The following is a 141591-nucleotide window of genomic DNA, read 5'->3' as shown; positions in this document are numbered from 1 at the left end:
CTCTAATTCTCTCTTTCTTTCTTTCTCTCTCTCAGAGGACCTGAGCCCTAGGACCATGCCTCAGGACTACCTGACATGATGACTCCTTGCTGTCCCCAGTCCACCTGGCCGTGCTGCTGCTCCAGTTTCAACAGTTCTGCCTGCGGCTATGGAACCCTGACCTGTTCACCGGACGTGCTACCTGTCCCAGACCTCCTGTTTTCCATTCTCCAGAGACAGCAGGAGCGGTAGAGATTCTCTCAATGATCGACATTTACTCTTGAGGTGCTGACTTGTTGCACCCTCGACAACTGTGATTATTATTATTTGACCATGCTGGTCATTTATGAACATTTGAAAATCTTGGCCATGTTCTGTTATAATCTCCACCCGGCACAGCCAGAAGAGGACTGGCCACCCCTCATAGCCTGGTTCCTCTCTAGGTTTCTTCCTTGGTTTTGGCCTTTCTAGGGAGTTTTTCCTAGCCACAGTGCTTCTACACCTGCATTGCTTGCTGTTTGGGGTTTTAGGCTGGGTTTCTGTACAGCACTTTGAGATATCAGCTGATGTAAGAAGGGCTATATAAATACATTTGATTTGATTTAGGACTCGTTTTACTGTGGATATAGATACTTTTGTACCTGTTTCCTCCAGCATCTTCACTAGGTCCTTTCCTGTTGTTCTGGGATTGATTTGCACTTTTCGCACCAAAGTACGTTCATCTCTAGGAGACAGAACACATCTCCTTCCTGAGTGGAATGATGGCTGCGTGGTCCTATGGTGTTTATACTTGCGTACTATTGTTTGTAGAGATGAATGTTGTACTTTCAGGTGTTTGGAAATTGCTCCCAAGGATGAACCAGACTTGTGGAGGTCTACAATTTTTTTTCTGAGGTCTTGGCTGATTTCTTTAGATTTTCCCATGTCAAGCAAAGAGGCACTGAGTTTGAAGGTAGGCCTTGAAATACATTCACAGGTACACCTCCAATTGACTCAAATTATGTAAATTAGCCTATCAGAAGCTTCTAAAGCCATGACATCATTTTCTGGAATTTACCAAGCTGTTTAAAGGCACAGTCAACTTAGTGTATGTAAACTTCTGACCCACTGGAATTGTGATACAGTGAATTATAAGTGAAATAATCTGTCTGTAAACAATTGTTGGAAAAATTACTTGTGTTATGCACAAAGTAGATGTCCTAACCGACTTGCCAAAACCTATAGTTTGTTAACAAGAAATACTTCTGACTTCAACTGTATAGTGTATCTCTAACAATGAGGACAAAAAGTAACTTCACCTCAATAATTGTACATGTTGAAACTAGTGGAAACTCCTTTGGCAATTGGAGGGCTAGGTACCAGCTGGTTACTAGCCAGTTGACTGTTTTCACATCATGAACATTAATTAGGATACATCACCTTCCGAAAAAAGGCAAGAAGCATATATGACGCACAACATAAAATAGTATGTTTGCTAACTTCCTGTTGAGTTATGTTCTGAATTTACCATGGTTAAAAGGACCAGATCAACCATCTGCCACCATAACATGTGGCATACCGGCTCCAGAAGGACCCAACAGTTTAGAACAATCTATTCAAAGACGCATAGGCATAATTGTCTCTGAGGTAAAACATACAGGGAAGGGTCACTGAGTGTACAGATTCTGGTACACGAGACCGCTCCAAGAGCATATATTCTTTGCATTGACATTTCAGGAGAAAAACAGCAGATAGCAGCTTTGCAAAAGTCATTGCAGTTCAGCACTAGCAATAGCAAAACATTTGAGACAAGTATAACTAAAACACATCGTTGATAGACTTCATAGTTTCTTTGCATTTACAAATTCATCCACTTTCTTTACAATTTCCAGACATAGCAAGTTAGACTGGCATACTATGACAACCAGTAAAAGATCCAAGTTGACGGTAGCTCAAAATAGCCTCTTAAATGCCACTGCTTTAGCTATGTGACTTATAATTGTTCATTTGAGTGAACATTTTAGGTCAAGACTCAGGCTCCCGAGTGGCGCAGCGGTTTAAGGCACTACAGACCCTGGTTTGATACTGGGCTGTATCACAACCGGCCGTGATTGGGAGTCCCATAGGGCAGCACACAATTGGCCCAGCATCGTCCGTGTTAGGGTCATTGTAAATAAGAATTTGTTCTTAACTGACTTGCCTAGTTAAATAAATAAAAAAGACTAAGGCATCCAGAACAATAGGTTTTTAAAATGAAAAGCAACATAAATGGATAGCCTCAGAGCCTGCCTTCACTCCCCATAAGGCAGGGATCATCATCTAGATTCAGCCGCGGGCCGATTATTTCTTGAGCGGATGGTCAGGGGGCCAGAACATAATTACAAATCATTTCTACTTTCTAGTCTGCAAATTGACCGCAAGACACCCAGATATGTTTGACTAAAACAAAAGTATTTCAAACCCTGCATATACGATCACGTGGCTCTCTCTTTTCATAAATTAATAATCCACCTTCCGGAGACACCTGAAACCCCACCTCTTTAAGGAATACCTAGGATAGGATAAAGTAATCCTTCTAACCCCCCCTTAAAATATTTAGATGCACTATTGTAAAGTGGTTGTTCCACTGGATATCATAAGGTGAATGCACCAATTTGTAAGTCGCTCTGGATAAGAGCGTCTGCTAAATGACTTAAATGTAAATGTAAATAAATTAAAATCACTTGGAGCTGATTTCCTGATGTTTTGACAGGCTTGTCCAACAACACACACACACACACACACACACACACACACACACACACACACACACACACACACACACACACACACACACACACACACACACACACACACACACAGCATTCGGAAAGTAGTCAATTTCAGAATAAGGCTGTAACGTACCAAAATGTGGAAAAAGTCAAGTGGTCTGAATACTTTCCGAATGCACTGTGTATATTTTTTTCTCTCAGAAAACTTGGGGGGCCAAATACAACCACCCACGGGCCAAATTGGGGAATCTTGCCAAAAGGCTTAAGAGTGAGCTCTGGTCAACCTTATCCGCCCCTTCTCTTTTACATCATACAGAAGAAACGGGGGTGTGCTGGCAAATACATCCTAAGACGCAAAGTAGCAAACTTTAACTGTTAAAACACATATGCACTGCATGTGCGTCAATATTAAGAGGTAAATAATGACAAGAGAATAGTGGACCTGTCTCCCCTACATGCATGTGTGCTTTACTTTCACTCAAGACATCACAGTAATTAGTGTTTTGGAAAACAAAATACAGTACTATGACTCACATGGCATTGTGAACATCGCCCCTAACTATTCATTAAGAGTTTGACCACTTATCTGACATGCAATAATTGGGGGACCAACTGAATTTTCTCATCATGGATCTCAATCTGTTACATGTATGATTTGTTACTGTGCAGAATATCAAGACAATTTACACTGCCCGTAGAATGTCAAGGGGAGTGAATATTCAATCAACACTCTTCCACGGATTTTAAGAGAACCAACTGCGAAGGAGTTGTATTGCATCCAACTATGGTAACAGACACTGCAGAGACAGAAGAAAGTCTTGTCTCAGTAGTTACGCTGAAGCTGAGCTGTCTTCAGTACTGGAAGGAGATGACAGAGTTGACTTTGTAGACGTGATAGGACCTGTTCCAGAAAACCCTTGAGAAGTAGTTTGTGTAGGGCGAGTAGTTCATCTTTATCTCATGACAGAATCGTCCGTGTTTGGAGAAGGAGTACATCTCGCCTTTGTCATACACCACCTGGTGGAGGAAGGAGGGCAACAGTCAATGCAAGAAAAAACAGTCATGTGCAAGAAAGCAATCATGTATATAGGCTATATTTCTCAGAGCGTCGTTATGTACTGTAACAGTTTACTGTTTATCATCAAAGTGTGTGTGTGTGTGCGTGCCTGGTATAATGTTGCAGTATAGGGAGTGGTGTTCATAATACTCACATGGCTGTTGGCGATATCCAGCAGGTCTTTGATCCTGCAGCCCTTGGTATGACTCAACTCGTTGCACAGCGACTCTTCGATAATCACGTAGCTCGTCTTGTGCAAAGACAGAATCTTGTAGACATCTTCCGCAGACCTCATTGCATACACCTGGTATGTCTATTTGACGCAAAACACAAGGTTTCAAATGGGGGGATTGACAGAAGGAAAAAACAAATTACTAGGGAGATCAGCTATCCTATGTTTCAGGGGGAGATATGTTTTAACCTGTAGGATTAATAATATTTGTTCTATCTCATAATGTTTTCTCCTGTTTGCGTCTACTCTATTAAGTGCACACCATATGATTCAGGTAGCCCTACTCACATCCTCACTCCTCCTCAGCAGGTCAATGTCTGAGTAGAGAGGCAGACTGGTCACAGTCCAACCTGAGCACAGCTTCACCGAACCCAACAGCTGTGGGCTGCCCGCAAACACTGCCGCCATCGGGGCATGGGTCCTGGAGAGGAAAGAGAGGAACAGAGGCGGGACGGAAAGAAGAAGAGGGAGGGATGCAGAAATGGGTTGGTGGGTCAGAACCCTCAGTAAGAACGTACTGTGTAACCCTCAAGTCTGTATTAAATGATCTGTGTGAGAGGCAATGAGGCAGATTACACACTTTATCCAGTTCATCAGCTCGACTGTATCTGGGTCATAGAATTCCTGCAGCTCTGATAGTTCTGCTATGACACGGGGAAAGTACTGAAAGAAGGACAGAGGGTTATGCCAATTTAACATGTTACAAATGTCACCTTAATTGTTAAAGTTCAAAGCATGAGAATACTAATACATGATGATACTAACGTATATTGCAAACCTCACCTCTCTCCATAAACTGAATCCAATGATGGTTGGAACTGCTGTGCTCAATATCAGGGCCTGTTTGGGTAAAACAAGCAGCAAAAGATTAATGTTATATTTTTACATTATGAACAGATATGGTGCTTGTAGCCTAAAACAGACTGTGATAGTTAGGTATCACAGTCTGAAACAAAGCAATACAATTGTTTGGAAAGCTTCCTCTTACAAGCAGAATGAAATGACATTTGAACTTACTCTACTGGTTGTCTCTGCGGTTGTTCCTTATGCCTCTGGAAATTTGATAAGAAATATCTATTATTAACCTGACTTTTCAAGACGCTGGTACTGCACAGAGATTTCTATCACCTGACACATGCGCATAACCATGTACACACCTGCACGCGATCGGCTAGTATGCATGCAACATGTATTTACATCGTATGAGCGTGCCTCAGGTGATGAACAAACTGTGATAGCCACGCACAGCAGCCCACATGCGTTTTGAAGTCAGTTAAATAATACTTTCCTGGGAATATTTTGTCTCACATTTCCAACTGCATAAGGATGAAATCAGCTGACAACCAGTAGAGTAAGTTCAAATAAAATGTATTCAACATTCTGACTTGTAAGGGACTGTTTGGTGTTCTGGAATCTATTTGTTAGCTATGAAAATGGAGACGGAGGCATGTCCACACTCAAAGCGTAGAGGTTATGGTGATTGGAGACAATTGAATGGAAAATGCCTCTCTCACCAGTACCACAGGGTGGATGGACTTCAACCTTAGCCACCTGAACAAAGTCACCCAGAGCTCTGGCGAACACACGCCAAACGCTGTGAACATGCAGACGTATGGGGTCCACAAATACTTCATCCTGCGGGAGAACACCACGTGTGAACAATGACAGCCATTTTTTGTTTTCATGTCTGAAAGGTTATAGCAAGTAAACCTGAATCATTTAGGAACATACCCCTCAAAGACCATAGCCAGAGCCCCGAACAGCATTGTGTGGAAAACGTGGTAGATGACCTCGGGTTGCTCTCCTATTCGTCCATCTTCGAGTCTGAGGTTCGTTTTCATTGGCTCACCACTATCACCATGGAGACACAACAATTACTGAACGGCCATATGATGGTTCTTGTATTTGAAATCGACCATATTATGAGAACACAAAACAACAGCTTCTCTTGCCGTCTACTATGTGTAGTTTCTAACCTGAGCCTCCTGTAGATGGTCTGCAGTGTTGATATGAGACAGATAAGGAGGACCAGTAGGTAAAAAGGCAAGACTGATGCTTGGGTCAGCCGCAGGAAAAAGTCCTGACTGGGGGTCTGGAAGCATTCTTGACACAGGAGCCGGTTAGTCACAAAGTCTCTGAGGAAGAGAAACCATTCAATAATTTCATATTTACTGTTGTTCATTGCTAGTTAACATTATGATTGAACACTTAATATTACTACATTTACTACAATAAGATATCACACTAGAATTACCTTATCTTTGTCTTATTGCTGAATGCCAAATATTTGGGTCAGTTGTATGTTAGAAAGTGTTACAACTCACGTTGTTGTGTTGAGTCCGAATTTCACTTCAAGAAATTTCAAAATGAAATCACTCTCTCTGACTGGCATTAGTCGCTGGAAATCAAATTAGATGCATATTACATGAAAATGTTGATTTTCCAACTCAAATCCCATCTACTACAACATGTTGTGTGATTGTTAATCAGATGTTGCAATTTCCTTTCAAATACACATCCAGAGGGGGAACACTCCCATATTTCCAACAATGTTACAATATTGATGAAACTGAACCTAAACTCAGGGACTCTCACCTTGGCCACATAGCTGAAGGTGATCCCGGTGGTGAAGCAGAGGTAGAAATGCAGAAAGAGCTTCATCAGTCTGGCCACTAGGGGGCCCATCTTCATGTTTTGCTGAAAACAAGACCACAGACAACATTTGAAAGCGATTGTGGCAACTGCCAAAGCAACCTCTGATTATCTAACATTAGCAGCTTCCATCATCTTACCAAGTCTAATTTACGCCTTATGCTTCAATCAAACGTTCCCTCCATGTGCGAACGGTAGTGGATGTTCAATATTTCATAATTTTGTGTGCAAGGTGGAAGCTAACTTACAGCTCCAAAGCCTCACTGCTATTTGGTTTCACAGAGTAAGTCAGAAGCTCTCTCTACCTGGAAGTACCTCGCTAGCACTGAGCTGATGAGGAGGCTGAGCAAAGGAGAGCTGAGCAGGGCTGGGTTCTGGAATTGGAGGACGTAGGCCAGGAAGAGAGAGCTCAGGTACACCTTGTGAATGTCAGCCATCTTGTCAATCACACAGAGAGACAGAAAAGGGAGATACTGAGACTATATCCAATTGACTGAATACTTTGACATTTTATCATACCAAAATATCCTTCAGCAAATGTTTCATCTACAACAACCATGAAGACGGAAGTCAGCAAATATGTCTTCAAAATGAGATAATATCACAATAACTTTGGAGGGCAGTAAGTAAGTACCTTGCGGGACGGCACCAGGTCAAAGGAGTCGAGCAGGAACAGAGCCAGGCCCTGGATGAAGAGCACGTAGTGGCTGTGCTCCCACACCAGGATGAAGGTGAACGTGGTGGCACTCATCAGGAGGTAACAGAACATCTACAACACAGAGGGGAGAGCCATCATGCCAATTTTACCCACAGGAAAAAACCGACAGGTGGTATGATGAAACACAAACTTATCATATCCATATTCCCTATATCCCACACATAACGATGAGCTTACAGCTTTTAAATCAATTTAATTGAAAGCAATACACAGAATGTCTCACTCTATCCCTCTCCCTTACTCCAATGACCTAGGTGTTTAAAAAGCAATTTTTACATTTGGAGTAACATGCAAAGGTAGCTCACCTCTGAGGCTGAGTTAACGTTATTACTCAGGAATCCTGTTAAGGCTGCAACTTGGCAAGAGAAGTAAGGCAAGGCCCAGTTTTCCCGCAGTGGAATGGCATAGTCCACTTTGGTTGTGTCTGGTCTGGGGAGACAATGAATGAACAATGACAGAATTAAAACAAGTTACGTTGTAATGTCTGAATGCCTAGGAAGACCATGATAATGGCTATATCCTGATTCATCACACTTACACTTAAACACTTTCTCTCATGGATTTAACAATGGTGGAAACTACCCGCCAGCCAACACTCCTATGCTTTTAAATCCATGAGAGGGAGGGTACAAGTGCACACCTCTGGAAAAAGCAGGACAATGGGGAAACAGACATAGCCTGCATCGTAAGGCCCTGGTCAAAAGTAGTGCACACTATAAAGGGAATAGGGTGCCACTTGGGACACACACATTGTGTCTGATAGTGTGTCCATCTCCCACTCACCGGTTGATAACATACCAGGCCACAGCCAGTATGCCAGCCACGCACGTGCCACTCATCACCCAGCTGGACACGAAGAGGGCAGTGACGTAGACAGCCTGGAGGCCAAACACCACTCCGATGTAGAAGTATACTGGCTCTATTACATCCTGCAGGGTGGAGGAAACCCTACCAGTCAGACACACACAGAGTACATCACTAGCATCTTTATGGGTGATAAGACTGCAGGATGTGGGTAGGCAGCGCGTCAACTAACGCAAGTTGCCATGCAGTCAAAAACCACAAGTTCATGTCAGATCTTTTTGATCAAGGGAAAGAGATTATCTCTAGGTGGTGCACTGACCTGGCTTCCTGTGATTCTATAGAGCAGGCTAGTAATAAGCTCTGGGTACAGAGACAGGCGTTCCACTGCGTTAATGGTCTGACCAGACACAGTCCTGTTGTCTCTCATCAGCTCGTATATCCCTAAAGCAGAAAAACAACGAATCCATAAGACAGAAATAATAAGATGATGACGATGACTGAAAACCTTAGATGTAGTAACAGTATGGCAACATATGATAGTGTTACAGTATAACCGTAACTGGGTGAGACAGGTTGTCTCAGGTTTGGATATCAAAACCACTGATTTGTATTGGATACTGGTTTGTTTGGGGAAAGATTAGGTTATTACCTCTTTCAAAGGAGGGTGCTGTCAACATGTGTTTGTAGTAGTAATAGTAGAGTCCACTGCCACCCTGGAAGGTGATTTCCCGTTCCAGCTCCTGAAACAAAATAAACACAAAGGCAGGGTAAGCACTGTTCATATTCCTGTTAACACCTGGCCATTATCTAACGATGTATTAGAGAGAGAAAGAGAGAGAGCGAGCGAGAGAGAAATGGATTGGGGAAGACCCAGCGCTACCCTAGCCTGGTTACTAGTCTGTAGGTTATCATTCCACTCCTTGCTACTCCTTGTCATGCAAGTGTGGCATGACAAGGAGTGGTAAGGAGTGGAATGGTAGCACAAACAGACTAGTACCCAGGCTAGCGCTACCCACCTGTCTGCTAGAAAACCAGAACTTCCTCTCGTGGTAGGTGTAGAGATACACTGCATACATCATGCCACATGTAACTGCTGCCAGGCATCCGAAGAACAGCTTCACTAGACTCTGAAGCATAACCGCTGCGGAGTGGGGGTAGAGTACGTTTGAACATCACGTTATTGTCAGACAAAAGTCACACATTACCCAATGCACGTCTTTTACTGTGTGATTGTGTCAATCAGTGAGTAAACCTTGTACCCAGGCTATTTGCACATAGCATTGGAGGAAGTATCTGGTGAAAGAGATTCATCGGTGAGAGGCTCCATCCCTACCCTTACAGTGAGAAAATAACAAGAGATCCACTCACATCTGCAGGCGCTCCGGTTTCTTTTGACAGGAGAGGGCTTCTGACTGTCTGCCTCCTCCTTTTTATCTTCTTCCTTCTTCTCCTCCTCCTCTTCATCTTCCTTCTCTTTATCCTGAACCCCACAGGTAGCTCCATCTGTGTCCTCTGAACACTTCTCCTTCAGACTAACCTTGTCCACTGGTAAAAGAAAAGGAATACATTACAACTTCACCCACATACATTTATTTCCTGGCTGTCACCAAACCATGCAGGCCTACAGTTGACACCTATTGAGTGTGGTTGGTTACTTGTAAAATTCTCTGAGCAAGGTTCAGATTCACATTGCTGGTGTTCCTCCTCTTCTCCCTCCTTTACCACAGTTTTCCGGCATCTCAACCCTGCCATATCCTGTTAAACCACAAGAGGCATATTCACATTATGGGTCAGACACCCTGGCCTAACATAATCCACACAGCTAACGTAACTGCAGCTAGTTCCTGGCTAACTAACTATCATTCTAGCTAACTAGCAGCTAACGTTACTTCTGGCCTGCTAGATAACGTTAACGTTAATTAACAATGTTAAGGTTAGCTAGTCTGCAAACAAGCGAGTCTGCTAGCTAGCTAACCAAAATTAGCATACTGACAATGTCCTAGCAAATTATGACATATCTGTACAAACAGGTAGCTATCTAGATGGCTAAGCTAACGAATACCTAGCTACCTACCAGAGATTCACAGCAATTCCATGACATTAACAGAGCTACTACTACTAGCTTGCTAATACTTAGCTAGCTAACGAGTTTGTTTTCGAACTTGATTCAACGAATGACTAACGAGCTAGCTAGCGACTCCCTGTCCTCAAGCGATTTCTTTAACCAACCATTTCTTCCCTACTGTCGTCAACCCTTCTCCTACACACTAGATGGCAGTGTGGAAACTAGCTAAATGTTTCTGTTAGAACTCCCGAGGAAGAAGTCTTCAACATAGCTAGGTCTAAACCAGGAAAATAAACACACAAAAAAAGAGTGCATCAGGAGTGCATTCTACTAAAACTGTTCGGAACTCCGGTATCAATCGTTGATAAACAAACAATACAACTTTAGTCGGTGTGGCGGTGGTTCGGCAGGGCTGTAACTGGGTCAGAAATGGTAGGAGATAGTGATGGGGAAGAAAGTGAAACAAGTATGGAGCAGTGGTACAAATAAAGGGGGGAGTAGAAAATAGAAAAAGAAAGGGGGCAGGGGTTTGAAGGGGAGCGAGAGGTCTATGAAGGCACAGAGGAGGCTGAAAATGAAGTTTGAGGAGAACAACATTTTCCAAGGCTAGCGGCAGTTCGTTGGTAGAGAGTGTCGAGGAAGGGCAAGATATGTCGTGAGGTGAGGAGGAGCATAAAGTGATTCTGAAGTTTAGGGAGGAAGGGCGGGTTGGGGCAATGAGTCCGATAAGGTTGACGGCTGTGATAAAATAGTTGATTGGGTAAGTTGTCAGTGCTAAAGTGTTAAGAGATGCAGCTTGTTGTTGTGTAAGAACATTGTGCAGAGGGAAAAATCTCACAGAGTGAAACAAATAGGGAAGTGTAAGGTGGTGTCGAGCAGCTGGACTGATCAAGCAGGGAAGCAGTGGATTAAAGGGGTGATAACAGGAGTGCCTGTGAGTGTTAGCACTAAAGAGGTACGCGACAACATTCTAGTGAATATTCAAAGATTGCAAGCAACAAGGGGTGGAGTTAGGGTTGGATAGCCTGTCTATTCTGTTACGCTTCAAGGACAGGGTACTGCCAAATAAAGTAACCATAGGATATATGAGTTATTATGTGAGGGCTTATGTACCCATATGGTGGGTGTGAGGCAATGTTGCAGTGGAGGTGCAACAACAGAGTGGAGAGAAGGGTGTCATATGCTGAGGCAGTGAGAGTGGTCCAGGTCTTGGGAGATACAGGTTCAAGGGAGAGATGGGTAGGAGTATCTAGGCCGGGGATTACGTGGCAGGTAGATAGATAATAGAAAGCTGGTATGTTCATAGCAGGAGCTGTCAATAGCACTGCTAAAGTAGTTTAAAACGGAGAGGATTCAGCTCATAGTGAAAGCGGCTGGGAGACATCTGAGTATGACAGGGTTGACATGGGAAGAGGTTAGAGTCATGTATTACTGGATCTTTTTTATGGTGGTAGTACTACAATGTAATGCTCGAAGTCTGTTGGCTAATTGGCAGGAGTTCAAGCAGTTCACTGCCGGCTAATCCTGATGTGATTTGTGTGCAGGAAACATGGCTCAAACCGACTGGAGTTTATCATACAAGGATATGTAGTGGTTCGTAGGGACAGAGATGTAGGGGGAGGGGTATGTGCCCTTTGATTAGATGTTCAGGAGCCTTATGGCTTGGGGGTTGAATCTGTTTAGAAGCCTCTTGGACATAGACTTGGCACTCCGGTACCGCTTGCCGTGCTGTAGCAGAGAGAACAGTCAATGACTAGGGTGGCTGGAGTCTTTGACAATTTTTAGGGCCTTCCTCTGACACCGTCTGGTCCTGGATGGCAGGAAGCTTGGCCTCGGTGATGTACTGGGCCGTACGCATTACCCTCTGTAGACCGAGCAGTTGCCATACAAGGCAGTGATGCAACCCGTCAGGATGCTCTCGATGGTGCAGCGGTAAAACCTTTTGAAGATCTGAGGACCCGTGCCAAATCTTTTCTGTCTCCTGAGGGGGAATAGGTTTGGTCGAGCCCTCTTCACGACTGTCTTGGTGTGCTTGGACCATGTTAGTTTGTTGGTGATGTAGACACCAAGGAACTTTTAAGCTCTCAACCTGCTCCACTGCAGCCCCGTCGATGAGAATGGGGGCGTGCTCGGTCCTCCTTTTCCTGTAGTCCACAATAATCTCCTTTGTCTTGATCACGTTGAGGGACAGGTTGTTGCCCTTGCACCACACGGTCAGGTCTCTGACCTCCCTTTAGGCTGTCTCAACGTTGTCGGTGATCATGCCTACCACTGTTGTGTCATCGGCAAACATAACAAAGGTGTTGGAGTCGTGCCTGGCCGTGCAGTCATGAGTGAACAGGGAGTACAGGAGGGGACTGAACACGCAACCCTGAGGGGCCCTCATGTTGAGGATCAGCGTGGCGGATGTGTTGTTATCTACCCTTACCACCTAGGGGCGACCCGTCGGGAAGTCCAGGATCCAGTTGCAGAGGGAGGTGTTTAGTCTCAAGGTCCTAAGCTTAGGGATGAGCTTTTAGGGCACTATGGTGTTGAACCCTGAGCTGTAGTCAATGAATAGCATTCTCACATAGGTGTTCCTTTTGTCCAGGTGTGAAAGGGCAGTGTGGAGTGCAATAGAGATTGCATCATCTGTGGATCTGTTGGGGCAGTACTCAAATTGGAGTGGGTCTAGGGTTTCTGGGATAATGCTGTTGATGCCTTTCAAAGCATTTCATGGCTACAGACGTGAGTGTTACGGGTTGGTAGTCACTTAGGCAGGTTACCTTAGTGTTCTTGGGCACAGGGACTATGGTGGTCTGCTTGAAGCATGTTGGTATTACAGACGCAGACAGGGAGAGGTTGAAAATGTAAGTGAAGACACTTGCCAGTGGGTCAGTGCATGCTTGTGTAACTGTGTAGGTTCCGTCCCCCTCTTCGCCCCAACCTGGGCTCGAACCAGGGACCCTTGCACACATCAACAACTGACACCCACGAAGCATCGTTACCCATCGCGCCACAAAAGCAGAGGCCGTTGCAACACAAGGGGAAACCCTACTTCAAGTCTCAGAGCGAGTGACGTCACTGATTGAAACGCTATTAGCGCGCACCACCGCTAACTAACTAGCCATTTCACATCGGTTACACTTGGAGTACACGTCCTGGTAATCCGTCTGGCCCAGCGGCCTTGTGAATGTTGATCTGTCCTGAACAGCTGATGCTGTCATGCGTGTTTCAGTATTACTTGCCTCGAAGCGAGCATAGAAGTTATTTGGGTTGTCTGGTAGGCTCGCGTCACTGGGCATCTCTCGGCTGTGCTTCCCTTTGTAGTCTGTAATAGTTTGCAAGCCCTGCCACATCCAACGAGTGTCGGAGTCGGTGTAGTACGATTCGATCTTAGTCCTGTATCGAAGCTTTTCCTGTTTGATGGTTCGTCGGAGGGCATAGCGGGATTTCTTATAAGCTTCCGGGTTAGAGTCCCGCTCCTTGAAAGCGGCAGCTCTACCCTTTAGCTCAGTGCAAATGTTGCCTGTAATCCATGGCTTCTGGTTGGGGTATGTACGTGCAGTCACTGTGGGGACAACATCCTCGATGCACTTATTGGTGAAGCCAGTGACTGATGTGGTGTACTCCTCAATGCAATCAGAAGAATCCTGGAACATATTCCAGTCTGTGCTAGCAAAACAGTCCTGTAGTTTAGCATCTGCTTCATCTGACCACTTTTTATAGACCAAGTCACTGGTGCTTCCTGTTTTAATTTTTGCTTGTAAGCAGGAATCAGGAGGATATAGTTATTCTCAGATTTGCTATATGGAGGGCGAGGGAGAGCTTTGTACGTGTCTCTGTGTGTGGAGTAAAGGTGGTCTAGTTTTTCCGTCTAGTTGCACATTTAACATGTAGATAGAAATTAGGTAAAACAGATTTAAGTTTCCCTACATTAAAGTCACCGGCCACTTGGAGCTCAATGCAAATCAATTTATAACATTTTTGACATGCGTTTTTCTGGATTTATTTGTTGTTATTCTGTCTCTCACTGTTCAAATAAACCTACCATTAAAATTATAGACTGATCATTTCTTTGTCAGTGGGCAAACGTACAAAATCAGCAGGGGATGAAATACTTTTTTCCCTCACTGTAGTTAACTAGTGATTAAGTTAAGATTTGATTGTTTTTTATAAGATAAGTTTAATGCTAGCTAGCAACTTACCTTGGCTCCTTGCTGAATTCGCATAGCAGGTGGTCAGCCTGCCACGCAGTCTCCTCCTGTAGTGCAATGTAATCGGCCATAATCGGCGTCCAAAAATGAAAACTTGAAATCAGCCCTAATCAGCCCTAAAACAGTACATCGGTCGACCTCTAGACATTATCATACATTTCCTTTAGACTAACATTTAGTTTTCAACAGCTGAGATTTGTATAAACCTTGCTGTCTGTTTCTCTGACATTTGCAACATTGTTTCAATATTCAAATTCGATCTCCAGCTGTCTCATAGTAATGAACGAGTCGGGACGAGACAGACAGGCAGGCAGCGTTTCTCAGCCAGTCAAATCATGAATCAGCTAGCATAATTTTTATGGAAATACACAAAGAAATGTCATTTGAAAAAAGGTACAACAAAACAAATTACAGCTACTGTAGTTTGCAGTCTTCCCAGCTTCAATTTGAAGTGATTGTGCTAGCTGAACAAGTGTCCGATGAGTGAGCAAATGTTCTATGCCAGGCGAAATTGCACCTCATTAGCTCATTGTTATGGCTGTATCCAAATAAATGTCACTAGAAAACAGGTTACAGTTTTGGACAATTGCTTACACATGATTTCTGAAACTATGGCTCCTTTTCTCTAGACTCCACACACAAACCCCAAAAAACACAGCATGCAAAACGTCACACATCTCTTGCAAAACCAAAACTTAATTCAAAACTATTTTAACTCTCCTCAAAATGGTGAAGAGGGATACTGGAGTTCTAGGCAGAGTTCCTCTGTCCAGTGTCTGTGTTATTTTGCCCATCTTAATGATTTATTTTTATTGGCCAGTCTGAGATATTACTTTTTCTTTGCAACTCTGCCTAGAAGGCCAGCATCACGGAGTCACCTCTTCACTGTTGACGTTGAGACTGGTGTTTTGCGGGTACTATTTAATGTAGCTGCCAGTTGAGGACTTGTGAGGTGTCTGTTTCTCAAACTAGACACTCTAATGTACAGCCGTGGCCAATAGTTTTGAGAATGACACAAATATTAATTTCCACAAAGTTTGCTGCTTCAGTGTCTTTAGATATTTTTGTCAGATGTTACTATGGAATACTGAAGTATAATTACAAGGATTTCATCAGTGTCAAAGGCTTTTTTGGACAATTACATGAAGTTGATGCAAAGAGTCAATATTTGCAGTGTTGACCCTTCTTTTTCAAGACCTCTGCAATCCGCCCTGGCATGCTGTCAATTGACTTCTGGGCCACATCCTGACTGATGGCAGCCCATTCTTGCATAATCAATGCTTGGAGTTTGTCAGAATTTGTGGGTTTTTGTTTGTCCACCTGCCTCTTGAGGATTGACAACAAGTTCTCAATGGGATTAAGGTCTGGGGAGTTTCCTGGCCATGGACCCAAAATATCGATGTTTTGTTCTCCGAGCCACTTAGTTATCACTTTTGCCTTATGGCAAGGTGCTCCATCATGCTGGAAAAGGCATTGTTCGTCACCAAACTGTTCCTGGATGGTTGGGAGTAGTTGCTCTCGGAGGATGTGTTGGTACCATTCTTTATTTATGGCTGTGTTCTTAAGCAAAATTGTGAGTGAGCCCACTCCCTTGGCTGAGAAGCAACCCCACACATGAATGGTCTCAGGATGCTTTACTGTTGGCATGACACAGGACTGATGGTAGCGCTCACCTCGTCTTCTCCGGACAAGCTTTTTTCCGGATGCCCCAAACAATCGTAAAGGGGATTCATCAGAGAAAATGACTTTACCCCAGTCCTCAGCAGTCCAATCCCTGTACCTTTTGCAGAATATCAGTCTGTCCCTGCTGTTTTTCCTGGAGAGAAGTGGCTTCTTTGCTGCCCTTCTTGACAACAGGCCATCCTCCAAAATTCTTCGCCTCACTGTGCGTGCAGATGCACTCACACCTGCCTGCTGCCATTCCTGAGCAAGCTCTGTACTGGTGGTGCTCCGATCCCGCAGCTGAATCAACTTTAGGACATGGTCCTGCGCTTGCTGGACTTTCTTGGGCGCCCTGAAGCCTTCTTCACAACAATTGAACTGCTCTCCTTGAAGTTCTTGATGATCCGATAAATGGTTGATTTAGGTGCAATCTTACTGGCAGCAATATCCTTGCCTGTGAAGCCCTTTTTGTGCAAAGCAATGATGACGGCACGTGTTTCCTTGCAGGTGACCATGACTGGCAGAGGAAGAACAATGATTCCAAGCACCACCCTCCTTTTGAAGCTTCCAGTCTGTTATTTGAACTCAATCAGCATGACAGAGTGATCCCCAGCCTTGTCCTCGTTAACACTCACACCTGTGTTAATGAGAGAATCACTGACATGATGTCAGCTGGTCCTTTTGTGGCAGGGCTGAAATGCAGTGGAAATGTTTTTGGGGGATTCAGTTCATTTGCATGGCAAAGAGGGACTTTGCAATTCATCTGATCACTCTTCTTAACATTCTGGAGTATATGCAAATTGCCATCATACAAACTGAGGCAGCAGACTTTGTGAAAATTAATATTTGTGACATTCTCAAAATGTGTGGCCACGACTGTACTTGTCCTCTTGCTCAAGTTGTGCACCGGGGCCTCCCACTCCTCTTTGTATTCTGGTTAGAACCAGTTTGCGCTGTTCTGTGAAGGGAGTAGTACACATCGTTGTGCGAGATCTTCAGTTTCTTGGCATTTTCTCACATGGAATAGCCTTCATTTCTCAGAACAAGAATAGACTTACGAGTTTCCAAAGAAAGGTCTTTGTTTGTGGCCTGTAATCGAACCCACAAATGCTGATGCTCCAGATACTCAACTAGTCTAAAGGAGGCCAGTTTTATTGCTTCTTTAATCAGGACAACAGTTTTCAGCTGTGCTAACATAATTGCAAAAGGGTTTTCTAATGATCAATTAGCCTTTTAAAATGATAAACTTGGATTAGCTAACACAACGGGCCATTGGTGATAATGGGCCTCTGTACGCCTATGTAGATATTTCATAAAAAATCTGCTGTTTCCAGCTATAATAGTCATTTACAACATTAACAATGTCTACACTGTATTTCTGAGATATTTCTGACATAACATCAATTTGATGTTATTTTAATGTTTGTTTTTTTCTTTCAAAAACAAGGGCATTTTTAAGTGACCCCAAACTTTTGAACGGTAGTGTATGTGCACAAATATATACAGTATGTATGCATATTCAGTATACAGTTGAAGTCGGAAGTTTACATACACTTAGGTTGGAGTCATTAAAACTCGTTTTTCAACCACTCCAAAAATATTTTGTTAACAAACTATAGTTATGGCAAGTCGGTTAGGACATCTACTTTGTGCATGACACAAGTAATTTTTCCAACAATTGTTTGCAGACAGATTATTTCACTTATAATTCACTGTATCACAATTTCAGTGGGTCAGAAGTTTACATACACTAAGTTGACTGTGCCTTCAAACAGCTTGGAAAATTCCCGAAAATGATGTCACTGCTTTAGAAGCTTCAGATTGACAACAGGCTAATTGACAACATTTTAGTCAATTGGATGTGTACCTGTGGATGTATTTCAAGGCCTACCATTCAAACTCAGTGCCTCTTTGCTTGACATCATGGGAAAATCAAAAGAAATCAGCCAAGACATCATAAAACAATTATGGTCCTTCACAACTCTGGTTCATCCTTGGGAGCAATTTCCAAACGCCTGAAGGTACCACGTTCATCTGTACAAATAATAGTACACAAGTATAAACACCATGGGACCACGCAGCCGTCATACCGCTCAGGAAGGAGATGTGTTCTGTCTCCTAGAGATGAACGTACTTTGGTGCGAAAAGTGCAAATCAATCCCAGAAGACCAGGACCTTGTGAAGATGCTGGAGGAAACAGGTACAGAAGTATCTATATCCACAGTAAAACGAGTCCTAAATCGACATAACCTGAAAGGCCTGCTCAGCAAGGAAGAAGCCAATGCTCCAAAACCGCCATGAAAAAGCCAGACTACGGTTTGCAACTGCACAAGGGGGCAAAGATCGTACTTGTTAGAGAAATGTCCTCTGGTCTGATGAAACATAAATAGAACTGTTTGGCCATAATGACCATCGTTATGTTTGGAGGAAAAAGGGGGAGGCTTGCAAGCCGAAGAACACCCTCCCAACCGTGAAGCATTGGGGTGTCAGCATCATGTTGTGGGGGTGCTTTGCTGCAGGAGGGACTGGTGCACTTCACAAAACAGATGGCGTCATGAGGCAGGAAAATGATGTGGATATATTGAAACAACATCTCAAGACATCAGTCAGGAAGTTAAAGCTTGGTCTTCCAAATGAGTCTTCCAAATGGACAATGACCCCAAGCATACTTCCAAAGTTGTGGCAAAATGGCTTAAGGACCACAAAGTCAAGGTATTGGAGTGGCCATCACAAAGCCCTGACCTCAATCCTATAGAAAATGTGTGGGCAGAACTGAAAAAGCGTGTGCGAGCAAGGAGGCCTACAAACCTGACTCAGTTACACCAGCTCTGTCAGGAGGAATGGGCCAAACATCACCCAACTTATTGTGGGTGTCACGCCCTGACCTGAGAGAGCCGTTTTTCTCTGTTTAGTTAGGTCAGGGTGTGATATGGGGTGGGCAATCTATGTATTTCTACGTTTTTGCCAGGTATTTTTTCCAATCAGAGGCAGCTGTCTATCGTTGTCTCTGATTGGGAACCATACTTAGGCAGCCTTTTCCCACCTGTGTTTTGTGGGTAGTTATTTTCTTTTTTGTTATTCAGTGACCTGACAGAACTGTTGGCTTTCGTTTTGTTTCTTTGTTCTAGTGTTTCATTGTTTAATAAATTTATAATGAACTGCGCCATGCTGCGCTTTGGTCCCCTCTTACGACAGCCGTAACAGTGGGAAGCTTGTGGAAGGCTAGCCAAAACGTTTGACCCAAGTTAAACAATTTAAAGGCAATGCTACCAAATACTAATTGAGTGTATGTAAACTTCTGACCCACTGGGAATGTGATGAAAGAAATTAAATCTGAAATAAATCATTTTCTCTACTATTATTCAGACATTTCAGATTCTTAAAGTAAAGTGGTGATCCTGACTGACCTAAAACAGGGAATTTTTGCTAGGATCAAATGTCAGGAATTGTGAAACTGAGTTTAAATGTATTTGGCTAAGGTGTATGTAAACTTCCGACTTAAACTGTATGTCCTCGATTGGATTTAGGCAGAGGTCCCAATTTGTCCATGTGTATCCTCTGAAAAGGGGTCTCAATTATTGGTTAAGGGATTTTGATAGGTTACCTTTGGGTCTGTTTTCTGGCATTAATCGCACTACTGGTAGTAATCCTGGACAGCCCTCAACATTCCGGGCCAGTAAAACCGAGCCAGGATCCGCTAATATTTTTTCTCCACTCCTAGGTGTGCTCCAAGCAAATGTGAGTGTGCTAGGTATAGGAATTTGGAGATGTAACATTTGTGTGTCTCCCTTTCTACCATGCGTTGGTTCTGCCTTGACTTCAGGCCTACTAGGCCTACTGGGCTCTGGCATGCTGCTTCGCAACATCTCTACAGTAACCTGGTAATTTTCGAATAAAGCGACCAGGGCGTCAACTGACGGGGGGTTGCATTGGGCAGCATGGCGCTTTGCATCGGTGGTGAAGCCCCAGATACATTTGTCCATTAGTAGTCGATCTATTGCTAATAGCCATCCCCCGTGGTAAGCCAACTTCTAGTTAGTCTAACCAGCACGGCTATTTTAATTTTTTTTAACCTTTATTTAACTAGGCAGGTCAGTTAACTTCTCTAGGGTAGGGGGCAGTATTTTGACGTCCGGATGAAAGACATGCCCAAATTAAACTGCCTGCTACTCAGGCTCAGAAGGTAGAATATGCATATTATTAGTAGATTTGGATAGGAAACACTCACAGCTCCGTAGGCAAGCACCATGGTCTTGTAGCGGATGCGAGCTTCGACTGGAAGCCAGTAGAGAGAGCGGAGGAGCGGGGTGACGTGAGAGAACTTGGGAAGGTTGAACACCAGACGGGCTGCGGCGTTCTGGATGAGTTGTAGGGGTTTAATGGCACAGGCAGGGAGCCCAGCCAACAACGAGTTGCAGTAATCCAGACGGGAGATGACAAGTGCCTGGATTAGGACCTGCGCCGCTTCCTGTGTGAGGCAGGGTCGTACTCTGCGAATGTTGTAGAGCATGAACCTACAGGATCGGGTCACCGCCTTGATGTTAGTGGAGAACGACAGGGTGTTGTCCAGGGTCACGCCGAGGCTCTTAGCACTCTAGGAGGAGGACACAAGGGAGTTGTCAACCGTGATGGCGAGATCATGGAACGGGCAGTCCTTCCCCGGGAGGAAGAGCAGCTCCGTCTTGCCGAGGTTCAGCTTGAGGTGGTGATCCGTCATCCACAGTGATATGTCTGCCAGACATGCAGAGATGCGATTCGCCACCTGGTTGTCAGAAGGGGGAAAGGAGAAGATTAATTGTGTGTCATCTGCATAGCAATGATATGAGAGACCATGTGAGGATATGACAGAGCCAAGTGACTTGGTGTATAGCGAGAATAGGAGAGGGCCTAGAACAGAGCCCTGGGGGACACCAGTGGTGAGAGCACGTGGTGCGGAGACAGATTCTCGCCACGCCACCTGGTAGGAGCGACCTGTCAGGTAGGACGCAATCCAAGCGTGGGCCGCGCCGGAGATGCCCAGCTCGGAGAGGGTGGAGAGGAGGATATGATGGTTCACAGTATCAAAGGCAGCAGATAGGTCTAGAAGGATGAGAGCAGAGGAGAGAGAGTTAGCTTTAGCAGTGCGGAGAGCCTCCGTGACACAGAGAAGAGCAGTCTCAGTTGAATGTCCAGTCTTGAAACCTGACTGATTAGGATCAAGAAGGTCATTCTGAGAGAGATAGCAAGAGAGCTGGCCAAGGACGGCACGTTCAAGAGTTTTGGAGAGAAAGGAAAGAAGGGATACTGGTCTGTAGTTGTTGACATCGGAGGGATCGAGTGTAGGTTTTTTCAGAAGGGGTGCAACTCTCGCTCTCTTGAAGACGGAAGGGACGTAGCCAGCGGTCAAGGATGAGTTGATGAGTGAGGTGAGGTAGGGGAGAAGGTCTCCGGAAATGGTCTGGAGAAGAGAGGAGGGGATAGGGTCAAGTGGGCAGGTTGTTGGGCGGCCGGCCGTCACAAGACGCGAGATTTCATCTGGAGAGAGAGGGGAGAAAGAGGTCAAAGCACAGGGTAGGGCAGTGTGAGACATTGGAATTGTCCGGTTGGAATATTACTGAAGATTTATGTTAAAAACATCCTAAAGATTGATGCTATACATCGTTTGACATATTTCTACGAACGTAAATATAACTTTTTTTGACTTTTCGTCGTGACATTTTGCGCGCGCTTCCTGCATTTGGAGTAGTGGACTGAACGCTCAAACAAAAAGGAGGTATTTGGACTTAAATGATGGACTTTATCGAACAAAACAAACATTTATTGTGGACCTGGGAGTGCATTCTGATGAAGATCATCAAAGTTAAGTGACTATTTATAATATTATTTCTGAGTTTTGTTGACTCCACAAAATGGCAGGTTTGGTTTCGTGTCTGAACGCTGTACTCAGATTATTGCAAAGTGTGCTTTCGCTGTAAAGTTTTTTTAAAATCTGACACAGTGGTTGCATTAAGAAGTGTATCTATAATTCTTTGAATAACAGTTTAATATACTGCTCAAAAAAATAAAGGGAACACTTAAACAACACATCCTAGATCTGAATGAAAGTTTCGGCATTAGATGTTGTTCCTTCTTTGGGAACGGCACCTCCGTACCTTCAGGCTCTGATCAGGCCCTACACCCAAACAAGGGCACTGCGTTCATCCACCTCTGGCCTGCTCGCCTCCCTACCTCTGAGGAAGCACAGTTCCCGCTCAGCCCAGTCAAAACTGTTCGCTGCTCTGGCACCCCAATGGTGGAACAAGCTCCCTCACGACGCCAGGACAGCGGAGTCAATCACCACCTGAAACCCCACCTCTTTAAGGAATAACTGGGATAGGATAAAGTAATCCTTCTAACCCCCCCCTTAAAAGATTTAGATGCACTATTGTAAAGTGGTTGTTCCACTGGATATTATAAGGTGAATGCACCAATTTGTAAGTCGCTCTGGATAAGAGCGTCTGCTAAATGTCTTAAATGTAAAGTAATAATCTTATTAAATACTTTTTTCTTTACATAGCTGAATGCGCTGACAACAAAATCACACAAAAATAATCAATGGAAATCCAATTTATCAACCCATGGAGGTCTGGATTTGGAGTCACACTAAAAATTAAAGTGGAAAACCACACTACAGGCTGATCCAACTTTGATGTAATGTCCTTAAAACAAGTCAAAATGAGGCTCAGTAGTATGTGTGGCCTCCACGTGCCTGTATGACCTCCCTACAACGCCTGGGCATGCTCCTGATGAGGTGGCGGATGGTCTCCTGAGGGATCTCCTCCCAGACCTGGACTAAAGCATCCGCCAACTCCTGGACAGTCTGTGGTGCAACGTGGCGTTGGTGGATGGAGCGAGACATGATGTCCCAGATGTGCTCAATTGGATTCAGGTCTGGGGAACGGGCAGGCCAGTCCATAGCATCAATGCCTTCCACTTGCAGGAACTGCTGACACACTCCAGCCACATGAGGTCTAGCATTGTCTTGCATTAGGAGGAACCCAGGGCCAACCGCACCAGCATATGGTCTCACAAGGGGTCTGAAGATCTCATCTCGGTACCTAATGGCAGTCAGGCTACCTCTGGCGAGCACATGGAGGGCTGTGCGACCCCCCAAAGAAATGCAACCCGACACCATGACTGACCCACCGCCAAACCGGTCATGCTGGAGGATGTTGCAGGCAGCAGAACGTTCTCCACGGCGTCTCCAGACTCTGTCACGTCTGTCACGTGCTCAGTGTGAACCTGCTTTCATCTGTGAAGAGCACAGGGCGCCGGTGGCGAATGTGCCAATCTTGGTGTTCTCTGGCAAATGCCAAACGTCCTGCATGGTGTTGGGCTGTAAGCACAACCCCCACCTGTGGACGTCGGGCCCTCATACCACCCTCATGGAGTCTGTTTCTGACCGTTTGAGCAGACACATGCACATTTGTGGCCTGCTGGAGGTCATTTTGCAGGGCTCTGGCAGTGCTTCTGCTCCTCCTTGCACAAAGGCGGAGGTAGCGGTCCAGCTGCTGGGTTGTTGCCCTCCTACGGCCTCCTCCACGTCTCCTGATGTACTGGCCTGTCTCCTGGGAGCACCTCCATGCTCTGGACACTACACTGACAGACACAGCAAACCTTCTTGCCACAGCTGGCATTGATGTGCCATCCTGGATGAGCTGCACTACCTGAGCCACTTGTGTGGGTTGTAGACTCCGTCTCATGCTACCACTAGAGTGAAAGCACCGTCAGCATTCAAAAGTGACCAAAACATCAGCCAGGAACCATAGGAACTGAGAAGTGGTCTGTGGTCCCCACCTGCAGAACCACTCCTTTATTGGGGCTGTCTTGCTAATTGCCTATAATTTCCACCTGTTGTCTATTCCATTTGCACAACAGCATGTGAAATTTATTGTCAATCAGTGTTGCTTCCTAAGTGGACAGTTTGATTTCACAGAAGTGTGATTGACTTGGAGTTACATTGTGTTGTTTAAGTGTTCCCTTTATTTTTTTGAGCAGTGTATTTTATCAATGTTTATGATGAGTATTTCTGTAAATTGATGTGCTCATTCACCGGAAGTTTTGGGAGGCAAAACATTTCTGAACATTACACGCCATTGTAAAATGGGGTTTTTGGATATAAATATGAACTTTATCGAGCAAAACATGCATGTATGGTGTAACATGAAGTCCTATGAGTGCCATCTGATGAAGATCATCAAAGGTTAGTGATTCATTTTAGCTGTATTTCTGGTTTTTGTGACGCCTCTCCTTGCTTGGAAAATGGCTGTGTGGTTTTTCTTGTATAGGTGCTGTCCTAACATAATCTAATGTTTTGCTTTCGCCGTAAAGCCTTTTTGAAATCGGACAATTTGGTTGGATTAACGAGAAGTGTATCTTTAAAATGGGATATAATAGAGACATTTGAATCATGAGATTTTTGTTGTTTTGAATTTGGCGCCCTGCTATTTCACTGGCTGTTGGCTGTGTGTCCCGCAGGTGGGACGCTAGCGTCTCACATACCCCTTAAGAACAAATTCTTATTTTCAATGACGGCCTAGGAACAGTGGGTTAACTGCCTTGTCCAGGGGCAGAACGACAGATTTTTACCTTGTCAGCTCGGGGATTCGATCTTGCAACCTTTCGGTTACTAGTCCAATGCTCTAACCACTAGGCTACCTGCCGCCACATTAGAGGTCTTACCAGGAGTGGAACCGTTGGGCCCGGGTTGGTATGTTGTGCCCATAATTGGCCAAGATGGCAGTTTTCAAATTAGTGCTTGGCAAAATAGCTTTTAATTTCAGGGCAGTGAAGTCCTGGAACTCCTTGCCAGAAAGTTCCAAAAACTTGCCAAATATTTTTTTTTAAAGAGATTAAATCACAAAATGTCTTCAATGAATATAGTGGGTCTAAGAGGTTATTGTAATATGTTGTTGTATTATTTATTAATATGTGCACATGAGGTATGTGGGTGGGGGTACGCTGGGGGGGTGTACTTCATAATATGTATAGGTAATAGGAATGTGGATCTTGTTTTGTGTTTTTGTGATGTTTTTTTTATTTTTTTACATTTCTCAAGGACTATTGGAAGACTAGTCCTTGGGCTAGAAACGATCCTAATGAAATATAAATCAAAGTAGTGTTGATAATTAACTCCATCTGTGATATTAGTGCTTCAGTGACACTTAGTGGTCAAAGTGGGCACTGACCCTGTGATCCTCAACAACAGGAGCCTACCTACATTTGACATTTTAGTCATTTAACAGATGCTCTAATCCAGAGTGATTTACAGTTAGTGTATTCACCCATGCGTCAAACTGAGTAACATAATAAAAGAAAGTCCCCATCAATCTAAGGCATCCACCTATGTTGGCCTTCTGCATCTGCAGTGGAAGATGGCCGAGCTACAGTGGTGTTTTGTCAGACCATGAGACATCCCCAAAATTGGTCTTCTCACAAAAACGAATGTAGCACCTATTATGACCACTCTATGGAAAGGGGAGACTCTCACAAACACGATGGTGTTCACCGTTTTGCTTTAGGTCCCCCACAAGTGTCACGGGACTCGTCTGAAGATAACCTATACAAGCAAATGGAAGTACGGAGGTAATTTTGTGCCCCCAAAAATATGGGGTTAAATATGTGTAAAAATATATATTTTTTTCTGAGCTTTCTTATATTTCCTAGTACTGTAGGACAGACACTTCAAAACCATATTCCTTATGATATATTTTTCAACTGTCTTTTTTTCCAATTTATTCAATGCGTTTCTATGGGCTATAGTTGTAAAGGCCAAAATTCTATATTTTATCAAATAAAAGGGTCCTAAAATTCTAAATCAAATAGCTAAATGATCCATGGTATGGCCATCTTAAAACTATGTTAGCTTAATAGATACTTTCGGAAGATGGGCAGGGACTCGGGGACAGAGAAGAACTTGGACTGGGCTGAGCGGGAGCTGCCCTCCCGTAGGGGTGGGTGGGCCAAGAAACTAGAGGTGGCAGAACAGAGTGCTCGGGTTGGGGTGAAGGGTTTGAACATAGCCTGAAGGTAGGGAGGTAAGTTCCTCTTGCTGCTCCGTAAGCAAGCACCATGGTCTTGGAGTAGATGTGAGCTTCGACTGGAAGCCAGTGAATTGTGTGGAGGAACGGGGTGACATGGGAGAACTTGGGAAGGTTGAAAACCAGGAGGGCTGTAGTCCAGACAAGACATGACAAGTGCCTGGATTAGGACCTGCACCGCTTCCTGTGTGAAGTAGGGTCGTGCCCTACGGATGTTATAGAGCATGAACCTGCAGGAGCGAGTCACTGCTTTGATGTTTGCAGAGAACGACAGGGTGTTGTCCAGGGTCATGCCAAGGTTCTTTGCACTCTGGGAGGGTGACAATGTGGAGTTGTCAACCATGATTGAGAGGTCTTTGAGCGGGCAGGCCTTCCCAGGGAGGAAGTGCAGCTCCGTCGAATTTGAGCTTTAGGTGGTGGGCCGACATGCAAGATGAGATATCTGCCAGGAACGCAGAGATACGTGTCGCCACCTGGGTGTCAGAAGGGGGGAAGGAGAAAAGTAGTTGACTGTCATTCGCATAGCAATGATATGAGGATATGTGAGGATATGACTGAGCCGAGTGTCTTGGTGTATAGAGAGAAGAGGAGAAGGCCTAGACCCAAGCCCTGGGGGACACCAGTAGTGAGTACGTGGTGCAGACAGATCCTCTCCACATCACCTGGTAAGAGCGGCCTGCCAGGTATGACGCAATCCAAGATTGTGCAGAGCCTGAGATGCCCCGCCCAGCCCTCTAGGAGGATGAGAACAGAGGAGAGATAGTCAGCTTTGGCAACACGGAGAGCCTCCGTGACACAAGACGGGTCTCGTTTGAGAGACCCGTCTTGAAGGCTGACTGGTTAGGGTCATAAAGATTGTCCTGAGAGTGATAAGTCCTCAGTTGATCAGAGAAAGTACTCTCAATTGTTTTGGAAAGAAAAGAAAGAAGGGATAAAGATTTTTGACGTCCAGATACAGTAAGTTGTGTTGGTTTCTTGAGGGGGGAGCGACTCGAGCCATTTCAAAGTCAGAGGGGATGCAGTCAGTGGTCAGGGATGAGTTGATGAGGGAAGTGAGGAATGGGAGAAGGCCTCCAGAGATGGTCTGGAGTAGGGAGGAGATGGTGTTGAGTAGGCAGGTTGTCGGGTCGCCAGACCTCACTAGTTGCAGGATTTCATCTGGAGAGAGTGAAGAAAGCGGTCAAGGCATAGGGTAGTTCTGTGAGAGTGGGACCAGTGGACCTAATAGGCTGAGTGAATGAGGAGCGGATGTCGTCAACCTGGGACCAGTCGTCGAGAGAGAGAGGGAGAGAGAAGATTGTGACAGCGCATGACCATCTGGGAAGAGGCTGAGTGGCTAGGGTTGGAGCAGAGGGAGACAGAAAAGTAAACAAAATAGTGATCAGAGGGGGGTTGAAGTGAAATTAGTAGGCAAACAACCTCAAGTAAAGATCAAGCATATAGCCTGCCTTGTGAATTGGAGGGGATTGGGAAAGGGTGAGGTCAAAAAAGGCAAGGAGGGGAAAGAGAAGGTTGGAAAGAAATTAGTTGAAGGCAAACGTCGGGCGATTAAAGTCGCCTAGTAAGAAGAGCAGTGAGCCATCGTCAGGAAATTAGCTTATCAAGATGTCAGGTTCATTGAGGGACTCTCCAAGGGCAACCTGTGTATGATAGATGACAACAATGTTAAGCTTGAGTGGACAAGTGACAGTGACAGCATGGAATTCAAATGAGGAGATGGACAGGTGAGAGAGAGACTTTGTAATACATTTTGTACGACACTTTATAATGCTTCTGTAAATTACATGTTTGTAAAACTCCCATATCTTGTAGTACATGACATGTTGCAAAAACAAACTTTTTTGTTGCAAAAACTAAATTAGTGTTCTTGCTAGATATTTCAGGTCATATATATTGAATTCTGCACTGTAATGTAGGCTGAGGCTGTGAAATGCACAAAAGTATCAAATGCCATGAGGACATTCAACCCTTACTAAGCCAAATGGAATGGTCAGACTGCAGAACATTGTTGAATTTATATTTCCATTTCCTTCAACATAAATTACTTAGCATTTTGAAATAGCCAAAAGCCCCCTGTAGATATTGGCGCGCATAGAAGTGATATCCAAGTCAGTCATGAGAATCCTTGGTATGCAGATATACTTTAAATGCTTGTACTAGCTATTCAATATACACCCACTAGGTGGTGATGTAACATCATGTGTGTATTGTGAGGATGCATATTTGAGGAAGGAGATACTGTAGATAGACATCACAAAGCAAGTTGTGCCTGAGATTTTTATTAAAATTTCCACAACACAAAGTAAAAATATCAAACATTTTGAGGAATTTCATTCCGAACACAGGCATGCATAGCAACACATTTAACAATGTCTTTTTTGACATTGGAATGATCACATCACCCAACCTTCATGGTCAATACTCATAAACATTTTATCAACAATTCATCAAATCAGACAAAATAAAAATATGAATTCACTTTTTAATAGAGATATAAAAGGAGAACAAAATCAACAGAGGTACATTTAAAAACAAGTTTTGCATCAGAGTAAAATCAGACATTTAAATGAATATACAAGCTACAATTTACACATTAAGTACATGAAAGTTCTACACTGAAATATAAGATAAACAAACATGTCCTATAATTTCAAAAACAGTATTTTTGTATCACTTAATGATGGTAAACATACTAAAAGAATAATCTGTACAGATAGACTAGTGTTTCTGAGGCTTTTCAACCCCAAATAGTTTGTTGTACCTCTCATAATCAATATATAAATATGCATTCAAAAGTCAGAAATTCTCTGTGCGTATGACACAAGGCTTTACATATAACTTTTTTCAATGAAATATCAATTCAAATCTTAACAGTGGAAGTATTTTTCGAATTAAATAAATAAATCACATAGCGGGAAAGGATGACGCAGAGGATGACACATTTATTTTGTCCCACAAATATGTTTGCATTATTAAACTGAAGGAGATGCTACTCTTGATTGTCCACCAGCAGTGCTGTATTTACCCTGTGTGAGGCAGGTTTAGGAGGAGAGAGACTGGGCACCGAACCAAACTCATTTGACGTGCTCGGCGGTGTGTGACGAGCAGTAAAACTTCTTGTGCGTTATGAAGTTGGACAGGTTGTTGAACTGGATGTCGCAGGGGCGGCAGTATTTTACGTTACCCTGTGTTGCCTGGATGGAGCCATTTAGGCTTCTTTTCTCACAGGAGGGTAGGACCTCCTCTGTCTTAGATACTGCTGGGGAGGACGAGGATGAGGAAGTGCTGTTCTTGGGCTTGACACTGACAGGACTGTCTGAATCTGACAAGGATGATACTTGGCTGTCTGGGAGATGGGAATTAACAAGCTTTTTGTCCTGGAGTGTGTTCTCTGTGTTCTCAGGCTCTTGGCAGCCATGTTGGGGCAAAACACCTTGTGTTTCCTGGTAGCCATCAGGCATAGGTTGATCTTTTTCCACCTCACTCCCTTCATTGGGGCTCTGTCTCTGCTCGCTGAGCTCTCTCTGCATCACCACTGTACCTGTGGTGTAGTCTGCAGACTTGATTCCATAAAAGGGTGAAATCTGTTCATCATGTCTAATTTTCTTAAATAATGGAGGGCTAAATTCTTGGGACAGAAACTGGTCCCTGCTTTCCTCTTTGATGACAGCGAGCTGATCCCCCTTAGTGCTACCTGTTTGAAAAGACACCTTATTGGCTCCATTGGTGACACATTTCTCCAGGTGTGTATCGTTGTCATCTACTGGGTTGTTAAACCCTTCTCTTTTTACAACCTCAGATATTTTGTGATCTGGAGCAGTAATGGGGCAAGAGCTCAGTTTGTGCGCAAGGTAGTCTTCCACTTTGTTGAAGCTGATCTTGCACTCTGTGCACTCGTGATAGTCCGTGAGTCTTTTAGGAGCGGTAGATAATTTACGAGGGCTTGATGATAAACACTTTTTACTAAGATCGATAGGGCTGTCCAGATCATCTTGAGCTATGGCGTTGCACTTAGATATCAGAGCTGATTTAGTGACAGGGAGATTAGCCTCTGGATGCTTAGGAACCATGCCAAGAAACAAGTTGTGACTGGGGTGAAACTGGTTACCATATATCTTCCCTGGGTCTTGGTACATGCCTCGTCCTCCAATGGATGCTATCCCAAAGTAATGTGGATGATGACTCATGGGAGGCCTCTGTTGTTCATGGTTGGGAACACTAATTTCTAAGTTCTTCCTCCGTTTCCGCGTACGAACCATTCTCTGGGTGGCGGGCAGTTTGTTTCCATGCACTCGTTTCATGGGCGGGTCATGGCGTGTGGCGCAGTAATACTGCTTGTGAACCATGTAGGTCTCGGTACGACTAAAGGTGATCTTACAGGGCTCGCACGTTGTCTTGTTGGGGTCTGTCTGGGGCGTTTGGGATGTTTTGGGACTTGTCACATCTTGTATAGAGGGGTTCTCATCTGAACTGGTGGGGGTGGAGGGGTTCTTCACGCTACCTGGGAGCTCCCCATGTACTTGTGCCTTCCCTTCCCCAACATCCAGTCCTGACAAGTTCAGGCGGGGGGACATGAGATGACTGTTGTGGTAAGATAGATGACCCTGACCCATGTTCATGCTGCCCAACCCACCCAAACCCCCACTTTTAGGGCTCCCTGTATCAGCCACTTTGTCCAGGACACCGGCGTAATCATGTGGCTTGGTCACATGCTGCCAACGGCTATTACAGTAGTCCTTTTTATGAACTAAGTAGTTGTCCAAGTTACCGAAAGTGATATTGCATTTGAAACACGTGGCCCCTTTGTGGACAAGGGTGCTGTACATGACATGAGGGGGGTAGTTGTTAGTACCTCCATGCCTCAGTCTACGGTGGACCAGCTCGGACATCTTAGCCAGGATCTCCGAGGCCTGGGGGGCGGCTGTTATGTCCTGTGAGAAGGGGAAATGGGGTAAGAATGGCCCCATTGGAAAAGCAGCGGGGCCCATGTAGTTCTGGATGGGTGAGGATGCCTGGCGAGGGCTGGAGGGTTCCGATTTGACACTGGTGTAGGAGAAACTAGCCCTGCTTCCTGAGTTAGGGTCAGCTTTCACCGGGAAAGTCTCCATCTTCTCCAGCTCCGCATTGGGACTAGTCCTGGTGTCAAGGATGTTACCCAGTACTGGGCTCTGAAGGAGCTCCTTCCCCTGTTTCGCCATGGCCCACTGGGGGCTCCTGTCCACGCTGCTGCCCTCCCTGGGAGAGTACTCTGTCTCGACCTGCATGGGACCGTGCTGTCTGAGTGGGCTGTGGCTGTGTCCGTGATCCTCCCGGTGCTTGTCCAGTTCCCTGGGGGAGGAGAAGCTGAAGTGGCAGTGGGAGCACCGGTAGCTTGTCTGAGACAGGTGGGAGAGAATGTGCTGTTGGAGGCAGGGGAGGGAGTCCGCTGTGTGGTCACAGACTGTGCATTTCATACTACTGCTGCCAGTGGACACCACCTCCTCCATCTTAACACCTGGGGAGAAGAAGACATTTTAGATTGTTAGTGCCTTCAGAAAGTTCCACCCATTTACTTTTTTCACATTTTGTTGTGCTACGAGGTGGGATTAAAATGTATTTATGGATTTTTGTCAACAATCTACACAAAATTCTTGCACATTATTCTTTAAAAAAATCTTCGAGCTTTGTCATGTTGGTTGTTGATCATTGCTAGACAGCGATTTTCAAATCTTGCCATAGATTTTCAAGTCGGTTTGAGTCAAAACTGTATCTAGGCCACTCAGGGACATTCAATGTCATCTTGGTAAGCAACTCCAGTGTATATTTGGCCTTGAGTTTTAGGTTACTGTACTGCTGAAAGGTGAATTTGTCTCCCAGTGTCTGTTGGAAAGCAGACTGAATCAGGTTTTCCTCTAGGATTTTGCCTGTGCTTAGCTCTATTCTGTTTCTTTTTATCCTAAAAAAACTCCATAGTCCTTGCCGATGGCAAGCATACCCATAACATGATGCAGCCACAACCATGCATGAAAATATGAAGAGTGGTAATCAGTGATGTCTTGGATTTACCCCAAATATAACATTTTGTATTCGGGCTCCCGAGTGGCGCACCGGTCTAAGGCACTACATCTCAGTTCCCTAGGCTGTATCACATCCGGCCGTGATTGGGAGTCCCATAGGGCAGTGCACAATTGGCCCAGCGTCGTCCGGGTTTGGCCGGTGTAGGCCGTCTTTGTTAATGAGAATTTGTTGTTAACTGTTTATACTTGCGTCCTATTATTTGTCCAGATGAACATGGTACCTTCAGGCGTTTGGAAATTGCTGAAATCTTGGCTGATTTCTTTAGATTTTTCCATGATGTCAAGCAAAGAAGCACTGAGTTTGAAGGCAGGCCTTGAAATACATCCACAGGTACACCTCCAATTGACTCAAATTATGTCAATTAGCTTATCAGAAGCTTCTAAAGCCATGACATCATTTTCTGGATTTTCCCAAGCTGTTTAAAGGCACAGTCAACTTAGTGTATGTAAACTTCTGACCCACTGGAATTGTGATACAATGAATTATAAGTGAAATAATCTGTCTGTAAACAATTGTTGGAAAGATTACTTGTGTCATGCACAAAGTAAACGTCCTAACCGACTTGCCAAAACTATAGTTTGTTAACAAGAAATTTGTGGAGTGGTTGAAAAACTAGTTTTCATGACACCAACCAAAGTGTATGTAAACTTCTGACTTCAACTGTATGTCTTTTCTGTTGAAAGAAAGGTCAATAATAATAAATAGGAGGAACAGACACAGTTCTTGCACTGCAACAGAGATTGATTGTTGATCCTAGAAATACAAGGATGTGACTCGACCTAATCGGAAGGTATAAATATATGATTCTGCGAATTGTATGAGTGCTTTTGCAGCTGCAACGCCCAGTGTGTTGAATAAATCTAGTTTGACTTTTGGTATCCGACTAGATTTATACTAGAACTTAGAACCTAACAATGTCAACATATTCTCCTCTCAGCTTACCATTGTGGGTGTTCAAGTGCATCTCCAAGGCCTGCTGTACTGATCCAGTTATATTGCAGTGTGGGTAGGGGCCGGGGCCTACGTTGGGCATGTGATGGGGACCAGTCTTCCTGTCTAACTGCTCTGCCATCATGTCTGAGACTGAGTCCCTCTGTCTCCCACTGCAATAGTACATCAGATGAGCCTGCAGGTTCTTCTCACTGCGGTACCATATCCCACATGCCTTACAAGGGAAGATGTCCTCTGCAGAAAGACAGAGATGAATACAGAGATGAGGTGAGTTCACCCCATTAGGCCTACCATGTACAGTGCATTGAGCACTGGAAAAGCATTATAAATCTAACCAATCATGATGAATACACACACATAGACATTAGAATCACATCTCACTGTACTTAATCGACTCTCTAAAAAGCATCAGTGCGGTCTCTTTGGTGAGGAAAGCGTTTTAGCTTAAGTTAACTTAAATTTTTCACCAAGGCTGGAATAGACTGTCAAACAGCGATGACCTGAACCCAATAGACCTTAATCAGAGTAAATGGGCTGTTATTTGATGGGGGTGCTGTCTATGTGGGTGAAGAGTAAATACTTAATTTCAACACAAACTGAAGGTCAAGGAGAACCCGTAGGCTCTTATACCTGCCAAACAGACTCATCTAAGCTGAGATAGCTAATTGATGATAGACAAACACACACACATTCGCACGCACACACACAAAAATACACAAACCTACGTACACACACAAACAACTATGCATGGACGGACACATACCCACACGCACACACACACATCAACACAGTCGTGAAGAGGGCACAACAACGCCTCTTCCCCCTCAGGAGGCTGAAAAGATTTGGCAAGGGCCCTAGTCTCCTAGGCTTTAAGTTGCACTTACTGTTGACTATAGCGTTGGGAAGTATGGATGCCATGTTGGCCTGTTGGGGCAATAGTTGGATGGAGTCCAGCAATCTGGCCGGGTACATTCCCTCAAAGAGAGCTGCCTGGTTGACCGCCTGAAGACGGGAGTAGAAGTCCACAGCAAACGCAGCTAGCTCCTCTCCTTCCATGATAGGTTTGGTTGTAGTGCACCAAAGTTGTCTACCTGAGAAACAAAAACGTGTTCTTCTTTGTAGTAATCAGGTAGAAACTGTGTACTTATAATGTCTGAATATCAGTTAAAAGATGTATTGTAGAAAAAAAGACTATGCCTGCAATAATACTCCAATGTTGTATTGTAAAGTATATGGTATGCTCTCTGCTTCAGTTCGCACACTGTACAATTGCTTAGGGCTTAAGCTACATGATTAATAGGTCATATTCAGATACACCAGCTTGAAAATGAATTAAAGGAATTCTCTCTGTGCAAGTCAAACATGAGTAAAACCCATGCAGTCCACCGCATTCAATATAAACTCAGCAAAAAAAGAAACGTCCCTTTTTCAGGACCCTGTCTTTCAAAGATAATTCGTAAAAATCTAAATAACTTCACAGATCTTCATTGTAAAGGGTTTAAACACTGTTTCCCATGCCTGTTCAATGAACCATAAACAATTAATGAACATGCACCTGTGGAACGGTCGTTAAGACACTAACAGCTTACATACGGTAGGCAATTAAGGTCACAGTTATGAAAACTTAGGACACTAAAGAGGCCTTTCTACTGACTCTGGAAAACACCAAAAGAAAGTGGGCCAGGGTCCCTGCTCATCTGCGTGAACGTGCCTTAGGCATGCTACAAGGAGTCATGAGGACTGCAGATGTGGCCAGGGCAATAAATTGCAATGTCCATACTGTGAGACGCCTAAGACAGCAAGACAGAACGGACAGCTGATCGTCCTCGCAGTGGAAGACCACGTGAAACAAAAACCTGCACAGGATCGGTACATCCAAACATCACACCTGCGGAACAGGTACAGGATGGCAACAACAACTGCCCGAGTTACACCAGGAACGCACAATCCCTCCATCAGTGCTCTGTCCGCAATAGGCTGAGAGAGGCTGTACTGAGGGCTTGTAGGCCTGTTGTAAAACAGGTCCTCACCAGACATCACCGGCAACAGTGTTGCTTATGGGCACAAACCCACTGTCGCTGGACCAAACAGGACTGGCGAAAAGTGCTCTTCACTGGCGAGTCGCGGTTTTGTCTCACCAGGGGTGATGGTCAGATTTGCGTTTATCTTCGAAGGAATGAGCGTTACACCGAGACCTGTACTCTGGAGCGGGATCGACTTGGAGGTGGAGGGTCCGTCATGGTCTGGGGCGGTGTGTCACAGCATCATTGGACTGAGCTTGTTGTCAATGCAGGCAATCTCAACGCTGTGCGTTACATACAGGGAGGACATCCTCCTCCCTCATGTGGTACCCTTCCTGCAGGCTCATCCTGACATGACCCTCCAGCATGACAATGCCACCAGCCATACTGCTCGTTCTGTGCGTGATTTCCTACAAGACAGGAATGTCAGTGTTCTGCCATGGCCAACAAAGAGCCCGGATCTCAATCCCATTGAGCACGTCTGGGACCTGTTGGATCGGAGGGTGAGGGCTAGAGCCATTCCTCGCAGAAATGTCTGGGAACTTGCAGGTGCCTTGGTGGAAGAGTGGGGTAACATCTCACAGCAAGAACTGGCAAATCTGGTGCAGTCCATGAGCAGGAGATGCACTGCAGTACTTAATGCAGCTGGTGGTCACACCAGATACTGTTACTTTTGATTTTGACCTTTTTTCAGGGACACATTTTTACATTTCTGTTAGTCACATGTCTGTGGAACTTGTTCAGTTTATGTCTCAGTTGTTGAATCTTGTTATGTTCATACAAATATTTACACATGGTAAGTTTGCTGAAAATAAACACAGTTGACAGTGAGAGGACGTTTCTTTTTTTGCTGAGTTTACATCCTAGAACAAACACTTTTCATATGAAAGTCCTGGAAAATCTAATTCTAGAAGCCTTGGCATGGAACATTCCACAGGAGGCCAGAGAACAAACTAATTAGGCAGAAGAACAAGAAAGGAGGGCTTTGGAGCCATGATAACATTTCTCTCTCTCCCAATGACAGCCTCTCCATCTTTTAATATGACTATTTACAAAAGTCTGGCTGCCGAGATAACGAGCTAACCATGATACTTTGGAGCTAAACACTAGAAGAAAGACACAGGGTACTGACAGACCAGCTGGACAATGCTTCTGCTGGATTTTAGTACATCTCCATTTGAAGATGTGCATGGCAAACACACAAAACAATCATACGCATGTGAATGGAACTAGTATGATTGATTTCAGCTAAAGCCAGAGCCTTATGTTGAGAATATAAGGCTCTGACAATTGCTATTTCAACATTACGTGCACACGTTCACCCATTACATGTAATGTGATGGATTTACATAACCTTCAAATTACAATTGCAGATGATTTCTTAGCAAGGTACTACATTTTAAAATATACTGTTTATAGTAACAAGTAAGAATTGAAAGAAAATTCTGCCAATCACTTCTCAAAGCCAAGCAGCAACAGCAGCAACAAAGGTTTGTAAAGGATGAAATTGGCCTGTATCACAACCGGCCATGATTTGGAGTCCCATAGGGCAGTGCTTAATTGGCCCAGCGTCGTCCGGGTTTGGCCGATGTAGGCTGTCTTTGTTAATAAGAATTTGTTCTTAACTGACTTGCCTAGTTAAATAAAAAATCTGCCATTCCTTTTTTTCCCTTGTAGCTGTTGATCAAGAGGTGACACCTCTTCTCCACAAGGTGGCGATCTCTCCATGGATTACTGTTACCACACCACTACGACGTAAACAAGTCATAAACAAGCAATGAGATGAGAATTAAGAGTATTTCAACATTTTGTTAGAATCTGATTTGTCTCTAATTCACAATTTTCTTGCTCATATACCAAAATCAATTGCATCCTCAGTCAGGGAATCCAGATTACACAGAGATTCACATGACATTAGACATACAATAGCATACAGAGGGGAGTAGCCTAACATACCATACCTTTGACAGTTACGCTTTAACATCAGTCACTTTTTACAAATCTAATTTTATTGGTGACATACACATATGCAGATGTTATTTAAAAAAATGTTTTAACTAGGCAAGTCAGTTAAGAACAAATATTTATTTACAATGACGGCCTACCCCGGCCAAACCTAGACAACGCTGGGCCAATTGTGCCCCGCCTTATGGCGCTCCCAATCACAGCAGGAAGTGATACAGCCTGGATTCAAACCAGGGTCTGTAATAACACCTCTTGCTCTGAGATGCAGTGCCTTAGACCACTGCGCCACTCGGGAGTTATTGTGAGTGTAACGAAATGCTTGTTTTGGACTATTTAAACCAGCATTAAATGGACACTACAGTGGTAATAGGCTGCCCTTGCTACTTTGTTATGATTAGCTCCCCAGGAGGCCTAAACCTTTTATGTTCAAAGATCTATTAAATTGGAACTCAGAACACTAAAACTATGTTTCGGAGTGCAGTTTCCCTTAGCCTGAACCACAAATCAAAAGCTTGCACTGAGAACAAAACAACAACAACCTCCATTAGTGAAGATGGGACTGCATGTTTCACAGGAGGGGGAGGGAAGGGGAGGGCCCCCGCCCCTGGTACCATTCTGTCATCCTGGCACGGTCTCTGAACCCCCCTCCACTCCCCCTCCATCCAACCCGCCCCCCCTGGTATCAGCACGCTGCCATCTGCGCCCTGCACCTGTGTCCTCATTGATCGCAATGCCAGAGCACTAGATCAAACAGACAGCGGAGAGGACAGCAGCACGAAGCAACTGAACATCCGCTACAATCCCAGGGCCAGGATGCTTGTTTAGGGGTAACGCATATTTCATATTCATATTTATTTTCCGTCCTACATATGGGTGGGGCCGGGGGGTGGGGGTGCAGTGAGTTTTGAGGGTCTTTACGCATATTTAAAAAAATTCAACCTGTGTCCAATTTTCAAATTTTTTGTTGGAAGAGCGAGTTGAGTGAGTTTCTTGACGGACTGTTATTGGTGTGGGTAACCAGCTGCTGTCAGTCCGCTGCTGCAAAGTGACAGTCAGACAAACAGTCCTCTCCTAGTCTCCATCTAACTCTTGTCTTCCTCGATTGCCTCACAGTACATGAACCAACAAACTTCCACTCCCTTTGGTCTTTGTTTCCTCTCTTCCAACACAGACTCAAAGACCCAGAGCCAACAAATGTCCACTTCCATCTAAATGATGGTCTTTGTTTATCCAAGTCTTAAAAGTTCCGGCATTGTAATGGGTTTGTGGGATTAATGTAACAGGGAGGCTCCTCCAGTGAGGAAGAGGAGGACAGTCCTCCTCATGATTTTAAAGGAACATTCTGGACATTTTGTACCCCAAAATTATTGTCCAGATCACATTACAAACATGTAGGACTGTGAAAACAGCTTCCAAAGGCGTTCTGTAGATCAAAAGTTATGTATGGTTATGTTCCAGATTTACCCCTTGCAGAGTACGAGTACAAGCAGAGTACGAGTACAACTTTTATCAAGTTTTGTTATATAATCAGAATCACCTTTATTCGCAAAGTACATTTACACATAACCGGAATTTGACTGAGTGAGAAGGTGCTGCCAGCAGTAGACAATATACAAACAGAATACACAGAATACAATATTGGAACAGTAAACATAAAATATAAAACTCTGGAGTATAGGCTGATTAGTTCATCAGTTTTGTTGGTGAGTGAATGCACGTTGGAGAGGAACAAGCCAGGAAGTGAAGCACAGAGGCCACATCTCTGGCTAGTAGACCGACTCATAGTCGTGGACGGTGTCCTTTCTCAATATGTCGTACATGAGGATAGAATATCGGGGCACAAACCAGTTGGCAATGTGTCCCTAGTAGCTCATCCAGAATTAAAGTAGTCCGCATATTGACGCAAATCAATGAGTGAACAAACAAAAACAACAAAGACGTGAGCAGCTGCAAAGCTGGAGAAGCTCGTGAAACACTGACTATGTGGAAACTGCCCTTACTGTAATCGCTACAGAGACAGAGGGCAGATCACTTTTGTCAAGTTGGTGACCAATTGTCCGACTTGCGCCTACATGTCGACTGCATGAACTTTACAAAAATCATGTGATCAAAGGTCATAAAGTTTTGACTGCAGTCGACTGCAAGTTTCTTCAGTTGCTCTTCACCAACTTCATCCTGCAGCCATCACCTGCATTATGGGAGACTATTATCAACCAATCATTTTTTTTCTCCCACACGCAAATGTGACCAAAGACTTGCCACAATTCATGTGTACAGTGCATATATACAAATTAATGTTATATTTGAGGCTCTCTCTTTCACCAATTGATTGTACAATGTACACACATATTTCCAGTTTGTGAGTGTGTGATATGGGGGTTGGAGACATGTTTATTTCCACATTATAAAGAACAACTTTTATAAACAATGGCAACACTGCCATGTTGCACTGAACCTTGCTGTTGGAAAACCACATCAGTGTCCGACTTTCGGCTGTCGCAGATGCACCTCCCCAGACTTCACTCCTCGACTTTTGTCTACAGTGTTTTGCGCCTGCTAGCTAATGCTTTTATATCGTCATCTTTTCATATAGTGTTGTGTGCATTGTGGTTGTGTATCGTTACTAGATCGACTTCGAGTTCTGCCTGTTTTTTTTTTTATTATTCAGAGCTAGCGCCAATCTAACACCCATCTAGCTTAGACACTCCTCCACGTACCTGCCTTCCAGACGCAAAGCATCATGGAAGCTGTAGTAATCTCATGATTCTAACAAATTACTTCCTGTTTGGATAAAAGGCAATTTTATTGTTTATTAGCTCGATTGTTTTGTTTTTTTTGGCCAATTTGGATAACTAGGGCCATTAACAACTTGCGGTGAAATCTTGGAGACATGCTGTGGAACGTTCCTTTAAAACCAGTTAAATGTAACAAAATGTAATCAAAAATGTCATCTACGTAATCACCAAAAGTAAATGTTTATCATGAGAGGGCCATAAACAATAACTATACTAAACAAAAATATAAATGCAACATCTAAACTGTTGGTCCCATTTTTCATGAAATAAAATAAAAAATCCCAGAAATGTTCCATACACACAAAAAGCTTATTTCTCTAAAATGTCTGTTAACATCCCTGTTAGTGAGCATTTCTCATTTGCCAAGATAATACATCCGCCTGACAGGTGTGGCATATCAAGAAGCTGATTTAAAAAGAATGATCATTACACAGGTGCATCTTTTCTATGGACAATAAAAGTCCACTCTAAAATGTGCAGTTTTGTCACACAACACAATGCCATAGATGTCTCAAGTTTTGAAGGAGCAATTGGCATGCTGACTGCAGGAATGTCCTACAGAGCTGTTGCCAAATAATTGAATGTTAATTTCTCTACCATAAGCCTCCTCCAACTTTGTTTTAGAGAATTTGGCAGTACAACCAACGTTTCACAACCACAGACCACGTGTAACCACGTCCAGGGCCTCCACATCCGGCTTCTTCACCTATGGGATCGTCTGAGGAGGGGTGCTGAGGAGTATTTATGTCTGTAATAAAGCCCTTTTGTGGGGAAAAACGGATTCTGATTGGCTGGGCCTGGCTCCCCAATGGGTGGACCTGGCTCCCAAATGGGGGGGCCTGTGCCCTCTCAGGCCCACCCGTGGCTGTGTCCCTGCCTAGTCATATGAAATCCATAGATTAGGGCCTAATGAATTTATTTCAATTGAATGATTTCCTTCTATAGTATGAACTGTAACTCAGTAAAAGCTTTGAAATTGTTTCAGTATATTAACCTTTCTGGTAAAAATGGTTATAAATTACTCTGAGGTTTAGTCACTTTTGAAGACATAAGCTCAAGTACACAGTACAAATATGGTAGAAATATAAAAATATTATATTTTATATGATTCATTTCCTATTCAACAAAACTATGAATAAGGCTTTAAATGACTTACAGCATATGCTTTCTAAATATAGCCAAATCAAATTATAAAACTACTAACTATAAGATTTCACTTTCCTTATAACTGTAAAATACATATTTGTATGTTTAGAGGAAATGTGCATATTTTCTAAAGGTCTTTCTTGATCAAAAGGTTAGCCACCCTCACTGTAAACGTTTTACAAAGCTCTAGCTTGGCTTCCTGAGCTCGTTCATCTTATATTAAACTTGTCCATCTATGAGAAACAAAGTGTTTTTTGTTTAAAACCTATATAAATTATTTTAGATTAATGGCTATAAATTGATCTCTGAATGTGCTACCATGCTGCTGTCATGACGTTGGCCTCTTTTGGTACAATTTTGTGATACTCAGAAGAGACAATATAGCCATATTACCATAAAACTGTTTATATAATAGACTCAGTTTAAGACTTGCCTCATATGGGTGTATGGAATGTATTAATAAGGATAAAGCTTTTGTAAGACATTGAGATGCTATGTACTGATGTAATGTGATAGAATTGTATTTCTGTAACCAAATCTAACTCAGTCATAGGCACGCCCCAGGGACACATACAGGACCAGGCGTCATTTGACCAGCCTGTTCGATGGGCACTATAAAACACTCCCTGATTTACATTTCTCCAGACCAGGCCTACACTCTATGGCCAGAGGTTTGACCATCCAAGTACTCTACTGAAAGTGAACCATACCACGTGGTTAACTTTTAGACTATTGATACCGACAGAATAAGAACAAGTCTTTGATATTAATTATTAGTCAGCAGCTAAGTAAATTATATCATCGAACGCGAAGACCAAGGAAACCACCATTCTATGACGACATTAATGAATGTCGCTCTGAAAGATCCATTCTAACCGAGAGAGAGAGAGAGAACGCGGACAAAACTCTCCAACAGAACCGAACTCTCCAACAAAGAACGACGACACACTGAGCGTAAATATATATTGATTGCAATTGTTCCCGAATGAGTGAGCCTTCAATTGTCAATTGTAATATTAATGAACTCTGTGTAAACTTCTCAGCTGACCATTTATGACCCATTGTTCAACAGGCCGACCAGCCTGTTTAGCCCACAAGGGCACATTCCGATACCAATCCTTTGTGACAATAATTACTGTTTGTATGTTTTTCTGTTAATTACTTAGTGTAGTAAATAAATGATTTTAAGACAATTGATGTATGGATGATTTTAGTAAAGACTGGGTTCGTGCAGATACAACAATTTACGACGTTTGGAATGAGACTGGACTAGAGGTAAATACACCATTTAAACTAGGAGATAATCGGCCTATACTATAATAGAATATAATATTATAGTATAGGAAAGTTATATTAGGAAAATTATAGCTTTGTAATCTGAATATTCTCCTTGGTGCCCCGACCTCCTAGTTAATTACAATTAAACGATTAATCAGTTTAATCGCGTGATAATTATTACAGGGAGCTAATTGATAAACATATCTTCAGTTTAATGGTACCCCCAAAGACACGACACTGCGCTACGATGTAACAATTGCAGGCATGTGCTTTGTCTGTGGCTGCGATGTAGGGTTCAGCCAGGAGTTGATAGACAGTCGGAAAAGTGAATGAAATGGTAGAAGGGAGATCCCAGCTTCAAGTTTCAGATTTCAGAAAAAAATATAAATGTGTCTGTGGGAACCAGGGCTGTCTCCCAATACAAGCCATTTTGATCTACGGTATCCAAAGATCGATTTATATGCAAAAATGTAGGTCGGAACCGGTACCAGAACCACGAAGGTCCCTTACATCTAAGAGGATAAATTATTAAGGAAAACCTAAAAACAATGTGAACAGAGAAACATATTCACCAGATCCACATATCAGTCCAATCGGGGTATAATTGACATTGGTAGAGAGTATCAAATAATGACAGAACAATGACCTATTCTTGTAGACCAAAGGATGGTCTTTTAAAAGTTGGTCAGAACACTCCACTGAGAAGTTCTTCATTCCTGCTTTTATTTTCAAAACTAGCTAAATAAATGACATACATAGCTTTCGTGTGTTCTTCTGCTTAATTTACTACTGACGTATGGAATCAGTATAAAACCCTCACGAACAGCTAAATAAATATGAGCAGATTATACACCCCATTATCCTCCTCCAGTCCTCCCACCCTGAATCCCACAAGCATTCCATAATGGAAAGCAATGTCTTCCACTTAACACACAGATCCAGACACTCCCTATGATAGAGACCGGGGCTGCTCTGTTTATTAATGATGGATTTTGGAATGTTGGCGCAAAGCAGAACGTTATCAGCCCGCAAACAATCCCCACTGCCAATGGTTCCAACCCTGACAGACTAGCCCTGTGCCTCATTAGCCCAGGCATATTTCATCCAGAAGTTTATTATCAAATGTGACACCTGCATCTCCGAATGACACTTCCGCCTTCATTGGCATGTATTTGGGTGAGCGGTCTCCAAGGTGCTTTGTGGAGATTAAGAGGGAGAAAGACAGGGAGCGAGAGAATGAACGCTTATTTTATCATTTAGCAGGTCTGGACTGAATCCAAAGGAGTTTTTGTCTTGTTGTTGTAATTGGAAAGGCTTTTAAGTGATAACACAGCTGTTGAGGAATATGAATATGGAGAGAGTGCGGCAGAGCTACCTGAACCCTTCCAACCTCACTATGCACTCACTCCATTTTTGGCAAATGCTTATTTTTCTGAACAACAGGGGCTGTTTCATGTTTCGGGACAAACCGGATCACTCAGAGTTCCAATGCGCCAATTGTTTGCTTGCCTAGGATTATAGGCTTGATCAAGCAGGTCACCAGCCTACGTAAGAAACTGTAGAAAATGAAGAGTGGAATGTTTACATTTTCTACGCCGGTGGCTGGACGAAATTTGCGCTTGTTGGATGCATCTCCGCCTTGTCGTTTGTCGTTATCCGACTGGCCGGTGTTGCCCGGAGCTCCCCATCTGATAGCGGAGTCGAAGGATCAATCAACGATGGTCGCATGTCACGAGCCGTGGAAGATGAAGACAGCGGCCTCTCGCAAAGCAGTCTACATTTACATTTACATTTTAGTCATTTAGCAGACGCTCTTATCCAGAGCGACTTACAAATTGGTGCATTCACCTATAATATCCAGTGGAACAGCCACTTTACAATAGTGCATCTAAATCTTTTAAGGGGGGGGTTAGAAGGAATACTTTATCCTATCCCAGGTATTCCTTGAAGAGGTGGGGTTTCAGGTGTCTCCGGAAGGTGGTGATTGACTCCGCTGTCCTGGCGTCGTGAGGGAGCTTGTTCCACCATTGGGGTGCCAGAGCAGCGAACAGTTTTGACTGGGCTGAGCGGGAACTGTGCTTCCTCAGAGGTAGGGAGGCGAGCAGGCCAGAGGTGGATGAACGGAGTGCCCTTGTTTGGGTGTAGGGCCTGATCAGAGCCTACACTCCCAACGAGAAGCCCGGAGCTGATAAAACAACGAATAGTTTCGCCGTCCTGGAGTCTGATCTTCCTGCACCTTCGTCGCTAGGGGGTACCTGTGTCTGCGGCCGCAGTGCCTAATCCTACAATTTTGAAGTCGACTTTCGCAACCTTCCGTCCCTGCTCTGGATTGGGTTCAAGTTATCCTGCCTCTCGCCTGTCCATAAAGGGTTCTCCAAATCAGGTGAAGCGTAGGAGTGGGCGGATTTACTCATCCTTCTCACCAGCTGTGATTTTGGGCAGCTCCATGGTAAGAAATGTAACCGTTCCTGGTGCAAAAACAATTTCCTATTCTGGAGCTCGAGTAAAAGACATTACTAAGCTGCTCCCGAACATACTACATCAGAACATGTTAATCGATTCTATCGTAGTCCATGTGGGTTTGATTGACATTATGAAGGGCAGCTCTGAACAGTTGAAACTGGATTTTAAACAGCTGATTGACTATCTGCTAGACACTAATAAAAGAGCCATTGTATCTGACCCTGTGCCCCTCTGAATCATGGCATTGAACGCTTTAGCAGAATTCTCTCTTGTCACATCTGGCTACGTGATTATTGCAGCTCAATGGGTGTACATTTTGTTGACAAGTTCGATACCTTTTGGAAACAAAATACGTTTTATGAGGAGGATGGGATCCACCCAAATAATTTGGGTTCCTGGATCCTTTCATAGCATTATAAGGCTGTGTTGAGACAATGACTTATCAATGACCCAAGCCCAGCTCAGTTAATCCTTACCATTGTGATGCTGAGTTGTCATTATGCTTTAGCAAATGTACATTATACCAGGGGCGTTGGTAGACACAACATAAGTAACTAATGTATGTCCCACTAACTGCCCTGAATGCTGATCCGAAAGCTATTGTATGCAGTAATCATGTGACTATGAACCAGATTTATACTGTTAGTACTGAGGCGGTGTGTCCTAGTAGGAAGTCCACTGTATGCAGCTCACCCTGCACCAACATAAATAACATGAGAATATCTACTTCTGCTAAGCTTCCCAGTAAAGCAAGTAAGCATCCCAGAAGAAAAGGGTTCAAAATAGCCCACGTTAACATATGTAGCTTAAGAAACAAGGTTCATGAAATCAATAATTTGCTAGTAACAGATGACATTCATATTCTGACTATGTCTGAAACTCACTTAGATAATACCTTTGATGATACAGTGGTAGCAATAAAAATGGTGGAGGTGTTTCTGTTTATATTAAGAACCTCATTCCTTTAAAGCTCAGAGGATCTCATGTTAAATACTGTTGAAGTAATATGGCTGCAGGTTCATCTGCTTCACGTAAAGCCCATTCTTGTAGGAGGATGCTATAGACCACCAAGTGCTAACAATCAGCATCTGGATAAAATTAGTAAAATGCTTGATAATGTATGTGATATCAACAGAGAGGTATATTTTCTGGGTGATTTAAATATTGACTGGCTTTCATCAAGCTGCCCACTTAAGAACAAGCTTCAAACTGTAACCAGTGCCTGAAACCTGGTTCTGGTTATCAGTCAACCTACTGTACAGGGGTAGTTACAAACGGCACAGGAATGAAATCATCAATATGTATTGATCACATACAGTTGAAGTCGTAAGTTTACATACACTTAGGTTGGAGTCATTAAAACTCATTTTTAAACCACTCCACAAATTTGTTGTTAACAAACTATAGTTTTGGCAAGTCGGTTAGGACATCTACTTTATGCATGACACAAGTAATCTTTCCAACAATTGTTTACAGACAAATTATTTCACTTATAATTCACTGTATCACAATTCCAGTGGGTCAGAAGTTTACATACACTAAGTTGACTGTGCCTTTAAACAGCTTGGAAAATTCCAGAAGATGATGTCATGGCTTTAGAAGCTTCTGATAGGCTAATTAACATCATTTGAGTCAATTGGAGGTGTACCTGTGGATGTATTTCAAGGCCTACCTTCAAACTCAGTGCCTCTTTGCTTGACATCATGGGAAAATCAAAAGAAATCAGCCAAGACCTCTGAAAACAAATTGTAGACCTCAACAAGTCTGGTTCATCCTTGGGAGCAATTTCCAAACACCTGAAGGTACCACTTTCATCTGTACAAACAATAGTACGCAAGTATAAACACCATGGGACCACGCAGCCGTCATACCGCTCAGAAAGGAGGTGCGTTCTGTCTCCTAGAGATGAACATACTTTGGTGCGAAAAGTGCAATTCAATCCCAGAACAACAGCAAAGGACCTTGTGAAGATGCTGGAGGATACAGGTACAAAAGCATCTATATCCACAGTAAAACAAATCCTATATCAACATAACCTGAACGAGCGCTCAGCAAGGAAGAAGCCAATGCTCCAAAACTGCCATATAAAAGCCAGACTACAATTTGCATCTGCACATGGGGACAAAATCGTACTATTTGGAGAAATGTCCTCTGGTCTGATGAAACAAAAGTAGAACTGTTTGGCCATAATGACCATCGTTATGTTTGGAGGACAAAGGGTGAGGCTTGCAAGCCAAAGAACACCATCCCAACCGCGAAGCACGGGGGTGGCAGCATCATGTTGTGGGGTGCTTTGCTGCAGGAGGGACTGGTGCAGTTCACAAAATAGATGGCATCATGAGGTAGGAAAATGATGTGGATATATTGACGCAACATCTCAAGATATCAGTCAGGAAGTTAAAGCTTGGTTGCAAATGGGTCTTCCAAATGGACAATGACCCCAAGCATACTTCCAAAATTATGGCTTAAGGACAACAAAGTCAAGGTATTGGAGTGGCCATCACAAAGCCCTGACCTCAATTATATAGAAAATGTGTGGGCAGAACTGAAAAAGCGTGTGCGAGCAAGGAGGCCTACAAACCTGACTCAGTTACACCAGGTCTGTCAGGAGGAATGGGCCAAAATTCACCCAACTTATTGTGGGACGCTTGTGGAAGGCTACCCGAAACATTTGACACAAGTTAAACAATTTAAAGGCAATGCTACCAAATACTAATTTAGTGTACGTAAACCTCTGACCAACTGGGAATGTGATGAAATAAATAAAATCTGAAATAAATCATTTTCTCTACTATTATTCTGCCATTTCACATTCTTAAAATAAAGTGGTGATCCTAACTGACCTAAGACAGGGAATATTTACTAGGATTAAATGTCAGGATTTGTGAAAAACTGAGTTTAAATGTATTTGGCTAAGGTGTATGTAAACTTCCGACTTCAACTGCATTTACTAATGCTGCATTTTCACATTTTCTTGAAAGCACTATCCAGATCCATCGGATGTCGTGATCACAATATAGTAGCCATATCTAGGAACACCAAAGTTCCAAAGGCTGGGCCTAATATAGTGCATAAGAGGTCATACAAGAAGTTTTGTAGTGATTCCTATGTTGTTAAAGAATATTTGTTGGGCTGTGGTGTGTAATGAGGAGCAAACAGACGCTGCACTTGACACATTTATGAAATTGCTTAATCCAGTTACTAATAAGCATGCACCATTAAGAAAATTACTGTAAAAACAGTTAAGTCCCAGTGGATTGATGAGAAATTAAAAATTGTATGGTTGAGAGGGAAGAGGCAAAGCACAAACATTCAACAAGCACAGCACTTACACAAATGACTGATGATTGTCTGAGAGAAATTTATGATAAAAAGATTATGGGGGCTCTTTTGTTAGACTTCAGTGCGGCTTTTGACATTATCGATCATAGTCTGCTGCTGAAAAAACGTATGTGTTATGGCTAGGGCTGTTGCGGTGACCGTATTACCGCCCCACCGGCGATCACGAGTCTCCAAGCTCTGATGCTGCTGATGGTCATTAGTAGCCTACCAAACTTGCTAACTGCCTGGTACTCAGCACTCTATTGCCCCTCTAATCAGTCTGACATCAATGAAAATGTATTCGAAAAAAATCTAATCAAGCACTACATGAGAGCCCATGATCTCATGTTGTGCAACATCTCTATAGGCTATGCAATTGAGGGAGAAAACAGAGTGATGGCTTCTAATAAAAAGAGGTAGTGCCCATCGGCATTATATAGGCTAGGCCTACTATATTTATTTCTTAACTTTCCTAATATTAAGCACATTGCTTCTATTTCCAACAAGAGTATAGCCTACCTGGCTGGCATGAAAATAAACCACAGGGAAAAGCGTCCTCCATTCGCTATTTAAGTGCATAGATGACATGTATTTTTTCCTGCTGCCCCTGTTTCGATACAGGTGCATGATAATGGTCCATTCTAAACAAATGTCACACATCTATTATTTAGTATATGTAAAGAAACCATTAAATCAAGAATCTGATGGGTGACAATATTAGCCTATCACTTGTGAATTATATATTATCACTTGTGAATGATGCCCAGCATAAGAAACAATGCCTTTTTTTGTGACTGTTCGAATCATAGTCGCACACCTCATGTAGCCTAGCCCATATGTTTTAATAAGGTTTGTATCACAACTAAAGTGGCCAAATAACTAATTAAAATTAAGCACATTCATCTGCTTTACAAGGGGTGTAGAGCCTAACTGGCATATATAAGCAGCGTTTGTTTCACGTTTGGGGAGATAATTCTCACCATAAATATGCACCTTTATAATAAAAGCATTACATGCATAATCATATGCATGTATTTTTTATTTATATCTCGCACAGAATAGGTCAACTTTTGTACTATGGGGGATAGTTGATTGACATAGGCTAGTGCTTTTGCTGTTCGTTATGCCAACTCATCTTGTTGGCTGATTAAAAGTAAACGTGGATAGTGTTTCCAATATCTTCTATATGCACCTCGGAATTGGATAAGGACGAGTGCAGTTGAGTCCTCAATGTGTCTGTCTTAACTTGTAGCCTGTGAAAAAGACCTGATCACGTGACGGAGAGCCGTGTGAGTGAGAGACGCTTCGGATTGAGCAGCACACTCAGGGAGAAGGGCACAACGCAGCACTCCGTGCCACAAAGGGCAGGGATTTTTTAGGGTATATTACGGCCAAAAAGGGGATGTCTCCATGAAATTCAAGGCATTATCAAGTGCTTGTCAAATTGTGAATGAGAGACTATTGGAATGTAAACAGCCTGCGCAAAAAAAAAGCAGAGCTCATGCCTTTCAAGCAATTTTTTTTCAAATTATCATTAGTCTCATCATGCAGCCTTAAAATGTATAAAAAATATAAACATATAGCCCAACATTTGTAGTACAACTAAAGTTACAACAATAACTCTAAATGAAGCATATAAAAGTCCCTATTTATATGTTAACCGCTCAACACAGAATAGCCTCATGTGCGCACTCCCTTAAATTGTTTGAAGAAAATATTTATATTTTATTCAGCTTTGTTCAATTGTATTCTTCATACTATAAAATAATATAAAATAATGCCACGGAATTATAAGCAAATCTTGTCTGCTAAATTAACTAGTGTAGCCCACAGCCATTTGGCATAGCCACACCAGGACCTAACATAAGGACCACTCAGAGTATGCTATTCTTTTCTTCTAAATTAGACAACATTTTCTTCATATCATGCTTCTTTAGACCTGTCTAAAATAAATAATGGATTTATTGTGAAGGTGTAGGCTTTATTACATGGATTTATTAGACTTTTTAAAATGGCTTGTGGAAGCCAGGAGATGCTAAATGTGTTTATGTTAATTAACTGTCAATTACCGTGAGACCGACAGTTATTTGCTTGACAATCTGTATCTGACCCCCATTTGCCTCATGCAGCGCGACACATTTCCTTCGCATAGAGTTAATCAGGTTGTTGATTGTGGCCTGTAGAATGTTGTCCCACTCTTCAATGGCTGTGCGACGTTGCTGGGTATTGGCAGGAACTGGAACACGCTGTTGTTCACACCGATCCAGAGAATCCCAAACATGCTCAATTGGTGACATGTCTGGTGAGTATGCAGGCCATGAAAGAACTGGGACATTTTCAGCTTCCAGGAATTGTGTACAGATCATTGTAACATGGGGCCGTGCATTATCATGTTGAAACATGAGGAGATGGCATGAGGGATGACTGGCATGACAATGGTCCTCAGGATCTTTTAATGGTATCTCGGTGCATTCAACTTGCCATTTGTAAAATGCAATTGTGTTCTTTGTCCGTAGCTTATGCCTGCCCTTACCATAACCCACCCCCACATTGTGGCACTCTGTTCACAACTTTGACATCAGCAAACCGCTCGCCCACACGACACAATCAGTTGAAACCGCAATTAATACGTGAAGAGCACATTTTGTCAGTGTGCCAGTGGTGAGCATTTTAAGTCGATTACGACGCCGAACTGCATTCAGGGCAAGACACTGGTGAAGACGACGAGCTTGGAGATGAGCTTCCTTGACAGTTTGTGCAGAAATCATTTGGTTTAGCAAACCCACAATTTCATCAGCTATCCGGGTGGCTGGTCTCAGACGATCCCGCAGGTGAAGAAGCCGGATGTGGAGGTCCTGGGCTGAGGTGGTTACACGTGGTCTGCGGTTGTGAGTCCGGTTGGATGTACTGACAAATTCTCTAAAATTATGTTGGAGGTGGATTATGGTCGAGAAATGAACTTTAAATTAAATGACAACAGCTCTGGTGGACATTCCTGCAGTCAGCATGCCAAATGCACGCTCCCTCAAAACTTGAGACATTTGTGGCATTGTGTTGTGTGACAAAACTGAACATTTTGGAGTGGCCTTTTATTGTCCCCAGCACAAGGTGCACCTGTGTAATGACCATGCTGTTTAATCAGCTTCTTGATATGCCACACCTGTCAGGTGGATGGATTATCTTGGCAAAGGAGAAATGCACACTAACAGGGATGTAATCAAATTTGTGCAAATAAATTGAGAGAAATAAGCGTTGGAACATTTCTGGGATCTTTTATTTCAGCTCATGAAACATGGGACCAACACTTTACATGTTGTGTTTATATTTTTGTACAGTATAATTAAGTCACATGACATGATGCTCAACCAGCACTCCGCATGGTGCCTGACAGGTTTATGATGCTAGCTTAGACTTCGTAAATGGAGTCCTAGCAGACATGATTCCTTGTCACTTAAAAGCTATTATATAAATGTACTGCGGATGTAAGGGAAATTCTTAAAAGCGGGCTGCTGATAGTTACTACCACAGCTCACATACTCAGTGGTGCTAATCAGAGACGTTTCCTGGTTCATCCCCATGCCAGCCAAAGCTCATAAATAATAAGGAGATGCAGAGCAGAGCAGACTGCAGGGATGATGATGCCACATGATTGACATTTAATGCAAATGCTGTTATTATCTGACAGGCAGGCAGGAAGCTACACTATATATACAAAAGTATGTGGATACCCCTTCAATTTAGTGGATTTGGCTAATTCAGCCACACCCGCTGCTGACAGGTGTACAGAATCGAGAAACTGCCATGCAATCTCCATAGACAAACATTGACAGTAGAACGAATGGCCTTACTGAAGAGCTCTGACTTTTAACGTGGCACCATCATAGGATGCCACCTTTCCAATAAGTCATTGCCCCGGTCAACTGTAAGTGCTATTATTGTGAAGTGGAAACGTCTAGGAGCGACAATGGCTCAGCCGCGAAGTGGTAGGCCACACAAGCTCAAAGAACGGGACAGCCGAGTGCTGAAGCGCGTAGCGCGTAAAAATCGTCTGTCCTCGGTTGCAACTCTCACTACCGAGTTCCAAAATGCTGCAAAGGCAGCACAAGAACTGTTCGTCGGGAGCTTCATGAAATGGAGCTCCCGACGAACAGCTGCAACCCCATCGAACACCTTTGGGATGAATTGGAATGCTGACTGGGAGCCAGGCCTAATCACACAACATCAGTGCCCAACCTCACTAATGCTCTTGTGGCTGAATGGAAGCAAGTCCCTGCAGCAATGTTCCAACATCTAGTGGAAAGCCTTCCCAGAAGAATGGAGGCTGTTATAGCAGCAAAGGGGGGACCAACTCCACTTTTGGTCATGTTGTGTATCTCTGCTCTGATCATTTACAGTCAAACAGAGACTGGCCAGGTTTACTCTCAGGGTGTCGGTATACTACACTATACTTTTCTGTGGCCACGGTTGGTGCAGAAGGTTGTAAAGTTGGTTGTGGGTAGAGGATACATAATTTGATCTCTGGCATCTAGTTACTGTGTAAGCCCTGGCTCTTGCTTGATTACAGCAAGGACGTAGCCCTAGTTAGTAGGTTAGTGTAACCAGTAACACTATGATCAAATTGAGGCACATTTAACACATCATTATGTCCTGGAAATATAATCCTAATGTTTTTGTTTTTCATAATTTAAACTGTAGAGGTGGTACTGTAGCATATTCATGCATACAGATATTTTAATTGCGTTTAAAAATGAGCTATTTTGAGGCTAGTAGGAATGCTCTGGAACACTTAAGAGGGATATGCATGATGTATAATAAAAGACAAAGCACATCATAATCTTTGTGTGGTTAAAAAAAGGAAAGAGGGAAATACAAAGAGAGACATCCTCTGTTCCTGAAAAGCTTAAGGGATCACTCCTGCTGTCCTGTCAGATACTTTCCTCCTTCTCTCCCTCCCTTCTTCCCTCCCTCTATCCAGGATGGTTGCCCATCTCTGATCTCTGTGCCAGAATTATTCCTGTTGGGCCTGTTACTTTTCACTCCCTCTGCCAGGATCTCTAGGGCTGTTACGTTTTACTCCCTGTGCCAGGATCTCTGGTGCTGTTACTTCTCACTTCCTCATCAAAGCGTGGGAGTGTGAAAGCAAAACATTGATATCAAACTTCTACAACATCCAAGATCCAATAAGACATTTGACTGCAAAACACAGCTGCACCATAATGTATTACCTATATCTGTACGTAATATAGACCCACTACTGTAACTACTACTTAGTCCCAGTTTTACAACATCTGAAGAAAAAAAACATAGCTGCAGCATATTACTGCATCTCTGCACCACTGTAAAGCACAGCCTCCATACGTAACACAGCTAGAAGCTACAACAGCCTTCCATCGCCCAAAACAGGAACTCTACTGATAAGCCACTACCAATTTCTATCTTCCTGTTGCAACGGCAGACATTTTTCTGACATTGGCCTCAGTTTCACCCTCCTGCGTCCCGATCCCGCACTTCCATTATGTTTCCTCAGAGCAAGCAACTTCCATAAGGCTGTCACATATCCGTCAGGGAGAAGGGGGATGAAGGGAGGAGGAGCGAGACGGGGGAGAGATGATACATCTAAGTGCAGCGACTAGGGCCTAGCTACCATCTAATGAACAGTCTAAACCCCCTGCCTAGTCCTAACAACCGTCTACGAGCATCAGGGACTAGGGTACGATAAGTCTTGTCACCTCGTCCAGCATTGATCAAACCAGGTTTTATGACGTGTCGTCAGACCTTCCGACAACATCCAGCAGAGCTTAATAATCTCATATATTTCCTTCCTTTCCTCTGACATCCCATGCAGCCCCTGACAGTCACTCAAGATAAGCCAAAAGCCTTCTGACAGTATAGAGAGCATATATAAAACACATAAATAATATGTGCTGCCATTTTGGCACCGGGAGTCAATGGAGCAAGAGATTCTGTTTCTCCATTTCTGTTTGAGTGAATTCTCACAATCAAATCTGGTAAAAAAAATATTTTAAAGCAATGATCCTCAACGTAAAAGGCCTTTGAAAACCTCTATAGAAAGTCACATTGAAGTCACCAGCAGAGATGAAATTATGTGAGGCACCCTGCTTTATAAATGTGTTTTGAAACAAACACCAAGAACAGTTGACATATACAGTATTAATCTCGGAAACCCAGAACTAAAATCTTGAGTAAATGCATCTGAGCCAAACCATGAGCCAAATATCCCCTCCAATTCCAAGATACGAAAATATGCGAACACCTGCTAAATTGTGATTTGTCCAAATGATCAGTGACAAATTCCTCATTAATTGTTGCATACCACAGTCTGTTGACATACCATCCTATGTCACGTGCGTCTGTCCACTAAATATTAATACAATATTAGCATGTTACAGTAGCTACAATAGATCAGATGAGTAAACTATCAATATTTAAAACATCTTCTAAAATCACCCATCCAAAGGCAATCTACTGTACAGTGGCATTATCTCAGTGACAGAACTACCCACTGCCCAGCTATAGATTATAGGCCTCCATTTTCTGTCTGATCCTCTGCCACCCCATCCAGTCTCTATCCAGCCTGACTATAATGACAGAACCTGTGGCAAAACCCAATCAATTACCGCTGTGTACAATTCATTACTAACTTCCCTCTGAGAACCATGATTCAGTTCATCTCTGTTGTGTTTTAATTAAACACAATCACAGTACACTGACTGGCTGCTGCTGTCGCTGCTGTGTCTGTGGAGTCTCCCTCAGGATGCAATTCTCTTTCAACGGACTGATAATAGAATATGACATTGGTGGAGATGTTCTGTTATTCTTCACTCTCAGTATTGCTCTGTGTCCTAAGATAACTGATAGTGACCTGAAAAGCTTCTCGTTGCCTGAAGTCTTCATATTTTAAAAAGCATTTAGAGATTAGATTTCGTCAAACAATGATAACTGAAGTAAATTTTTTAAATTATGCCTACACATTTTAGGGGTGTTTAGTTCATGGAAATGTCATGTTTATGTTTGTTGTTAATATGGAATTATTATATAGATTCAATGTTGTTGCTTAATATACACAGCTTACAGTTGAAAATCAAGGGCAACACTCTTTATGACAACGAATTGCAACTGTAAGCGGTATATTAAGCAACAACATTAAATATATAGAATCATTGAAAACTGTAAAGGAAGTAATATGTTGAATAAATGCACAACTTCTTACAATAAACAGTAGTCGGTGTCTTGAAAAGTTGCTGCTCTTGAATTAAAAAAATAGTCAACTGAGAGCAAATAGACTCAAATGAAAAAGTGAGTTTAATGAATTTGGCTAAGGTGTATGTAAACTTCCCACTTCAACTGTATGTAAAAACCCTCCAAAGACACATCCCTGCTCTCACAGTCTCCAGGTAAGTTGATTACTACAGTTTGTGTTAAAGACAAGATTTTCTATTCTAGCTTTTACTAAACCTATAAGTCCCCTCAGGTCGATAGACACCTTTACGAGGGAGACCTGTTCCCAATAGTACAGTGTTAGTGAAAGGACAAATAGGGTACGTACCTATGCTGTACACTACACAGTTGTTCTTGCCATCTTCTGCTGCCAGCCAGGTGATGTCCTGAAGCCACCTGGGACCACCAGTCAGAACCATTGGGACAGGCCGCTTTGGGGACATGGTGCTCTGTAGGACAGGAAAGACGTTGGTGGTACGTTAGCATTTTGCTGTCTAAAAACCTGTGATCACTCACACTCATTCATCAATCAGGCCTGTCGCTCTTATGGAAAGTGAGTTTTCATAGTCTTTTTCACAATTGACCTGACAGTGAGATTGAAGGATGGCATGTGTGGTGTGTGTGGTGGGGAGTGTCTTATGGGGTACAGCCCGGGCCTAGGCCGTCACTCGAATTTGTCCTCAGTGACAATGGGGTTACGGGGCTCTTTTGAATTTTCTTGTCCTTCAGGGTGCTTTAGAATCCTGAAGAGAGTTCGGATGGAGAAGAAGAAGGGAGGAGAGCTGCATTAGAAGTGATCTTTAGACACATTGTACCTCACTATCTGTACGATCGCCGCTGCCTCCTGAAGACTGGCAGGGAAGGGAAAGAATCTAAAGAATTGGTGTGCGTTTCAAAAGAGTGACCCAGGGCTACAGATCACAATGCAGGGATAAATGATTGTGTCAATATCTTGGACTATATTTCACTTCCTGCCTAGTTCAGATATGGTATGTAATTTCTCATAAAGTGGTTTAATGTGCTTTCAGAGACAGAGACATAATACCACTGCTTGACACATTACTCTCTGTCTAAATGTAAGTGTTCCTAATCTGTAACAAGTTGACCCTCTCCTATGAGCTAAACAGCAATACTGGGCATCCTTGAAGTGAAGTGATCTATATCCAACTGTGCGTACTGTAGAGACTGAGTACATCTGAAATGGCACTCTATTCCCTATATATTGCACTTCTTTTGACAATGGAATAGTGAATGTGTATAAGGAATAGTGCATGTAATTAAAAATAACACATTTCATGTATTTCTATGGAAGAGGGTGCCATTTCAGAAGCTGCCTCTGCCATGGTTTTAGGAACCTTGTCGTTAAATGAAAATCAATATAACAACAAGTTGACTCACATTATAAGATAACCCTCATTGATTTGTTTTTTCTAGACTTTGGCCGACTGTTCAATCTAACGTGAACTTTCAACCGCTAGATTAGGATCACAGTGAGTGGATCAGGTCAGGACATAAGTTCCAATGTATCTCTGTGAGCTGATTTCTACCTCATGTTCAGCAACAGGCTGGTATACCATCAATGACTGCTTCTAGAAGAAGGAAGAAGGGGTCTGTTCCCATACAACCCAGATCAAACTGGTTTTAAAGCTAAATTCTAGTATTTGAAAAATAACAAAACGGTAGTGACAGAGTATACTGTATATCAAGAATTGAAATGATCATTAAACACATTCCCAGATCCCAGGCTGTAGCTTTAAGTATCTAATTATTCTGCATACATACAAGGGAAAGTGAAAAGAAAGGGGGATACCTAGTCAGTTGTACAATTGAATGCATTCAACTCCTCCTGAGCCATTGTGACTGAATGTATCACACCCAGCTGATGCATAGATGTGTATGTCATTAGATGATGACATGGATCTGCAGGCAGCTGTCCACTTTAGACAATAAGATGAACAAGATGTATCATATCGATAATAGCTATACGTAAAATCATGTGAATTATAGTGTCCCATAAGGAACATTTTTAGCAATTATTTTACAAAAGAGTCAACCATGGAAGAAAGAGCTCTCTAAATTTGCTCTCAGACATTTTTATTTAATTATAGCATTAATCTTTCATTAGCCTAATAGCCCAGAAATCTGCATTTCTGCTGAATGCTGCCATTTTTCTTCAGTCACCTGGTTGGCTAATTTGACAGGGTTTTGTTTTAGGGCCCTGGCACTGCACCGGGCGGGGGAGATGAGAGGCAGGGGTGAGGCGAGTGAGGGACACTTATCAGGCCTCAGCAGCAGCAGCAGGAGCTTGCCATCTCATGGTCAGACTGGGCTGTTTTTTTGCAGGGAGGTTGTCCTCCACATAAGGAACGTGCTGACTTCAATATGTCGTTCTAGCTTCTCACTACTTATCCAGGGGAACAGGATCACGGTTCCAATTTTAATAACAACTGGATACAGGTCTTCCATGTTTCTCCTTCTATTCACTGAGAGGCAACACATAACGAGGGAGAGCACGGTTTGTTGTTTTGAAAGTCTCTGAAAAAGTGTTCTATTGAAAAATTTTGTTCAATCTGCCGTCCTTAACACAATGGAAAAATCTAATGATTTATTATTTAAATATTGAAATAGCATGGGCGACCAAGAAAAACAAATTGATACAATTTAAGGCCATGTGGCAAACAATAATGCAGGCACTAGGGATGAGGTTGTGAGCATGCAGGTCTGGGCAGAGGATATTGTCGTTGTTTGTGTACGTCTGTAAGTTGTTGTTCGTATATGTATGTTTGTATTTGGTGTTAAAAAATATCTATTTTAATATATATATATAATAATTAGTTACTATACTGAACCAAAATATAAATGCAACATACAAAAATTTCAAAGATTTTACTGAGTTACAGTTCATATAAGGAAATCAGTCAATTGAAATAAATTCATTAGGCCCTAACCTATGGATTTCACATGGCTGGGCAGGGGTGCAGCCATCGGGTGGGCCTGGGAGGGCATAGGCCTACCCACTTGGCAGCCAGGCCCACCCACTGGGGAGCCAGGCCCATCCAATCAGAATTAGTTTTTCCCCACAAAAGGGTTTTATTACAGACAGAAATACTCCTCAGCATCACACAGCCTGCAGGCTTGTGGCTGTCAAATCCCTTCTGTGTCTTGCTGTTTCCATCTGCCCTGCAACCTGCCCTGTCTGGAACGGCATGGAGTACCAGCGTTAGCCTACGTTGCTACCATGACATCCAAAACCAAAGCCGGTGGGAGTAACGGAGAGGACAGTGTTTCTCTATCACAGGTGATGGATCTTTTAAACAAGCAGTTCTTACAACAACAGGAATATAACTTCAAGAGCTTTGTCAAAATACTGATGGACTCAACTAATAAAATAATGGACGATCTGACCAGAGAGGTCCAGGACATTAAGAACAATTTGCAGTTCTCCCAAGGAGAGGTGGATGTCCTGAAAGAGACTTGCAACAATATGACACCTAACTGTAAGTCCATGCGAGATGACATCAGCACTGTCTGTGAATCATTATTAACAATAACTGGGAAAACAGACTATCTAGAGGCACAATCCAGGAGTCATAACATCATTGTGGATGGCATACCAGAGTCTTCACACGAGAACTGAGGAGAGTCTGAGGGGAAAGTATGAAAATTGATCACTGAAAAGCTCCAGATGGACCATAGGAAGATTGAGGTGGAAAACCAGTAACCAGCCCAGGTGAAAGACCCAGGCCTATAGTGGTCAAGTTCCCAAGGTTTAAGGACAAAATGTCTGTCCTGTAGAGAGCCAAGAATTTGAGAGGAACCAACATCATCCTTAACGAGGACAACTCAGAAGCTGTGCACCAGAGGTGGAAATAACTTATCCCAGCCATGAAAGCTGCCAGAGAGCATTGGGACATTGCTTACATCCGCTACGACAGGCTAATTGTCCACCCTACCTCCCAAAAGACTGGGAGAAGTGAGAGAGCCTAGCTTCCAGGTCAGTAGCTTTAACCCCACATCACAAACATACACCAACTGACAATCACATATGCCTGATTGACTGATTCTATTAGTCAAACCTGGTTAGTTCTAGGAAGTTTTTCCTAGCCACCATGCTTCTACATTGGCATTGCTTGCTGTTTGTGGGTTAGGCTGGGGTTCTAGGGCGGCAGGTAGCCTAGTGGTTAGAGAGTTGGGTCAGTAACCAAAAGGTTGTGAGATTGAATCCCCAAGCTGACAAGGTAAAAAGCTGTTGTTCTGCCCCTGAACAAGGCAGTTAACCCACAGTTCCTAGGCTGTCATTGTAAATAAGAATTTGTTCTTAACTGACTTGCCTAGTTAAATTTAAAACAAATCTGTATAAGCACTTTGTGACATCTGCTGATATAAAAAGGGCTTCATAAATACATTTGATTCTTGTCATTTTTTTCCTTCATATTCTGTCTATCTCCAATAAAAAATTGCCCATATTAATATATGTAGCCTGAGTGGCGCTTCGGTCTATGGCACTGCATCTCAGTGCTAGAGGCGTCACTACATACCCTGGTTTGATTCCAGGCTGTATCACAACCAGTTGTGATTGGGAGTCCCATAGGGCGGCGCACAATTGGCCCAGCATCATCCGGATTAGGGTTTGGCCGGGGTAGGCCGTCATTGTAAATAAGAATTGTTGATTTGTTAACTGACTTGCCTAGTTAAATAAAGATTAAATAATAAACAAAATACATTTTATGAAATCATAGTAATTCAGGGATTTACTGTAACATCTACAGAAGAGACACGAATGCCTATGATGGGGGTGTTGAAGTGTTGTGGTTACATGTTCACCTGCATCTTCTTTTGGGGTGCGACTATAGGCCACCAAGTACTAACATTCATTATCTGGATAATTTGTGTGCAATGCTTGATAATGTGTGTGACGAACTTCTTCAGGCTAGGGTCTATTTTTCTCCACTTCCTGTCTGACTGACGTGCCCAAAGTACTCAAGTACCTGTTACTCAGGCCCAGAAGCCAGGATATGCATAGAATTAGTACCATTGGGTAGAAAACACTTTGAAGTTTGTAGAAATGATAATGAGACTAAAATAATGTATGAGACTATAACACAATTGATATGGTAGGAGAAAATCCAAAGAAAAACCAACCTGAAAACCTTTTTTTTGAGATCCCATGCTCTTACAATGGAAAGCTATGGGGAATATGCAATTCCAGCTCCCAGATTTCAATTCCTCTTGCTTCCACTAGATGTCAACAGTCTTTGTTCAAGGTTTCAGGCTTGTTTCTTCCCAAAGGAGGAAGAATTTTGAGTTTTAGAACTGGGAGTCAGAGTTGGAAATCAGTCTGTGCGCGTGCGACGAAGAGGACACGCACCTGCTAATTTTGCTTTCCTATTGAACATACGTCTTTCCGTATTAAATATTATAGTTTAATTACATTTCAGGGTACCTGAAGATTAAATAGAAACGTATTTTGACTTGTTTTAACAAAGTTTAGCGGTAGCTTTTTGGATTCCTTTTTCTGCAAGTTGAATGAGTGGATTCGATGGCGCCAACTAAACTGACATTTTGGGATATAAAGAAGGATTTTATCTAACAAAACGACCATGCATGTTGTAGCTGGGACCGTTTGGATTGTAAATCAGAGGAAGATTTTCAAAAAGTAAGTGAATATTTAATCGCTATTTGTGATTTTATGAAGCCTGTGCTGGTTGAAAAATATTTTGATGTGGGGCTCCGTCCTTAAACAATCGCATGGCATGCTTTCGCTGTAAAGCCTATTGTAAATCGGAAAATGCAATTAGATGAACAAGACTTTAAGCTTTTAACTGATATAAGACACTTATATGTACCTAAATGTTTAATATCCATATTTTTTACAATTATTTATTTGAATTGTGCACCCTCCAATTTCACCGGAAGTTGTCAACAGGTGTCCCGCTGGCGGGACGCCTAGCCCTAAGAAGTTTTAACAGAGAGGTCTAATATATTGTAGATTGGTTTTCATCAAGCACTCTGCTTGAGATGAAGCTGCTGTAACCAGCACTGGGCGAAAAGGGTCAATATCAGGGGATATCTTTATCTATATATTTCCAGATATGAGATTTTATTAGATAGTTTTATTAGAAGTTGACATGCTACAGATGTGCATGTCCTTAATTTCATATACTGAGCTAGGATATTCTCCATAATGGGCCAGTTTTTACATGCATCCAATCTGGACCTCAGAAATCTCCCTGCTACCGTATGAGTCTAGGGAGATATCTGGGATGAGATACGTTCAAGACACGCACCTGATGCACATGCACCAGCTTACATATTTCTAACTCTGGAAAGGACATGTGTCAACATGCTGACATATAGTGGCAAGAGAAAGTATGTGATCCCTTTGGAATTACCTGGATATCTGCATAAATTAGTCATGCAATTTGATCTGATCTTCATCTTAGTCACAACAATAGACAAACACAGTGTGCTTAAACTAATAACACACAAATTATTGTATTTTTCTTGTCTATATTGAATACATCATTTAAACATTCACAGTGTAGGTTGGGAAAATTCTGTGAACCCCTAGGCTAATGACTTTTCCAAAAGCTAATTGGAGTCAGGAGTCAGCTAACCTGGAGTCCAATCAATGACATGAGATTAGAAATGTTGGTTAAAGCTGCCCTGTCCTATAAAAAACACTCACAAAATTTGAGTTTTCTATTCACAAGAAGCATTGCCTGATGTGAACCATGCCTCGAACAAAATAGATCTCAGAAGACCTCAGATTAATAAGAATTGTTGACTTGCATAAAGCTGTAAAGGGTTACAAAAGTATCTCTAAAAGCCTTGATGTTTATCAGTCCACGGTAAGACAAATTGTCTAAAAATTGAGAAAGTTAAGCACTGCTGCTACTCTCCCTAGGAGTGGCCGTCCTGCAACGATGACTGCAAGAGCACAGTGCAGAATGCTCAATGAGGTTAAACTAAAGTTGAGTTGTTTGGAAGGAACACACAACACTATGTGTGGAGAAAAAAAGGCACAGAACACCATCATCAAAACCTCATCCCCACTGTAACGTATGGTGAAGGGAGCATCATGGTTTGGGGCTGCTTTGCTGCCTCAGACACCTGACCTCAACCCGATTTTAAAATGCTGTGGCATGACCTCGAGAGCGGTTCACACCAGAATATTGAACTGAAAAATGTTGTAAAGATGAACGGTCTAAAATTCCTCCTGACCATTGTGCAGGTCTGATCAGAAACTACAGAACACTTTTGGTTGAGTTTATTGTTGCCAAAGGAGGGTCAACCAGTTATTAAATCTAAGGGTTCACATACTTTCCCACCCTATACTGTGAATGTTTACACGGTGTGTTCAATAAAGACATAAAAAAGTATAATTTTTTGTGTGTTATTAGTTTAAGCAGACTGTGTTTGTCTATTGTTGTGACAGATGACGATCAGAACAAATTTTAAGACCAATTTATGCAAAAATCCAGGTAATTCCAAATGGTTCACATACTTTTTCTTTCCACTGTATCCAAGCCTTTATATTTAGGCATGAACAAATACACATATTTTCAGAAATGTATCATATCTGTAGTCATTACCTGATAATTTATCTATCCGTATTCATCAAAAATGCATAATTTCAACAGATATCCTTACATGATGAAATACACATCCTTGTATGTCTGATCGAAAATAGGCTAAATCCAACTCATGAAATATCCAGTGGCCAAATGATTTTACCTGTTCATCCACTGAAAATTATCTTGCTTCTTCACATGAAGGTGACATATCTGAGCAAACATTTGCACAATATTCAGTAGTAGGCTATACAAGGCATGGAAAGGCAAACATACTCATTAAATCCAAGTTGCTATTTCCAAAGCACATCTCTGCAGCATAGCAAATCCAGACCTCCAATCACAACACGTTCTCCAAAGATGCAAACTTAGGCCAATCTTTGCGAAAATGTCTTATTTATTTAAGAGAAAATAAAAGTTGCACTCTCAATACACCTGTCTGCCCTGTTTGTTATGGAGGATGGATGCAATGGGTGCAGATTGGGTTGTCAGCGGCAGTCCCTCGCAGTCCAGACCCAACATGGTGATAGTGTTGGTCTGTGATCCACTCCAAACTGTCAATGCATAAATCATGAATCAAAATTGTGTCGATATTGCAAGAAAATGTTGTCATTTCACATAACCATACAGCAAGGTACAGTAGCTACTCCACCTACGTCATTCATGATGAGAAAACTAACGAGAACAAACTAGCTAGTAAGCCAAGTTGCTAACTAAGTTAGTTAGCTAGCTAGTTTATATTAACCAGTAATACAAAATACTCCTATACTGTTATGGGTGTAAGATGATACAGTGATGCCATCTGTTGGTAAATATTAATTACTGCAACTCCAGTGTTTTTACCAGTGTGCTTGAGATACCCAGATGTATTGCAATGTACTGAACAAGACTGGTTACTCGCATCAATGCCTCTATCGCCATTTAACATCCAAACATATACGTTTTAAAACATTAGCTGTCACATTGAGGCTTGATAGGGGGTAAAAAAAAATCCCTGAAGGGAAGGCCATTTCGTTATTTGTTAGCGACCTATTGTAGGCTATCGGTTAGCTTTTCACCTTATCAATCCTAGCTAACGTTAGCTAGCTAGCAAGACTGGCTGCTGGCCAAATTAGATAATGTTCTTGATTCTACTTACTAAGACAAATAAAACTTCTTGAATTAGCTACTCACTTTAGCGTTAACTTCTTTCAGGTGTTTTCTGAACAGCTTCTCAGTTCTTTATTTCTCCAGTTGTCAGTTCGACAACACAGTTTACACACTCATTTGTGGCGCCCAAATAAAAAATGACAGTTGGAACTCCACAGCAGAAAATACATGATTCTTGTTGCTAGGCTGCCAGTTACAGTGCCTTTTATATTTTATCTTTATTTAACTAGGCAAGTCAGTTAAGAACACATTCTTATTTACAATAATGGCCTAGGAACAGTGGGTTAACTGCCTTGTTCAGGGACAGAACGACAGATTTGTACATTGTCAGCTCGGTTACTAGTCTAACGCTCTAACCACTAGTCTATGCTGCCGCCCCTTTAGCTTGAGGTTTGTGTGCGCCTTTATCCACAGGGAATACAACAATTATAACTAATGTCTGAAAGAATTATATGGATGTAATATTTGTCAAATTAGTGAGCATGTGATTAAAACTAAAATAAGCATCAGAAAATGCATATCAAGATTCTGATAGACCTCAGTCAATAGCATATATGCATTGTTCGTGCTGAGAAAATATACAATACTGTCAGTATTTGTCATCAAATAGAGAAAATGAGATGTCCAAATAGGCCTATCATGTCTGATATCTGGAAGAAATCCCCAAATTATGTGCATGAAAGAAAAATATGAATCACATATTTGTCAAATGACTGAGCATGTGATGAAAACAGAGAAATGCATTAGAAATTGTCCTTATCTTCAGCATATCAAGATTTGGATATGGACCGCAGCCAAAATAAGCTTATCTGGAATCAATATACACTATATATACAAAAGTATGTGGACACCCCTTCATATTAGTGGATTCGGCTATTTCAGCCACAGACGTTGCTGACAGGTGTATAAAATCGAGCACACAGCCATGCAATCTCCATAGACAAATATTGGCAGTAGAATGGCCTTACTGAAGAGCTCAGTGACTTTCAAAGTGGCACCGTCATAGGATGCCACCTTTCCAACAAGTCAGTTCATCAAATTTCTGCCCTGCTAGAGCTGCCCCGGTCAACTGTAAGTGCTGTTTTTGTGAAGTGGAAATGTCTAGAAGCAACAACGGCTCAGCCGCAAAGTAGTAGGCCACGCAGGCTCACAGAACGGGACCGCTCACAGAATGGGTGAGTACTGAAGCCCGTAGCGTGTAAAAATCGTCTGTCTTCGATTGCAACACTAACTACTGAGTTCCAAACTGCCTCTGGAAGCAACGGCAGCACACAGGCCTAAGATCACTATATGAAATACCAACCGTCGGCTGGATGGGTGTATAGCTCGATGCCATTGGACTCTGGAGCAGTGAAGAATCACGCTTCACCATATGGCAGTCCGACGGACAAATCTGAGTTTGGCGGATGCAAGAAGAACACTACCCGCCCCAATGCATAGTACCAACTGTAAAGTTTGATGGAGGAGGAATAATGGTCTGGGTCTGTGTTTCATGGTTCGGGCTAGGCCCCTTAGTTCCAGTGAAGGGAAATCTTAACGCTACAGCATACAATGACATTCTAGACAATTCTGTGCTTCCAACTTTGTGGCAAGAGTTTGGGGAAGGCGCTTTCCTGTTTCAGCATGACAATGCCCCTGTGCACAAAGCAAGGTCCATACAGAAATGGTTTGTCGAGATCGGTGTCGAAGAACATGACTGGCCTGCACAGAGCCTTGACCTCAACCCCATCGAATACCTTTGGGATGAATTGGAATGCTGACAGTGAGCCAGGCCTAATCCCCCAACATCAGTGCCCGACCTCACTAATGTTCTAGTGGCTGAATGGAAGCAAGTCCCCACAGCAATGTTCCAACATGTAGTGGAAAGCCTTCCCAGAAGAGTGGAGGAGCAAAGGGGAACCAACTTCATATTAATGCCCATGATTTTGGAATGAGATGTTCGACGAGCAGGTGTCCACATACTTTTGGTCATGTAGTGTAGCTTCATATCTTCACAAAACACAGATGTTTGATGTATACAGTCAGTATTTGTCAACATCAAGAGAGAAAATAGGATGTCACATATCTTATGATATTGAATGAGTCCTTATCCGGCCATAGGAAATGTCCATGTGTGATATTCCGAGGAATCCTAATATTATATTTGTCTAAAAGACACATCTGGATTCAGAATTTGTCAGAATATGGTGCATATCCACAAAACTGAAAACATGCATTGGAAATGGTCTGTATTCTCTAGAATATAAAAACACTTGTCATGTAAAGATATCCCCTGATATGGACCCTTTTCGCCCTGAGCAGTACCTGTAATCTGGTTCAGGTTATTAATCAACCTACCAGGGTGTTTATAAACAGTACAGGAACTATACCATATACATGTATTGATGACATTTTTACCAATGCTACAGAACTCTGCTCAAAGCTGTATCCATACCCATTGGATGTACTGACCATAGATAGTATAGTGGCCCAGTGGCGATTTTAGCATGTGAGTCTTGGTGGAGAAAAATAAATTATAAATAAAAAGTGGGATGCATGCAAGCAAAGCTACTACACAGCACAACACTAAACGATACAATAATTGGAGTATAACATTGACAAACGGGGCCTACATAAAGCTGTCCCAACAGCAGTCCCAACATCTTACCACTGCTACACCTGGCTATCAGCGGAGCCTTGTCTGGCAGCGAAACAGTTAATTTAGGCTCATTTACTGCCTTTTAAAAAAACATAACTGATTTGGCTGACTTGCTTCAACAAACGTGGTTTCTAATGACATTTGAGATGTACAAACTATGGCATAATGGGACGACAAGCGGATAAGAGGTGATTACAATTCTATAAAACAGGTTATAGGCTACATGTGCACCACCAAGTCAGAACAGTTGGCAAAATTAAGAGGGGTAAATAGACCAAATTATTAGGGTGAGGCACATGGGCTACTAACATCTTACTACACAACATACACTTAGTATTACTTTCTTAGCTACAGTATACATATCTCTCTGGCGTATTACATCATTTATATAGCAGCATACAATACATTTTTGGACTCACCTTGTTGTGCTCACTTGAACAGGAAGGTGGCATGGCGGTCCTTCATGGGCAAATTTTGTCATCAAAGTATGGAATTCTCTGGATATATGGTGCTTTCAAGACAACTGGGAACTCAGAAAAAAACAAAGTCGAATCATAATGACGTCATTGATCTTCAGGTTGTAGCTCTAGAAAGAAGCCCGAGTTCCCGATTTACAATTCTGAGTTGGATGACCGTTCAAAACCTGTTTCCCAGTTGTAGCTTGTTTTTTTCCAGAATTCCCAGTTTCTTGAACTCACTGAAGTCAAGTTTTCACAGTTCTGAGTTAAAAGTTGTTTTGAGCGCGGCACAAATCATGCTTCATTGACAGCATGGCCAATGTTGAATGTTTGTCATTTTATATTTGGAAAAGGGACACTTTATCCCAGATTTGGGACCACACAGCCACTCCACTGAATAGCATGCTAGTGATTGCTTTGCAATGCTTGCAGTTAGCCACTGGCACTGATTCCTTCCAAACCACTCATTGTTGAATTTACGATTTCCAACTTGTTGTATAATGTTTATATCCAATGGCCGATGAGCACCCGACATGTTTTATCTATAATTTATCCTCATTTGACAAGGATTAAAAAGGATTTGCCAGGAGATTGTCGACTTGACTCATGATGATAACTGCTAGCTAAGATTTTGAAAGTAGTCTCAACGTCAACAGTGAAGTGGCGACTCTGGGATGCTGGCCTTCTAGGCAGAGTCGCAAAGAAAAAGCCATATCTTGGATTAAGATGGGCAAATGAACACAGACACTGGACAGAGGAACTCCGCCTAGAAGGCCAGTATCCCGGAGTTGCCTCTTCACTGTTGACGTTGAGACTGGTGTTTTGCGGGTACTATTTAATGAAGCTGCCAGTTGAGGACTTGTGAGTTGTCTGTTTCTCAAACTACACACTAATGTACTTGTCCACTTGCTCAGTTGTGCACCGGGGCCTCCCACTCCTCTTTCTATTCTGGTTAGAGCCAGTTTGCGCTATTCTGTGAAGGGAGTAGTACACAGCGTTGTACGAGATCTTCAGTTTTTGGCAATTTCTCACATAGAATAGCCTTCATTTCTCAAAACAAGAATAGACTGACGAGTTTCATAAGAAAGTACTTTGTTTCTGACCATTTTGAGCCTATAATCGAACCCACAAATGCTGATGCTCCAGATACTCAACTAGTCTAAAGAAGGCCAGTTCTATTGCATCTTTAATCAGGATAACAGTTTTCAGCTGTGCTAACATAATTTCAAAAGGGTTTTCTAATGATTAATTAGCCTTTTAAAATGATAAACTTGGATTAGCTAACACAACATGCCATTGGAACACAGGAGTAATGGTTGCTGATAATGGGCCTCTGTACGCCTATGTAGATACTCCATAAAAAATCTGACGTTTCCAGCTACAATAGTAATTTACAACATTAACAATGTCTACACTGTATTTGATCAATTTGATGTTATCTTAATGGACAAAAATGTGCTTTTCTTTCAAAAACAAGGACATTTGTAAGTGACCCCAAACTTTTAAACGGTAGTGTATGTGTTCTGGCTTTTCAACCTCTGCCATATCATGGATTCAGAGCTATCTATCTACTAGAACACAGAGGATTTTCTTCTCCAATGTTAAACATGTAAAGTGTGGTGTACCACAGTACTACTCTCTTGTGCCTCTGCTCTTTTCTATTTTCACTAATGACCTGCCACTGGCATTAAACAAAGCCTGTGTCTCTATGTATGCTGATGATTCAACCATATACCTGTCAGTAACCACAGCTAGTGAAATCACTGCAACCCCAAACAAAGAGTTGCAGTCTGTTTTAAAATGGTTGGCCACTATTAAACTATTCCTGAACATCTCTAAAACTAGGAGCATTGTATATGGTACAAATCATTCCCCAAGTTCTAGACCTCAACTGAATCTGATAATGAATAATGTGGCAGTTGAGCAAGTTGAGGAGACTAAATTACTTGGTGTTTGTTGTAAATTGTAAACTGTCATGGTCAAAGCATATTGATTCAATGGTTGTAAAGATGGTCTGTCCGTGATAAAGAGATGCTTTGCTTTTTATACACCACACTCCACAAAATAAGTATTACAGGCTTTAGTTTGTGTCACGTCCTGACCATAGAAAGCTGTTATTTTCTATGGTAGAGTAGGTCAGGGCGTGACAGGGTTTTGTTTCTATTTTGTATGTATTGCATAGTTTCACAGTTCAATAAAATATGTGGAACGATAATCACGCTGCACTTTGGTCCGCTCCTTCATCTTACGACAACCGTGGCAGAATCTCCCACCACCAAAGGACCAAGCAGCGTGGAATGGACCAATGGACTTGGGAGAAGATACTGGATGGGAAAGGACCCTGGAGGCAGGCTGGGGAGTGTCGCCGTCCTAAAGAGTAGATTGAGGCAGCGAAAGCGGAGCGGCGATATTACGAGGCACTATACCAACCACAAGGCAAGTGCGAGAGGCAGCCCCACACGGGGAGATTGGGAGACTCAGGGTGGAGACCTGAGCCAACTCCCTGTGCTTACCGTGGGGAGTGAGTGACGAAGCAAGCACCGTGCTATGCGGTGATGCGCACTGTGTCGCCAGTGCGCATTCACAGCCCGGTGCGATCTGTGCCTGCACCCCGCATTTGTCGAGCTAGGTTGAGCATTCAGCCAGGAAGGGTGGTGCCAGTTCAGCGCTCCTGGTCTCCAGTTCGCTTTCTCGGTCCAGGATATCCTGCGCCGACTCTGCGCACTGTGTCGCCAGTGCGTATTCACAGCCCAGTGCGTCCTGTGCCAGCGACCCGCGTTTGCTGGGCGAAAGTAAGCATCCAGCCAGGACGGGTTGTGCCAGCTCTACGCTCGAGACCTCCAGTGCGCCTCCACGGCCCTGTATATCCTGTGCCTGCCCCACGTACCCGGCCTCCAGTGAGTCTATCCAGCCTGGTACGCCCTGTGCCTGCTCCTCGCACTTGCCCTGAGGTGCGTGTCACCAGTCTGGCGCCACCTGTGCCAACCCCACGCATCAGGCCTCCAGTGAGCCTGCCCAGTCTGGGGTGTCCTGTTCCTGCTTCTCGCACTCGCCCTGAGTTGCGTGTTACCAGTCTGGAGCCACCTGTGCCAGCCCCACGCATCAGGCCTCCAGTGCGCATTCCAAGTCCAGAGCTTCCGGCGACAGTTCCCAGTCCAGAGCTTCCGGCGACAGTTCCCAGTCCAGAACCTCCTGAGAAGGCCCACAGTCCGGAACCTCCTGAGACAGCCCACAGTCCGGAACCTCCTGAGACGGCCCACAGTCCAGAGGCTTCAGCGACGTTCCCCAGTCCAGAGTCTTCAACGACGTTCCCCAGTCCAGAGTCTCCAGCGGCAGTCTGCAGTCCAGAACCTCTGGTGATGATCCACGGTCCGGGTCCTTTGGCGACGATCCAGGGTCCGGTGACACAAAAGCGGAGGGATCAGCGGGGGGAGCGGGGTTACGCCCTGAACCGGAGCCGCCTCCTCTGCTGGAGGATCTGCGGGATGAGAAGGTTCTGCGTATTGCACCAGAGCCGCCATAGACATTAGTCACCCTCCCTAACACTTTTTTTTCATGTTTGTTTAGGTGTGTTCGGAGTCCGCACCTTTGGGGGGGGTACTGTCACGTCCTGACCATAGAAAGCTGTTATTTTCTATGGTAGAGTAGGTCAGGGTGTGACAGGTTTTTTTTCTAGTTTACATTTTCTATGTTGTTATGTTCTAGTTTTTGTATTTCTATGTTGGGTTTTGTTTGGGATGATCTCCAATTAGAGGCAGCTGGTCATCGTTGTCTCTAATTGGAGATCATACTTAAGTAGGTGTTTTTCCCACCTGGGTTTGTGGGAGATTGTTTTTGAGTATGTGTATGTTAACTCTTCATCATGGTTTGTTGGTTTTGTTTATTACGTTTATTTTATATGTATTGCATAGTTTCACAGTTCAATAAAATATGTGGAAAGATAATCACGTTGCACTTTGGTCCGCTCCTTCATCTTACGACAACCGTGACAGTTTGATTGTATCTTGGTTATTGCCCAGTCATATGATCAGGTGCTGCAAAGAAGGACCTAGAAAAACTTATTCAATGTAATCAGAGGGATAAAACTAATATTATGCATGCCAGTCTCTCTTGGCTTAAAGTAGAGGATACTGACTGCATACTTTTTTTTTATACAAAACAATATGTTGAAAATTCCAAATTGTTTGCATAGTCAACTTACACACAGATCTGATACACTTATCCCACTAGATATGCCACGAAGGGTCTTTTCACAGTCTCCAAATCCAGAACAAATTCAACAGAGATACCGGGACGAGATCCTGAGGCCCATTGTCGTGCCATTCATTCGCCGCCATCACTTAATGTTTCAGCATGATAATGCACAGCCCCATGTCTTAAGGATCTGTACACAATTCCTGGAAGCTGAAAATGTCCCAGTTCTTCCATGACCTGCAGACTCACCAGACATGTCACCCATTGAGCGTGTTCCAGCCAATATCCAGCCACTTCACACAGCCATTGAAGAGGTGTGGGACAACATTCCACAGGCCACAATCAACAGCCTGATCAAATCTATGCAAAGGAGATGTGTCGTGCTGCATGAAGAAAATGGTGGTCAAATGAGATACTCACTGGTTTTCTGATCCCCGCCCCTACCTTTTTTTAAGGTATCTGTGACCAGCAAATGCATATCTGTTTTCCCAGTGAAATCCATAGATTAGGCCCTAATGCATTTATTTTAATTGACTGTTTTCCTTATATGAACTGTAAATCAGTCAAAACTTTGAAATTGTTGCATGTTGCATTTTTATTTTTGTTCAGTAATAGTTCTGTCCTTGAGCTGCTCTTGTCTATTAATGTTCTGTATTATTTCGTGTTTCATGTTTTGTGTGGACCCCAGGAAGAGTAGTTGATGCTTTTGCAACCGCTAATGGGGATTCTAATAAAATACCAAACACCTCACCGGGCGGATCGTCAGCCTGTACCATGCTGCCTGCCTTTCTGGTGGAGGTGAGAGATGCAAGGGAGTTGAGAGAGGAGAAGAAAAGCATCTATGACCAATGGAGACTGTTCAGGTGTTCATGATCTCTATCACAGAGGAGTGAGTCTAAAGAACTTTGCTTTAAGCTATGGGATACCGCAGCATCTGTCACATTCCTCTTCGTCAGAAGATATGTTGAAATCGCTGTCGGACAAAGTGGACCAATATGCAGCGGATTGCGTGCTCATCATCATTTATTTTCAATGTGAACACGAGGAAAAAACAATAAACAAAACTCACGACAGGAACAGTATAGCAGGCTAAACAAAAGCAGTGCTAACATACAACTACCCACAAGTGACAAACAAAACACATACCTACTTATAGGACTCCCAATCAGAGGCAACTAGAAACACCTGCCTCCAATTGAGAGTCCAGCAACCAAACCTGCACATAGAAAACTTAACCTAGAACCTACTCATACAAAAACATACACCACAAAACCCCGGAACACATAAATAACACACCCCTCTAAGCTATACACAAAAAACCCCACCATACAAAACAAACATACCTCTGCCACGCCCTGACCAAATAATACAAATAATCCTCTATACTGGTCAGGACGTGACAGCATCATCCTTACAGGATAGACCTTCAAAGCTGCTGGACTGCTGCTGTTCACATTTGTATTGATTATCCCTCAGTATCTATGGAACTTGATGCCTAATGCAGTATTGCACGTTTTCAATGGTCAAATCATGTTGAATTAGGATAGTATAAACTTGAGAGTTGTATTATGTGTATTCAAAATGCTAAAAGTCCAATGGATTTCTAAGAATAAGATGGACTTTAAACAGGATGTACATTCCAATGTTGTCATCAAAGGAATCTTTCAAAGACATCTTGGACAGGACATGTAAGTCCAACGTTCCAGATTTGTGTCTACGTGAATATGACTGAGTGGGAATATGAGAGAGAGAGAGGGAGAGTGAGAACTCCACTGTAGTCCACTCTCCTCAAGTCCCACTGATTCTGCTCTTCCCAGCCTGGCTGAATCCTCTTTTCCTTATCAGGCCAGCACAGGCTGCATCGGCCTCTCCCTGCTCTGACAGCAGCGACAACAATGGGCCAGCGATACCACCGTGCTTCAGAGAGGGGAACCTGCCACAGGCGCAGATTACACACACACATGCACACGTGGGTACACATGCACGCATGCACACACACGCACACACACACACACACACACACACACACACACACACATTCCAAACAAATACAAGCGAACATATTCTAACTTTGCAGAAATCAAACAAATTTAAGTAAGTTGGTGGAATGATAGGTCACAACGATTGTCTCCTACACTGAACAAAAATATAAACGCAACATACAACAATTTCACAGATTTGACTGAGTTACAGTTCATATAAAGAAATCAATCAATTGAAATAGATTCATGAGGCCCTCATCTATGGATTTCACATGATTTCACATGGTCACAGATAGCTTAAAAATTAAAGGTAGGGGCGTGGATCAGAAAAGCAGTAAGTATCTGGTGTGACCACGGCCCACTGTTGATCTCGTCACGGTATCTCTGTGCATTCAAATTGCCATCGATAAAATGCAATTGTGTTCGTTGTTCGTAGTTTATGTCTGCCCATACCATAACCTCACCGCCACCATGGGGCACTGTTCACAACGTCGGGCAAACTGCTTGCCCACACGACGCCACACACACCATCTGTCTGACATCTGTCTGGTACAGTTGAAACGGTACAATTGAAATCTGGATTAATCCGTGAAGAGCACACTTCTACAGCGTGGCGGTGGCCATCGAAGGTTAGCATTTGCCCTTTGAAATCAGTTATAACGCAAAACTGCAGTCAGGTCAAGACCCTAGTGAGGACGATGAGCAGGCAGATGAGCTTCCCTAAATCAGTTTCTGACGTTTGTGCAGAAATTATTTAGTTGTGCAAACCCACAGTTTCATCAGCTGCCCGGGTGGCTGGTCTCAGACGATCCCACATGTGAAGAAGCTGGATGTGGAGGTCCTGGGCTGGCGTGGTTACACATGGTCTGCGGTTGTGAAGCCGGTTGGATGTACTGCCAAGCTATCTAATACGACGTTGGAGGCAGCTTATGATAGAGAAATTAACATTACATTCTCTGGCAACAGCTTTGGTGGACATTCTTGCAGTCAGCGTGCCAATTGCAGCTCATACATATTATATACATTTTACAGACAGAGTATATTTTACAATAGTTATCTTTTGTTTGTTTTTAGTCCCATCCTTAAGCTACCCTCAAGCCCTCCCATCTCCTGAGACCATCCAGTTTTGATTTCTGTTTGCCATATATTTTTCAACTGTACTGTCATACAAAAGTTCCAAACCTACTCTATATACATTTTACGGACACAGTATATTTTAAATTTAGTTATCTTGTTATTTTTTGTCCCACCCTTCAGCTCCATTCAACCCCTCCCATCTATCTCTGAAGACCTTCCAGTTTTGATTTCTATTTGCCATATTTTTAAACTGTGCTGCGATGTTTTAGAAAAATTCGGAACCCTTTCTGTTCTTATAGTTTCTACAGATTTTAAATTAAAGATAAACATTTTTGCTAAGAGTATGACTATGAATTTTTTAATCACCCAGCTGTGTTATTTGCAGAGTTAGCTCCAAGTAAATGTTGCAATTCTTCAGCCATTCACAGCAAAATCTGCAGTGCTGGGATGGTTGTATCCCTCATATATATATAACATTATATAATGTTGTATAATCATTTAAATTGAAAAACTCAAAGTTTTGAATCCAGCGTCGTTTTGTTTATTGGTTCATAAACCATGTGCCATGGAATCGGTATATCAAAAATCTCTTCCCAACTATTTAGCATTCTATATGGCACAGCTATCCATTTTTTGGTCTTGAAATGAAACTGGTATACTTTCTTGTTTATCACAATTTTCTTTATTAACCAATGTTGGTCTTTAATGCAGGGCCGACAGACCTGTTCCTTAGTTTCTCCCACTTACTCTTGCCTCTTCCCATTTTATGCTGCAATTAGTTGGTTGTAATTTTGAGTAGAGCAGGCATTTCCATATATTTTTGTTAGCTGCATGTGTGACAGAACTCCACCAGTCCTATTTATAATATAATTTACAAAGATGATAGTTAAAAAAACAAAAACATTGTTTTTTTTTAAATCAATTAGTATATTTGAGGTTAAGCATAATATTTGTTTTTGCAATATTTGTTCTGTCTTTTCTGTTGGATTAAACTGAAATTACAACCAATTTTTTATGGCTTATTTTAAAAATAGCAACATTTTGGATATTATTTCATTTTCAAATAACTGAAAGTGAGAGGTTGTAATCTGAATAAAGAGAAAAAGGCCATTCTTTAACATGGGGTGTGACATTCTTACTAATCTGCTAGAGAACCAGTTCGGATTTAAGTACAGTATATGTTTTGTATGACTGAAGCCTTTAGTGCGAGGTCTAATGCTTTAATATGTATAATTTCTGCCCTCTGAAATAATATTCATTATATACAGTTGAAGTCGGAAGTTTACATACACTTAGGTTGGAGTCATTAAAACTCATTTTTCATCCACTCCACAAATGTATTGTTAACATACTATAGTTTTGGAAAGTCGGTTAGGACATCTACTTTGTGCATGACACAAGTAATTTTTCCAACAATTGTTTACAGAGATTATTTCACTTATAATTCACTGGATCACAATTCCAGTGGGTCAGAAGTTTACATACCCTAAATTGACTGTGCCTTTAAACAGCTTGTAAAATTCCAGAAAATGATGTCATGGCTTTAGAAGCTTCTGATAGGCTAATTAACATCATTTGAGTCAATTGGAGGTGTACCTGTGGATGTATTTCAAGGCCTACCTTCAAACTCAGTGCCTCTTTGCCTAACATCATGGGAAAATCAAAAGAAATCAGCCAAGACCCCAGAAAAAAAATTGTAGACCTCCACAAGTCTGGTTCATCCTTGGGAGCAATTTCCAAACGCCTGAAGGTACCACATTCATCTGTACAAACAATAGTACGCAAGTATAAACACCATGGGACCACACAGCCGTCATCCTGCTCAGGAAGGAGATGTGTTCTGTCTCCTAGAGATGAATGTACTTTGATGTGAAAAGTGCAATTCAATCCCAGAACAACAGCAAAGGATATTGTGAAGATGCTGGAGGAAACAGGTACAAAAGTATCTATATCCACAGTAAAACTAAACCTATATCGACATAACCTGAAAGGCCGCTCAGCAAGGAAGAAGCCACTGCTCCAAAACCGCCTTAAAAACCAGACTACGGTTTGCAACTGCACATGGGGACAAAATCGTACTTTTTGGAGAAATGTCCTCTGGACAGATGAAACAAAAATAGAACTGTTTGGCCATAATGACCATCATTATGATTGGAGGAAAAAGAGGGAGGCTTGCAAGCCTAAGAACACCATCCCAACCGTGAAGCACGGGGGTGGCAGCATCATGTTGTGGGGGTGCCTTGCTGCAGGAGGGACTGGTGCACTTCACAAAATAGATAGCATCATGAGGTAGGAAAATGATATGGATATATTGAAGCAACATCTCAAGACATCAGTCAAGAAGTTAGAGCTTGGTTGCAAATGAGTCTTCCAAATGGACAATGACCCCAAGCATACTTCCAAAGTTGTGGCAAAATGGCTTAAGGACAACAAAGTCAAGGTATTGGAGTGGCCATCACAAAGCCCTGACCTCAATTCTATAGAAAATGTGTGGGCAGTCCTGAAAAATTGTGCGGGAGTAAGGAGGCCAACAAACCTGACTCAGTTACACCAGCTCTGACAGGGGGAATGGGCCAAAATTCACCCAACTTATTGTGGGAAGCTTGTGGAAGGCTACCCGAAATGTTTGACCTAAGTTAAACAGTTTAAAGGCAACGCTACCAAATACTAATTGAGTGTATCTAAACTACTGACCCACTGGGAATGTGATGAAAGAAATAAAAGCTGAAATAAATCACTCTCTCTACTATTATTCTGACATTTCACATTCTTAAAATAATGTGGTGATCCTAACTGACCCAAGACAGGGAATTGTTACATGGATTAAATGTCAGGAATTGTGAAATACTGAGTTTAAATGTATTTGGCTAAGGTGTATGTAAACTTCCGACTTCAACTGTAAATAGGCCCGTTTTTAATTTTGTCTGGCTTGCCATTCCAAATAAAATTGATGTCACGCCCTGACCTTAGAGCGACGTTTTATTCCTCTATTTAGTTAGGTCAGGGTGTGATGTGGGGTGGCCATTCTATGTTGTATATTTCTTTGTTTTGACTGAGTGGGCTCCCCAATCAGAGGCAGCTGTCTATCGTTGTCTCTGATTGGGAATCATACTTAGGCAGCCTTTTCCCACCTGTGTTTTGTGGTTAGTTTTTTTCTGTTTAGCATTCTGTGCCTGATGGAACTGTTCGCTTTCGTTTTGCTGTTTTTTGTTTATTTCTTGGTAATACATATCATGAACACTTACCATGCTGCGTTTTGGTCCACTTCTTCTTCAACGACAAACGACGACCGTTAGAAGTGAATATTTGTTTGCTAATATAATTTTAAAAACTAATCGCTCAGTGTAGGCAAGGCCATAAGCAAATAGGTAAACTGGGATATGACTAAAGAGTTAATCAGGGTGATTTGTCCACAAATTGACAGGTATTTTCCTTTCCATGGTAGCAATATATTATCTATTTTTGATAACATTGTAATAAAATGTGAGAATTTCTTTCTTTTGGGATATGAATACTTCACCGTCAGACCATTTTATTGGTAAACTACCCCGCCCCCCAAAAATGTTGATCCAATAGGTAATATAGTAGATTTTTCCTAATTTGGTTATAATCCAGAGAGGTTAGAAAAGGTATCTAGATCTAAATTGTGGAGGGATCTAAATTGTGGATTTAAAAGAAAACATGAATCATCATCGTACAATGACACCTTTTTTTAAGCCCTCGGTTTCTAGCCCTTTGATATTATTGTTGGATCTGATTTTAATAGCTAACATTTTGATGGCCATAGTAAATAGATATGCCGATAGTGGATAACCTTGTTTTGTTCCTCCTGACAGTTTAATACTTAATGATAAGTAGCCATTATTTACTATTTTACACCTATACATAACTATAAGAGATTCTCCAAAATTGAAATATTCCAGTCATACTTCCCAGATTTTTCATAGTGTTCTATTGTTTCCAGTACTTGCCCTATTATATCTCCAATGTTTCGTCCATGTAAAAAAACTCTGATTAGTATGAATAATATCCAACAATCCCTTTTTAATTCTATGCACTATGCATTTTGCATCACAACACTGAATTGTAAGGGGCCTCCAACTGTTAAAATGGACTGGATCTTTATAATTACCACTTGGGTCCTGTTTCAGTAATAATGAAATCAGACCTTATTATTGAGTATCTGATTATCTACCATTTTTATAGGAGTGGCTAAAACATGCTAATTAACGGTAGTCTGAGTACATCACAAAAGGTTTGGTATACCAAAACTGGTATGCCATACAGCCCTTTCCCAGACTTAAAGGCTTTAATTTTATCAAGAAGTTCCTCCTCTGTATGTTGGCCTTCACATGGGTCTTTCTGTACAGCTGTTAATTTTACATTATTAATAGAAACAAATCCTTACAATTAACTTCGATTAATGGAGATGGAGGAGACGGAAATTAAAACATATGCTTAAAGTACTTTGCTTCCTCTTCCAAAATCTAGTTTGGTGAATCATGGGTGACTCCATCATTTGTAACAAGTTTCAGTAAATTATTTTTGGTAGCATTTCTATGTTAAAGATGAAAAAATTTAAATGTAAAAAAGTTTTTGGTGCATTTCCCCCATATTTCATCCAGTTTACTTTATTTTTTATAATATATTACACTCAATCTTTTTTAAATAAGTTCCTCCATTTCTTTTTGTTTTTCCTCTAATGCATTCTGTGCTTCTAAAATGGCATTGTTGGTTAACGGCTTGTAATAAAGCATTTCACGGTAAGGTCTACACCTGTTGTATTAGATGCATGTGACAAATACAATTTGATATTGGTACAGCTTTTATTTGTATCTATCTTTACGGCTATTCCATCTATTTTTGTTAATATGCCAAGAAGGCCAGTATCCAGGAGTCACCTCTTCACTGTTGACGTTGAGACTGGTGTTTTGCTGGTACTATTTAATGAAGCTGCCAGTTGAGGACTTGTGAGGCATCTGTTTCTCAAACTAGACCCTCTAATGTACTTGTCCTCTTGCTCAGTTGTGCACCGGGGCCTCCCACTCCTCTTTCTATTCTGGTTATAGACAGTTAGCGCTGTTCTGTGAAGGGAGTAGTACACAGCGTTGTACGAGATCTTCAGTTTCTTGGCAATTTCTCAAATGGGATAGCGTTCATTTCTCAGAACAAGAATAGACTGACGAATTTCAGAAGAAAGTTATTTATTTCTGGCCATTTTGAGCCTGTAATCAAAACCCCAAATGCTGATGCTCCAGATACTCAACTAGTCTAAAGAAGGCCAGTTTTATAGCTTTTTTAGTCAGAACTACAGTTTTCAGCTGTGCTAACATAATTGTATAAGGGTTTTCTAATGATCAATTAGCCTTTTAAAATGATAAACTTGGATTAGCTAACACAACGTGCCATTGGAACACAGGAGTGATGGTTGCTGATAATGGGCCTCTGTACGCCTATGTAGATATTCCGTTAAAAATCTGCCGTTTCCAGCTACAATAGTTGTTTACAACATTAACAATGTCTACACTGTATTTCTGATCAATTTGATGTTATTTTAATGGACAAAAAATGTGCTTTTCTTTCAAAAACAAGGACATTTCTAAGTGACCCTAAACTTTTGAACGGTAGCGTATATTATGTCATAAAAAGTCAGTTATAAATTATTCTGTCCTGGTTAAAAACATGTTGTCATCCAATGGGCTTTGATTAAATTTGCAATATCCTCACCCACATGGAAATTCTGTAAGAGTAATGTATATGTCACGGATTTCTTCGTCGCCAGACGATATAGCGAAATCATCGTCGGAGAAAGTGGACCAATACGCAGCGGGTTGCGTGTTCAACATCATAATTTATTAAACGAATGAGAACACGTGAAAACAAGAAAACAAGAACCACGAATGACAGTTTCGCAGGCTATGCCTAGCAGTGCAAAATACAACTACCCACAAAACACAAAGACAAACACACCCTATTATATAGGACTCCCAATCAAAGGCAACTCAACACACCTGCCTTCAATTGGGAGTCCAACCCCAATTAACTATACATAGAAAAACAAACCTAGAACCTATACCAACAACTAACACCCCACTACACCACACACAAAACCCCAAAATACAAAACAAGTATACCTCTGCCACGTCCTGACCAAAATATAATACAAATAATACCTAAATATTGGTCAGGACGTGACAGTATATGACAATTATTTGATGGTCTGACCACATTCTGTCCCCTATAAACACTTTTTAAACTTTTGGTGCCAGCGAGAATGACATGTATATTTCACTAGGTCAGGATATTTAAGCCTCCATATATCCAGTAGTTCCAATATATCCATGATATTCGGGATTTCCTTAAGTGCATAAGGGTGATTTGTAGTGTGATTTTTAAAACCGTATTATAATCTCCCACCATAATAATATAGTCTTGTATTGCTTGTTGTAGGCTTGATAAGTTACAGTATTATATATATTTTTAAAGAATAGTGGATCATCATTATTTGGACCGTATAGATTAATGAGACAAATCTGTTTATGGTCCAATAACATAACATCTAATAACATCTACCTTGCGGATCTGTTTGAACAACTTGCACATTCGGATCAAAATTATTGTTAATTAATATCATCACCCCTTTTGAGTTTCTTTCGGATGGGATAAATATATTTAGACCCCCACAGGCCTTTTTCCACACAACTTCATCTAAAATAGTGGAATGAGTGTCCTGCAAACAATAGGTACTATATTCCTTCTCTTTTAGCCAGGTAAATACGGATCTTCTTTTCTTATCTAATCTAAGCCAGTGGTTCCCAAACTTTTTATAGTTCCGTACCCCTTCAAACATTCAACCTCCACCTGCGTACCTCCTCTAGCACCAGGGTCAGCACACTCTCAAATGTTGTTTTTTGCCATCATTGTAAGCCTGCCACACACACACTATACGATACATTTATTAAACATAAGAATAAGTGTGAGTTTTTTGTCACAACCCGGCTCATGGGAAGTGACAAAGAGCTCTTATAGGACCAGGGCACAAATAATAGTAATCAATAATTTTGCTCTTTATTTAACCATCTTACATATAAAACCTTATTTGTTCATCGAAAACTGTGAATAACTCACTACAGGTTAATGAGAAGGGTGTGCTTGAAAGGATGCACATAACTCTGCAATGTTGGGTTGTAGAGTCTCAGTATCAAATCATTTTCCACACACAGTCTGTGCCTGTATTTAGTTTTAATGCTAGCGAGGGCCGAGAACCCACTCTCACATAGGTATGTGGTTACAAAGGGCATCAGTGTCTTAATAGAGCAATTTGCCAAGGCAGGATACTCTGAGCGCAGCCCAATCCAGAAATCTTGCAGTGGCTTCTGATTTAAATACAATTTTCACAGAACCGCTTGTTGCAATTTCAATGAGGCTCTCTTGTTCAGATATCGGTAAGTGGACTGGAGGCAGGGCATGAAAGGGATAACGAATCCAGTTGTTTGTGTTGTCCGTTTCGGGAAAGTACTTGCGAAATTGCGCACCCAACTCAGTCAGGTGTTCGCTATTTCACATTGTCCGTAAACTTGAGTTTATTTGCATACAAAAAATCATACAATTATGGAAATACCTGTGTGTTGTCCTTGTTAATGCAGACAGAGAAGAGCTTCTCTTAATCATAGCCTCAATTTTGTTCCGCACATTGAATATAGTTACGGAGAGTCCCTGTAATCCTAGATTCAGATCATTCAAGCAAGAAAAAACATCACCCAGATAGGCCAGTCGTGTGAGAAACTCATCATCATGCAAGCGGTCAGACAAGTCAAAATTATGGTGAGTAAAGGAAACTTTAAGCTCATCTCTCAATTCATCAAAAACATGTCAATACTTTGCCCCTTGATAACCATCGAACTTCTGTATGTTGGAAAAGTGTTAAATGGTCGCTGCCCATATCATTGCATAGCGCAGAAAATACACAAGAGTTCAGGGGCCTTGCTTTAAAACCTCTTGGCGTTCCCCTAGGATAGGGGGCGCTAAAGCGATTTTAGAAAAAAAATTGTGCCCATTTTAAACGGCCTCCTACTCAAACTCAGAAGCTAGGATATGCATATAATTAATACTTGTGGATAGAAAACACCCTAAAGTTTCTAAAACTGTTTGAATGGTGTCTGTGAGTATAACAGAACTCATATGGCAGTCAAAACCCTGAGACAGATCGAAACAGGAAGTGGAATTCTGAATTGCGAACTCAACTTCATCACGTTGCCTATTAATCACACCGTGAGCTATGGTTCATTGAGCACTTCCTATTGCTTCCACTAGATGTCCCCAGTCTTTACAAAGTGGTTTGAGACTCCTACTGTGAAAACTGAATGAATGAGACGCTGTGGAACGTGGTCACACGGAGAGGGCCATCACCATTATGACGCCGACGCCCCTGGTTACCCTCCCCTTTCGAAACGTTTTGAAACACAATGCAATCGTCCCCCTCGAATCTTATTGGCTCTCTTGTTGAAAAACGCCCTGAAGATTTATGTTATACAACGTTTGACATGTTTGAACGAACCTAAATGGAAAAAAAATGCATTTTCTCAAAATGGCTGTCCCGTGGCCGACGGAAGTTTTGGAGCAGCCTTCAGACGTGCTAACAAGAACAAGCTCTTGGAACATAAAGGAGTATTTTTTTCGAACGAAAATACATTTGTGGTGGACCTGGGATTCCTGGAAGTGCTTTCTGATGAAGACAACCAAAGGTAAGGGATTATTGACAATACTATACAAGACTAGATGTGATATGCGATTGTTCCAAGATGGCGCTGACCTGTAACGTTAGCCTATTTTTCAGAGTATCGCATCCCCTTTCATCGCAAAGTATGATTACCCAGTAAAGTTAATTTTAAATCTGGCATTACAGGTGCTTTCAAGAGATATTCATCTATAAATCTTAGAATGACAATATTACATTTTAAAATCGTTTTCGAATAGTAATTTAGTAAATTGTAGCTCTGTTTCATCGGATGCATTTGAGGGAAAATAGTTAGTCAACGTTACGCACCGATGTAAAATGCTGTTTTTATATATAAATATGAACTTTATCGAACAAAAGAATGCATGTATTGTGTAACTTGATGTCCTAGGAGTGTCATCTGATGAAGATTGTCAAAGGTTAGTGCTGCATTTAGCTGTGTTTTGTGTATTTGTGATGCATGCTAGTTGCTTTGAAAATGGCAGTGTGATTATTTTGGGCTGGGTACTCTCCTAACATAATCTAATGTTTTGCTTTGCTGTAAAGCCTTTTTGAAATCGGACAACGTGGTTCGATTCAGGAGAGGTGTATCTATAAAATGGTGTAAAATAGTCATATGTTCGAGAAATTGAAGTTATAGCATTTATGAGGTATTTGTATTTCGCGCGACGCGATTCCACTGGCTGTTGACTAGGGTGTCCCACAGGTTAACTGCCAAAAGCATTTCCAACGCCCTCACCTCAATTGCGTTGTATACAGTAATTAAAACATTTAAAATAAATATATATAAACTGTCACGAATGTGTGTAGGAACGGACCAAGGCGCAGCGTGCGTATCGTTCCACATCTTTATTATATTGTGAAACTAGCCAAACAAACAAACAACAAATCGTGACGACAGCGGTGCAACACGCACTAACTCAAAATAATCTCCCACAGACACAGGTGGGAAAAACAACTACTTAAATATGATACCCAATTAGAGACAACGATGACCAGCTGCCTCTAATTGGGAATCATACAAAACCCCCAACATAGAAAAAAGAAACTAGAACACAACATAGAAAAAAGAAACTAGATAAACGTAATCTAGAATGCCCACCCAAATCACACCCAGACCTACCCAAATAGAGAAATAAAAAGGTTCTCTACGGTCAGGGCGTGACATAAACACATTTTGCATATCTTAATTTATTTCCACAATTAACAAATGATATGCGTAATAATGTATGCAGTTCATCCAAAGGATTGTTATCTATAACCAGGATTGGCATTACAAAAATTACATTTTTGGCAAACAATTATTGTGATTTATCCTGTATTTTCCCTAACATCATTACCCCATAGCAACAGATGTGGGATATATACTGTACACACACACACACACACTCCCCACCCTTTCCCCACAAACAACCACAAGCTCAGTTGTTCCATCCCCGAGCCCAAATCAAGAGGAGACTTGAGGTGTGAATGCATATGCAGTTGTAGCTGTTTGATCAGACATGTAAAATTGAGCAAGAATGGGGAGATTTGATCAACCAATTTCAAATCCTAGCTGATGGAGTTCAAATACACCCCCCTACCCTGAAACACACACACGCTGGTCCCCAGTTGTGACCATTTCCCCAATCATCTCTGTGTAGTCAGACCTTTAGATTATTTTGTGCCACCAGGGTCACAATACTTTTCCCCCTCTCTGATTGTCGTAGTGTGACCCCCCTCTCCGTGGGTTTCTGGTCTTTCTGTCTTGGCTGCGTATAGGCTACTTGCAGTAGGCCTATAAAACAGATAAGAAATTCCCCTGAGTGTGTGGGTCGCTCAGGTGGGTGTATAGGGTTAAGGACTGTTCCATCATGATAGGACAATAAATACATAAACTATATTTAGAATTTCCTTTAAAATGTTTATCCCATATCTGCACAAAATTGAAAGCTCTCTCTGTCACAACTCCTGCTCGCAGACACACACACACACACACACACACACAGGCTTTGGCATTTGCAACCATTTTCCTTTTTCATTCACTTAACTCCACACTTTTACAAACACAAAAACACACACCCCACCTTCCATCACAATACACCCGCACATACCCACATACTGTGCCTTCTATGTCCTCTGTTTGCTGTGTTTTTATCCCTGCAATGTTGATTTCTACCTAATTTCTGGCTTTTAAGTACTTTTGTGGTCCAGTTCCTTATATTTGAAGATGTATTATTTCAGTATTTATCATTCCTTCTAATGCTGTCTTATATCTATTTATAAATACTAAGAATAGAATGTCGAATACTAATTATTTTTACAACATTCCCTATCTTGAATGGCATAGTGTATTTGTAGTTTATTTTTGTATCAATTGTTGTAAATTATTGTTTTTCAGTTGTTGTTTTTTTACAATCCCTACCATGGATAGTATTGGGTGTTCCATTATTTGACTCCTCTATGGAAACTTTGCATTATTTAGAATAGCCATGGAGAAGTGATTGGTGTCTCGGAAGAGTTGATTATCAGTGTACAGTTTATCGACTACGAGAGCTACACATTTCCCTTTTAGTCTATTCACCTTGAAGAATGGGTACAGAACTTTGCGTCGTTCTGCAATTTCCTCCAGAACTGATCATTCATTCTTATTTTCATGCCAGCGAGTCTTTTGCCCAGGCTTTTAACCATTATTTATGTTTAAAGAATGCAAATTTGGCAACGATTGGGCACTCGTATCTCTGTCCAAAACGGGGTACCTGTTCGAGTTTGATTTTGTCGACAGTATCGCCTGGGATCTGTAGCGCTTTAAAAAGGAATTCTTTCAACACACTTTCAGGATCTTCACCCTCATTTTCTTTAATAGCAGTAAGTACCAGATATTCTTGCATGGATCTAGTCTGGATTCCAAGTCAGGCTTCTCTCAGAAACATGCTCTCCTTTTTAAGTTCTTTAATGTCCGTTTCAATAGTATTGATTTTTAAGCTTGTTTGTTTCTTTCTCCATTGTCACAGGTTTTTCATTTCATTTCGAGACTCACCTTCATCGCTTTACTGACAAGTTCACGTACGCCCAACTTATAATTCATTGATTTTAGCAGGTTGGTTTCAACTCTTACCGTACCTGGTGGTGAAAAGCATAAATCATAGGTGTCTGTCGAGGAATCTCGTACTTTTCTCTTGGAGTTTGGTTCTCCGTTTTTTTCCCTGTTTCCTCTCCAACATGTTTTGGCCTTGACTGTGTTCGTAATATTTATCAATAAACTTCTCTCGCCTTTTTTATCCAGCTTGAATGCTATTGCCCACGAGTAAATAGATCAGTATAGTACTACTATTTAGTCAGTTTTAGATATTGAATATTGCAATTTCTCATGAGGCATTTTGCACCGCCATCTTCAGTCCGCCATCTCTGTCCCTCTAGTGTCACAGTATTACTTTAGTCACCTGTGTAATGATCATACTTTTTAATCAGTTTATGGATATGCCACCCCTGTCAGGTGGATGGATTATCTTGGCAAAGGAGAAATGCTCACTAACAGGGATGTAAACTAATTTGTGCACAACATTTTTGAGAAATAAGCTTTTCGTGCATATGGAACATTTCTGTGATCTTTTATTTCAGCTCCTGAAACATGGGACCAACACTTTAGATGTTGTATTTATATTTTTGTTCAGTATAGTTTGTGAAAATATGGAAATGTTTCATGTCATTGGGAAGATCTTTACAATATGCATTGTATATTTGGACCCATCCAAATATAGTTATCATATCGTTCATATCACATCTCCAGAACATAAACGGTGTTCATTACTGAGTAGCCTACCATGTAACTTCCTGCTGTGGTCATTTCGATCTTCCCCTCGAAAGGACCCCATGTGAAGCCCACAGGAAGTGCCTGGCGAGAACGTGTCTGCCACTCTGTACCGTCATAGAGAATCTCCAGCTCTCCTATAAAACAGAGCACAATCTGTATTTAGATTATTTATTAACATTCAATCATGGCTCAGCTTGAGTTCATAATTCTTTAATAAAAACTGTTTTCTACTCCATATTATCTTAATGAGGCACCACACCACTGCAGTAGCATTTTCAGTCAAAGAGAGTACTAGTGTATGATAGTACCTTTTTTTCTAAGAGTGTAACAAAGACTATCTAGAACCTTAGGGTTCTTCAGCTGTCCCCATGGGAGAACCCTTTGAAGAACCCTTTTTGGTTCTAGGTAGAACCCTTTTGGTTTCAATGTAGAAGCCTTTCTACAGTTATTCTACTGGGAACATAGGTAGAGAACATTTATCACAAGGTCCCTTCAGTGTATTTCAGGATTACTTCCTTCCCCATCATACTGAACACCACCACCACTATCACCATCATCACTGAGCCCCTCTTCCCTCTGCAGTCAATTAACAGATCATAAACTTCACTAAAGCGACTCTCCCTAGCTTCGATCCTTGATGACCTAGTTGTCTCTTTGATTAGGCTTTAGCCCCAGCAGTTTGACAGCCAACAGATAGAGTGGATTAAGCCTCTTTGTCCATCCGGTTTTGATGTGAATAGTGGAGGAGAGTGTTGGGAGTTGAGACGGAATTTCAAATACCTGAGGGCTATTGGCTACTGGCAAGCGGATTATCTTTTCTAGCCCTATTCCTAACCATGATCTTGGAGATGATAGTTTCTTCCGTCTATTTTCGTTTGACTCTTTGATGAAGCCTAAACTCTGACCCGAAAGAGCGTTGGATATTATTGACAATTTCAATTTATTTTGGGAACATCCTCAGCTCTTAAAAAGGGACAGGTTGCACCCAAACAGGAGAGGAACTAGGATGCTGAGTGCTAATATCAAAAAGGTACTACAAAAATGACGGGATATCAGTCCTTGCCGGCAACAGGTAACCGTCATTGACTCTTGTTTTAATCCACGTCCTCATTCTAAGGCATAGGCCTAATGGTTCAGTTCTAGGCAATCTTGTACTGTATCTATTCCAATTCAAGCCTACCACATGACATTTTCTAATATTTTCTAAATGTACTTGCTAAACATGGCATGTACTTATTTGAAACTCCCTCTGATCTGAAATCCAACACCTGCGGCATTGGATTGATTCACGTAAATGCCATAAATTGTATTTAGAAAATGTATTTTATTGTAAATCTGGCTTCTCAAATGAAGGTGGACATGGTTATAACTGAACCTTGGCTAAAGAAGTCTACGACAGACTCTGATTTGTCTCTGATTGATTATAATGTTTTTAGATCTGACAGAGTTGGCAGAGGAGGGGGTATTGCCATATACATAAAGAGCAACTTAAATGTTTCTGTATCCATTACACCCTCTGTCCCTAAGCAATTTGAATGTCTTGTCTTAAATGGCCCTTGGTAATAATGCCCATCTGACGCTAGCAGGAATTTATCACCCTCCTTCGGCCTCCTTATGTGCTATTAACAAATTGTCTGACCTGCAGACTAACTATGCTACATCCGAATAATTAACAGTGGGTGGTCTTATTCTGGATTGGTTGATGCCAGTATCTGATCAGCTGAAAGATATTTGAATTGAGCTAAATCTAACTCAGCTGATAACTACTCGCCTCAACTTGAAAGACTCTCTTAGATATTATTCTAACACCAGTCTCAACATCAACAGTGAAGAGGCGACTCCGGGATGCTGGCCTTCTAGGAAGAGTTGCAAAGAAAAAGCCATATCTCAGACTGGACAATAAAAAGAAAAGATTAAGATGGGCAAAAGAACACAATCACTGGACAGAGGAACTCTGTCTAGAAGGCCAGCATCCCGGAGTCGCCTCTTCACTTTGACGTTGAGACTGGTGTTTTGCTGGTACTATTTAATGAAGCTGCCAGTTGAGGACTTGTGAGGCATCTGTTTCTCAAACTAGACTCTCTAATGTACTTGTCCTCTTGCTCAGTTGTGCACCGGGGCCTCCCACTCCTTTTCTGGTTATAGACAGTTTGTGCTGTTCTGTGAAGGGAGTAGTACACAGCGTTGTACCAGATCTTCAGTTTCTTGGCAATTTCTTGCATGGAATAGCCGTCATTTCTCAGAACAAGAATAGACTGACGACTTTCAGAAAAAGTTATTTGTTTCTGGCCATTTTGAGCCTGTAATCGAACCCACAAATGCTGATGCTCCAGATACTCAACTAGTCTAAAGAAGGCCAGTTTTATTGCTTCTTTAAATCAGGACTATAGTTTTCAGCAGTGCTAACATAATTGCAAAGGGTTTCCTAATGATCAATTAGCCTTTTAAAATGATAAACTTGGATTAGCTAACACAACGTGCCATTGGAACAAAGGAGTGATGGTTGCTGATAATGGGCCTCTGTACGCCTATGTAGATATTCCATTAAAAATCAGCCATTTCCAGCTACAATAGTCATTTGCAACATTAACAATATCTACACTGTATTTCTGATCAATTTGATGTTATTTTAATGGACAAAAAAAAATATGCGTTTCTTTCAAAAACAAGGACATTTCTAAGTGACCCCAAACTTTTGAACGGTAGTGTAATTATTCAGACCCTTTGCTATGAGACTTGAGATTGAGCTCAGGTGCATCCTGTTTCAATTGATCAACCTTGAGATGTTTCTACAACTTCATTGGAGTCCACCTGTGGTAAATTCAATTGATTGGACATGATTTGGAAAGGCACACATCTGTCTATATAAGGTTCCACAGTGCATGTTAGAGCAAAAACGAAGCAATGAGGTCGAAGGAATTGTCCATAGAGCTCCGAGACAGGATTGTGTCGAGGCACAGATCTAGGGAAGGGTACCAAAAAACTTCTGCAGCATTGAAGGTTCCCAAGAACACAGTGGCCTCCGTCATTCTTACATTTAAGAAGTTTGGAACCACCAAGACCCTTCTTAGAGTTGGCCGCCCGGCCAAACTGAGATAGCGGGAGAAAAGGGCCTTGGTCAGGGAGGTGACCAAGACCCGATGGTCACTCTGACAGAGCTCCAGAGTTCCTCTGTGGAGATGGGAGAACCTACCAGAAGGACAACCATCTCTGCAGCACTCCACCAATCAGGCCTTTATGGTAGAGTGGCCAGACGGAAGCCACTCCTCAGTAAAAGGCACATGAAAGTCCGCTTGAAGTTTGCCAAAAGGCACCTAAAGGACTCTCAGAGCATGACAACCAAGATTCTCTGGTCTGATGATACCAAGATTGAAGTCTTTGGCCTGAATGCCAAGCATCACGTCTGAAGGAAACCTGGCACCATACCTACGGTGAAGCATGATGGTGGCAGCATCACGCGATGGTTCACCTTCCAACTGGACAACGACCCTAAGCACACAGCCAAGACAACGCAGGAGTGGCTTCGGGACAAGTCTCTGAATGTCCTTGAGTGCCCAGACTTGAACCCGATCAAACATCTCCAGAGAGACCTGAAAATAGCTGTGCAGCGACACATTTGCAACTGTTTCTAAAAACCTGTTTGTGCTTTGTTATTATGGGTATTGTGTGTAGATTGATGAGGAAAAAACAACAATTTTAGAATGAGTCAAGGGGTCTGAATACTTTTCGAATGCAGTGTACTTTATTTTCATTTCAACCATGTGATGTACAGTACCAGTCAAAGGTTTGGACACATCTACTCATTCAAAGGTTTTCTTTATTTTTACTATTTTCTACATTGTAGAAAAATTGTGAAGAAATCATAACTAACACATATGGAATCATGTGGTAACCAAAAAAGTGTTAAACAAATCCAAATATTTTAGATTCTTCAATGTCGCCACTCTTTGCCTTGGTGACAGCTTTGCACACTCTTGGCATTCTCTCAACCAGCTTCACCTGGAATGCTTTTCCAAAGGCCTTGAAGGAGTGCCCACATATGTGACCCGTTTCTGGTAACTAGGCATATGTCGCGGGTCACTACTTCTCAGGAGAGCCGTTTGAACGTAAACTTTTTTTAATCAAAATGCATTTTTGGGTAGAAATGCCTTTTCGAACATGTGACCTTTCATGTGCCTTAATAACAAACTTGTATGCCATCTGTAAAATATAAATGAAAGTGTTCAATTATGAGCCTAGTTGGTTTAGCCAAAGAAAAGTCAGCAACCTTCCCGCTATCCATGATTGGCTGAGATAATGTGTTGGCTGGATATGACGAGAGATGAGTTTGGATTGGTCTGCCATATAGCACGCTTCTGTCAGTATGTCTAGGTAATCCTGTCTAACACTGCTTTTTAAAAAATGTATCGTGTATTAAAACTGCATAAGTTTTGCTCTCAACTTTCTGGAGGACTGGGTTTTTAAATCAGTGGAATTCGAGTATGATAGCTAAGGAGATGGACAAAACAACTGTCTCCAGATTACATCTCAAACTAAGGGCAACCATGGCATCCGACAGGAGATGCATCCAACCATGAATGTGGGTAAGAGAGTCTAGATAGCTACATTTTCAGATATTACACGTTTCTAATTATGACAGAAAGAGCCATTTGCTTGGCTAGCTATAGCCTAATGTTAGCTAGCTAACGTTGAACCTGGTTGGTAAGCTACCTGCAGATTCATGCAGGGTTGTAACGTCATGAGTTGTGATTATGGTTCATTGTTTACCTAGCTAGCTAGCTAACGTTAGCTGGTTGGCTCGCTAGCTAGCTAACATTATGTGTATGACCTTATTATTCATATCTCAGAGCTATTTGCTTAGCTAGCTATAGCCTAATATTAGCTAACATTGAACCTGGTTGGTTAGCTACCTGCAGATTCATGCAGAATAGTAACGTCATGAGTTGTGATTATGGTTCATTGTTTACTTACCTAGCTAGCTAGCTACATGTCTTAACAAAAGACTCCACTATGCAAGTAACCATTTCGGGTGCGTTTGTAAATTCAGTCTGGCCATCTACTCTGATTTCAGAGCACTCTCGTCTGAGTGTGCTAGAGGGCGCATAATAACTGATGAATTTACGAAAGCTCTATACCCGTTGAATATGACCGATGTCAGTAAACATCAGTAAACATCGGCCAGAGGGTCTGGTGTGCGCTCTGAATGCGAAACGCTCTGAATTTACGAACTGACAATCTGACGGCACAGTTGCAGTCACCAACACTCTGGATAACATAACAGCCTTACCAGCTCTGCTAGGGCGAGTAATGTTCAGTGAGCTGTTCTCTCTCACGTAGAAGTCTGGAAGTAGCTAGCAAGTTAGCTTGGGTGCTGTTGTTAGTACATTCGGATCAACCCTTAATGAGATGGGTGGGGCTAAAGCTTAAGAGGGTATGAACAATGTTGAATGGGTGTAGACAAAGAAGGGCTCTCCAATAGTAGTACCAAAACATTCAAAGGCCATTTTCTCAAAAGTGAGTTTACAAGTTAATCAACTTTCAAAGAAAAATTACTTTCCCATTGTTCCTAAACTACATTTGAGCCGTTCAGTCACATATGCTGAGCACTTGTTGGCTGTTTTTCCTTCACTCTGCGGTCTAACTCATCCCAAACCATCTCAATTGGGTTGAGGTCAGGTGATTGTGGAGGCCAGGTCATCTGATGCAGCACTCCATCACTAGCACTTACACAGCCTGGAGGTGTGTTGGGTCATTGTCCTGTTGAAAAACAAATGATAGTCCCACTAAGAGCAAACCAGATGGAATGGGGTATCACTGCACAATGCTGTGGTAACCATGCTGGTTAAGTGTGCCTTGAATTCTAAATAAATCAACAACAGTGTCACCAGCAAAGCACCAACACACCATTTTTAAATGTTTTATTTAACAAGGCAAGTCACTTAAGAACATATTCTTATTTACAATGACGGTCTACCCCGGACAACACTGGGCCACCCTATGGGACTCCCGATCACGGCCGGTTGTGATACAGCCTGGGATCAAACCAGGGTCTGTAGTGACACCTCTAGCACTAAGATGCAGTGCCTTAGAACACTGTGCCACTCGGGAGCCCTAACCATCACACCTTCTCCTCCATGCTCACGGTGGAAACCACACATGCAGAGATCACCTGTTCACCTACTCTGCTTCTCACAAAGGACAGATTTGCACCAGTCTAATGTTTATTGCTCGTGTTTCTTGACCCAAGTAAGTCTCTTTTTATAATTGGTGTCCTTTAGTAGTAGTTCCTTTGCAGCAATTCGAAGGCCTGATTGACGTGGTCTCCTCTGAATAGTTGATGTTGAGATGTGTCTGTTACTTGAACTCTGAAGCATTTATTTGGGCTGCAATTTGGTAACTCTAATGAGCTTATCCTCTGCAACAGAGGTAACTGGGTCTTCGTTTCCTGTGGTGGTCCTCATGTTAGCCAGTTTCATCATAGTGCTTGATGCTTTTTGTGACTGTACTTGAAGAAACGTTCTTGACATTTTCCGGAGTGACTGACCTTCATGTCTTAAAGTAATGGAGTGCCGCTTCTCTTTGATTATTCGAGCTGTTAATATAGACTTGTTTTTTACTAAATAGGGCTATCTTCTGTATACCACCCCTACCTTATCACAACACAACTGGTTGGCTCAAACGCATTAGAAGGAAAGAAATTCCACAAATTAACTTTTAATAAGGCACACCTGTTAATTGAAATGCATTCCAGGTGACTACCTCATGAAGCTGGTTGAGAGAATGCCAAGAGTGTACAAAGCTGTCATCAAGGCAAAGGGTGGCTACTTTGAAGAATCTCACATATAGAATATATTTTGATTTGTTCAACACTTTTTTGGTTACTACATTATTCCATATGTGTTATTTCATAGTTATGTCTTCACTTTTTTTCTACAATGTAGAAAATAGTAAAAAATAAAGAAAAACCTTTGAATGAGTAGGTGTGTCAACTTTTGACTGGTATTGTATATGATGTATTAAATACCTTGCTAAAGATCAATGTAAAAAAAAAATCCACAGGAGCTGATTCACTTGACTCCTTCTACTACAGCTTTCAGCCCCACTTATTGTTGAACCTATATTTTTAACTTAAAACTTGTTGGGGCTCGGGGGCAGTATTGAGACATTTTGAAAAAAATATGTGCCCATTTTTAACTGCCTCCTACACCAACTCAGAAGCTAGGATATGCATATTATTAACACATTCGGATAGAAAACACTCTGAATTTTCTAAAACAGTTTGAATGGTGTATGTAAGTATAACAAAACTCATATTGCAGGCAAAAACCTGTGAAAAATAGATAAAAAAAAAATGTGAATTTTGTGACTGTACTATTTAGTGTCATTGTTTTATAGATACCATAGTGAGAAAGGATTCATTTCGCAACACCTACGGCTTCCACTAGATGTCAACGATCTTTATAAAGTTGTTTGAAGCGTCTATGATAAACAGAGAGCAAATTAGAATCCAAGGAAGTTGACATGTCATCACTTCATTTTTTTGCGCCTGCGCATAAATCTGAGAAACGTGAGTTTTGTCTTCATTGTTTATCTCGACATAGGATAGGTTGTGTGAAAATATTACTGATGTTTAACATTAAAAATGGACCAAAAGATTAATGTTAAACAACATTTGACATGTTTGAACGAACATAAATAGATTATTTACTAGGTTTTTTTAGCTTTTCGGCGTGATTTTACAGTCCCCCACCACGTTTTGTGGGAGCATAATGAACGCTAAGTACTTGGTGTTATTTGGACATAAATTATGAACTTTGTCAAAAGAAACCACATTTGTTCCGGACCTGGGATGCCTTCCGGACCTGGGATGCCTGTCTTCTGATGGAGATAATCAAAGGTAAGGGGATATTTACAATGTTATTATCGATTTTAGATGATGCTAACTGTATAGCATAGCCTGTTGTTCTTAGCATAGCACCCCGTTTATTGCAAAATGTGATTTCCCAGTAAAGTTATTTTGAGATCTGGCCATTCGGTAGCAATTACGAGATGATAATATATTATTCTTTGAATGACAATATTATAATTTACCAATGTTTTCGAATAGTAATTTTGTTATGTTCACCGGAAGCATTTCAGAGAAGAAAAAATCTGAATTTCACGCTACTGTAAAATGCTGTTTTTGGATATAAATATGAACTTGATGGAACAAAAAATGCATGTATTGTATAACATAATGTCCTAGGAGTGTCATCTGATGGAGATTGACAAAAGTTAGTGCATAATTCAAGCTGGTTTCTGCTTTTGGTGACGCCTGACCTTGAATTGAAAATGGATGTTTGTACTTTTGTGGCTATGTACTGTCCTAACATAATCTAACTTTATGCTTTTGCCGTAAAGCCTCTTTGAAAATCGAACAATGTGGTTAGATTAAGGAGATGTTTATCATTTAAATTGTGTAAAATAGTTGATTGTTTGAGAAATTGAAATTATTAGATTTTTGATGTTTTGAATTTCCAGCCTTGTTAGCAATCCCGGCTCGGGGTTCATTGCTAACCTGTAGCCCCAACAGGTTAACAATTGATACTGGGTTTATCCCTTAGATTTGGAAAGTGGCACATGTCATCCCCCTACATAAGGGTGGAGATCCTTCTGACTTAGATAATTACTGGCCAATCTCCAAGTTATCAGAATCCCTGACCAAATCCCTTTTTAACTTCTCACTCTATTCTAAACATGCACTGTTTCAGACACTATGCTTGTTTTAGATGGTGTTAAATTGACTAAATCATAAAAAAACATTGTGCTGCCTTATTTATAGATCTTTCCAAGGCATTCGACACCATTGACCATTCCCTACTAATTCAAAAACTGTCTGAAATGGGCCTGGATAAGGAGTCTTGCAAATGGTTTAAGACCTACACTGTATTTGACAAACAGGACACAATCTGTGCTTTCTGATGGTGTCAAGTCTAGTTTCCTTGATATTACGAAAGGTGCACCGCAGGGGTAGATTTTGGGACCTGTTCTCTTTACTATTTATATAAATAATATTGGTCTATATATTAAATCCTGTAATATACATCTGTATGCAGCTGATATGGTTATGTATGACATTGCACTGACTGTTGACCAAGCTGATTTTGTTACATTACATGAAGGCAATGTTGATTTAAAACTTGTACTTAATGCAGGCCACACTAAATTTATGTTATTCTCTAATTCACAGAAAAATTTGTCAGATGGGCTACATATTCACTCATTGCATGGTTCTCAAATCGAGCGGATTCCCGCCTATAAAGAGCTGGACGTTTAGATTGATTAAGATCTAACATTTAAAAAACATACTGATGAGCTAGTTAAAAAGTTAAGATTTAAAGGTGCACTATGTAGAACAATTCTAATTTGCCCAATTTCAGTTTATGTGACAAAACAAGCAAGTGTAGTGGAGAGAATGATTGTACCATCTAAACAGCTGTGAAATATATTTTCCATATCCAAAAATAAAGTAGTTTCAGCTGTTTTGAAACTGATGTAAAAGACGCTAAAACAAAAATTAAGAAAGTGAAGTATAGAAATAGTGCACATAGAACAGCTCTACCGTTTTACACTTGCTTTCAATGAGAATGACATATCTATAACTCACATTTCTATGGGAATTTGGTCGGGTAACCAAAAAGTTACATATTGCAGCTTTAAAGTGGGCTTAATTTTTGGAAATAGCTCTTGCCTCTCCATGAACAGCAGGAAGCAGAGTGTACTGTACATTTTTCTGCCAGTACTTGACTATGGTGATAGTTAAACTTTTGGATGCTGTCTACCATAGCGCCCTGCATACCCACTGCATTACTCTCTTCTTGTTTACAAAGCTTGGCTCCACAAGCTTCTAACATACCTAATTTCCCTGTTGAAATATAAAAACATTGTGATACCAAACCTGTTCGCAGGGTGGGTTAACTCTTAAGGTCCCGCTTGTCTCCACAAAGTTTAGTGAACCCACCTTTAAATTTAACGCACCACAGTTATGGAATATCTTACAAAACAAATGACACCTGGATTCCCTGGTGCCGATAGGGTAGTTTAAAACTCTGTTATTAAATGAGTTCACTGAATTGTGCATTTATTTCAATTGATTATTATAACTTGTTGTAATAACCTGATGTAATGTATTTTTAGCTGTGTTGTAGTTTTTATATCTTTTTGTTGTATTGATGGACTTTTTCGGGACACCATTGTAAATGAGACACTGGTCTCAATTGGGGTCCCCTGAATAAATAAAAGTTCATACAAAATAAAATAAAAATCACCCAGTTTCAGAAGTATTTTTTGAAAATGCTCTAGGAGATCAACCAAATAGAAAGGCTGACGAACCTAAGTCTCTGGCTCAGTGTGATCAGTAGTTTTTTCTTTGTGACTAAGAACTTGGATTACAGAGAGGCAGGGAGTTCCTGATTGAGCGGCCCACTGGTCTTTTTAAATTCAATGAGCACTGAGCATACCCGTAAAAACATCACGGAATACATAAATCCAATACTCCAATATCCATTAAAAATATCTTCAAGTCTGTCACGCAACGCACATTTCCCCTTCTCTCTCTGTCTCTCTCTTTCTCTCCCCCTCCCTCTCTCTCTCTTTCTCTCCCCCTCCCTCTCTCTCTCAAATTAAATTTCTCTCTCTCTGATGACTTTCTCTGTTAAAAAAATACAATTAATATAAGTTTGGTTTTGGGGGGAACATTGGGGGCTCGGGAGATTTAAAGAACATTTTAAACTCTGTTTTCATTTTTCTGTCTCCCTCTCATCTTACTGCACCGCTCCCCCACATCAGTAATCCAATACACAGGCTTCTATTGTGCTGAGATGAGAGGCTGGCCTCCTCCACTGCTGGGGACCTGATGCACCTCGCTCCCTCTCTCTCTCTCACACTCCCCTCAGTCCCTCTCTTGCTCTCTCTACAGCGTAATCTGTGAGGGACTTAAAGGGACCTTATCTCCAGGCTCTACTGCTTCATTTCATGCTTGATTTACTTTAATTTGTCTGATAGGGCACAAGGATTTGGAGAAAGCCCATCTTTGGCTTAGGAGAGGAAGTGAGAGGAAAAAAAACACATTTCTCAGGCACATTGTCGCAGGTTTTTTACTTCTCCCTCTCTCTCTCTGTCTAGATTTCATGGAGAAGGGAATGATCTTGCTGCTGTGGTGCAGTAGTCTGTTTGAGTGCGTTGGGGGTTTCAAGCTGTTGGAGAATAAAGAGGTTGTAGGGTGTGGAGTGATTTTCTGATGTGCTGCAGCACAGTGATGGATGTGTTAAGTCCTCTCACAGTCGTACTGTTAGACCGTGTACAGCCCCTGCTGATGGTTCAGGGCTGACCAACCACAAGCTCAAGACTCAGATATACAGTATACCACTGATATAATCACCCCAACATTAAAGAAAAGGTTGTGTTCTGTGGACTGAAATCCCAATCCCACAACCGGTCTAGAACCATCTAAATAGCCAATTCCCCAAAACACTAATGCAATAATTAAAATATGCATCTTCATATTAAATCCCTCTATATCCAATTGGGAGAATGTGATATGGAGTTGATAAAAATAAATATAAACAGGCCTATAAATGAGCTCAAATAAATAAATAACAATATTAATGATACAATGTATTCCTTGATTGACCTCCATACTTCCTCAGTAACCTGTGTATGTTTCCTCTGGCCCAACAGGCTTTCTTTTCCTCCCACACACATTTTATTTGACCATTATCAGAAAGCTTACATTTCACTCCCCTGGCCTTCCTGTTAAACCCCTGTGGGGTAGGGAGCATCGCTGCTCGGGTCAAGCCTTTCTAGTTCTATTCTTCCTTTAGATCTGCCACTCTCCCCCATTTACAAACACTGAAGGCACTTTCCATTCCATTGACAGACTTGAATTCAAACATCCAAACTCAAGCAGTCGTCCTCTCCCTCAATCACTTGAAGAGAAATGGACTACTTCTAATCTTTTTAAGAAACATTTGTGTGTTGAAAATGCCTAACCACTTGTATAATCTATTTAAATACACTTAAAACAAACATACCCCACCAGACACGCCACTATGGGTTTCTTCATGGTACCCAAACCAAAAACAGATTTAATGTGTCGCTCAGTTATGTATAGAGCCATGTCATCGTGGAATGCTCTGCCACCAGAGGTAACTCTCGCAAAAAGCAAGTTTAGCTTTAACAAGAAAAGAAATAACATCTTGTATCACTGCGCATCTCGAATTGAACTGTACTGTATATATGAATATGTATATCTGAATACTGTGTAAATAGGATTTTTGTTGCCTCTTGGTGTCTATATAACTCTTATTTTGTATTTAATGTAATATCTTATGTTGTTCTTCTCTATTAGTGTTCTGTACTTTATCATGTATTTGTTTGTTTGATCCAAATAAACTCATCTCACAAAAAATATAGGCTAACCTGACTGCGATAATTGAAATTCCCCTCAAGACACGGAATTGACTTAACAGCGGCTGTGTGAACGTTGATAAACAGACTGATGATCCAGCAACACGTCTTTATCCACGCCGAGGCTTTAATTACTGCCGAGTTGTTTGTTGAGGACATGATTAATATGCTGGAGAAAACCTCCTAATTGAATACCGCAACACTCCCACAATCAGTGAGTAACATGGCGTTTTGTTTTTTTTAAGATTAGAGGCCTTTATCATTATCGATATGAATATTATTATTAACAGCATTATTTGGTATCTTAGTTAATTCGGCTGACAACCAGGTCCCTCCTCCTCCTCCCTCCCTCGTTCATCCACATAGTGAGAGATCCATCATTTAGACACTGCCTTTATAAACGAGACAAAGTGAGGGTCAGGTGGACAAGTGTGTTGATAATATTCACCAAGGAGGAATTGGAAGTATAGCGAGATATATAATACTAGATTGGCTTATGTTACGAATGACACTTTCCACACCTTTCAGATGTATACAGAAGCCTTTTCACATTCTGCATGTCAAAAGTCAATTTTCCTGTTCTTACACAGTAAATCAAGGATAGTTGAAATCACAGCCTTTAAAAAATGTGGGTTAAATTGAAGAGAGTGATACAATTCCTGGAGTTAGTGTTGATAACTGGAGTTCATTGAGACGGAGTAATTTTAACTCCATTAAGCGTAACCAGAGACAGGAAGCTAAATCTATGGAGTTATCCACAGATTTGGAGGGGCCTCATTGTCATATTTCCAAGCATGTTCTGTTACAGATTTATTTTTAATCTGTGTTTTGATTGTTTGCATTTGATTGTTAATTATCTTATGCCACACAAAGATAAGAAACATACAGATTGTATTAGTTTCGCAAAAATGTAAGTGGTTGGATTTAAAGCAACCGTTAGTGAGATAGTTATTCCAGTTTATGTAGTGTAGGTAGTCTTCATGGACTGGGATTCCTTCCCTACTCTGACAAGAATTCTAAACACAAGTTGTGAGTGATGTAACAGTGCTGGATATCTTCCTGCAAGTTGGCTTCCAACAGAGATTGGATATCACATTGCAAACCAACATAATGGAACACATTAAGACATTTTCAAATAAGGCTTCACACACTTAGAACTCAAAGGAAGTTGATTGTTAATTCAAAACAACACAGAAAAGTGTAAAATGGCAAAGGAGTTAAATTTAAGCAACTCTATGAGGGTTGGATATTCACTTAATTTAGTGTTGCTTTAACTCCAAAAATATCAACACGATGACAAGATTAGTTTTTACACAAAACATGGGTGGGACCATATAAACCCCAAATAGTGTTACATTTGGAGTTGATTTAACTCTTGCTATTTAACTGAGTGCATTTCCAATATGGCACTTTCAAAAATACCTTTCAGATGTACACGTATACTATACAGTAGATGTATCCTATATCCCTGACTTCATCACTTCACATAACTATCTCCTTTCAATAACACATTTCAGTTGTAGGACTATATACATGTACTATATATACAGTATTTAGACACATCCCTGGCTTCACCACATCACATACTGTAGTATATCAAAAGTAAAGAGACTGTCTCCCACTGTAGCTTCCTGCTCTTACATTTCCAATCCACTCTAGCCCAATGTGGCCTGGCTGGTCTCGCCACTGGTTTACACCCGCTTTGCTCTCCGCCAGTCCCCCTGTGAAAAGGCTTTAGGGACTCAATCATGGGGACTTTGATGTCGTCTGGAGCTGTAATGATTTAACATTGTTCCAGGGATTTCTCTAATCCAACACTGCCATTAAAATCCATTTTCCATCCCCATCCCTCCTCCGATCCTCACAGGCCCTCGTTACTTGCTGCTGCATCCGTGTCGCTCCTCTGTCTCACTTTGTCTCCCTCTCTCTCTCTCATTATCCATCTCTCTCTCGCTCTACTCTCTCCCGAAATGTATTATTGGACTTATTATTGGACAGGATCTAATGTACATTTCTTGGCAGTTGGAAAAAGTTATATCCAAGTCAGAGTGGTTGGTGGTGATAATGAATGTCGGAAGTCAATTGAAACTGTATGCCTACAGGCTTATTATTATAAACTGATTATAGAATAGGTTTGTGATTATATAACACATTTATATTTCACTGTTAGTAAGATGTAACGTTGACAGGACACCACAATTGATATGACATAGAAGTAAAAAATCTCCATAAAAAAAAATGTCATATTTGTTTAAATTTCAAGATTCATATGTAAAATATGTTGTATCCCATCAGAGGAAAGTGTGTATATCAACCCTTTCATATACTGTAAATATTCCCTAAGCCAGTGGTTCTCAAACCTCTCCTTGGGGACCATCAGACATTTAACAATGTTGTTATAGCCCAGAACGAACTCACCTGATTCACCTAGTTAAAGCGTTTCATGATTAGTTGACCATTTGAATCAGGTCTGCTAGCTGTGGAATAGTTAAAATACTTGGAATGGCTGGGGGTCCCACAGGAGAGGTTTGGAAAACCCTTCCCTAAGCAACCTCACCAAAGAGCAGCAAAATCTTGGAGAAAAATACATATTTCTAAACGATCAGATAAAAGGCAGTGTAGCTCATTACTGACATGGACATGATTCTTTATCTCCTTTTAATCATGTTCTGCCCTGAAGGAGAGCAGAGAGAGAGGAGATACCACACTGACTGTAGTAATCTGGGACAAAGACTGAATGTCTGTCTGTGCTAGTAATATCACACTAGACAATGGCTACAAAACCATGAAAAGATATGAACCAGATATGCCAGATCCTTTACGTTTATGATTTGTGTTTGTTCCGGTTAATTAACCAACTCATAAGTCCACCACACCTTCAGCAAATTTTTAGGAAGTTGTGGTGGACTTATGAGTTGGTTAATTAATCGGAATAGTGTAGTGTGTGTGTGTGGATGTGTGTGTGCGTGCGTGTTGTCTTACTTGGTCCGTCCCACTCATCCTTGTTCTGTGGCCTTACTTCCAACTTCCCACTGTGTCCATCATCAATCTGTGAATTTGATTGGCCACCATCTTCTTCACCTGAGGAAGGATAATTCAGAGGTCAGCCTCACTAAGGCAGCAAAGGGGCCATCTAATGGTAACATCCACTTGGTTATTTTACAGTCAACCTGCTATTCATTTAGAAATGAAATGGTTATTACACAAATATATATTTTTTAAACTGTTGAAATATGACTGCAAACTAAAGCATTAGCCGAGTCTATGCTATCTAACTGACGCTGTTCATACTGGGAATGAATGCAGCAAAAGAGAGAGAATGTGGTATAGACTTCACAAGTATGCAGCCTCAGGACATTGACATTAAGCTGTGCTCCTTGAGCAACAAACTGGAGTAAATGTCTGATGTGTGTTTATTACAATGCAGTAATGTAACAGTGATGTTCTGCGAAACTAACAGGAAAAGTTAAACATCAGTTGAATGAAGGACATGAGGAAGATTACAGAGATTTGCAAAACTACTGTACACAGCTGCTAGCCTGGTCTGCTAGAAGGAGTTTGTATTGTAAGGAAGGATGAAATGGAGTTAGCTTGGCTGGGCCTAGAAAAAATGAACTCTGTCTTTCTGTTTAGAATGAATGATAACCCTGATATTACAGCCGTAACTGTATGTGCCTGACTGGTCGATGTCTACATAAAGTATGAGACTGACTCCTCTGCTGAAATTAGGTATGTCGGAAGCTTATGAAGCAGGGCTTTGTAAACAAAAAGAGTGTAATGATGTGATCTGCATGACTTTAAAAACGGCCAGCCAATGTTTTGGTAAAGAATGCAGTGATGAGTAATAAAACGGTCTCCTGTGATAAAACAAAGGGAGCTATGACAAACAGCATCCAGGGGTTTAAGAGTAGAGGCAGCTGCAATTTCATAAATAGTATCACCATTATCAAAAACAGGTAGAAAGGTTGACTGCACAATCTGCTTCCTGCTGACTAGAGAGAGGCACCATCTGTTTCTATAAAAAAAAGCCACTTTAAATCTTAGCTTCTTAACCAGCTCATTCGTATGCTTTTTTAACGTTAAATCATTGTCAATTCAAATACCAAGGTATTTGAATGCAGGGACTTGTTCGATTATAGAACCATCTGAGGAGTGAAGCTGCAAAACCGGCCTGTGGCCATGACACAGCCAGGTCAGAAGTCAGAGCAATTGCATACATAGTAGTACACTATACAGTATATTCAAAAGTATGCTATTTAAGCCACACCCGTTGCTGACAGGTGTATAAAACCGAGCACACCGCCATGAAATCTCCATAGACGAATATTGGCAGTAGAATGGCCTTACTGAAGAGCTCAGTGACTTTCAACGTGGCACCGTCATAGGATTCCACCTTTCCAACAAGTCAGTTTGTCAAATTTCTGCCCTGCTAGAGCTGCCCCGGTCAACTGTAAGGGCTGTTATTGTGAAGTGGAAACGTCTACGAGCAACAACGGCTCTGCCGCGAAGTAGTAGGCCACACAAGCTCACAGAACGGGACCACTGAGTGCTGAAGCGCGTAGTGCGTAAAATAGTCTGTCCTCGGTTGCAACACTCACTACCGCTTTCCAAACTGCCTCTGGAAGCAATGTCAGCACTGTTCGTCGGGAGCTTCATGAAATTGGTTTTCATGGCCGAGCAGCCGCAAACAAGCCTAAGATCACCACACACAAGGTCAAGCGTCGGCTGGAGTGGTGTAAAGCTCGCTGACATTGGACTCTGGAGGGGTGGAAACGCGTTCTCTGGAGTGATGAATCACGCTTCACCATCTGGCAGTCCGAAGGACAAATCTAGGTTTGGCGGTTGCCAGGAGAACGCAACCTGCCCCAATGCATAGTACCAACTGTAAAGTTTGGTGGAGTAGGAATAATGGCCTGGGGCTGTTTTTCATTGTTCGGGGTAGGCCCCTTTGCTTCAGTGAAGGTAAATCTTAAGGCTACAGCATACAATTACTTTCTAGGAGATTCTATGCTTCCAACTTTGTGGTAACAGTTTGGGGAAGGCCCTTTCCTGTTTAAGCATGACAATTCCCCCATGCACAAAGCGAGGTCCATACAGAAACAGTTTGTCGAGATCATGTGGAAGAACTTGACTGACCTGCAAAGAGACCTGACCTCAACCCCATCAAACACCTTTGGGATGAATTGACACGCCAACTGCGAGCCAGGCCTAATCGCCCAACAAATGTCCCAACAGTAATGTTCCAACATCTAGTGGAAAGCATTCCCAGCAGAGTGGAGTTTGTTATAGCAGGAAAGGGGGGACCAACTCCATATTAATGCCGATGATTTTGGAATGAGATGTTCGACGAGCAAGTGTCCACATACTTTTGGTCATTTAGTGTACATGTAAATTAAATTAAATATATCAAATACATGTCTTCACCTGTAGACAAATATCATTTCCACCAGCACACACAATTACAAAAAAACAGGTGGCCAAAACATTTTAAATTTCATTTGTAGCTAGAAGTAAATGCACTGAAACATTGCCCCTTTCATTCCTTAACCTCTCTAGGGTAGGGGGCAGTATTTGCACGGCCGGATAAAAAAACGTACCCGATTTAATCTGGTTATTATTACTGCCCAGAAACTAGAATATGCATATAATTATTGGCTTTGGATAGAAAACACCCTAAAGTTTCTAAAACTGTTTGAATGGTGTCTGTGAGTATAACATAACTCATATGGCAGGCAAAAATCTGAGAAGATTCCTTACAGGAAGTGCCCTCTCTGACCATTTCTTGGGCTTCTACACTCTCTTTATTGAAAACTGAGGATCTCTGCTGTAACGTGACACTTCCTACGGCTCCCATAGGCTCTCAGAAGGCGGCAAAACGGGGAATGATGCCTTTGCAGGCCCTGGCTGAAAAACAGTAGCGCATTTGGATAGTGGTCGATCAGAGAACAATGAGACTGGGGCGCGTGCACGAGGCGACACCATGTTTTTATTTTTTCGTCTTTGAACGAAAACAGGGTTTCCCGGTCGTAATATTATCGCTTTTTTACGAGAAAAATCGCATAAAAATTGATTTTAAACAGCGGTTGACATGCTTCGAAGTACGGTAATGGAATATTTAGAAATCTTTTGTCACGAAACGCGTCGGGCGCGTTACCCTTCGTCACCCTTCGGATAGTGTCTTGAATGCACGAACAAAACAGAGGATATTTGAACATAACTATGGATTATTTTGAACCAAACCAACATTTGTTATTGAAGTAGAAGTCCTGGGAGTGCATTCTGATGAAGAACAGCAAAGGTAATCAAATTTTTCTAATAGTAAATCGGAGTTTGGTGAGGGCCAAACTTGGTGGGTGTCAAAATAGCTAGCCGTGATGGCTGGGCTATCTACTCAGAATATTGCAAAATGTGCTTTTGCCGAAAAGCTATTTTAAAATCGGACATAGCGATTGCATAAAGGAGTTCTGTATCTATAATTCTTAAAATAATTGTTATGTTTTTTGTGAACGTTTATCGTGAGTAATTTAGTAAATTCACCGGAAGTTTGCGGTGGGTATGCTAGTTCTGAACGTCACATGCTAATGTAAAAAGCTGTTTTTTGATATAAATATGAAGTTGATTGAACAAAACATGCATGTATTGTATAACATAATGTCCTAGGAGTGTCATCTGATGAAGATCATCAAAGGTTAGTGCTGCATTTAGCTGTGGTTTGGGTTTATGTGACATTATATGCTAGCTTGAAAAATGGGTGTCTGATTATTTCTGTCTGGGTACTCTGCTGACATAATCTAATGTTTTGCTTTCGTTGTAAAGTCTTTTTGAAATCGGACAGTGTGGTTGGATTAACGAGAGTCTTGTCTTTAAAATGGTGTAAAATAGTCATATTTAGACGATTTCGTCCCACCTACCCTAGAGAGGTTTTAACAGAAAGAACAAAAGGAACGCATAATAATTACTGCAACACCAATTTGAAAGATTTCCCTTTTGAAGATTTCTTCCTTGCAAGGCACTGTAGGTAGTTTATAAAGTTTGCTGTCTCCAAACTTTGTTGAATGCAGGAAATATTGAAATACATTTCAAGGGAAGATTCATCATTTTTAAATAACATATCTACCATTTAAACAGCAAGTGAATTTAAATAGGCCTGGGGTTGTTGAATTCCAGTACGGGAGACGGCAGATATAATATCCTCCCCTAATTGACTCTGGAGCAGTGCGCAAATTAGCCTTGTGTGATCGTAAGGTGTGGCCAGGAGAAATTTGTGTAATTTAATTTCAGTTCAAAGAGCTAGTGATAGTATACTGTAGCTCGGGATGTTGAAACCCTGCAGTGATCATCTTGTTATTGACCTACTATGACTAATGAATTTGTTAGTAAAGAAGAGGTTTTTCTCAATATCGCACTTCTTGTTGGAATTGTATTCTAGAATGAAAAGGAAAAGAATGATCCTCCAGCAACGGAGAATAATGGGGGTGGTGTGGCGAGACAGAGAGAAAGAAAGAGAGGAGAGAAAGAGAGGGAAGGAGTGACAGATTCACTCTAGGTGGGTGTTACTGGAGATGTTGAAGAGGGGAATGGAAGATGATTGTGTTTAAGGTTGTTCGTTGTTCCTTCTTTGGGTATTGGTACTAAAGCCAACTAACTGCCAGTCCCATCAGTTAGATCTTGACAGTATAAAACTTCTGTGCATATTTCTAGACATTTTGCAGGATAATAAAACAAAAACTTTGATGACAATTTATTTCCTTATTGGTTAGACTTTTTCAAAAGAGGTGGGGGATCTCAACAGTTATCAAGTGTTAAAGTATATAAAGAAACCAACATAAATACTATGGCTAGCATAATAAAAAGTAGAAGCATCACCTTTGCTGCTTGAGTCATCTGCATCTTTCACACTTTTGCGGTCGGCATCATCAGAGAGGTTCTTGTAACGGCTGTCGTCGGAATGAGACCAAAGCGCAGCGAGGAAAGTGTTCATGATGTTTTATTTTCACCAACAAAACACTCAAACAAAAATAACAAAAAATGAAACGAAAGCGCACAGTTCTGTCAGGTACAGATACAAAACAGAAAACAACTAACCACAAAACACAGGTGGGAAAAGGATGCCTAAGTATGATTCCCAATCAGAGACAACGATAGACAGCTGCCTCTGATTAGGAACCATACCTGGCTAAAAACAAAGAAATAGACAACATAGAATGCCCACCCCACATCACACCCTGACCTAACCATAGAGAAATAAAACGTCTCTAAGGTCAGGGCGTGACAGTACCCCTCCCCAAAGGTGCGGACTCCCGGCCACAAACCTGAACCAATAGGGGAGGGTCCAGGTGGGCATCTACCCTTGGTGGCTGCTCCGGTTCGGGGCGTAGTCCCCGCTCCGCCCGCTGATCCCTGCGCTTTTGTGTAACCGGACCGTGGATCGTCGCCGGAGGAACCTGACCGTGGATCATCGCCGGAAGCTCCGAACTGGGAACCCCCGCTGAAGGCTCCGGACTGCCGACCGTCGCTGGAGGCTCCGAACCGGGAACCGTCGCTGGAGGCTCCGGACCGGGGACCGTCTCTGGAGGCTCCGGACCGGGGACCGTCGCTGCAAGCTCCGCGCCATGGCTCATCGCTACAGGCTCCGTGCCATGGATCGTCACTGGAGGCTTCGTGCCATGGATTGTAGCTGGAGGCTCCGGGCCATGGATCATCACTGGAGGCTCCGTGCCATGGATTATCACTGGAGGCTCCAGGCCATGGATTATCACTGGAGGCTTCGTGCCATGGATCATCACTACAGGCTTCGGGCCATGGATCATCACTGGAGGCTTCATGCCATGGATCATCACTGAAGGCTTTGTGCCATGGAACATCACTGGAGGCTTCGGACCATGGATCATCACTGGAGGCTTCGTATGTGGAGCCGGAACAGGTCTCACCAGACTGGGGAGATGCACTGGATGCCGGGTGCGCGGAGCTGGCACAGGATATACTGGGCCCTGGAGGCGCACTGGAGGTCTGGAGCGTAGGACTGGCACAACCCGTCCTGGATGGATGCTCATTTTAGCCCGGCAAGTGCGGGGCGCTGGCACAGGACAAACTGGGCTGTGAAGGCGCACTGGCGACAGTACGTAGAGCTGGCGCAGGATATCCTGGACCGAGGAGACGCACCGGAGACCAGGAGCGCTGAGCCAGCACAATCCGTCCTGGCTGAATGCTCACTTTAGCCCGGCAAATGCGGGGGCGCAGGCAACAAGCGCACCGGGCTTTGAATGCACACCGGAGATACGGTGCGCATCACCACATAACACGGTGCCTGACTGTTCACACGCTTCCCACGGTAAGCACTGGGAGTTGGCTCAGGTCTCAACCCTGACTCCACCAATCTCCCCGTGTGCCCCCCCCCCCCCCCCCCCCCAATGTTTTGGGGAGCTGCCTCTCGGGCTTCCGTTGTTGCCGTGCTAATTCCTCGTAACGTCACTGTTCTGCTCTCGCTGCTTCTATCGCCTCCTTCGGACGGCGATACTCCCCGGCCTGCCTCCAGGGTCCTTTCCCGTCTAGGATTTCCTCCCAGGTCCATTCGTCCTGACCCCGCTGCTTCGTCCTTTGGTGGTGGTTAGTTTTGTAATGGCTGTTGTCGGAATGAGACCAAAGCGCAGCGTGGAAAGAATTCATGATGTTTTATTTTCACCAAAAAAACCACAAACAAAAATAACAAGAAAATGGCACGAAAGCGTACAGTTCTGTCAGGTACAGATACGAAACAGAAAACAACTAACCACAAAACACAGGTGGGAAAAGGCTGCTTAAGTATGATTCCCAATCAGAGACAACGATAGACAGCTGCCTCTGATTAGGAACCATACTCGGCCAAAAACAAAGAAATAGACAACATGGAATGCCCATGCGCACAACAGTAAACCGATAATCTCATAGATAACCTCACCTGAATACCATATTCATAATGTATCACCCTGACCTAACCAAATAGAGACATAAAACGGCTCTCTAAGGTCAGGGCGTGACAGTTCTCATCCATAGAGTCTTCATAAGACAGCGCCTCTTTCTCCTCTAATTCACAAAACTTCTGGCCCCCTTCCACACCAACTTCCATAAAGGGGGGGAGAGAGAACAAAATAGGGAGAGATCGAGAGAGTGAGAAAATTCAACATACCAATTAGGATCTGGTCAAAAATACTTGAATCAGTTATAGGACCCATTGCCCTTTATGGTTGTGAGGTCTGGGGTCCGCTCACCAACCAATAATTCACAAAACGGCTCAGCCAATTGAGACTCTGCATGCAGAATTCTGCAAAAATATCCTCAGTGTACAACGTAAAACACTAAATTGTCACGGATCCCTCCGGAACTGTGTCATTACGCACACTAATTGTTTAAATGTGCCCTTTGGTTTCCATTAGGCTGTCGATTATTGTTCCAATGTCCGTTGGTCGTGTGAGTACCTGTGCTGTCTTTTGGCTTTCGTGCCGCTTATATTGCGCAGATGAGTACGGGTCTTACCCCGGTGTATTTATTCAAGGTATTCCTCGCTCTTTTTTTGGGTTTCAACCCTGTGTTTTGTATACGTGTTTGTCCCCGTGTTTGTACATGGCACGCTGTAATTTGGGTGAAATAAAAAAAATATATTACGCATTCCTGCACCTGTCTCCCGATCCCTTTATACCAATGTGACACAAATAATGCATGCAGAGCAAAATTAGGCTGATACCCACTAATGATCAAAATCCAGAAAAGAGCCATTAAATTCTACAACCACCTAAAAGGAAGCGATTCCCAAACCTTCCATAACAAAGCCATCACCTACAGAGAGATTAGCCTGGAGAAGAGTCCCCTAAGCAAGCTGGTCCTGGAGCTCTGTTCACAAACACAAACAGACCCCACAGAGCACCAGGATAGCAACTCAATTAGACCTAACCAAATCATGAGAAAACAAAGATATAATTACTTGACACATTGGAAAGAATTAACAAAAAAACAGCAAACGAGAATGATATTTGGCCCTAAACAGAGAGTACACAGTGGCAGAATACCTGACCACTGTGACTGACCCAAACTTAAGGAAAGCTTTGACTATGTACAGACTCAGTGAGCATAGCCTTTTTATTGAAAAAAGCCGCCGTCGGCAGACCTGGCTCTCAAGAGAAGACAGGCTTTGTGCACACTGCCCACAAAATGAGGTGGAAACTGAGCTGCACTTCCAAACCTCCTGCCAAATGTATGACCATATTAAATACAGATATTTCCCTCAGATTACACAGACCCACAAAGAATTTGAAAAACACAATTTTGATTAACTCCCATATCTATTGTTGTGTCATCACAGCAGCAAGATTTGTGACTTGTTGCCACAAGAAAAGGACAACCAGTGAAGAGCAAACACCATTGTAAATACAACCCATATTTGTTTATTTATTTTTCCTTTTGTGCTTTAACTATTTGCACATAATATGACATTTGAAATGTCTTTATTCTTTTGGAACTTTTGTGAGTGTAATGTTCACTGTTCATTTGTTTATTGTTTATTACACTTTTGTTTATCTATTTCACATACTTTGGCAACGTAAACATATGTTTCCCATGCCATTAAACCCCCTTAAATTGAATTGAGGGAGTGAGAGAGAGAGAGATGACAGTCAGTTCAAGCATTCCCAAAATAAGATGTCCACATCAATGATCAATACAGCTGCCTTCACAAAGGTCTTCCCTCTTCTCAGGCAGAGATTAGACTAGAATAATAGAAAACATTTTTATCAAGAGAGAAATAGATTGATACAATCAATGGGTTCTACTTCACTCTGCTTTTAAATTCTGAATAAAAGCATATTCTACACAACAAAGTGGTTATTCCACAGTGAGCAAAACAGGAACTGATCCAAAAAGCCTAAGGTTGCACTGCAGGGCTATTCACAAAAGCAAAAGCAAGCCACTGAAGGTAGTCAGAACATAACACACTTTTTTATCTGCCAGTACAATGTTGATTTTTTTTCATTTACTCCTGGATGCCTTTGGGAAGTTAATTTTTCCCCCTATTTGATTAATTTTCCTCCCCTCCACACAATTGTACTGCTTTAAATCCCAATGATTCATTATTGCTCCGAGCTACGCAAATTCTTTGAAATTTGTATATTCCTGTTTTTGCTTTAATCAGGGGTGGTGAAGGAATCACGGCTACCTACCTGCCTGAATGAATTAGTTCAGGACATTTCACCTTTGAAATACTGTATGACATTTTTTCAAGTCATTTGAAACTTTGCATATTTACATTAGAATTTATGTTCTTGGAGTCTGACTGAGGATACATGAGGTGTAAAAAAGAATATTGGTTTTGCACCACAAACGTATTGTTTGTGTGTGTGTGTGTGTGTGTGTGTGTGTGTGTGTGTGTGTGTGTGTGTGTGTGTGTGTGTGTGTGTGTGTGTGTGTGTGTGCGTGCGTGTGGGTGGGTGTGTTCTTCTAGTTTTGTCGCACCTGGACTACTTTTCAGTCGTGTAGAGCCATGACATAGAGCCATGATTACAAGGACATCTATTCCAAAGAGTAGAATCAGATTTAAAAATCAGATAAAAATACACCTTATGGAACAGCGGGGACTGTGAAGAGACACACACAGGCACAGACACACATACACATGATAAGACACGAACTCTGCACACGTACACATGGATGTTTTATTGTAAATACTGTATGTGATTGTGGAGTAGTGGCCTGAGGGAACACACTAAATGTATTGTGTAAAGTGCTATGAAATGTAATGTCATGTAACATTTTTAACTAAATATAACTGTTAATGTTGCTGGACCCCAGGATGGGGATCCTTAATAAATAAATACAAATATCCTTGTGGGGACCTTCAATCCCCAAAAGTCGCCACAAGGATAGTAACACAAGGAAAAGTATCCCTCGTGTGGACATTTCCCACATCCCCATAAGGGCAAAGGCTATTTTAAGGTTAGGGGTTAGGGTTAAATTAGCATCATGTAAGAGGTTAGTGGTTAGGTTTATGGTTAGGGTTACGGATTAGGGTAAGGGTTAAGTTAGTGTTAGGGGTTAGGGAAAAAAGGATTTTGAATGGAAATACATTTTAGGTCCCCACAAGGATAGAAGAATATAACGTGTGTATGTGTGTCTGTGTGTGCACGCACACATGTGTGTGAGTGTGTGTGCATGCATGCTTGCGTGTGAATATGTTTGTGCATGCATGTACACATGCATGTGTGTGCTCTTAAGCCTTGTTCACACTGCAGGCCTTAATGCTCAAATCAGTTTTGAACAGTAAGGCCTTTTGTGTGTGTACAGACAGAAGTCATTTTCTGACATGGCTAAGCTAGTTGTCAAAGTAACGATGGGTGTGTGCACAGTGGTGTAGGCTGATTGGTGGTGGTGCTCGTGCTTCCTATCACTCAGAAGTTATGCAGCAAGCTAAGGTGACAACAATGCCTGCCATTGACATTTCCCAGTTGCTTTGAATGTTCAAAATCATAGTGTAAGAACACTTTTAAAGCCTGAATGGATAAGATGATCCAACTTTCAAAACGAGTCCTTTCTGGCTAGCCACTGCAGTCAAATACAGTATATACAGTAGCTAGGTAGCTGTTTAGCTTTCTAGCACATTCACTCATTTGTATTTAAACAATTAACAAGCTAGTTAGCTACCACATGTTCTTGTCAAACTGTCAAAAAGCAACAGTCTTAAAAACCACTTGAAGGCAAATAAATTAGATTTGACCATTCATACACAAGTCGCATGGCCAGGAATCAGGAATCAGATTTGACCATTCATACACAAGTCGCATGGCCAGGAATCAGGAATCAGATTTGACCATTCATACACAAGTCGCATGGCCAGGAATAAGGAATCAGATTTGACCATTCATACACAAGTCGCATGGCCAGGAGTCAGGAATCAGATTTGACCATTCATACACAAGTCGCATGGCCAGGAATCAGGAATCAGATTTGACCATTCATACACAAGTCGCATGGCCAGGAATCAGGAATCAGAGTTGACCATTCATACACAAGTCGCATGGCCAGGAGTCAGGAATCAGATTTGACCATTCATACACAAGTCGCATGGCCAGGAATCAGGAATCAGATTTGACCATTCATACACAAGTCGCATGGCCAGGAATCAGGAATCAGATTTGTATCTGACTTCAAACTACATACGAAGGTGGTTTGAAATGTGGCTTGAAATATCCGATTCAATGTGCTTTTTGGCTGTTTGATTTGAGTCCCTTAAAACTGACAATGTAAACAGACTTTACTCTCTCTTATTCTTACACACAGCGTGAGAGCACCATTGAGAGCATCTTGACTGGCTGCATCACCGCTTGGTATGGCAAATGCTTGGCATCGGACCACAAGGTGCTACAGAGGGTAGTGCGTATGGCCGAGTACATCACTGGGGCCGAGCTCCCTGCCATCCTGGACCTCTATATCAGGTGGTGTCAGAGGAAGGCCGTAAAAATGTTCAAAGACTCCAGCCTCCCAGGTCAGACTGTTATCTCGGCTACCGCATGGCAAGCGGTACCGATGCACCAAGTCTGGAACCAATAGGACCCTGAACAACTTCAAGCCATAAGACTGCTAAATACTTAGTTAAATAGCAAATCAATATCTACACGAACTCTCTGTATTGCAGTGTGTTGTGAAATCTGTGAATGTATTGTAATGTTTTTAAAATTGTATAACTGCCTTAATTTTGTTGGACCCCAGGAAGAGTAGCTGCTGCCTTGTCAGCAGCTAATGGGGATACATAATAAATACAAATACAAAATACAAATAGACCCTTTTTGCACTAACTGTTTTGACTCATTACACACTGCTGCTACTGTTTATCTATCATATTGCCTAGTCACTTTATCCCTACCTACAGTGCCTTCAGAAAGTATTCACACCCCTTGATTTTTCCACATTTTGTTGTGTTACAGACTGAATTTAAAAAGGATTACATTTAGTTTTTATTGTCACTGGCCTATACACAGTACCCCATAATGTCAACATGGAATTGCTTAACATTTTTACAAATTAATTCAAAATGAAAAGCTGAAATGTGTTGAGTCAATAAGTATTCAATCCCTTTGTTATGGCAAGCCTAAATAAGTGCAGGAGTAAAAATGTGCTTCACAAGTCACATAAATTGCATGGACTCTGTGTGCAATAAGTGTTTAACCTGATTTGAATGACTACCTCATCTCTGTACCCAACACATACATTGATCTGTAAGGTCCCTCAGTCAAGCAATGAATTTCACAAACAGATTCAACCACAAAGACCAGGGAGGTTTTCCAGCGTCTCACAAAGAAGGTCACCTATTAATAGATGGGTAAAAAAAACAGACTGTGAATATCCCTTTGAGCTTGGTGAAGTTATTAATGACACTTTGGATGGTGTATCAATACACCCAGTAACTAAAGACACAGGTGTGCTTACTAACTCAGTTGCCAGAGAGGGAGGAAACCGCTCAGGGGTTTCACCATGAGGCCAATAGTTACTTTAAAACTGTTACATAGTTTAATGGCTGTGATAAGAGAAAACTGGAGGATGGATCAACAACATTGTAGTTACTCCACAATACTAACGCAATTGACAGAGTGATAAGGAAGACTGTACAGAATAACAATATTCCAAAATATGCATCCTGTTTGCAACAAGGCACTAAAGTAATACTGCAAAAAATGTGGCAAAGCAATTCACTGTTTGTCCTGAATACAAAGTGTTGTGTTGTATTGGATTTGACCCAAACATATTACTGAGTACCAGTCTCCATATTTTCAACCATAGTAGTGGCTGCATCATGTTATTGGTCTGCTTGTATGTATGAAGGATCCCCATTAGTTGCTGCCAAGGGAGCAGCAACTCTTCCTGGGGTCCAGCAACATTAAGGCAGTTACATATATACTGCTCAAAAAAATAAAGGGAACACTTAAACAACACATCCTAGATCTGAATGAAAGAAAAAATCTTATTAAATACTTTTTTCTTTACATAGTTGAATGTGCTGACAACAAAATCACACAAAAATAATCAATGGAAATCCAATTTATCAACCTGGATTTGGAGTCACACTCAAAATTAAAGTGGAAAACCACACTACAGGCTGATCCAACTTTGATGTAATGTCCTTAAAACAAGTCAAAATGGGGCTCAGTAGTGTGTGTGGCCTCCACGTGCCTGTATGACCTCCCTACAACGCCTGGGCATGCTCCTGATGAGGTGGCGGATGGTCTCCTGAGGGATCTCCTCCCAGACCTGGACTAAAGCATCCGCCAACTCCTGGACAGTCTGTGGTGCAACGTGGCGTTGGTGGATGGAGCGAGACATGATGTCCCAGATGTGCTCAATTGGATTCAGGTCTGGGGAATGGGCGGGCCAGTCCATAGCATCAATGCCTTCCTCTTGCAGGAACTGCTGACACACTCCAGCCACATGAGGTCTAGCATTGTCTTGCATTAGGAGGAACCCAGGGCCAACCGCACCAGCATATGGTCTCACAAGGGGTCTGAGGATCTCATCTCGGTACCTAATGGCAGTCAGGCTACCTCTGGCGAGCTCATGGAGGGCTGTGCGGCCCCCCAAAGAAATGCCACCCCACACCATGACTGACCCACCGCCAAACCAGTCATGCTGGAGGATGTTGCAGGCAGCAGAACGTTCTCCATGGCATCTCCAGACTCTGTCACGTCTGTCACGTGCTCAGTGTGAACCTCCTTTCATCTGTGAAGAGCACAGGGCCCCAGTGGCGAATTTGCCAATCTTGGTGTTCTCTGGCAAATGCCAAACGTCCTGCACGGTGTTGGGCTGTAAGCACAACCCCCACCTGTGGACGTCGGGCCCTCATACCACCCTCATGGAGTCTGTTTCTGACCGTTTGAGCAGACACATGCACATTTGTGGCCTGCTGGAGGTCATTTTGCAGGCCTCTGGCAGTGCTTCTCCTGCTCCTCCTTGCACAAAGGCGGAGGTAGCGGTCCTGATGCTGGGTTGTTGCCCTCCTACGGCCTCCTCCACGTCTTCTGATGTACTGGCCTGTCTCCTGGTAGCGCCTCCATGCTCTGGACACTACGCTGACAGACACAGCAAACCTTCTTGCCACAGCTCGCATTGATGTGCCATCCTGGATGAGCTGCACTACCTGAGCCACTTGTGTGGGTTGTAGACTCCGTCTCATGCTACCACTAGAGTGAACGCACCGCCAGCATTCAAAAGTGACCAAAACATCAGCCAGGAAGCATAGGAACTGAGAAGTGGTCTGTGGTTACCACCTGCAGAACCACTCCTTTATTGGGGGTGTCTTGCTAATTGCCTATAATTTCCACCTGTTGTCTATTCCATTTGCACAACAGCATGTGAAATTTATTGTCAGTCAGTGTTGCTTCCTAAGTGGACAGTTTGATTTCACAGAAATGTGATTGACTTGGAGTTACATTGTGTTGTTTAAGTGTTCCCTTTATTTTTTTCAGCAGTGTATATCATTTCATAACACTTTTCACAACACATTAAGTGTGTGCCCTCATGCCACTACCCTACTAGCACATACGTATATACACACAATACATAATCAGTTAACTGATGTGGAATAGAGTTCCATGTATCCATGGCTGTTGTAATCATTAAGGAGTTTCAGGATAAAAAAGAAACAGAATGGAGATAAGCACAGACATAATCATAGAGGAAAACCTGGTTCTGTCTGCTTTACACCAGACAGAGTACATGTGTACGTGTGTGTAGAGTGTGTGTGTTATCATGTGTATGCGTGTGTCTGTCTCTTCACAGTCCCCACTGTTCCATAAGTTATATTTATATCTGTAACGATGACGCCGTGAGTCGAGAAGCAGGTACAGGTAAAACGTTTAATGAAAACAACAAACATGAAACAAGACAGCGTAACAGAAGCGAGGTAACATGAACGCAGGTGCAATAGCAACTGAGGGTTGAACAAACGGAAGGGACCTAAAAAGAGGAGGTTATGAGGTCCAGGTGTAAGTCATAACAATGAGTGCCAGGTGTTAGCAATGATGATTCCCAGGACCGATGGATAGTATTCCGGCGACGTTGCACACCGGAGTGGAGGAGCAGGAGTAGACGTGACAGTATCTGTTTTTTTAAATCGGATTCTACTGCTAGCGTCAGTTAACTGATGTGGAATAAAAATAAACAGAATGGTGCAACAAAAATCATGGAGGAAAACCTGGTTAAGTCTGAGCAATTGGGGGAGAAGGGCCTTGGTCAAGGAGGTGACCAAGAACACGATGGTCACTTTGACAGAAGACCTAGAGTTTCTCTGTGGAGATGAGAGAACCCTCCGGGAAAAAATCTATAGAATTTGTTTCTCCAATCAAGTTGTAGAAATATCTTAAGGATGATCAATAGAAACAGGATGGACCTGAGCTCAATTTCAAGTCTCATAGCAAAGGGTCTGAATACTTATGTAAATAAAGTATTTCTGTTTAAATTTTGTAGAAATGTGCAAACATAAAAAACAAAACTGTTTTCACATTGTCATAATGGGGTATTGTGTGTAGATTTATGAGGAAATGAATTTATCCAGTTTAGAATAAGGCTGTAACAGAATGCTGAAATTGGGAAGGGCTCTGAATACTTTCTGAATGCACTGTACTGTACATATCTACCTCAATTACCTCGTACCCTGCACATCGGGACTGGTACCGTGTATATAGCCAGGTTATCCTTACTCATTGTGTATTTATTCCTTCTTTTATTGTTTTTCTATTATTTTGCTTTTTTTCTGTCTTCATTGTTGGGAAGGGCCTGTAAGAATTTCACTGTTAATCTACAGCTGTTGTTTACAAAGCATTCACTTGTTGATTAAGCTCACTAAATTCTTTTTTTATATAAGCTCTGGTAGTCTGACTGTGATACGAACAATACAAATATACAAAAATGAGTGAGGGAGAAACCATACTTCGACAAACACTGACTGAATCAGAAGAGCCAGAGAAACCACAACACATAGAGACACAAACACACACACACTAACCTACAAAATAAAATATGCAATAAAATATGCAGTTATGATCTGAGTGACTGTAAATTACATGGTTGGGTTTGTCTTCCACCTGCGATGTAATAGGAGTGTGTTTGCAAGGTGATAGCGCCAGTGCACACTATCAGCTGGCTCCACAGTACAGTATGGGGCCTGTATCACAGAGCTGGGGCCCTCCACAGGTCCCCTAATTAGAGGTGAGGTAATTGAATGTGGAAATCATTCCTGAGCCTCATCCACTACACTGCCTCTATGCCACGCACACACACACACACACACACACACACACACACACACACACACACACACACACACACACACACACACACACACACACACACACACACACACACACACATACGCACAATGCTGGCTGATTCCTGGCTCCTGGTTTTCTAACCTGGTGACCGTAGCTTGCTTGGCCCAGGGACACAGCACTGCAGCAGCACCTGAGACTTCAATAGAAGTCAGTGTGGTCTAAAGTGTTTCTCAACATCCGGTCCCTGAACCTGAACTCATCCTCGGCCTTAGTGCTATGGACCTATGGCTTAAGCTATTTGCATGAGTCTGTACAAGACTGTCATTCAAATATACATGTTTGCTTATTCTAGCATTGGTGGATGCTGGAGTATACTTTCAATTCAAGTCAATGATACTGTTGTGTTCATAATAGGAAGGTTAGCATCTCCATAGACATACATCTTACCAGTGTTCATAATAACACTAAGGCGTGAAACCTAATAAGCATTTTCAAATCAAATCAGCCCATTGCCACTTCATTAGGAACAGATGTCTCAAGTTTTGAGGGAGCGTGCAATTGGCATGCTGACTGCAGGAATGTCCACCAGAGCTGTTGCCGGAGAACTAAATGTTAATTTCTCTACCATAAGACTGTCATTTTAGAGAATTTGGCAGTTCGTCCAACCGGCATCACAACCGCAGACCACGTGTAACTACGCCAGCCCAGGACCTCCACATCCAGCTTCTTCACCTGTGGTATTGTCTAAGACCAGCCACCTGGACAACTGATGAAACTGTGGGTTTGTACAACTTAAGAATTTCTGTACAAACGGTGAAAAACTGTCTCAGGGAAGCTCATCTGCGTGCTCCTCGTCCTCACCAGGGTCTTGACCTGACTGCACTTTGGCGTCGTAACTGCTTTCAGAAGGTAAATGCTCACCTTTGATGGCCACTGGCATGCTGGAGAAGTGTACTCCTCACGGATGAATCATGGTTTTAACTGTACCGGGCAGATGGCAGACAGCATGTATGGTGTTGTGTGGGCGAGCGGTTTGCTCATGTCAACGTTGTGAACAGAGTGCCTCATGGAGGCGGTGGGGTTATGGTATAGACAGACATAAGCTACAGACAATAAAAACAATTGCATTTTATCGATTGCAATTTGTATGTACAGAGATACCGTGACGAGATCCTGAGGCCCATTGTCGTACCATTCATCCGCCGCCATCACCTCATGTTTCTGCATGATAATGCACAACCCCATGTTACAAGGATCTGTACACAATTCCTGGAAGCTGAAAATGTCCCAGTTCTTCCATGGCCTGCATACTCACCAGACATGTCACCCCATTGAGCATGTTTGGGATGCTCTGGGTCAACATGTACGACAGCGTTTTTTGAGTGCCCGCCAATATCCAGCAACTTCGCACAGCCATTGAAGGGTGTGGGACAACATTACACAGGCCACAATCAACAGCCTGATCGACTCTTTGCGAAGGAGATGTGTTGTGCCACATGAGGCAAATGGTGGTCACACCGCTACCTTTTTTTTAAAGAATCTGTGACCAACAGATACATATCTGCATTCCCAGTCATGTGAAATCCATAGATTTGAACCTAATGAATTAATTCCAATTGACTGATTTCCTTATATGAACCGTAACTCAGATTGTTGCATGTTGCATTTATATTTTTGTTTGGTTTTAGTTATTGGAATATCCAGGGCTTGTACTCCTCTAACTTAGGTGTTAAGACCACAAACCCTAAAAGTCCTTCGGGCTATAGGGAAATTCTACTTCAATCATTAAAACATAAAAACATAAAACAGGCAAGGAATCGGGAGGATTGATCATATGATATAAACGGGACCCTTCACTGAGAAAAATAAAAGGGTAACACCCACATTTGGTTAAACTCAGCAAAGGGCACAATCCTTAGTGACAATGATTTATACATAGGTGTGGTTTATGCTTCTCCCTCAGATTCATCTTACTATGATGATCAGTTTTATGACAATCTCCAAAGAGAGACCAAACAGTTTCAAGATGAGGGGAATGTAATTTTATGTGGTGATTTTGATGCTAGAACAGGTTCTGAACCGCGAAGCCTGAGGGTAATAGACATACAGTACATTTGGACATCCCTCCGTATACCCCACTAGTAATAGAAATAGCCCTGACCAGGTAGTAAACTAAAATGGAAAGGAGAGTGCATCTCTTCTTTGGGAAGGTTCACCTACTGCTCAGCTCTTGTAACCAATGTTGTTTACTATGCAATCTCAGACTTGAACCCCTCCTCCATTACTGCATTCACTGTCAGACCACAGACACCATTATCTGACCACTGCCAGATTCATGTATTTTTTTTAAAGACTTCACCTAAAGACCACACAAACAGAGCCCTGTACACTGATTAATCGAAATAAAATATACAGACGGGCCCCTGACATCGCAACATACTTAAACACAGCATTGCACTGCCCAGAAATTACAACCTGTATCACTGATTTCCTTTCAAGTACATTCAGGCCAAACCTCCCTGACATAAATTTCACTGTGAATAAATTAAATGAGATATATCATAAAGTAGCCACAAAAGCAAATTTATGCAAAAGGAGAAAAGAAAAGTAAAATTGGAAACCTCAAAAAGGGAAATTGTTTGATGCTGAACGTAATCTCATAAGAAAATGTTTTAGAGCTTTATCAAGTAGAAAACATCACCAACTACAGGATAGAGACGTCCGGCAACAATATTGTGAGACATTGAAAGAATACAAACAAAATCTAATATGGAAGAAATGGAAGAATATTGAAAATACTCTGAAAGAGATTGAAGCGTATTCTGGGAGAAACCAGTTCTGGGAGAAATGGAATGGTTTAAATGGAAAACAAAGGAATGACCTAGCCATTCAAAATGGTAACATTTGGATAATTTTTTTTTGAAAATCTCTCTGAAATAATACCATCAGAAGACCTTACTTTACATCCCCAAAATATGCCAGAAAAACTCAGCTCCTTAGAACACACAATTAAAAACAACCAGAACCCAATTGACTACCAAATTACACAGGCTGAACTTTCAAAGAAAATACAAAGCCTTAAACCTGGAAAGGCATGTGGCCCTGACAGAATCAGGAATAAAATGCTTAAACACAGTACTCCTCAGCTGCAGAGCTATCAGAGATACAAAACATAGACAGATCCTGACCAAATACAGGCTCAGCGATCACTAATTGGCTATCGAAAAAGGGAGACACAAAAAGACATGGCTATCCAAAGAGGAGCGTCTATGTGGTCACCGCACGACAGGGAAGGTAGAGACAGAGATGCACTTCTTCCTCTACTGTGAGAAATACTCCCAAATAAGATCATATTTTTCATGAAAATATCTCAATCAATTCCCAACTTCTGTGCATTTACTAATGACATAAAGCTGGGAATTATTCTGGATGAGGGAGAAACGTAAAATATTACTGCCAGATACAGTATGTACGTATATGATTGCCATAGCCTTAGGGACATCCCATGGCCATTAATTACTTAAAGTATTTACATTGTATATAACTTACAAGTAATTGTGTGACCATCCTCCATGTATATTTTGTTGTTTATTTATTAGCCAATATATATATATTTTTTATAATCTTATTTTTATTTAATAAAATGTATCAACTGAAGATTCCACAATACAACAGCAGTAGTGTTGTACCTGTATACATGATTATATGTACTGTTATTATTATTACTACTGAAATTAACTGGATTTCATTATCCTCATTGCATTGTACTGTATTTACTGAAATGCTATACCACTATACTGCTTTGGCAATATCTACAAATTGTATTTCATGCCAATAAAACGATCAGAATTTTTATTTCAGAGAGAGATAGAGAGAGAGAGAGCATAACACTCTCCACATGCCCCTCCTGCCCGGCTGCCACAAATCAAACAAGCAGCTGTGGCACCTTGGCTGGGGACAAGGGAATCCGATCCACCGCGTTACGCTGTGCGGTGCCATGCTGCATTGTGTGCCCAATCTCCTCAGTGCCGTGACTAACGGCTCTCTCTATCTCTGGCCTCTATATCACCCACTCTTTCTCACTCTAACTCTCTCTCCCTATTTCTCCCTATCATCCCCCCCTCCCTCTCAGCTGGTCCCAGTTCAGGATCCTGCAGTGCATGGGCAAGGTCTGTGCTGCTATCACCTCAGGGCTGTTTTGAGTGGGCCAGGAATCGAGAGAGAGAGAGTGCGAAAGAGAAAGCACAACTTGAGACCTAAATTAACTGTTGTTTACTTTCAGGACTTGAGGGAAGATAAAAATGTCTCCCTCACCATTGCATCAGTTTAGCCTTTTAGATCATAATGAATAAGGTCATATGGACATGGAAGACCTGATCCTAGTTCAGAAATCCTAACCTGAGATTTTTTGTGGCGTCACGACTTCCGCCGAAGTCGGTCCCTCTCCTTGTTCGGGCGACGTTCGGTGGTCGACATCACCGGCCTTCTAGCCATCGCCGATCCACTTTTCATTTTCCATTTGTTTTGTCCTTGTCTTACACACCTGGTTTCATTCCCCCAATTACTTGTTCATTATTTAACCCTCTGTTCCCCCATGTTTGTTTGTGAGTGATTGTTTGTTTGTAATACGGTCCGTTATTGTGGGCTCGCATATTTGCGTTGTATTTGTGAATATTTGAGTAATTTACGTTTATTACTCACATCTGCTGTCCTGCGACTGACTACTCTACACCAGCTACACACAGGCAATATTACATGTGGCCTTTTTCTGACTTGTTCTCTGAACATTTACCATCTGTAACAAATAGTCCCAGATTAATGTTGAAAAATCAGCATGCGAATTTTAGTTTTCGGTTCTAAGAAACAATGTGATTGAGATTCGTCTTACCCCATTTTTGTTGGAACCATCTTCTTCTCGCATGCATAACGAGTTATTAGTGCAGTGTATTAAAGACGCTTGTTTCATTCCCACATTACCATAATCCTACCCAGGTGCCTCTCTGGGCTTTCTTCCTCACCATGAAAACCGATTGTTTATTCCCATCTTTAAATGAGATTAGGAGGACTGATTGCACAGCCCTTAACCACCAAAGGCTCATATCCCCCAGAATAATGAATGTCTTTTCACCCCCCTTTTTAACCGGGAGAGAGGAGCATCGCACCAATACTTCCTTAAGTGTTACCTCTTGTATTTAGTGTCTTAGTGTCAACAAAATAAAGCCTAAACTGCACAATAGAGGGACACTGGTAGTGTTAACACTCAGAAAGGAAAGGAGATGGAAGGGCTGTTGACCTGGGTTTGTCCTTGACTTGCTTACTGTTCCCCTGTTTGAAGAGATCTTGATCTAGTTGCAACAGTCAAACTGTTGATTCCTTGGTGGCTGGCCTGGCTGCCTCACATCAACCAATCTGTGTTTATCGGACCTGTCTGTCTTTCCTTCCAATTTTTCACATTCACTCTCTCCTTCAGACCCAGTCGCTCTCTCTCACTCTCACTCTCACTCTCACACAATTCAATTTCAATTCAAAGGGTCACAGATGTTTACATTGCCAAAGCAAGTTAAATAGATAATAAACAAAAGTGAAATAAACAATATAAAATTAACAGTGAACATTACAGTCACACAAGTTTGAAAGGAATAAACACTTCAGATGTTATATTATGGCTATATACAGTGTTGTAACGATGTGCAAATAGGGAAAAATGGAAAATAAATAAACATAAATATGGGTTGTATTTACAATGGGGTTTGGTTACAAATCACAAATCTTGCTGCTGTGATGGCACACTGGGGTATTTCACCCAATAAATATGGGAGTTTATCAAAATTGGATTTTGTTTTTTTGAAATCTTTGTGGGTCTGTGTAATCTGAGGGAAATTTGTATCTCTAATATGGTCGTACATTTGGCAGGAGGTTAGGAAGTGCAGCTCAGTTTCCACCTCATTTTGTGGGCAGTGTGCACATAGCCTGTCTTCTCTTGAGAGCCAGGTCTGCCGACAGCGGCCTCTCAATAGCAAGGCTCTGCTCACTGAGTCTGTACATAGTCAAAGCTTTCCTTCATTTTGGGTCAGTCATACTGGTCAGGTATTCTGCCACTGTGTACTCTCTGTTTAGGGCCAAATATCATTCTCGTTTGCTGTTTTTTTTGTTAATTCTTTCCAAAGTGTCAAGTAATTATCTTTTTGTTTTCTCATGATTTGGTTGGGTCTAATTGAGTTGCTGTCCTGGGGATCTCTGGGGTCTGTTTGTGAACAGAGCCCCAGGACCAATTTGCTTAGGTTCATCTCTCTGTAGGTGATGGCTTTGTTATCGAAGGTTTGGGAATCGCTTCCTTTTAGGTGGGTGTAGAATTTAATGGCTCTTTTCTGGATTTTGATCATTAGTGGGTATCGGCCTAATTCTGCTCTGCCTGCATTATTTGCTGTTTTACATTGTACTCTGGGGATATTCTTGCAGAATTCTGCATGCAGAGTATTAATTTGGTGTTTTTGTCCCATTTTGTGAATTGTTGGTTAGTGAGCGGATCCCAGACATCACATCCATAAAGGGCAATGGGTTCTATAAATGATTCAAGTATTTTTTTGCCAGATATTATGTTCCTTTTGATGGCGTAGAAGGCCCTTCTTGCCTTGTCTCTCAGAACGTTCACAGCTTTGTGGAAGTTACCTTTTTTTGGGGGGGGGGCAACGGTGTCTAGATGGAATTTGTATTTGTGGTTCTGGCAACTGGACCTTCTTTGGAACACCATTATTTTTGTCTTACTGAGATTTACTGTCAGGGCCCAGGTCTGACAGAATCTGTGCAGAAGATCTAGGTGTTGCTGTAGGCCCTCCTTGGTTGGGGACAGAAGCACCAGATCATCAGCAAACAGTAGACATTTGACTTCAGACTCTAGTAGGGTTAGCTCTCTCTCTCTCTCTCTCTCGTCAAATCCTTTCTGAAGTTCACTGATTATTCAAATTACAACAAGGAATTAAATTAAGCGAATTACAGAACAAAATCAACTTCCTTCTTCTCTGAATCAAATCCTTTACATTTACAATACATTAAAACACACTGTGATTATCCTGCCATACTTTGAGGAAAATCCACCTCCCTCTGTGCAGAAAAAACAATCAATGAAAGAATTCAATCCTGCAATGTTTTTTTTCTTCACAACTTGCATTCCGTGTTCTACCATGAGCAGACTAGATATTGGTATCGATGTTATTCAACAACAACAAACAGAAGGGAGATCGTGTAACTGATAATGGTGGTTGACTAACACAAGCATTGATCCCTACAAGATAACTGAAGGTTAACCTGAAAATAAAAGGGATTCTGTTGCCGCAGGCTTGCTGGACATCACTGGAACATAGGTGATAAAGATTTGTCAAATAAACATCTTGCTTGTCTTGCTTTTTACATTGATTCTATCAGAAAAGAACAAGGCCAATTTCAATGGATTGTGATTGTGTCAATTCTGGAATAAGCAGTTCACACCAGTTTGTACCTCATTCTTCCATCACAAAACAAACTTTAAAAGTTTTTCCAATGTGGTTAATTGAAGACAGATTCTATTCTTTAATGCACATTTTCTCTGCATATTGAGGCACAATGAAAAGTTTCCCAAACAGTCTGTACTATTCATTCATTCACTCTCATCAACTCCAACACTTTCTAACCAGCCTCTCAACACAATAGCCCCAAATGTACACCACAGTAAACCTACCCCAAAAGGGAAACACTGTAACAAATCAACACCTTTCATTCATCCGAGGAAGTAGTTATCAACCTCTCTCATTTAACAAAGAAAGCAGTCATCAACACCTTTCATAACCTCCCACAGGGTCTGACTTGGCCAGACCGCTCAGTGGTCCGCTAGCTAACAGAGAGGATCACCTAACAACACTCCTTTCATCCCTGTGCCATCTTGGTCGCAGTGATAGCCATCATTAACGTGAAAGGATGCACAGTGTTGTTTTATAATATTGTAGAGGGGGAGAGAGAGAAAGAAACATGAACTCCTCTTAGTCAGGTCCCAACTACTGGACATTTGTCAATCGCTCTTAGCCAATTAGGGTTAAGTGCCTTGCTCAAAGGCATATTGACAGATTTTCACCTAGTACGATCTGGAATTCAAACCGGAAAACTTTTGGATACTGGCCGAACGCTCTTAACCGCTAGGCTACCTGCTGCCTCTTTGTAGTCCAATGGACCACAACACTGTGTACCTAATTAGCAGAGTGCACAGATGCTGGGGATGGAGAGAGAGACGCTGGCATGCAGTCACCCCTCTTCATGTCGCATTGATCTGGGAATTAATAATTCTTCACTGACTGAGAGCCACACTATCAAATCGGCATATAATAACAACAAAGTCAGACTTTTATAATTAATATGGGGAATTTAAAATATTTAGAACATTTCATATTGTTTATTCAAATTCTGATCACCTGGAACTACTACACACTGTAAAGGGGTTGCCATGAATTTGACAGTAATTTACAGGCAACTCAGTGGCAAGCAAAATTCTGTATTTCATTTTACAGTACACCTACTGTAAAGTAGCTTAGGGATGAGCTTTGAGGGCACTATGGTGATGAACAATGAGCTGTAGTCAATGAATAGCATTCTCACATAGGTGTACGTTGTGTTGAGTGCAATAGAGATTGCATCATCTGTGGATTTTTTTATTTTATTTAACTAGGCAAGTCAGTTAAGAACAAATTCCTATTTACAACGACGGCCTACGAAAAGACAAAAGGCCTGCTGTGGGGATGGGGGCTGGGATAAAAAAATATATACATAGGACAAAACACACATCACGACAAGAATATCTGTTGTGGCGGTATGCAAATTGGAGTGGGTCTAGGGTTTATGGGACAATGGGACAATGGTGTGAGCCATGACCAGCTTTTCAAAGCACTTCATGGCTACAGACATGCGTAATACGGGTCGGTAGTCATTGAGGCATGTTACCTTCTTGGGCACAGGGACTATGGCGGTCTGCTTGAAACATGTTGGATTTACAGACTCCGTCAGGGACAGGTTGAAAATGTCAGTGAAGACATTTGCCAGTTGGTCAATGCATGAGTACACATCCTGGCAACCCGTCTGGCCCCGCGGCCTTGTGAATGTTGACCTGTTTAGAGGTCTTACTCACATCGGCTACGGAGAGCGTGATCACACAGTCATCTGGAACAGCTGATGCTCTCGTGCATGTTTCAGTGTTACTTGCTTCGAAGCGAGCATAGAAATGATTTAGCTCGTCTGGTAGGCTTGTGTCACTGGGCAGCTCTCGGCTGTGCTTCCCTTTGTAGTCTATAATAGTTTGCAAGCCCTGCCACATCCGACGAGCGTCGGAGCAGGTGTAGTACGATTCAAGCTTAGTCTTGTATTGATGCTTTGCCTGTTTGATGGTACGTCAGAGGGCATAGAGGGATTTCTCATAAGCTTCCGGCTTAAAGTCCCGCTCCTTGAAGTGGCAGCTCTAGCCTTTAGCTCAGTGCAGATGTTGCCTGTAATCCATGGCTTCTGGTTGGGGTATGTACGTACGGTCACTGTGGGAATGACATCATCAATGCACTTATTGATGAAGCCAGTGACTCGTGGTGTACCTCAATGCCATCGGAAGAATCCCGGAACATAATCCAGTTTGTGCTAGCAAAGCAGTCCTGTAGTTTAGCATCTGCTTCATCTGATCACTTTCTTATTGACCAAGTCAGTAAGAAAGTGATCTGCCTTACTCAAGAAAACAAAAAAGAGACCATGTGTCACGTCCTGGCCAGTATAAGGGTTAATTGGTATTGTAGTTTGGTCAGGACGTGGCAGAGGGTATTTCTTTTATGTGGTTCGGGGTGGTGTTTTGGAAAAAGGGTGTTTGATTTAGTATTTCCGGGTTTTTGGGTTATGATCTTTGTTTACGTATTTCTATGTTTATCTAGTTAGTTGTATGTCTATGTTTGGTTAATTGGGGTGGACTTCCAATTGAAGGCAGCTGTGGGGTGTTGCCTTTGATTGGAAGTCCTATATTAGTTGGGTGTGTTTGTTTGTTTAATTGTGGGAGATTGTTCTGTGTTTCGCCTTGTGCCTTGCCAGACTGTCGGTATATCGGTCGTTCGCTTGTTTTGTTATTTTTGTACGTTCATTTCGGGAAGTTAATAAATGTTCAAAATGAACAAACACAGTCCTGCTGCATTTTGGTCCTCCTTCACCGACGATAACCGTGACACCATGTTTGGATGCAGCTTTATTAACTCAATGATATATTATTTTTACATTGTTTGCAAACTGATATATGACATGTTTTAATGCCAAAATAACATGCAAAACAGGCAAAGAAATGTGGGTCTCAAAACAGGTGGGTCACTATAACCACATAGGAATTAAATTGGTACAGCTTTCTCACTCACAGGTGCAACAAATATAGCCTCTTACAAGGCAAACCGCAAAATACGTTAATGAGCCTGAAACAACAACACCATGCACCCATTAGTGGTCAAAAGGTTTTTAGCACTCCAAAGATACATTATGGTACTGTATTCTGTGGGGTGGAATTACAGTATCATTCGAAATACAGCAATTCTTTCCCTGCCAACAAAATGTTTTGACAATGCACCATCATTTACAGTATGTTGCAGTATAATGCTTCACAGTATTTTACAGTTGATTAATGTAAAAATGGACCATATAAATCACAGTTTTTATTACAGTGTAATGTTTGGTGTAATTCATTTAGGTAAATCCTATACAGTAAATGTTTTACACACCTTGTTTGATTGGTTCACTTCAGACCATGTCTCTCAATCCTATCAATCCTAATTGTTTGAAAAGGTTGCAAGTTGCCAATCCCACAATGCTGTACAGTTACAGTAATGTACTGTTAAACCAAGATTTCTTTGGAATTTACGGTATAATTTACCGTTTACGCTTCAAATCACCCAGAGTGCATTGCCATATATGGCAATTTTATGTAAATAATTAATACGGTACTTCTTAAAGTTGTACAGTGTGGGAATAACGTGGCTAAGAGTATTGGAGAAACATGCTTTTCAGAGTATTTTACTGTTGATAATACCTCAAATTAAATTGGCTACAACTGGGGTTGAAATGAAAACTTACAGAAGGGTAGCTCTCCAGGAACAGGGTTGGAGAGCCGTGCATTACAGTGTGCACACTAGCAGAAAGAGTCAGGTCAGGTGCCCCTTGAAACATGGATATTTACAGTACACTACCTCTGAAGGAGCAGATAGGCTGTGTGTAGAAGAGGCATGCTGGTGTGTGGACACTGTGGAGGTTTCGAAGCACGACCACATATCACACATACCCAGCCTAGCCCAGTCTGCAAAGCACTGGACATTATTTTAATCCCCCTGTCATAACTTTGGCCAGCCCAATCTGAACAATATTTTTTGGCATATTGGCTTGGAGGTGATAAGGCAAAGAACAACAGCTGCTACCAGCTTGGGCTGGTTAGATTTGGCTGATACCATTGATATATGTTTTCCCATACAACACCTCCTTTTCCTCTATCTGGTTTTGGGATCTAACTTTTATTACAATAAAAGCTCTGTATTTTTTTTATTTTTTGGGGGGAGGCGAGATGAAAGAAGGTGGAAAAACCAATGTGAAAGATTTCCAGAAAGAAATGCCTTTGTTATATCTCTGTGTGATGTAAAAATAGAGAAATAATTATACTAATATCAAAAGGGCACAAAAGTTGAGGCGGGGGAAAAAAGACATAATATATATATCACCATGTTATCAGAATATCCTGGAGGTGGAATAATAAAGGGCCTCGGGAGTGTGGACAGAGTGACTATTTTTTGTCTTATCATCCACTGGTGTGGGGGGGGGGGATTATCAGGAAACTGCAGACTGCCAGGCTGGAATTCTAATGGTAATAATGGGGTGTCTGATGGTATATCTTCTACAGCTTATCTTCTCCATTATCTCCCCTTATCACCTCAGTCATCGGGGCAAATTAATGGAGCTCTTTCAGACCTCCTCTTTTTTATCTGCTCTGCAGAGGGCACCCCAGAGAATGGAATAAGCTAAATATTAAAATACTCTGCTCACTGTGAATCGCATGGCCAGATAACATGCAGGGGCAATGCGTTCCATTGAAGGGGGAGCAGAAAAATCCTCCTCACCCTTTAACAACCTTTTTGTCCTCTGCTATAACTGTCTGTGCTGATGGGCTGGCTCTCAGGCTCACCACATTCCCCCAACCATACTTGAGGTTTTACTTTGACGTTTAACCCAATGATAGGGGGTGAGACGTACACACTGTAGTACAGTACACACTGTATTAAAGTACATACAGGTCATGTACGTTGACCTAATGTTTGTTAGAAGGGTTGAAATAGTTAAATGATTTAAACACACTAGCTGTTACTCTGATAACACCAAGGCAGTCCAATGACATAAGGTGAGCAGAACAGACTGCATTATATACAAGTTAAACACTTTACTTGAACCCTCGGTAATAAGGGTTGCATAACACTGTCATAACAATGACATAACATATATCATAAACAGCCACGGACATAGCCATTATGAAATATATAGATACATTTTTAGAAACATGTAAACAATGTGTAAACAAATGCCATATGAGGGCAGTGGTTTGTATGAGGCCAAAGGTTTAGGACAGGTCATCAGAATGTGTTGGGTGATATGACCCCGAATCAATGATAAATTACTATACAAATCTTCCCACAAGCACACAGAAAAATTATATTTAATGCAGTTACTTGTAGTAGAGTTAAAAATACACTGAACAAAAATATAAATGCAACAAGATTTTACTGAGTTACAGTTCATATAAGGAAATCAGTCAATTTAAATAAATTCAGTAGGCCCTAATCTAAGGATTTCCCATGGCTGATGGAACACATGGATACATTGTATTAAATCATACACTTCTAAGAAATAGTATGAAAAGAGCAACAACAAAAAAGTAGGCTGCACTACCTCAAGAATAACGGTTGCAAAAATTACCACATTTCACAAAACTCCAGAACATTTTGTATACAAGTATTTACAAATGATTGTGACCATTCATTATATAGTATATAGGCCTACTGCTATAATGATGATGATTTCTTCCAAATAGCTTGCATATTTCCACACATGCTGTATTTTTTCAACATGTAGATTGTATTTCACAATAGAGAGCCAGAGACCTTATTACAATCAACTTTTAATTCGTAAATATTTCAGTAGCCTGTGTTTTCTGTGTTTTAATAAAGCAACACAAAAGACAGATAAAAAGTAATTTATGTTTAAATTGCCTTGGATTACTTTGCTTCCTTCGGGACATGCTTAGGCTGCTGAAATATTTACGAATCAATAGTTGATCGTAATGATGACTCTCATTCTCTATTGTGAAATACATTCTATATGTTGAAGATAATACAGCATGTGTTTAAATATCTTTTTTTAATAAAGCAACACAAAAAATAGAGAAATAGAAACTTACATTTAAATTGCCTTGGATTGCTCTGCTTCCTTCGGGACATGCCTGCTCAGTGCTCAGAGCTGAGAGCTGCTCACTTGATTCCTTCTATTATTTTCTCAAATATGCCTTTTGATTCATCCAAACGCCAACCACTATATAGGTATTGAACAGTAGGCTACATGTATGTAACTGACATAAAACGACTCAAGCACCCGTGGTGTATTTAGCTTCTCTCTTCTCTCGCGCTCGTACCTAGTCCTTTGAGAGGGCTGTAGTTCTCTGATGTGCGCGTGAACTGAAGCGAGACGTCGACAGAGGAAAGAAAACACCTCCCGGTGTTCCATTGCTGTAGGCGCAATACTCTCAGGACCAGTGGGGCCCCTTCATTCAGGGCAGGTGAGCCCCACCTGTTTTGAACCCCACATTATTAGCAAAAAAACTGAAAATAATAATATATATATATCATTGAGTTAATAAAGCCGGGCTTGTCTGTTTTTTTTGAGCTTGCCTGTTTTGCATGTTATTTTTGCATTATTATGTCTCACATATCAGTTGGCAAACAATTAAAAATATATATATAATTGAGCTACTATAGCCGCATACAAACATGGTCTCTTTTTTGTTTTCTTGAGTATGGCAGCTCCAAAATGCAGGTGTTTCAGCCTAGCTCAGTGCTTTCTGTGGTGGTGGGGCAAGCCAGCAGAAAATACAGAGCGTTGCACCGTGATTGGCTCAGTGTTCTGTCACTCATCTGGACACTATGATACCGCCAAGTCTAAGGGTAGACTTAGAAAATTCTAGCCCTTTGGGTGCTGCCATAGAGTTACATTAGAAGTGCCCATCCAAGAAGGCTCAAGGTCATTGGTCACAGATAAAATGATGTCAAATCACGTTATATGTACAACAGCTTTGATTGGACTGATCATGTCAACATCATACTTTCAAAATCTTAGCTAGCAGTCACCATCATGAATCAAGTCGACAATCGACTGGCAAATCCTTTTTAATCCTTGTCATATGAAGATAAATAATAAATAGAAATCATAGATTGAAACGTATTGGTGCTCATCAGCCATAAAATTTATACAACAAGTTATAAATTGTAAATTCAACAATGCGTGGTTTGGAAGGAATCAGTGAAAGTGGCTGTGTGATCCCAAATCTGGGATTAAGGGGCTCTTTTCCAAGTTTAAAATGATAAACATTCAACATTGGCCATGCACTCAAAACAATTGTTAACGCAGAACTACAAAAACTTGACTTCAGTGAGTTCACGACAGCTGGGAAGTCGGGAATAAACGAGCTCCGACAGGGAAAATACATTTTGAACTGTCATCCAACTCAGAATTGTAAATCTGGCCTCTTTCACAAGCTACGACATGAAGATCAATGACGACGTCATGATTCAACCTTGTTTTTTTTCCTGAGTTCCCAGTTGTTTTGAAAGCACCATAAATCCAGAGAATGCAAAACTTTGATGACTTAATTTGGCCACGAAGGACCGCCGCGCCACCTTCGTGTTCAAGTGAGCAAAGCACAACAAGGTGAGTCCAAAAATGTACTGTATGCTGCTGCATAAATGATGCCAGGGAGATATGTATACTGTAGTTAAGAAAGTAATACTAAGTGTATGTTGTGTAGTAAGATGTTAGTAGCCCATGTGCCTCACCCTAATAATTTTGTCTATTTACCCCTCTTATTTTTGCCAACTGTTCTGACTTGGTGGTGCACATGTAGCCTATAACCTGTTTTATAGAATTGTAATCATTGAATATTGTAAGAGCTTTCATTGTCTGCTTATATGCCCCCTTTATTTATCCTACAGTTCTGACTTGGTGTACAGGGAGAACACTGTAAGAACGGCCCATGTTCTGAATTCTGTACATTTCAAAAGTGCTAAACACTTGCTCGTTAATGTCTTAATCAAAATTACAGATCCGCTTGTTGTCCCCTTATGACATAGTTTGTACATCTCAATTGTCATTAGAAACCACATTTGTTGAAGCAAGTCAGCCATATCAGCTATGTTTTTTTAAAAGGCAGTAAATAAGCCGAAATGAACTGTTTTGCTGCCAGACAAGGCTCTGCTGATAGCCAGGTATAGCAGTGGTAAGATGTGGGACTGCTGTTGGGACAGCTTTATGTAGGCCCTAACAGTTTGTGGGCACCGTTTGTCACCGTTATAGTGCAATTAATGTGTTAGTGTTGTGTTGTGTAATGGCTTTGTTGGCATGCATCCCACTTTTCTTTGGCCCCACCAAGATTTATGTGCTACAATCGCCACTGCTCAGGACACACACTTTTCATGCCACTTTGATACAGCTACAAGCAGAAATGATTTTCGTAGCAGGTTGGGAGAGATTTTTCCATAACCCTTACTCTTTTTCTAACCTCAACCTGTCTCCTAATCTGCTATGTTAATTATCCTAACCTGCTGCATCAATTCTCCTCTATTCATCAAGGGGGATGCCGATCAGACAAACTCATTAACCTGTTATGGCTAGGGGGCAGTATTTTCACAGCTGGATAAAAAACGTACCCGATTTAATCTGATTATTAGTCCTGCCCAGAAACTAGAATATGCATATAATTATTAGCTTTGGATAGAAAACACTCCAAAGTTTCTAAAACTGTTTGAATGGTGTCTGTGAGTATAACGGAACTCATTTGGCAGGCCAAAACGTGAGAAGATTCTGTACAGGAAGTACCCTGTCTGACCATTTCTTGAACTTCTTTGCCATCTCTATCCATTACAAAGGATCTCTGCTCTAACGTGACACTTCCTACGGCTCACATGGTCTCTCAGAGCCCGGGAAAAAGATGAATGATGTAATTCAAAGCCCTGGCTGAAACACGCGAGCGCTTTTGCTAAGTGGTCTATCAGAGGACAAAGAGCTTACGCTCGTGCACTGGCCGCCCCCGTCTTTGTGTTTTTCCCTCTATTTGCCGAAACACAGATTCCCGGTCGGAATATTATCGCTTTTTTACGAGAAAAATGGCATAAAAATTGATTTTAAACAGCGGTTGACATGCTTCGAAGTACGGTAATGGAATATTTAGAATTTTTTTGTCACGAAATGCGCCATGCTCGTAACCCTTATTTACCCTTTCGGATAGTGTCTTGAACGCACGAACAAAACGCCGCTATTTGGATATAACTATGGATTATTTGGGACCAAACCAACATTTGTTATTGAAGTAGAAGTCCTGGGATTGCATTCTGACGAAGAACACCAAAGGTAATAACATTTTTGTTATAGTAAATCTGACTTTGGTGAGTGCTAAACTTGCTGGGTGTCTAAATAGCTAGCCCTGTGATGCCGGGCTATCTACTGAGAATATTGCAAAATGTGCTTTCACCGAAAAGCTATTTTAAAATCGGACATATCGAGTGCATAGAGGAGTTCTGTATTTATAATTCTTAAAATAATTGTTATGCTTTTTGTGAACGTTTATCGTGAGTAATTTAGTAAATTCACCGGAAGTTTGCGGGGGTATGCTAGTTCTGAACGTCACATGCTAATGTAAAAAGCTGGTTTTTGATATAAATATGAAGTTGATTGAACAAAACATGCATGTATTGTATAACATAATGTCCTAGGTGTGTCATCTGATGAAGATCATCAAAGGTTAGTGCTGCATTTAGTTGTCTTCTGGGTTTTTGTGACATTATATGCTAGCTTGAAAAATGGGTGTCTGATTATTTCTGGCTGGGTACTCTGCTGACATAATCTAATGTTTTGCTTTTGTTGTAAAGCCCTTTTGAAATCGGACAGTGTGGTTAGATTAACGAGAGTCTTGTCTTTAAAATGGTGTAAAATAGTCATATGTTTGAGAAATTGAAGTAATAGCATTTCTAAGGTATTTGAATAACGCGCCACAGGATTCCCCTGGCTGTTACGTAGGTGGGACGATTTCGTCCCGCCGGCCCTAGAGAAGTTAACCTCTTGACGTTACCCTAGGATGGGGGCGCCACAGCGCATTTTGGAAAAAATTCGTGCCCATTTTCAACGGCCTACTAATCAGACTCAGAAGCTAGGATATGCATATAATTAATACCTGTGGATAGAAAACACCCTAAAGTTTCTAAAACTGTTTGAATGGTGTCTGTGAGTATAACAGAACTCATATGGCAGTCAAAACCCTGAGACAGATGGAAACAGGAAGTGGAATTCTGAATTGCGAACTCAACTTCATCACGTTGCCTATTAATCACACCGTGAGATATCGTTTATTGAGCACTTCCTATTGCTTCCACAAGATGTCGCCAGTCTTTACAAAGTGTTTTGAGCCTTCTACTGTCGAAACTCAGTGAATGAGACGCGTTGGAAATTGGTCACAGCGGGAGGGCCATCACCATTATGACGCCGGCGGCCCTGTCTACCCCCACCTTTGGAAACGTTTTGAAACACATTGAAATCGTCCCCCTCGAATCTTATTGGCTCTCTTGTTGAAACAGGCCCTGAAGATTTATGTTATACAACGTTTGACATGTTTGAACGAACCTAAATGGGAAAAAATTGCTTTTTTCCGACACGGCTGTCCCGCGGCCGACAGAGCTTTGGAATACTGCCTTCAGACGCGCTAACAACAGCAAGCTAATGGAACATAAAGGATGGACTTTTTCGACCGAAAATACATCTGTTGTGGACCTGGGATTCCTGGAAGTGCTTTCTGATGAAGACAACTAAAGGTAAGGGATTATTGACAATATTATACAACATTAGATGTGATATGCGATTGTTCCAAGATGGCGCCAAGCTGTATTTACTAGCTCATTTTCTGAGTATCGCATCCCCTTTTATCGCTAAGTGTGATTACCCAGTAAAGTTATTTTTAAATCTGGTATGACAGGTGCTTTCAAGAGATATTCATCTATAAATCTTAGAATGACAATATTACATTTTAAAAATGTTTTTGAATAGTAATTTAGTAAATTGTAGCGCTGTTTCACCAGATGCATTTGAGGGAAAATAGTTGGTCAACGTCACGCGCCGATGTAAAATGTTGTTTTTATATATAAATATAAACTTTATTGAACAAAAGAATGCATGTATTGTGTAACATGATATCCTATGAGTGTCATCTGATGAAGATTGTCAAAGGTTAGTGCTGCATTTAGCTGTTTTTTGGTTATTTGTGATGCATGTGGTTGGTCGGAAAATGGCTATGTGGCTACTTTTACGATATACTCCTCTAACATAATCTAATGTTTTGCTTTTGCTGTAAAGCCTTTTTGAAATCGGACAACGTGGTTCGATTCAGGAGAGGTGTATCTATAAAACGATATAACATAGTCCTATATTTGAAAAAATTAATTTTTAAATTTTGTTATGCTAATGGCGATAGGATTTTTCGCTGGATGTCCATCCCGACCAGGGGTTAATTACTTGTTTTTTTTTTCTTATTCCTATCCGTATTTTTTTAAACTTCATTGTTGGTTAGGGGCTAATAATTAAGCATTTCACTGTTTTCGGCGCATGTGACTAATACAATTACATTATTTGATTTGAGGCTCCGGGTCAGGGTAGGCAGAATGGTCAAAACCGGGGAAACTAGGAAACAGAATTTGAGAAAGCAGGGAGACGGGGGGGAAAAAAATGCTGGTAAGACCTGACAAGACACAATGAACTGGCAACAGACAAACAGAGAACACAGGTATAAATACACTGGGGATAATGAGGAAGATGGGTGACAGCTGGATGGGGTGGAGACAAGCACAAACACAGGTGACAGCACCCCGGTCTCTAGGGGCGCCACCTGGTATCCTACCTCTGTGCATACCTGGGTGCCGGCGTTGAAACTCAGCGATGAGGCCTGGGTCCAGGATGTCCCTAGCGGGGACCCAGCACCTCTCCTCCAGGCCATAACCCTCCCAGTCAACCAGATACTGGAATCCCCTGCCCTCCAGTCGAACCTTCAGGAAACGCCTCACCATGTACGCCGGTTGGCCGTTGATGAGATGGGGGAGAGGGGTGGGCCTGGAAATAGGAGACAAAGGGCTACAAGACATAGGTTTAATCCTAGACACATGAAAAGTGGGATGAATACGGAGGGTACGGGAGGGTACGGGACAACAGAAGACAGCAGAGGGGCTTTGAGGTGGGGAAAGGGCCAATAAAGCGGATGGGAAAGTTTGTGGGACTCCACCCGGAGGGGCAGGTGGCGAGTGGACAGCCATACCCTCTGCCCGAGACAATACTGGGGAGCCGGTGTACTGTGGTGGTCCGCTTGTCGTCGATACCTGGAGGTGGTTTTGAGAAGAGCCATCCAGTCTCTCTTCTTGTCTGGGATGGCGCCCCCCCCCCTTGGGTTGTGCCGTGGCGGAGATCTTTGTGGGCTATACTTGGACTTGTCTCAGGATGGTAAGTTTGTGGTTGAAGATATCCCTCTAGTGGTGTGGGGGCTGTGCTTTGGCAAAGTGGGTGGGGTTATATCCTGCCTGTTTGGCCCTGTCCGGGGGTATCATCGGATGGGGCCACAGTGTCTCCTGACCCCTCCTATCTCAGCCTCCAGTATTTATGCTGCAGTAGTTTGTGTCGGGGGGCTAGGGTCAGTCTGTTATATCTGGAGTATTTCTCCTGTCTTATCCGGTGTCCTGTGTGAATTTAAGTATGCTCTCTCTAATTCTCTCTTTCTTTCTTTCTCTCTCTCTCTCGGAGTACCTGAGCCCTAGGACCATGGCTCAGGACTACCTGGCATGATGACTCCTTGTTGTCCCCAGTCCACCTGGCCGTGCTGCTGCTCCAGTTTCAACTGTTCTGCCTGCGGCTATGGAACCCTGACCTGTTCACTGTGATTACTATTATTTGACCATGCTGGTCATTTATGAACATTTGAACATCTTGGCCATGTTCTGTTATAATCTCCACCCAGCACAGCAAGAAGAGGACTGGCCACCCCTCATAGCCTGGTTCCTCTCTAGGTTTCTTCCTAGGTTTTGGACTTTCTAGGGAGTTTTTCCTAGCCACTGTGCTTCTACACCTGCATTGCTTGCTGTTTGGGGTTTTAGGCTAGGTTTCTGTACAGCACGTTGATATATCAGCTGAAGTAAGAAGGTACGGCAACAGCGGCGGACAAACATCTGGGGCGAGGGTATGTCAACCTCTTCCTCTTGCTCCGGGATACCCCAGCTGATACCCCAGGGAACACTCGAAAGGCGAGAGCCCAGTGGCAGAGCATGGGAGGGTGTGGCGGGCGTATTCAACCCACACGAGTTGCTGGCTCCAGGTGGTGGGGTTGGCGGAGACAAGGCAGCGAAGAGACGTCTCCAGGTCTTGATTGGCTCACTCCGACTGGCCGTTGGACTGCGGGTGGAACCCAGAGGACATGCTGGCTGACGACTCAATGAGCATGCAGTATGCCTTCCAGAACCGGGATGAGAACTGAGGGCCCCGGTCGGACACCATCTCCATCGGGAGTCCATGGATCCAGAAGAAATGCTGCACACAGAGCTGGGCTGTCTCTTTGGCAGAGGGTAGCTTGGGGAGAGGAAAACCGGTCCACTACTGTCAGGATGGCGGTGTTGCCATCCGACAGGGGAAGACACGTGATGAAGTCCAGGGATATGTGAGACCAGGGACGGTGAGGGACAGGCAGTGGTTGAAGAAAACCAGCCGGAGCTTGCCAATGAGTCTTGTTCTGCTCACAGACCGTGCAGGCGCCACCGAATGCTGAGACGTCCGGGACCATGGTAAGCCACCAAAAGCGTTGTCGCACAAAGGCCAGGGTCCGACGGGAGCCCGGGTGGCAGGCAAGCCTGGAAGAGTGGGCCCGCTCCAGGACCAAGGAGCAGACAGCGTCAGGCACAAACATCCGGTTATCTTGGCCCCCCAAACCTGCTTTCCTATTTCCCATCTAAGTGCCGTCGCCAGACATGAGGTGGGAGGGATGGTCTCGGGGTCCAAGGGTTTAGCCGCGGGGCTATAGCAGCGTGACAACGCATCCGGCTTGATGTCCTTGGATTTCTGGTTGGTAGGAGAGGGAGAAGTTACACCGGGTGAAAAGCAGGGCCCACCTAGCTTGCCTGGAATTGAGACACTTGGCGAAGCGAAGATATTCCAGGTTCTTGTGGTCCGTCCACACAATGAACGGATGTTCCACCCCCTCCAACCAGTGTCTCCACTCCTCCAACACCATCTTCACTGCGAAAAGCTCACGATTCCCCACATTGTAGTTCCACTCCGTGATGTTGAGGCGATGGGAGAAGAAGGCACAGGGATGTAACTTGAGGTCCAGGGCAGAATGCTGGGACAGGACAGCCCCCACTCCGACATCCGAAGCATCGGCCTCCACACTCAGTGTTCTCATATATGCATTGTTTATAATCATATTAACTAATTGGGATATTGTTTCATTGCAGGGAAGAATGTCTCAGCAGCTATTGATCAGATTGAGGGATAGGTTAAGATCTATCATCAACATATTACCCACTAATTTTGAATATCTGCTGTTTGTGTGCAGACAAGAGTTACAGTTTGTTCGAGCTGGGGTAAATTATATTTGTATTCCCACGGAGGTGGTAGATGATCTGCAACAGTTTTTTGAAGTTGTCAGCACCTATCTCACACACAATGTTTTCCCTTCACTATTTAACCTCTTGGGGCTAGGTGGGACGCTAGCGTGCCACCCGTGGTGCACTCCATCAACAGCAGGTGCATTTCAAGAGCGGCAAATTTGAATCCAAATAAATGTCAAAATTCAAATTTTTCAAATATACAACTATTTTACACCATTTGAAAGATAAACATCTCCTTAATCTAACCACGTTTTACGATTTCAAAAAGGTTTTACGGCGAAAGCATAAATTTAGAGTATGTTAGGACAGTACATTTACAAGAGTTGTGTGTAATGTTTTGTCAAGTCAAAGACAGGGTCACCAAAACCATAAAACCAGCTAAAATGATGCACTAACCTTTTACAATCTCCATCAGATGACACTCCTAGGACATTATGTTAGACAATGCATGCATTTTTAGTTCTATCAAGTTCATATTTATATCCAAAAACAGCGTTTTACTATGGCATTGATGTTGAGGAAATCGTTTCCCTCCAATAACCGGCAGTCAAGTCAGCGTAACAAATTAAATAATTAAAATTAGAAAACATTGGTAAAATATTATATTGTCATTTAAAGAATTATAGATTTACATCTCTTGAACGCAATCAACTTGCCAGATTTAAAAATAACCTTACTGGGAAATCACACTTTGCAATAATCTGAGCACTGCGCCCAGAAAAATACGCGTTGCGATACAGACTAGACGTCATGTTGGGGAGATCTAAAATCGAAAATACTATGTAAATAATCCATTACCTTTGATTCTCTTCATCAGATGTCACTTCCAGGTATCACAGGTCCATAACGAATGTAGTTTTGTTCAAAAAAGCTCATCATTTATGTCCA

The 141591-nt window shown here is 42.0% G+C and overlaps 2 protein-coding genes across 3 annotated transcripts; both read right to left on the bottom strand.

Annotated features, from left to right (window-relative positions):
- Positions 1-3168: 3168 nt before the first annotated feature.
- On the bottom strand, positions 3169-10874 carry LOC106588222 (dpy-19 like 4). Of its 2 annotated transcripts, none has more exons than XM_014177001.2 (20): positions 10422-10874; positions 9848-9947; positions 9561-9737; positions 9209-9333; positions 8842-8932; positions 8512-8633; positions 8172-8317; positions 7694-7817; positions 7305-7439; positions 6976-7107; positions 6614-6715; positions 6343-6416; positions 5995-6153; positions 5750-5869; positions 5533-5653; positions 4802-4858; positions 4599-4681; positions 4307-4439; positions 3941-4099; positions 3169-3746 (listed from the first exon to the last, which is right to left on the bottom strand). In XM_014177001.2, the coding sequence occupies exons 1-20, from the start codon at positions 10422-10424 to the stop codon at positions 3582-3584; spliced, it is 2328 nt and encodes a 775-aa protein (XP_014032476.1). In that variant the 5' UTR covers positions 10425-10874; the 3' UTR covers positions 3169-3581. The 2 variants fall into 2 exon arrangements, with proteins under 2 accessions (XP_014032476.1, XP_014032475.1); XM_014177000.2 differs by having other exon boundaries at positions 10267-10872.
- A 17572-nt stretch (positions 10875-28446) lies between these two features.
- LOC106588221 (zinc finger protein ZFPM2) lies at positions 28447-132469 on the bottom strand. Its single transcript, XM_014176998.2, has 7 exons — positions 132207-132469; positions 102441-102539; positions 87021-87145; positions 55738-55858; positions 34066-34272; positions 33173-33415; positions 28447-31667 (listed from the first exon to the last, which is right to left on the bottom strand). The coding sequence occupies exons 1-7, from the start codon at positions 132244-132246 to the stop codon at positions 29248-29250; spliced, it is 3255 nt and encodes a 1084-aa protein (XP_014032473.2). The 5' UTR covers positions 132247-132469; the 3' UTR covers positions 28447-29247.
- Between the last annotated feature and the right edge of the window lie 9122 nt (positions 132470-141591).

This window comes from Salmo salar, chromosome ssa27 (assembly GCF_905237065.1).
Source record: "Salmo salar chromosome ssa27, Ssal_v3.1, whole genome shotgun sequence".
Classification (NCBI taxonomy): domain Eukaryota; kingdom Metazoa; phylum Chordata; class Actinopteri; order Salmoniformes; family Salmonidae; genus Salmo; species Salmo salar.
Note: the sequence above shows the minus strand (reverse complement) of the source record. Positions and strands in the feature narration are given on the sequence as shown.

Excerpts from the sequence above, each read along its gene's own strand:
- LOC106588222 (XM_014177000.2), bottom strand. The coding sequence starts at position 10,293 with ATGTCATGGAATTGCTGTGAATCTCTG. Across the intron at positions 8,933-9,208 it reads TCTGGTTTTCTAGCAGACAG|GAGCTGGAACGGGAAATCAC; the intron begins GTGGGTAGCGCT and ends ATTTTGTTTCAG. Across the intron at positions 4,100-4,306 it reads TGCTGAGGAGGAGTGAGGAT|ACATACCAGGTGTATGCAAT; the intron begins GTGAGTAGGGCT and ends TGCGTCAAATAG.
- LOC106588221 (XM_014176998.2), bottom strand. The coding sequence starts at position 132,246 with ATGTCCCGAAGGAAGCAGAGCAATCCAAGGCAATTTAAAT. Across the intron at positions 34,273-55,737 it reads CTGTGTAGTGTACAGCATAG|GTAGACAACTTTGGTGCACT; the intron begins GTACGTACCCTA and ends TTTGTTTCTCAG. Across the intron at positions 33,416-34,065 it reads TCCCAACGCTATAGTCAACA|AGGACATCTTCCCTTGTAAG; the intron begins GTAAGTGCAACT and ends GTCTTTCTGCAG.